General features: G+C 33.2%; 10 protein-coding genes and 1 pseudogene across 23 annotated transcripts; 5 read left to right on the top strand and 6 right to left on the bottom strand.

Moving 5' to 3' along the window:
* Positions 1 to 1,434: 1,434 nt before the first annotated feature.
* Positions 1,435 to 18,167, bottom strand: LOC148626717 (X-ray radiation resistance-associated protein 1-like). The gene is made up of 14 exons (XM_088570962.1): positions 18,061 to 18,167; positions 16,103 to 16,311; positions 15,483 to 15,627; positions 14,734 to 14,831; positions 13,831 to 13,976; positions 12,692 to 12,793; positions 11,756 to 12,090; positions 11,259 to 11,473; positions 10,577 to 10,789; positions 9,261 to 9,830; positions 8,470 to 8,623; positions 4,681 to 4,793; positions 3,327 to 3,497; positions 1,435 to 2,951 (listed from the first exon to the last, which is right to left on the bottom strand). Exons 1-14 carry the CDS (start codon positions 18,158 to 18,160, stop codon positions 2,829 to 2,831), a joined length of 2,694 nt encoding a protein of 897 aa, XP_088427088.1. The 5' UTR covers positions 18,161 to 18,167; the 3' UTR covers positions 1,435 to 2,828.
* Positions 18,168 to 18,333: 166 nt separating this feature from the next.
* LOC148626715 (uncharacterized) lies at positions 18,334 to 37,244 on the top strand. Of its 2 annotated transcripts, XM_088570949.1 has the most exons (10): positions 18,365 to 18,402; positions 19,214 to 19,286; positions 29,496 to 29,803; positions 30,289 to 30,372; positions 32,089 to 32,156; positions 32,456 to 32,525; positions 33,411 to 33,535; positions 33,895 to 33,976; positions 34,842 to 34,991; positions 37,032 to 37,244. In XM_088570949.1, the coding sequence occupies exons 3-10, from the start codon at positions 29,502 to 29,504 to the stop codon at positions 37,195 to 37,197; spliced, it is 1,047 nt and encodes a 348-aa protein (XP_088427075.1). In that variant the 5' UTR covers positions 18,365 to 18,402; positions 19,214 to 19,286; positions 29,496 to 29,501; the 3' UTR covers positions 37,198 to 37,244. The 2 variants fall into 2 exon arrangements, with proteins under 2 accessions (XP_088427074.1, XP_088427075.1); XM_088570948.1 differs by lacking the exon at positions 19,214 to 19,286 and having other exon boundaries at positions 18,334 to 18,402.
* On the top strand, positions 19,688 to 26,924 carry LOC148626716 (uncharacterized). Its single transcript, XM_088570947.1, has 2 exons — positions 19,688 to 23,481; positions 24,143 to 26,924. The coding sequence occupies exon 2, from the start codon at positions 25,277 to 25,279 to the stop codon at positions 26,324 to 26,326; it is 1,050 nt and encodes a 349-aa protein (XP_088427073.1). The 5' UTR covers positions 19,688 to 23,481; positions 24,143 to 25,276; the 3' UTR covers positions 26,327 to 26,924.
* Positions 37,245 to 39,144: 1,900 nt separating the features above from the next.
* LOC148626714 (uncharacterized) lies at positions 39,145 to 42,292 on the top strand. Its single transcript, XM_088570942.1, has 3 exons — positions 39,145 to 40,392; positions 41,623 to 41,691; positions 42,020 to 42,292. Exons 1-3 carry the CDS (start codon positions 40,122 to 40,124, stop codon positions 42,160 to 42,162), a joined length of 483 nt encoding a protein of 160 aa, XP_088427068.1. The 5' UTR covers positions 39,145 to 40,121; the 3' UTR covers positions 42,163 to 42,292.
* A 5,993-nt stretch (positions 42,293 to 48,285) lies between these two features.
* On the bottom strand, positions 48,286 to 58,103 carry LOC148626713 (uncharacterized; annotated as a pseudogene). The gene is made up of 4 exons (XR_015920156.1): positions 57,969 to 58,103; positions 56,762 to 56,920; positions 55,748 to 56,056; positions 48,286 to 48,487 (listed from the first exon to the last, which is right to left on the bottom strand). The product of XR_015920156.1 is annotated as an uncharacterized LOC148626713 (transcript).
* On the bottom strand, positions 57,866 to 74,691 carry LOC148626712 (uncharacterized). Of its 5 annotated transcripts, none has more exons than XM_088570939.1 (7): positions 74,246 to 74,267; positions 73,944 to 74,102; positions 65,244 to 65,439; positions 62,005 to 62,070; positions 60,808 to 60,957; positions 59,789 to 60,097; positions 57,866 to 58,468 (listed from the first exon to the last, which is right to left on the bottom strand). In XM_088570939.1, exons 2-6 carry the CDS (start codon positions 74,094 to 74,096, stop codon positions 59,835 to 59,837), a joined length of 828 nt encoding a protein of 275 aa, XP_088427065.1. In that variant the 5' UTR covers positions 74,097 to 74,102; positions 74,246 to 74,267; the 3' UTR covers positions 57,866 to 58,468; positions 59,789 to 59,834. The 5 variants fall into 5 exon arrangements, with proteins under 5 accessions (XP_088427065.1, XP_088427064.1, XP_088427067.1 ...); XM_088570938.1 differs by lacking the exon at positions 57,866 to 58,468 and adding an exon at positions 58,699 to 59,212; XM_088570941.1 differs by lacking the exons at positions 57,866 to 58,468; positions 74,246 to 74,267 and adding an exon at positions 74,538 to 74,691 and having other exon boundaries at positions 59,227 to 60,097.
* On the top strand, positions 65,865 to 75,958 carry LOC148626711 (uncharacterized). 2 transcript variants are annotated; one of them, XM_088570945.1, is made up of 5 exons: positions 65,865 to 69,718; positions 70,163 to 70,229; positions 73,146 to 73,188; positions 74,348 to 74,556; positions 75,643 to 75,958. In XM_088570945.1, exon 1 carries the CDS (start codon positions 69,248 to 69,250, stop codon positions 69,704 to 69,706), a length of 459 nt encoding a protein of 152 aa, XP_088427071.1. In that variant the 5' UTR covers positions 65,865 to 69,247; the 3' UTR covers positions 69,707 to 69,718; positions 70,163 to 70,229; positions 73,146 to 73,188; positions 74,348 to 74,556; positions 75,643 to 75,958. The 2 variants fall into 2 exon arrangements, with proteins under 2 accessions (XP_088427071.1, XP_088427072.1); XM_088570946.1 differs by lacking the exon at positions 73,146 to 73,188.
* A 3,859-nt stretch (positions 75,959 to 79,817) lies between these two features.
* Positions 79,818 to 82,034, top strand: LOC148626710 (uncharacterized). 2 transcript variants are annotated; one of them, XM_088570943.1, is made up of 3 exons: positions 80,158 to 80,609; positions 81,255 to 81,323; positions 81,494 to 82,026. In XM_088570943.1, exons 1-3 carry the CDS (start codon positions 80,342 to 80,344, stop codon positions 81,628 to 81,630), a joined length of 474 nt encoding a protein of 157 aa, XP_088427069.1. In that variant the 5' UTR covers positions 80,158 to 80,341; the 3' UTR covers positions 81,631 to 82,026. The 2 variants fall into 2 exon arrangements, with proteins under 2 accessions (XP_088427070.1, XP_088427069.1); XM_088570944.1 differs by lacking the exon at positions 81,255 to 81,323 and having other exon boundaries at positions 79,818 to 80,609; positions 81,494 to 82,034.
* A 2,792-nt stretch (positions 82,035 to 84,826) lies between these two features.
* LOC148626709 (uncharacterized) lies at positions 84,827 to 113,920 on the bottom strand. 4 transcript variants are annotated; one of them, XM_088570933.1, is made up of 13 exons: positions 113,788 to 113,920; positions 112,430 to 112,609; positions 109,165 to 109,283; positions 102,304 to 102,479; positions 101,197 to 101,397; positions 99,983 to 100,118; positions 96,473 to 96,994; positions 95,436 to 95,547; positions 94,110 to 94,205; positions 93,576 to 93,680; positions 92,110 to 92,337; positions 89,070 to 89,153; positions 84,827 to 86,983 (listed from the first exon to the last, which is right to left on the bottom strand). In XM_088570933.1, the coding sequence occupies exons 5-13, from the start codon at positions 101,389 to 101,391 to the stop codon at positions 86,473 to 86,475; spliced, it is 1,989 nt and encodes a 662-aa protein (XP_088427059.1). In that variant the 5' UTR covers positions 101,392 to 101,397; positions 102,304 to 102,479; positions 109,165 to 109,283; positions 112,430 to 112,609; positions 113,788 to 113,920; the 3' UTR covers positions 84,827 to 86,472. The 4 variants fall into 4 exon arrangements, with proteins under 4 accessions (XP_088427059.1, XP_088427060.1, XP_088427061.1 ...); XM_088570934.1 differs by lacking the exon at positions 102,304 to 102,479; XM_088570935.1 differs by lacking the exons at positions 112,430 to 112,609; positions 113,788 to 113,920 and adding an exon at positions 112,170 to 112,344.
* Positions 113,921 to 115,477: 1,557 nt separating this feature from the next.
* Positions 115,478 to 116,787, bottom strand: LOC148626708 (glucose-dependent insulinotropic receptor-like). The gene has a single exon (XM_088570931.1). It carries the CDS (start codon positions 116,621 to 116,623, stop codon positions 115,550 to 115,552), a length of 1,074 nt encoding a protein of 357 aa, XP_088427057.1. The 5' UTR covers positions 116,624 to 116,787; the 3' UTR covers positions 115,478 to 115,549.
* A 1,049-nt stretch (positions 116,788 to 117,836) lies between these two features.
* Positions 117,837 to 143,903, bottom strand: LOC148626707 (uncharacterized). 3 transcript variants are annotated; one of them, XR_015920142.1, is made up of 17 exons: positions 143,727 to 143,903; positions 141,180 to 141,595; positions 140,048 to 140,313; positions 134,731 to 135,879; positions 133,754 to 133,847; positions 133,086 to 133,249; positions 130,128 to 130,464; positions 128,987 to 129,288; positions 127,543 to 127,584; positions 127,006 to 127,079; positions 126,008 to 126,182; positions 125,548 to 125,777; positions 124,962 to 125,078; positions 124,341 to 124,486; positions 122,902 to 123,045; positions 121,184 to 122,130; positions 117,837 to 121,151 (listed from the first exon to the last, which is right to left on the bottom strand). XR_015920142.1 is itself a non-coding variant. In XM_088570929.1 (16 exons), the coding sequence occupies exons 2-16, from the start codon at positions 141,586 to 141,588 to the stop codon at positions 122,075 to 122,077; spliced, it is 3,705 nt and encodes a 1,234-aa protein (XP_088427055.1). In that variant the 5' UTR covers positions 141,589 to 141,595; positions 143,727 to 143,903; the 3' UTR covers positions 117,837 to 122,074. The 3 variants fall into 3 exon arrangements, 2 of the variants coding, with proteins under 2 accessions (XP_088427055.1, XP_088427056.1); XM_088570929.1 differs by having other exon boundaries at positions 117,837 to 122,130; XM_088570930.1 differs by having other exon boundaries at positions 117,837 to 122,130; positions 143,845 to 143,899.
* Between the last annotated feature and the right edge of the window lie 276 nt (positions 143,904 to 144,179).

The raw sequence follows: 144,179 nt of genomic DNA, 5'->3' as shown, positions 1-144,179 counted from the left end.
CCACAAACAAATTAATCATAACAAGTTGGATAAGCATCACTAAATAAAATCACACATGGATGAAGACGAGTTAATTTTCATTCAAAAGTGGTGAATAGATACCTAAGAAGTTTCCTTAACACTCAAAGAGGTAAGTAGTAAAAATGTGCATGCCCGATTGAGCAACTTCGCGATTTCATAACAATGTATAGTAAATATAGAATCCCACGATCTTTTGACAATTTTATGTGATCTTTCAAATCAAAGCGCTTTAAAAGAAAAGAGACGACGACGAATTCTGGTTTTCTTGACTGTATCCCATTGACGTTCTCTAGGTAATACCAGGTTTAGGACACGCTTTCCCTTCTCATGTCAATATTGCCAATTTTCTGTGTTTTCTTAGAAAATCAATGCATTTAGACGAACGAATTTTGCAATTTCCAATTGATCAGTTTCTATGGAGGTGACGTGCCTCTATTTCTGCAATTCTAAAGTAGCACTCCAGATAAGAATCATGCAAAATGTGTTCTTAGGAGATAAAAATTATATAGAATGCACTTTAGAATTAAAAATTAAGGAAGATAACTCTGTAAATGAAACTTAAATACAATAGAAGTTGTTGGATTTTCAATGTGAATTATTCCTAAGAGCAGACAGATCAGAATGAATAATTATACATGTCATCATATAGACCTATAAAGAAACTTAATAAAAAATAAGAATGTGTAGTCTTTTTTGGGATGTATCACATATTACAAAATTTGCATGATTCTTAGAGACTGATACTTTAACCCTGTGAACTCTCTATATTTAGAACCAAAACAGACACTTGCACAACATGTTACAAATGTGTAAAAGCCCTTAACTTTATGTTTTGATTTTCTTTGTAAAAGTTTATTACAAGTTTATACACATGTACCTTTTCTGCATAGACAGATGATATGTTCTTATGATAAGTCACAATTGGGAAAGACAATGATTTTTATTCACAAATGGGAGACATTTAAGATCATTGATAAGACTAGGTGTAAAAACAGCATTTTAAGTAAACTAAGCTTATATGTGGAGAGAAATCCACCATTAATTCAAACAAGCGTCATCATGGCTTTAGGTTCCCAAGTGGCATGCACATCAACATCATCTACAATGTTCTACCTAGGACATCTTAGAAATACCAGTGGAAGATGAAGTGACATGTAGCATAACAATGATTTTGTTACTCTTTTTAAAAAATGCCCCTCCCGTTGGAGGAAAATTGGCTAATAGGACAAGTAAAGGCTGGTTAACTGGTATTTGTGAGAATATTCATGATTTTTACATAATTTTACCAAGGGAAACAGCGCATATTCAGAGGTAAATTCAGGGTAACAAAATTGATGCATAAAACTGGTTAACACATACAGATCACATTTTTAACTGAAGTTTTCCAATTTCAGAAGAGCAAAAACACACACAACAATTTTGATATGTTTTTTTTTTCATATAACAACAACACTCATGTTTGTGCAACTTACAATAAATATTCTTTCATACAAATACAATATACTCTTTATATCACAGTCTGACAAAATTGCACATTCAAAACTTAAATGGACGGACTACCGTAATTTCTCAAAGGCAAATAATTATAAAGCTGATACACCAGGATTTACGCAGGGTATCCTAACACAACAAACTGGGGTGATATAACAAATGGGGAGGTGTTTAGGAAGACACAACGAATGTGGTGCTATAGAGGTGATGCAAATCTAGACACAATGAACCACGGGCATATCAAACTCCATGTTGTGTCCAGATAAACAATACCTCCAAAGCGCCATGTAAATTGTATCTTCCAAACAAGCTCCATGTTCACTGTTGCGATACCAGGTGTGTGGATTTTTTACTTGAATCAACAATTAGATAAGATAGTTTCTGGTAATAGATATAAAGGAATATGCAGTATATATGTACATTTGTTCATATAATTCAAATTTTGTCTAATCCAAACCTGGAACTAGTTCTTATTATATCTTTTGAATTTTACTACCAGGTTCATCCAAAAATAATCACATTCTGCTCAATTGTAGAGGTTTATAAATTAGTAGTTTTTTCTCTAGTAATTTCATTTTGATCTTCCTTTTTTTCATACATACACATTCATTCAACAATACTCTCATATTTTCACTATACGTAAATTATCAATTTTAAAGTGGTAAAGGGGATGAAGAGAACATATTGAAGGGAAGCTTTAAGAAAAAACTATGAAACACAAGTTATAGGTTTTCATTATGTTAATAGAACTAACATTTCTATAGTAACTCAAGGTTTTATACCAAAAAGTTAACATAATCAACTCTTATTTCACTGATCTTAAAGAATAACTATTGTTTGTTGAGTATCAAGATTATGTTTTTGTGATTTGGTCAAACCATTTACTGGATTCCCACATAAAATGTAATATTCTGATCAAAGACTTTCATTTCCTTATAAAATCTACTAAAACTCTAACAATCAACAAGATTTTTGCCAAAGAGGTGAATACCAAAATAACATACCATAGTAATTGATTTAAAAGTATAATTTTTGCAAAACCCCTTTCAAAATTTGCAAATTCAAAACTCCAACAATCAAAGAATTTTTGACAAACTCTAAAAATTTATATCCACAAATCAAGTTCCTTTAACAGTTTATTCTAAAGTATAAAACAATCTTAAAAAAACTTCTTTCAGCAAAGCATTATGTAATAGTCAACATTCAGAGGCATATCACAATGATTCTCCAAGGAATAGGTGCTTATTAGCAAAAGATCTCTAAGCCGTAGAGCAGCTTCCCTTTTTATGGTTTTAATTTCATTAGGTTGTTGTATTTCATGTAGCTTTCAGAGTCTGAACTTTCTTTGACAGTTCATCCGCAGTTCCTGTTAAGACCTTCTTCACCTCTCGTGCTTCTTTCATAGAAGCCACCCTGACTGAGTTGTATCGCTTTTGAATCTAGAAAAAGAGTCCAAAGATGCTCAATAAAGTTAAATAAAGTACAATAAAGCACAAACCAGCTAAATGATATGGGCTAAAAAATGATTGCCAACCACACACTGACATTTGGTTAAATTTATAAAACTTGAAAAGTTTTGCATCTTTTTGATGAATACGAGTTTAGCTACAACTTTTAACCTTGAATGAGTTTATGAATTGACAATCTATATATAAACCTAAATGAAATTTTGTGTTTCTGATGTAAGGAAAACAGGAAGTAATAAAAAAAGTGCTATGTTACATTTAGTTTACTACATAACAACCAAGAAATGGTTTATGGAATATTTATCTCACAGTTCTTACAATATTTTAAATTCAGTGTTATATACAAACCTCTGCCAGGAGATTTTGTGCATCAGGGAATTGTTTCTTTTTAGCTCTAGGATCTTTCAATACTTGGCTAAGGTTTGCTTCATCAACAGTCACTCTGTTTTTAAGTGTAGTAAGTACATCATCCACTCTCTCTCCTCTTGTTTTTCTGGGTACTCTTGGTGGCATTTCCCACTATAAACATAAGTATACAGCAAATGAATTTCTAAATTAGAATATTTGAAAGAGTAATCGAGAGAACCAAAAACCTAGTGGACCTATACAAATTTTCACTTTGAGTATTCACTAGAGGTGACTGCTTAATACAGGTTTGACTGTATCAGTAATCATAAAACTGATGTAAGGTGTCAACTATCATTGGCAAAATAACAGAAAAGAAAGAAAAAACTTGAAAAACACATGTTTTTTAGTCCTGCATTACTTCACAAGAAGAATGGACGAAAGAAAAAAAGAGAGTTATTTTTGTATCCTCAGATGCAATGGTCTGTTGGTATAAAACTTTTATCAGTCTCTGTAAGAATCAGGCTGGAGATGAAACATGAAAAAAAAAACACCATTTTGACAGTTTAATTTGAATATTTGCACCAGTAAAATCAAGGAAAAAAGACAACATTTTTCATATCATTTTGGTAATTTGAATTATAATTTCATTGAAATGCACTGAAAATGAACATTTCAAGGGCAAATCAAGTGATGCAGAGATCAAATAATAGTCTTTCAAATTTAAAAAGTATCTTTGAGAGCAATTTCATTGTCAGATCAGTGGGACCTACAAAATCAAGAATATAACTCTTGCCAATTTCATGTACAATCTATCTATATATATATTTTTTTTTTATCTCAAAAGCATAAAAACCGAATGAAAAACTAAGACAGATTATGTGGTCTGTTTCCCAATAAAAAATAAAAGTGATATTGGTGGGTTTTTGACATGTATGATTTTTATAAAGACAGCTACTTAAAAATTTAAATTACTGTGGAATTCATCTTTATTTAATTTCCAGGTTTAAATCTTATTATGTGATATTAAGGCATTAAACTGAATTGGGTCCATACAAATTTTTGTATTTTTGTCTTCTTCATGGTCTTCTACAGTCTTCAAGTCCATATCCAGGACTTCAGAAAGAAGGAATTTGTCACTACTTTTAGTGAGTAACCTTATTTTTACCTGGTGTCACACTGTTGAAGCAAATATGAAGAACATCAACCAGACATGGGAGACCCTATAAAAACTTGCCAATGTTGGACAAACATAGAGGGACTTTGTTGCTGCCCCATATGCCAGAGGACTTAATGGACGGAAGAAAGTTAGTTAGTTTTAGAGCTTTTATCTCTATACAGTCTTCTACAATGATACCTTTCTGTATGGCTGGATAGGCTTTTCTATCCTATCTAATCTAGCAGCAGCATCTCTGTAAACCAGTTCATGTCCTAAAGCAAACTTCAGGGCTTTGATATTGCCTTGCACATCTATAATAAAGAAAAAATTTATCTTAAAGATGTTCACTGCTCTGTTAAAAAATAACAAGGATTTCAAAGGGTTGTAAATTCTTTTTAGATCTTTCATGCTAGAACAATATGAACTGAAAAAAATGACTTAAAGGATAGAAAGGAAAAGTAAATATTTTGAACACTTTCTCTTAAAAAAACCTATTAGCTTTGGCGTTCCTCAGGTTTCCATACTTAAGCCTCCTTTATTTGTTATATTTATTAATGATCTTCCTCGTGACATGCATAATAATGATGCTGATATGTTTGCTGATGAAACGACCATACACAAATCTGGGAAAAATATTAATTTGTTACAACAGGTGGTGCAAAATGACCTAAGAAAAGTTGAAAACTGGTGTAGAAATAACTGTATGTTTATTAATGCTATTAAAACACAGTGTATTGGAACAAGACAAAAAATGTCAAATGTTGATATACCCTCCTTAGTAGTTAATGATAAAGCTTCAACATTTTCATCATGTGAAAAACTACTTGGTGTAAAAATTCATGATACTCTTAGCTGGAAATGTCATGTTGATATATGCTCTAATATTTCATCAAGATTGTATCTCCTAGTAAAGATTATGAAATATCTGAATATTGAAATGAGAAAACTTTCTACAATTGGTACATTCTTCTACTTATTGACTACTGTTGTATTTGTATGGAGTGGCTGTGGCTCTGAAGGATTAGACAAAATTCTTTAACTCCAAAAAAGGGTATCTGCCTCATTCTAGATGCTGAACCTTTTTCTCCATCAGAACCCTTGTTCAAACAGTTAGGAATCATGAAAGTAGAAACCAGGATTAAATATGACAAATACCTATTAATCTATAAATCTCTCAATGGGGAAGCACAAAGTTATATATCAGAAAAGTTTAACTATGTTTCAATAAACAAACCTTATTCACTAAGAAATGCTGAACAAGGAAACTGTTTAATCCCAAAAATTAAAACTGAACTTTTCAGACATTCATTCATATATTCTGGGTCTGTCTTGTGGAAAAAGTTACCCAAACATTTATGTAATCAAGCTACTGATAACTCATTCACAATCAATATAAAGAAGTACCTTAACACTTTTGAATAGAGTATCTTAAAAGAGAAAATTGTTGCTGCTTACACTGTTTTTGAATGTTCTATATTGTATTATCTTAAAGTGATTTGGTATTGTCAAATCAGCTTTTGTTTTTGTGTTGTGTTGTTTATTTTTAATCTTTTTTAGTAGTTATAGTTTTTGTGTGTGAGGGCCTCAGAGAAGATTAGCTTGTAAACTAACTGTGTAACCCTCTTGAAATAAAGATTTTATTATTATTATTGTGTGCTCGTTTTTGAGATATAAGCATTTGAAATTTTGACAGGAGAAGGATTTCACTGGATTTTCCATAGGTTTTGTATGAGTAGGTTTTATCTATTACAAAACCTAAAGAAATCACAAATTTCATAAAAACATATCAAATAACATTTTAAGTTGTGCTAAATGAAAGTGGGGGTCACTTGGCTAAAAATATATTTGCTATGAAATGGATAAAAGGAGAAAAGTCAGAAAATCTGACAAAAATGACTGAAGACAAGCAGCCAACATTATCAAAGCTAAATCCTTGAGTTTTTCCTCAAATCTTCAATTCTGAGCAATCTGATTTTGATTGAAATTTGAGTTAAGGAAGGATTTGAAGAAAATATCCATTTGAGATTGTTTATGAAACTGGACCCAGGGCCTTTAAATTGTAAAATCCAAGGATTCTATAAACTCCTACCTGCATCCATCAAAAAGGCAAAGATTTGTTGTTTAAAACTTAAATAACTACCTTAATGCAACATTATTGGTCAATTAAATGTTCATTATTTTTTTATGAAAAACGATAATATCATTGGTAGTGATCTTATTGTTTGCGTAGGTTGATACACATACAAAAATGATACAAAACGGCTTCATATTGACAGAAAATTTACAACGCCTTCATAAAAATTATTTCAGTAATAGCTTTTTCTTTATGATAAATAAGCAAAAGGAAAAAAAAAATTAAACAAGCAAAGAAACTACAAAAAATGTACTTGAACTTTAAATTGAATAAAATCTGTCAAAATCAAACCCTATTGAATAAAGTGCATGATACACCCATTGTCCTTTTAACTTGTCCTTATGCTTAAAGAGCAGCGCTTCAAGTGCATGATACACCCATTGTCCTTTTAACTTGTCCTTATGCTTAAAGAGCAGTGCTTAAAGTGCATGATACACCCATTGCCCTTTTAACTTGTCCTTATGCTAAAGAGCAGCGCTTAAAGTGTGATACACCCATTGCCCTTTTAACTTGTCCTTATGCTTAAAGAGCAGCGCTTCAAGTGCATGATACACCCATTGTCCTTTTAACTTGTCCTTATGCTTAAAGAGCAGTGCTTAAAGTGCATGATACACCCATTGCCCTTTTAACTTGTCCTTATGCTAAAGAGCAGCGCTTAAAGTGTGATACACCCATTGCCCTTTTAACTTGTCCTTATGCTTAAAGTGCATGATACACCCATTGCCCTTTTAACTTGTCCTTATGCTTAAAGAGCAGTGCTTAAAGTGCATGATACACCCATTGCCCTTTTAACTTGTCCTTATGCTTTTAATGAATTTATATGATCAACTAGAAATACTGTGAGCCCTGTCAAATACCCTACCCCCCCCCCCCCCAAAAAAAAAAAAAAAAAAAAGTAAATAAAAAATGCACAAAAAAATTGGCATTATCATTATCAAGGCTACCTCAAGTTTAACTAAGTTTGTTGTCTTGATTTTTCACCCATACATTTCTATCTTGTTTAAAGCACACATTTCTGACAAGGTTACCAAGTACCTTTTATATTTATTAGTCGATCATCATAACAGATGGTCTGTTTTAAATGATTTTTCAACGAATAAAATTTCCTTGGACATTTTTTTGGCTTTTTTTAAAGAGTAAAACTTCATAACACAGAGACGTAAAATTTAACATTTATACAAATCGGAAGGGAGCTTACTTCAATAGATATGAACAATTCACCAAAGTTTCAAACAAGTTGGTGAGAGTGTTTTTGAGTAATTGTGCAAAAACTTGAAAATCTCCCTTTTTTAAGTATCAAAATTCATAACACGGAAACAAAAAATCTGAAATTTACAAAAATCAAAAAGGAGCTTACATCAGTAGGTATGAACAATTCACCAAAGTTTCATAAAAGTTTAGGAAAGTGTTTTTGAGTTATTGTCTAAAAACTTGAAAATCTCCCTTTTTTTTTAGTATAAAAATTCATAACCTGAAAATGATAAATATGAAATTTATAAAAATCAAAAGGGAGCTTATATCAATAGATATGAAGAAAGCACCAAAGTTTCATAAAAGTTGAGGAAAGCGTTTTTGAGTTAGTGTCCTAAATGTAGATGACAGACAGACAACGGTATACCATAATACATTCCATCTTTGACGGGCGTATAATAAAAACTGTTCTAGACATTTTCTAAAGTCTTTTTGTTTCAATCTCACCACATTTTGAGCCATTGTAACTAGGACATCGGTCTTAACTTAACAAGCCCAAATGGAGTTTAGTATAGACAGGTTTCACTTCATAATATTTTTGAATGATTCACAAATATTATTAATTTCGTCTGAACTCAAAAAATAAAATCTGTAATAATCACCTGCAGGGTCAACAAAATTTGGGTCATCCTCATAATCCAGCAGAATTTCATATCCCTTGTATTTTTCATTTAGCTTTTTCTGTTTTGGTTTCTCTTTCTTTGTTTTTCCTTTGGTTTTAGTCTTTTCAACATTTTGTTCCTCTTGGTCATCAACCTTAAAACAATAAACAGAAATAGATTTCTTCATCACTTCAACATTCATTGTTTTTGAGTCATAATTAATATAATAAACAGCTTTCTGCATAAATAAGTGCCCCCTAATAAGTTCCCTAAAAGTTCTAATAACTCTTTGAGGGCTGTTTCATTAAAAGATATGGGGTACCCAGGGAAGGCACTTTTTCACAAGGGTGCCACCCATAGAACATATTGATGTTTTGTATTAAACACTGTATTTTGTCAGGAGACTATAACACCCATCCATATGCAAAGAATAAAAGTGCCTCCTTCATCCCTCATATATTTTACTGGAACAGCCCTAACCAAAAGTTATGAAATAAACAAAAATAAAGAATTTCCTTTCATAACAACAAAGTTTATACTAGAAAGGATTAAAATCCATCAAAGTTTTCTGAAAGTTTTTGTATAACTTTTAAAAATTGAATAACCTCTTCTCTTCATTTCTCCTGAGACATAACAATACAATAACATGTACAGTAGGTGTAATTGTTAAGACCAAAAAATCATCAGCAACATGGGAGTGAAGTTACTATCATTTGCTCTCTTAATATTTTAAACATGAAACATACTTTTCATACATTTTTAATACAATTTTAACAGATATATTATGATACCTGAGTCATAAAGAAGGCCTGATCTGGTTGTTCATCTGACCAAGCAGATTTAGACTCTGGTTTATCTGGGACTTCTTCCTTCTGTTTAGGCTTTGCTCCTGCAGAATAAGGCCTTTGATAACCAGGAGGGGATGGAATTTTTTGTTCGGCAGGTGAAAATTGTCTATTATAGTCGGCTTCTCCTGGCACAGAAAGAGGAGTTTCTGAATGTGGTCTCCTATAACTAGCTGACTCAGGAACTCCCCCAGACTCTTCAGAAAACTGTCTCTTGTATTCAATAGCTTGAGGAATACCACTTTCAGATTCTTGTGAGAATTGTTTATGATAAGTAGTAGATTCTGGCACTTTTTCTTCCTGTTGAGACAATACACGTTGATAATCAGAAGCTGATGGAATTCTATCCTCTGTTGGTGGTGTTGGATGGTCTCTTGACTGGATGGGTGGTAATGGTTTATCATGAGACTTTCGAACAGATGAGGGTTTTGGTCCAGAAGGAGGTCTTGGTGGGGCTTCAAGCATCAGTTTTTCTTCTGCTGAAAGTCTGGGGATTTTAGGCACTCTATTAGAAACCTGAAATACAAATATAAATGCCCTCAATCATACAATACAATTTTGACATGAGAAAAGATGAAAGTCCAAAATTTATTTAAAAGTGGTATCTGGAAGAATGTTTTAATGAACAGGTAGGCAGAATTTTTAATAGACAACATATTACTAGTCTTTTAAAGTGAATTTTTGTTTTCAATTTATTTGAAGTACATATTATTTCATAAAGAAATCATTTCATACTGTTCAAAATTAATTCTTAAAACCAGAAAACTGAGAACAATGCTCCCAGTCCCAGTAAACTTATGGTCAATATAAACGAAGTTGTCAAACAGGAAGTTGATGTTGAATCCCATGATAAAGCATGCCTATATAAAGCTTGTGTCAAAGTGATAAGTCATTTAAAAGAACACTGTAACAGAAAAGTTATGGAGTGATGAATTGATGGACAGACCCCATGATCACTATATACCTCCCAAAAATGCTGTTTGAAATCTGTTTACTGGTACTTTATTCCAAATCAGCCATTTTATGACAGTTTTATAATAGATTTTTTTCACTGTTTGCTATATTTGAAGAAGCTTTGACTAGTAGTCATGATTAGACATGATGCAAACAACATAAATTGAAAATTTATTCCAAAAATTGTTAAAATTTTTCAAAGCCATGCCATTGATTTACATACCTTCAAGGTCACTCTATGTCCTACCTTTTTAGATTTCTTTACAAGGATAGACTTGAACTTTTTTTATCTGTCTCTGATGTCCTACCTTTCTAGATTTCTTAACAGGGATTTCAATAGTTGGTTTCCCTGAGTCTGTGACTTTCTTCCTAATGAGCTGAATTCCAAGCCTGTCCTGCAGGAATCTCTTAAGTAATGGAGGATCTCCACTATTATTTGTTGTCAGAGGATTGTTGGCAATCAGGAGCTCTGATAACATTGGCCACGCTGCTACAGATAACAAAGCTTCTTCTTCAGCAATCTGGAAAATAGTGCAAAGTAAAGGAGTAAGTTCACTAACACTTGCTTCAGACTTTCTATTTTAAGAACACCTTTGGTTTTTTGGGCTGATTTTGCTATTTGCTGACCATACCTTTTTATGCTTTTACAACAGAAAGTTTTGATATACCAGAAAGTCATTAAAACAAACAAAGCTAGCATCAGCAAGAATTTTAACTTTTATTTTAAAAAAATTCTATACTGGTAATAAGGTCAACTGCTATATTCTATTCAGCATAGGATTTGTTTAGTCTTAACATAAAAAAATAAAAATATACACTGACTAAGTCTCTAGATATGAGGATGAAAATTATAATTGAAATTGTTCTGCAAGCTATAACTTCAGTGCTAGCAGAAAATGCATGGCATAGAAAATATTAAACTTCCATTCTCTGTTTCAAGCTAGTGTGTAAATCCAACTGTTCCTCAGAGAATAGCAATTTAAATCTTACCATATTACTAGACAGATTCAGGAATCTAAGTTCTGGGAAAGGTGGTAGAGCTGGTCCCTTTGGTTCTTGACCAAAATTGTTTACAATGGGATTCTTTCCTTCAAGCATTGGTTCAGATTCTGATTCAGGTTCTGGAATGTCTGCAGTAATGTCAAGGTCAGCTAAAGACTTTGACAAATCACCAAAATCCTCATTCAAATCAACCTCTGGCTCTTCTGGAAAAGAAAGTAATAGATATAAATGAAAAAAGGCAAAAATCTCCTTCATTGCAAAACATAATTTCCTTAATAATCAGTGGTATCAAGTAGGTCATCAGCCGCATCCTTAAAAAAAAAACTCCCTCCCTCATCCACTTTTTGGCCTAATCAATATCATCTGAATGATTCTTAGATGGACAGCTGCTTTTAAATTCAATATCTGAAGAAAAATGTGAAAAAATGCATTTATAGGCAACTAATAAATCAAAGAATATCTTAACCACATAAAAAACAAATTACCTCTCTTTTCATCCTTGACCTCAACTTCAACTTTGACCTCATTGTCAGGTTGGTCACTAACGACCTCAGAGTTTGCTGGTGCTGGAAGTGATGCCTCTGTATTTTGTGGTCCATGTGTTTCTGAGGCTGTAGCTTCATCTATTGTATGATCAGACTTTTTACTACCATGTTGACTGGGTTTAATCCTTGGAGTTCTAGAGGTTTTCTTTCCTGACCGTGCTGATTTTTTACGCTTCCCTGTGTTTCCTTCTTCACTAACTACCATGCTTCCCTCCACTGACTTCAGTTGTGGCACATAGAATATTTCATTTTTTTCTAAATTCAGATGCCTCAATCTGAAATGATTAATAACAATAATATTTGAACTTATTCTAACTATTGTAGCTGGTGTCATGAAATACAAGCTTAATAAAACATGATATAAATAAATGATGAAGAACAATGCCAATAATCAATCACTTTTATTTGCTTTCATACCCATGTATAATTTTTAAAAGTTTTTTTTAACATATTTTTAATGAGTGATTAGCTATGCACATGGCATCTAAACCACCTGATAGAGGTTTCCTACCATTTAATAATTTTTTCAAGATTTCTGCAAAATAACATCTTTGAAAGCCTGTAAGTCTGTGAGGCAATGTACTGCTTGATATTACCATAGTGAAGCAAGATTCAAGTAAGGCAACTAATAAAACTGAAATATTTTGCACTTAGACTGCTTAAAGTATCATGAACAAAGAGGATTGCTTAAATATTTTAGAGATTTCTGTCTCAAAAACAAACATTCATTCTTGCAGGGCAACTAAAAATATTAACTGATCTTTAACACAACAGGAAGTCCATCTAATGATTTTCTTGTCACCACATATTAAGGTGAATTAGTATATATCAAGTGAGTACCAGTATGTTTGTGGGTTAGGAATATTAAATACCAACCTTCTGAGTCCAGCTAGAGCAGCAAACAATGCAACGTTAGATAATTTGTTATCATCTAACATTAAAATTTCTAAGTTCTTAAATCTTGGAATCTTTCTTTTGCTAAAAGATAAAAATACACCTCATTTAATTTTAAAAAAGACAAACATTTAATAGTAAATTATAACCAGTAAGAACTAACTAAATGAGAACATATCAAACAAAAATAATACAAAGTAGTAACAATACATAAACAAAGAGAATGATAAATTTAAAGAAAACCAGATTGTCATGCTAAGTTGCATTTTACCCTTTAAAAATGTTTTTAACTGAAAAATGATAATCCATAGGCGAAAAATTATCATAGAGAAAATTATAAAATTATAAAAATCAACACAGACCTTCCTTATGTATATTTGAATTTGATAATATTCTGTCAAAGGTATAGCACTGACAAGTTTTTGCAGCCGCACCCGTGCAGCATATCACCTAATTAATAAGCAATATTTAAATCAGCAAAATTCAGTTTCCATGTGTGTTCGATCAAATATTTTTGTAACTTACGCATCCTAAAACATATGCAATCATGCATTGGAGCAAGGCTTTCTCAGTTTTTAGTGGAGTCCGAGTTGCTCATTTACTTTTGTTACTTTGTATGTATGATTTAAGTTACTTAATGTTCTTTGTTGTGTATGTCTGTTTTCCATGTCTGGTCTTTGTCCCTGGATTACATTCTTTCGATTACCGCTATAACCTTGGTTCCCTTGATTACTCTTTCCCATGACCTGTTCATGGTACTTTATGGCAATCCTTTATAGCCATATTTCATGAAGATGAACCATGAAATTCTAATTTTGTGATTTTTTTTCAAACACATGTAACATTGAGAAATTCACAATACATCAAGCGTAAATTGCAGTCAAAATTGGTAAAACTACAAAGAATTTATAAAAGTAAACATCTCTGTCTTCTCTTTTTCCTATTTTAATAAAAAAAAATTACTTCTACATTTCTTTTTTTTTATTTATGAATTACTTTCAGGATCAGTTCCCAATTCCTATTCAGTGCCAGCATATTTGCATGGATAAGAAATGTCACGCACGGGTTTGTTGTGTAATCTGTATTTAACCTACAAATCACACCTTTTGTTCAATACTAACCTTTTGTTATCTTGGAATGGTAATGCCATATCTGGTGGTAGAGATTTGAAGTTGTTCCCAGTAAGGTGTAGAACTTTGAGGTTTGGCAGAGTTCCAAGTGATAATACATCATCATGGGAAAGGTTATTATAGGAAATATCAACTATCTGAAAGAAAAAGAATAATAAATATAATTGCAAAACATGGTTCAGAAGAAATATTGACTTCTCTATAATATTAAAAATGGTCTCTATCATTGTGTTGATCTACTCAATATTCTGTCATTTTAATACTGCTGGTTAAAGTAAGGGATAATAAAAAAATACAAGTATTAAAATATCAATACAAAAATATACCTTGTTTTTTCAAAGCACTTTATTCATTAAAATTAAGTACTTTTTTGTGAAAGAACTAATAATGCAATGGTGCAAACCTTAGCTATTCAATAATTTATGATTTTATGATGAGTTATATTGAAAACTGCAAAATATAAGCTTATGTCAACTAATTTCGACATCATAACAAACAAGACTCAGGGGGTTTGTTATGGTGTTGAAACAATATGAAGTAAATTGATATTTTGCAATATTCAAAGTTCACAAGTTATAAAACCGTTTTCTCTATGACTCCTTTTGAATTTGGCAGCTTAACATACACCATCTGTCATGGCAGAAATTTACTGACTGTTCGTCTTTAACATCACCAGTTGTTACTTGAGAATAACGTAAGAAATGTCACAACCTTGCTTCCGACAATCAGATTTTATAGACAATACAACACAATCACATAATAACCAATTGAATTTTGATATCACTTGTTCGTATCATATTGCCAATGGTGTGTTATTGCATAATATCTAGCTGTCCAAGAAGTTGATGATACAAGTAAATCATAGAGTATTTAAAAATATTTTTGCTGTCTCACCTCTAATGAAGGATAATCTCCTGGTGATAACTTTATACTCCTTAGACCATTCAAAGGGATCTCTAACTCTCTTATAATTGGAAAACCACGGAAAGCCTCTGTAAAAATAGGTACAAAATTAGCATAAGTTAGAATGTTAGAAGAGTAATATAAAATTACAAATGAAGCAAATAAAAGGTAACCTAATAAGATATCTGGGCAAAAAATAAAAACAAAAAACATTAAAACAAACAAAATTTTTAATTTTATATCAATATTAGTAACTCCATAGAAGATAGAGTGCAATTATTTATTCTATAAATCATTTGTCTTTTTTCTTAAATATGCCACAAATCCTTTCTATGATATTCTTAAGTTTGGCAACCTGCTTATTTCTTAAAATTTATTGTTATTTAGAAATAGTCAACATATAGCCATTAATACATAATATACATGATTTCTATAGGTTTTTCTGTAAAAATGACAATAATAGAAATTGTGATAGTTTCAAATTAAACTACTTGTTTAATACTTTCAATAAAAGCAATCATCTAGTATATTACATGCATAAACTATTACCGTATATTTCTGATGATTGTGGGATTAGATGTAAATTGTCTCGAAATTTTCAGGGTTTTAAGTAAAAAAATTATTTTGTCAATAATGAATAGGTATCAAACCTTAAGGACAGCTAGTTTTGAAAAGTTACTATTTGAATGAATTGTTACCAAAATAAGACAATACAATCCCAGGGTTAAAAAAGTACTAACCAAAGGGGAGATAATTTTCTGAGGCATTAACATAAGCAACATTGTCAAAAAGTGCAAAATCTTCTTCTTTGTACTCTGAGAGTTCTTTTCCAGCAATGTTTACAGAGCACAGGTCAGATGGGTCTTCTATACAACAATGTCTCATCTACAATTATCAATAATAATAATCATTATAATAGTGCATACAAATTATAAAATGAGTAATTGTTCAAAATAGCTTGCTTACACAAGAGTTTGAAATGTTTTTTTAATGTTGTAAACTAAATCAGAAACAAACCAGTAAAACTAATTGCTGCTTATCTGATATCATCATTTTTTGTATCAGAGTTAAAGTACAATTGTCAATGTCTAACATAAGTACCAACTCTCATGTTTCAGAAATTTGATTCATCTTCACTAACACAAACAATAACAATTTTGAAGTTCCAACTAGGTATTTTATTGCACTAAATAACACATACCAGTAGGTATACATAGTACTTAAAAATTTCTAGGATGTTAATCACTAACAGTCCAGTTGTTAATAAGCATAATAAAATAAATAAAGCTTTAATACCGGTACATGGATTCATAAAATTATATCTTTACCAAACAATTACACAATGTACCAGTATACCCACCAAAAAGAACCCATCCAAAGCTGGAGATTCTGGCTGCTCTTCATCTTCATCTAAGTTTTGGATTTCAGCAGGATTAAAAGATGTCCCTTCTCTGTCACATCTTTTTCTTTCTTCTTTAATCTGTGCATATGTTTTAGGTTTTGTGCACAACACTGCTTTAAATCTACGTCTCTGTTCAGCTCTTTGTTCATACAACCAAGCACCACTTACTGAATAAAAAATATACTTTATTATTTTAAAATGCCTCAGCAGAATAAAATAGACTATTTATAGTATTTTCAAATCATAAGACTGCAAGTAAATTTGTGTGAGACCTTACAACAGACAGGCCAGTGTTTCCCAATTTTTGAAAATTTAGGTTTTCACAGGAAAGTTTCATTTAAAAAAATCTTTTCCATACCATTTTCTTGCTTTTCTAACATATTGGAAATTCAAGTTTCTTCTGGCCACAGGGAAAGTGCAGCATTATAAATATAACTTTCCCTCACCAAAATTCATTAGCCCAAGGTGACATTAAGTAGGAATTATAGAACAGTCCTGGGCTACTCACATTAAAATGAGATAGTTGCTTAATTTGAAAATGAAAGGCAGCTAAATTTTTATTAGAACAAGTAGCACTAACTTAAGTAACTGTCAGTGCTATGGAATCAGGAATAACCCTGTAGTTCCTGCTTCTTCAAAATACCACCTATGCTGCTTGTTGAAAGTCATGTGTGATGAATGAGGAAGACAAATTTATGACAGTTTAGGTTAACAGAGTAACGGACCAGAAGTTCCTCCATAGCACAAGTTCCAAAAGAAGACAAATTACATAAGTTCCTCTGGAATTTTAATTAAAATTTGTTTCTTACATAATAAACCTTATATAACTAATGTTCCCAATGGACTTTTCAATATAAAATAATCTAAAAGAAAAGTTCTATTGGGACTTCTATTAGAAGTAACAAATTTACATTGACAAGCAGTCATAATTAAAAAAAAAACATTCCATTTATCAGTCAATCAGGTTATGTAACAAGGACTCTAGCTTAAATTATGTTCCGTGGAAAAGGGAAGTCCAATGCACCAATGTGAAACAAATTATGTTATGGCTGGGTCCTGCATACTTGTGGGCAGAAAAAAGCATCAATATCCACTTTGTGAATGTAAAATCAGGAGCTTAAATAAACAACAGAATAATGGCAGGGTCATTTTCTTATACTTTATAAATGCGATTGAGGACCACACCAGTCTAGGAAACATAAACTAGTTCAATATTTAAATACAAATCGAATCTGAGCTTTTTCTAAGATAGGGATGGTCAAAACATGGCACCTGGATATTTACAAAATGACGTAATCTATAATGGACAATTTGACCCAAAGACATTTCAGACCATGACAACTCACAGTTCGTTACCAAAGCTAGACATTTTGGCCCATATATATTTCAGACCATAATAATTGGAGAATGCATAAGGACAACAAAAACCATATATTAAAACACATTTTACCAATTTGGAAGTTCATAATAACAAGGCTGACAAAAATCATAAAAGGTGTTTGAATTCATATGTTTCTTCGGGAATGTCTAAGGTTTCACTTTCTTCATATTAATGATAACAGGTCACACTCACAGCCACAGAGACCCTGATCATGGCTGATGACATGGCAGTGCTCCTCTTTAGCCACTACTAAAGTATAGTCTAAAGTAAAGCCCAGGGCTAGTATTAGTAAAGATTGATTCAGGCTAGTAAACTGATGAGTACTTTTCCTGTTTCAGGCTAGTAAAATCCTATACAGTCCTCTATTATTCGGGCTAGTCGTTGAAAATTTTGAAGGAAAAGTCTGACATGGATGGTGATGATTGAGGATTCCCATCTTGACTTAAGATATTTCTGATTAAAAATTGTAAATTTTGCATTGCAGTAAGAGAAATGTTATTAAACTATGAAATGTGATTGAAAAATAATCGTGTACCATCTTCTGATTGCCTGATTAGACTTCTAACGGGAAAGCAATTTGCTGAAAACCCGTCTGAAGTGCCATCATCATATTTCACCCACGGCACCGACGCCATTTTGAAACATCTCTAAGGAAACGAAAAATCTCGTACGTTTGTTTTTATTATTTTTGCTATTTAAAAAAAATGCCGAAATTATGTCCGACATATTTTACAAAATCATTTAGTTTCAGAACTTTGAAATAAGTTTTTAATTGCAAATATATTTTTTTAATCCAAAACAATTGGAAGATTCCGATTTCAACGTAACTCCAACGTTTGGAAACAAAATGTAAACAAGCACCTGTCGTATTTCATCTGTAAGACATATTACAAATGTTTTGTTTATTTCGCAATGAAATTTTTCACAGTAATATGATGAGGGCATTACTCTAAGTTCTAGCAAAGCAAAAAGTACTAAGTTTCCTTCAGATCAGGTTCAAATTGACAAATAAGTTGTGTGTAGCCCACTTCATACCTATAATTTCTCAGAATACTGGCATGATCATGCTCGACCTACAAAAAGCATTTGACACAGTAGATCATCAAATATTATGTAAAAAACTTCAAACCATGGGTGTACTTTCAATTAGATGGTTTGAATCCTATTTAACTGACCGTCAACAGAAAGTTAGTGCTAACGTCACTGAATCTGATTTTCTCTGTGTCAGGTGTGGGGTCCTGCAGGGAAGTATATTGGGTCGTTGTTATTTTTATGTTATGTTAATGACGTCTGCCAGTGTAGGACCCAGTGATTTAGCTAGCGCTCGTCATTTTCGCCATTTACGAAAGGAATTCATAGATGACAAAAATATTTTAGATCGTTTTCGTCACTTAAAATTTGATAAGTGTATAAAAAAAAATTCCACTTAAAAAGTATTTCTGATAAATTTTCAACAATTTCGTCACCTTAAATATAAAAGTTTTTAAAAACTGTCAATCGAAAGTTACATAATTTCTCCCAGCCTAACGCTTTGACAAGTTTATGACCCCACGGCCACGCTTGGTAATTACCGGGTCAACCAGGTGTGAAATACATTCTATTGTTGTTAACCTGGCAAGCCTCATATGTGCATTGTTAATAATCCTTCAAAATAACAACAATTAATTTATCAATATTTTGACCGTTAGGAGCAAAAAAGATAATCCTGGGATTCTCACTCGTCTTCAGTCGATCGTTTTTGACCGCTAGAGAGGGGATTTAGTAAGTACAATCTGATCAAGACCTACATGTATCTTACGAACAGATTCAAGGTTTCATCAGTCTATTCTCTTCTAAAGATCTGTCTCCATCCTTCTGATTTGAGGAGTTTTAGGTTGAAGAGGGCTTTTGAGGTGTGGTGTTTGGGAAAGGACAGGAGGATTTTCTCATACCATAATAGTAGCTTTCGTCAAATAGTAACTATTTCTAGACTTAATGCATCAAAGTTTTGTCATGATGTAAAAAAACCTATTTTTCTAACATTAATTATTTTATTTTGTAACACATGTTTATTATATTTATTGTTATGTCTGTTTCTGTAAACTTAAAATAAAAATGAATATATTAAGCATGTTTATGTCTTTATATAGTTTATGATACTATTGACTATTTACAAAAATCTGCTGTTTGTGCTTTACACAAAAGTGACGAAAGCCCTCAAAATCCTAGCTAAAACCCTGAGGACCCGACTGCAGACTGTTCCTCTATGCGGATGATAGAGCAATTTTATTTTCTGATAAGAACCCAGATATTATATCTTCAAAACTTAGTCAGGAACTCCAATCTTGTAGTAAATGGCTTGTGGGTAATAAATTAAGCCTCCATTTGGGCAAAACGGAGTGCATACTTTTCGGCACTAAAAGAAAACTAAAAAAAGTTAGAGTTCAGTGTTACATGTAATAATCTTACGATTTTATCTCATAATAGTGTTAAATATTAAGGCCTACAAATTGACCAGTTCTTGTCTGTTGACATTATATAGTAAATAGTATTTTGCAAAAAGCAAATGGAAGATTGAAATTTTTATATAGAAATGCAAAGTGCTTGTCTGAACATTCAAGAAAAAAACTCTTTGTATGGCACTAATACAGTGCCATTTTGACTACGCTTGATCAGCATAGTTTGATAATGTCAACAAAACTTTACAAAACAAGCTACAAATTATGCGAAGTAAAGTTATAAGATTTATGAAAGGCTTGGATTATAGACGTAGAGTTGATTATAATGCATTTGACAGTGTTGGATTTTTAAATGTCAGCAATAGAGTTTGACAAATGAGACTGAACCACGCTTATAAAATATTTTATAACAAATGCCCTCACTATATGAGAAAGCAATTTGTAAAAACAAGAAATGTTACCTCTTATAACACTAGGCACATGTATTTAATTTTTATGTACCATATGTAAATGGACAATCGGCAAATACTTTTATTATAATGCCATTAAAGATTGGAATGGTCCCCTATCTGATATCAAAAAAACAAAAAAGCTCACATGCATTTAATTCTAAGGTAAAATTTTTACTTTTTGATAAAATGAAGCAAACTTTTCTTGATATTTTCACTATATAGTAAATTATAATACAATTTTAGATTTTATATATCTGGTAATCCCAGATTATTTATTGGCACTGCCAAAGTCTCGAGCCGGTTGTTGTTCATTATTATTTTTTATCATATAAGTTATTTTTTTCATCTGGGGACCCTGTTGGAAATAAGCCTAAGGGCTTTCACAGGATATCCTTGGTTAAATATCAACCATGGGTCAAAATTTGACTTTTAACACAATCTGTGTCATTGTATTTTTAAGTGTCATGCATTCACTAGTGATGTATTGTTTTTTATTGTATTGTATATGTACATGTATTATATATTGATATTTAATGGAAGTAAGTCTATCTATCTGACCACTGTTGTATTATATGTGTTGCTTAACACCAGAAAGAAAATAATGTAATGTATTTATGTATAACTCTTTTTTTTTCATACTAACAAACATATCATTTATTATTTTTAAGCGACCTTTCTTACTTTCTTTCATTCATTCTCTTCAAATTTGATTTTTAAGAATGTGAAGTTTTGAAATATTGCATGTCACCAATAACAGACCCTTTAAAGTATGAATGCACAAAAAAATGAGAGTAGCATTTTTTGGCGGACTAAAGCATAATCATAAAGCTTAATATATTTACTTTCAAGCACAAACTCAGTGTGGAAAACCATCACTCGCCAGCTCACCAAATATAAGTATATGTGTAATTTGGCGAGTTCTCATTAGCTTACACTCATCAATTTGGCCACAGTCATTTGATTGGCGAGTTCCAAGGAAAGTTAACAAGCCAACAGGTTATTTAGTTAAGCATCCCTTAACAACATACATTAAAGACATGTTCTCTACATTTTAAGAAGTTTAGCTTCAGATCTAATATGTCAAGTGAATTTTGCCATGATATGCACAATTTTATTGATGTAAAGCATTGTTTACGATCTGCCATTTTAATTTCCGGTAAACGGGATGTGCGAAAACCTATGCAACGGTCCCAATCTTGAATTAATATTCAAACGAAATTATCTTGGTAATTTATGATATGTTACCTTAAATTATTTGATTATTGTCAAAATAAAAATGAACAAGAAGCAATGATAAACATTTTCTTGTTTCATAATGATGAATCTGTTGAAACATAATTTTATTTTTAAAATATGAGTTCAGAAATAGAGTACTTATTGTACATGAAAAACTTCAGTCGGAGGGAATATTGGAAAATGGAAACATTTTTGATAAATTTAAAAACAAATGAAAAGATAGTTAAAGAAAGAAAAAGAAAGGCAGAAGATAGTAAAATCCAAGAGAAAACAGATGATAGTACAGACAAAAAAACCCACAAAATTTGGCTAGTTGAATTTCTATTTGGCTAGCAAGATCAATATTCCACTAGCCAGAATGGCAAGTTAGGAAAAAAAATGGTTTCCAACACTGAAACCTAATAATCATGCTGGTTAGGAATCTAATATGGAGTAGGCATTGCCTAAATCAGCGAGCACTGAGAGCTTTACCACACATGTACTATAACGTAATTAATGTACATTAAATAATGGGGATTTTTTTCAATGAGTGAGCAAGGAACCAATTTTTAACTGCCGATATGCGTGACTATGAAATATTTTTTCCCCCCAAAAATTCCAACCCCATCCCCCTTTTCCCTTAGTCTTTTAAATAGATGATAGCTATGTAACACTTAGCCATACTTTACAATTTTTATTAAAAGCATCCTTTTCAATTTTGACCGGTCAGATCAATTCGTACAGATACCGGAAATATTACAATTCTCCACGAATGGTGGAAATATTTTACATATTATTATCATGTGAGGTAAACAAAATTCAGATGCAACTGATTGCTGCAAACAAGAAAATGATTGCCTTTCCTATCTTAGAAAAGCTATGCTTCGATTTGAATAATACATCAGTTTTATTTTTTCCAAGGCGGGTTAGGTTCTTGACGACAGCAAGAGTGGAACAGCAGAGATAAACATACGTACATCCACATGTTTACTGAAGTTTTTTTTTACATCACATTCACTTCTTTAAATAAGAAAAAAAAGTTAAAGACCTGAAAACTATCAGAAATGATTAATTTATTTTTATTGAAACGTAATCTTAAACTATATTTTTTTATTTGTTTGATTGAAGGAAATGATGAATTTTCTCCGTAAGGACAGTCACTATGTGTTAGCTTGGGGACATGGCTTTTTTTTGTTAGTATATTGGGGAACCTTAAGGAAAATTTAGAAAGTACACGTAATAACCGTAGAGCTCACTCCACTTTGCAGTGCTCGCTAAAATAAAATTTGAGTTTTTTTGCACGTCGCCAAAACCAATGTAATATATGCTATGCAGATTTACCAATTTTTATCTCCAGTACTTTTACCATTGGCATCGAAGTAGGTATGACTACACACAGCCAAGAAGAATGGTTTCAAATAGTGCACACCTGTTTTGCACACAAACATATGATTTTTTTTTTAAAGTACATATTTAGTGCAGAAACAAGTGTTGTTATAAGCAGGTAAACTACGTTATAGCAATATGTCATGTAAACAGTTTCCATAATGTCAGTTGTTGGAGTCAAAACAGTACCACTAAGCGGGTAGGTGATGTATGTACTGAAAGGTTTACTTCAGATGCTCATAAGTTGTGAACATATTCAATTGAAGTGTCTGTTGTAATTTACGTTCCCTAAGCTACGCTGCCTACTCTAATACACAGCAGTAACACGTGACCAAAATGGTGCCATTTGACGGAAAGTGGTTTGTTGTTTAGTTATACATTCTGACATCATCTGACCTTAAAGTTTTTGAGCAGGAAAATTCAAAGCTGTGATGATTTGAAACAGGACCCTCTGTTTAAATCAAGGTAAGCAAATAAGATAGTTTTCTTTTGTAGTAATATAGAATAAATGTGAAAAAAGAAGTATTTTATTGTTAGACTTTGTTATCTGCATTTATGGTTTCAAACATTTACACGGCAAATTTTGCATTTATAAACACGTCAATATATGGGTAATTTACGCGATCAAAGGTATGTGTGTACTGGATGGGATACAATGCAGTGGGCATTATTAAATGAATAAAAATGTTAACTATTTTATGTAATTTCTTAATTTAATTCGACTGTGTATCTTATATATGAAAGTGTTTATGAGATATTTTCCTCAGTAAACATGATAACGTAACTTACAAGAGTTCACCAATAATCATCAATTTTCAAACTTTTCACATAATGAGTATAATGCAACTTGTTTCAACCACGTGTAAACTATAATATACAGGTCTCATGTTACTGTTACATTGCAATGGTACTTTAGTTGCAACGTTCTGCTAGGTGAATGGTGTGCAGAAATCGATAACTTAGTCTACATAACACGATAATGTAGATTACAGTATACATGTATTTGTGGTTGCTTCCATCAACATTTTGAAGATATATTCTTTAACACAACTAATTGTATTATGCATTATTGATACTCTTTTTTTTCTAGTCTCCAATTTTAATACTTGTTTCATTTTTCTTTAAGAAATGGGCAAATCAAAGGCTGAGATACAGAAAGCCTACAGGGAAAGAAAAAAACTGCAAGAGGGAGAAGCATATCTCAAAAAAGAAAGAGAACGAGTCAAGTCATACTATATGTCCCAATAGCTGACCAGCCACAACGAAAAGCAGACGAAAGGTGTAGAAAAGTTCGGGAATGGGTCAAGCAGCATTGGCTAAAGAAGTCGAAACCAGATGGTTCAGTGCATGTGACCAATAATTTTGAGCAAAGTTCAGAAGTTTTGTCGTCATTAGATATCACTCCTAGTGTGAACAAAGAACCATTCGTGGTAAAGCTGTCGATGCTGGCGATAAAGAAAAGGACAAGAACTAGATGAAATCGGGCAAATACAAAGCATAGATAAACAATAGATAACTTAACATTTAAAAACAAGCAACTTAATAGAAAGAAGAAAAAAAACTGTCGCAAAACGGTGTCAGAGACTTGTTCAGTCAGTGAAGAAAAATCAACCTAATGAAAACACTCTAAGTACATCAACGGCTGTCGATAATACCCCAAGCACATCTTCTTCGGAGATAGTTACACCTAGGAAAAGAACCATAGAAGAAATCAGAGATGGAGGTCTGACTCCAAGAAAAGTTCCAAAAAAGATCAAAGAGAAACTTTTTTTTCCAAATGTCATCACAGAAGAGTTGGGTGTTGCTTGGAGATCAAACAGATTAAGGGGAAAACACCTACTAAAGAATCTCGTGAATGGAGAAATAATCAAGAAGTTCAGAATGTAGAAAATGTTAGGCATAAAATCAGGAATAAGAAGGCATCACTTCGTCGCCAAGGGAACTTCAAAGAAATTGCTCTCCTTTCCAAGATTCCAGAAGAGAGTAGAATCAAGAGAACAGATACGTCAGGATGTCATCAGATTCCTAGAAAGAGAAGACAACAGCAGGCTAATGCCTGGTAAAACGACACGAAGAAAACAGAAATAGGTCATACACAAAAACGAATCCTAAATGAAGTATGATATTCTTACATCTCAAGTTCAAAACGGAGTCATCACGCAAGATTTCCCTTGCAACATTTTGTTGATTAAGACCTAAGTATGTATGTCTTACTAAACATTTGAGCAGAAATAAGTGCCTCTGCCAGAAGCATCAAAATATGGCATTGGCACTTACAAACACAAAAGCATCAGGTATTAATGTAACAATCAACCCGGATGAATTCATAAGAAGCCTGAAGGACAAGCCACTCGCAGATGTACTCGCAGAAATAAAAGACCAAAATATCAAGTACGAACAATGGAAAAAAGTTGACATGACAGATGGAAAAAAAAGGACGAAAATAGTGGAAAAAGATGAAAGCAGAGACGAATTCATTTCAATTATGCATGCTCAAGTTCATGATTTTCAGGAACATGTATCAAGAGTTCGTCTGCAATATCAGGCTTTGAACATCTTAAAGGCAAACTTACCTACCAGAAACGTATTAGTGCAGATGGATTTTGTGGAAAACTTTTCATGCTGCTGGGCCAGTGAAGTCCAGAGTGCATACTGGAATTCAAGTGCGGTAACTCTACATCCAGTGGTCATTTATTTCAAAAACAAAGACACAGAATTAGAACATAAGAACTGTATTTTCGTTTCTGATGACCTTAGACACAACTTTGGGACTGTTTATGCTATTTTACAGAAACTAAAGACAGAAATCAAAGCTTATGTCAAGGATTTAGAGGTCGTCCACTACTGGACTGACAGTCCAAGTTCCCAATACAGGAACAAGACTGCCTTCTTCGTCGTATCCAATCATCATGAAATTTTTGGAGCCAGAGACATATGGAATTTCTTTGAATCAGGTCATGGGAAGGGGCCGTGTGACAGGATAGGCGGAACCTCAAAGCATACTGCAGATCTCGCTATTCGACAAGGAAAGATAACAGTACAGGATGAAAGCGAATATTTTGAAAAGGTACAAAAGTATCACACTAGTGCTAAGTACATTTTTGTCAAATCCTCTGAGTGTAAAGATAGCAGGTTAGAGTTACCCGATTACAACCATCATATAACTCTGTTGAAAGGAACAGTGCAGGTCCACTGTGTAGTTGGGGTATCAAAGGGTGTAATCAAGACAACAGTTACATCTTGTTATTGTCAGGAATGTTTGATAGGCAATTATCATGATTATTCTCTGGCAAATATAATGAAAGGATAGAAGACCAATCTTATAACAGAAGTGGAACAGAATGTCAACACCATAAGTGAGGACAATTGGATTGAAACTAATAGTGCCAGAACAGAATCTGATAGAGTTGAGGTGAGCATTGCCGTTGGGCTCTTTGTAGCTGCTATTTATGATAGCACATGGCACGTTGGAAAAATCACAGACATTGATGAAACTGATGAAGAATGTCAAATTACTTTTATGCGCCCCAGTCAAGCAGGGAATATTTGCAACTCGTTATACAAATGGCCTTCTCCAGAGGACAAAATTTGGTTGCAGGTTACAGACATTTTATGCAATATGAGAGAACCATCTAAGTCAGGCAAAGTGGAAGAAGCTATGAAATAAATGCCGATGATTACAGAAATGCATGTGATTTGCTAGGAAGCAGAATTAAGTCTTGAAACAAACACCAAAGAACTGAAAGGATATATAAATGCTAGTTTTGAAAGACTAAAGATGAATGATTATTTAAGTTATCACTGTAGTGTGCACTTACTACTAGTTATATGCATTTGTGTTTAAAGCGAGAGTTTTGCATATAACAAATATGATACGATGCTTATGTCGAATCATGTAGATTTTTAAGGTAATTTACGTTATTGAAAAATTGAAACCAAAACCACATAGAGGAAAAAAAAATAAACAACAAAAGCTTTGGTTGTAGTGCTTTAACTAGAAAATTTTGAATGATATTCAATTTATTATCCCATTAGGCAAATTATGACCAAAAAATGAGAAAAAAATCATTTACGTTATATTTTTTAAGTTCTGACAACTTTGAAAAGAAAACCTCTGAAACTCTGAAAAGTGTGTATGTAGTGACTTTTACTTTGAGCTTCGACAAGAATGTTTAAAAGGTAGATTTAAAGAGAAAACAGTTTTGTAAGATACGTTTTATGTAAATTACGTTATTGATTTATTGTATGTGATTCAGTTTGTCTCCAATACAAACAAGTGCATGGCTTATTTTCATTATACGTTATGCCAGAGCTTGCCGAAACTACGCAGACTTTTTGTATCGCACTAGAACTCTAACAAATAGGCTTCTGGAACAGGGTTATGTTGCTACAAGATTGAAGTCATCACTACAGAAGTTTTATGGTTGTCATCATGAACTCGTGAATTGTTATGGTGTATCCATCAGCACAATGAAAACTGATTTATTCAATGGGTCATAGTTTTCCTTTCCTCGTTTGTCTACCCCGGACTTGACTTTTTATGAGCAACTCGGCGGGTGTTTCTAGAAAAGCAGAGGACGCTTACCCTACCGGTGCACCTGGTCCATGCTCCCAGTTTTTAGTGGAGTCCGAGTTGCTCATTCACTTTTGTTACTTTGTAGGTATGATTTTAGTTACTTTATGTTCTTTGTTGTGTATGTCTGTTTTCCATGTCTGGTCTTTGTCCCTGGATTACATTCTTTTGATTACCGCTATAACCTTGGTTCCCTTGATTACTCTTTCATCAAATGAGTAGCAACTAACATCATAAAAAGTGTAACTTTACACCAGAAGTGTCCTCAAATATTCAAAATGAACTATTTACAATTTGTATTATGTTGAATGATGAATTTGTGAAACTAGATAATTGTCAGATATATTGACTTTTTAAAAAATACATTTAACTTCACAATAGTTTCATACTGTTGATGGGCATTTTCTAAAAGTACAATGTACCAGCAATGTAGATTACTCTGCACTTTATACCATTGCTTTGTGAATAAATTTTCTATCTCTTCTATATAGCTGGAGATCTGATTTTCCAATTTTTTGTTTCTTATGTATTATCACTTGAAATAAAATACAGAATTTAGTCATTGCAACATCTTTTTATTTTTATGTAGCATGGACACTTATTTTGAGAATAGGTGTTCGTCAGTTCATGGCTCATCGCCTTGTGCTCCTGTAGAACATCTAAATACTCTTGGAGCTGATTGAATATTGATAAGACTTTGCACTTTTTGTGATATTCTCATATTGTTGGGAGTTTGAGAAACTCTCTTAAAAGCCATTTCTCCCATCTTGCAGAATTTTAGCCCATAGTACAACAGGCATGTAATATCTGATCCTTAATTTTCCATTCTCTCCCATTTAGCTGGTGTTTTGAACTAACATTTTGTTATATGATACAGGTGAAGTCTGAAACACTCTTGAAAATCTTAAGTTCATAACCGTAATTCTAATGCCTCCCAAGTTTACACGTTCTGTTGGTACATGTACATGTACATTTGTATGTCATGATATTGTGCAAGCACCAGAAATTCCCTTTCTGTCAATTTTGCAAACAATATCAGGATCAGGTCCATAGTATTCCAGATCCATAATTTTTTTGTCTTGCTTTTGATGAAAGTAGCTGAAGGCGAGACAAAAGTATTGTTTTTCCAGTGTTGGTGTTTGTATCATCCACATTAAAATTTCAGTTATAATGTTACTTTTTCTGATTGAGCCGGTTCAATATGAACCACTTGTGCTAGGTCAATCATATTTAGTATGAAGCCACATTACCATCATGCATCCATTTTTTTACATATATGCCCCTGCAGTCACTTTCAAATTTGAATAACAGTGACCATGTCCAACAGCTTAGACATACATGTTTCTCTGTGATAACAGTTTTAATTTTATAATTTGAAGATATCTTTCATTTAGTTCTTTGCAGCAGCATTTTAAGATACAATGTGTACATATTTCTAAGGAAGAAAAAATAACCATCATTTTTGGTAAAGGAACAAAATTGGTCAATGATGAGATGCATGACAGTAATACTAATCCTTTTTAGGATTAAATGTCCAATTAGGCAGACAATTCAGAGAAAAGCTATGGGCAATGAATCCCAAAAGCTATTATCTTAATTACATGATGTTCAACTTACTCAGGGTCTCCTAGAACATAAGAGGTTGGAATTCTGTTTCTTTATACTCTCAATTCTTCCTTCCCTTCATGAAGTCAGACTGCATTTCATATATGTACAGGTATAAGAAAAATATAAGGCATAATATTTTTGATGTAGCGTTGACTTACATGCACATTTGTACATGTAGTACATGTCATGTGTATAATGTAAATTCATACTTCAGACTGACACTCTTCACCTTGGAAATTTAAAATATGTGATACTTTTTTCAATCATGAAAAATATTATCTTTTCATCTTTTCAAAAGACAGAAATGGTATACAGTAGATCAACAAGTCCTGAAAGTGATGCCAGTTATGACAGAGGATCTTATCGAAGAAGCTCGTCAAGAGAAAGAAGCAAGAAATATTCATACAAAAATGAAAAATATACCAAGCATAGAAGGTCAAGATCGAGGTCACCTCTGAGATATTCCAGGTCAAGAAGTAGGTCACCTAAACATTTTTCTTCTCATAATTATCCAGCAGAAAATGGATATTCACATCAAAATCGACATGACTATCATCACCAGCAGCATAGTAACAATAAGATGAAAGTACCGGATTTCTTTGACAGGTAAAATTTCAAAACATATTTTAAACTTAAACATAGGTACTACATAAACAAAATGTTATGGAAATCTTTTCAAATCTGTAAATATATTTTATATTTACTATTCTTAATATTTATTGTATTCTAAATTTCTGAAACACAATACATGCTAAAAAAAAAAACTATGAACATTTGAAATACATGGGGTTTTTGACCCCTAAATCAATGGCTTAAAATGAAACCTGATAGCAATACTCTTGAGCAAATGACTTGATCATTTTCATGGGTTTAGTATGCAGAAGATTTTATAAAGTCTCTTTATACATGTACATGTCCCTAATAAGTCGCATTAAGTCATATGGTTTGAATACATTATCATACTGGTATTTTCAAGAATACCTCGAATAATCAGTCTTGAGTTCTTTGAATAACTGCAGGCCTATCAATACTTGTTCCATTATGTCATCCACACATACTGAGTATTTCAAATAATGTTTTCTATTTTACAGGAGGCGATATGAAAGAGAAAAGATAGGTTCAGCTGGTGCACCAGAATGTTGGGGACATGCACCTGAACATGCTATTTTATCTGAGTAAGCACATTTGTACTTTGTACTTAATTGTACAGAATTCTTTCCCTGGATTACATTCTTTTGATTACCGCTATAACCTTGGTTCCCTTGATTACTCTTTCACAAATAGATATCCTTTATGCAGAGATGGGGTAATTGTAATTGCTATCGTTAATGAGCAGTAATTGATTACATTTCTTCAAGTAATCATTGTAATCATAAATCAGCCATAAATCTTATTACAGGTAATTTAATTTAATCAGTTACTTGTCAAAATACCCAGTAATTATGATTACTTTATGATTACATTATGATTACAATGGAAATATTAAAGAATCAAATGGTATCTATGGATAATGCATCAAGAACAAGAAAAGTAAAATGATTGTTAATCAATCAATGCTTCTTTGTGTAAATTTTTCATTAATTTTTTTTTTGTGTGTGAAAATATCACAAAATTTTAATTCAATACCAACAAGTTAAAAAAATCTAATTATCCTAATGAAAAAATGTAAGAACTATAAAAAAATCCTATATAATTATTTTAATGCATTTGTTTAAAAGTACAAAAGTAAAACCCAAGGGTATATTAAAAATTTAAGTGAAAGTCACAAATTGTTATAATGAACTTGTATATATTTTATAGATCAATGTGGCTTAATAAATTGGTGAAGGCTCATGTTATACTATACTTTAAAAAATAATATTAACTGTTAAGTTCAAAGAATTTAATGCCTTATGAAAAATACAAATAACATAAATAAAATGATCCAAACCTTTCAATTAATTCATTGTTATTTGCAAATTCATTGTAATCAGATGTAATCACTTGCCAATGTAATCATTAATTTAATCAATTACTTTCAGAAATGCTGTAATCATTAATTAAATTTAATCATACATTTGACAAAGTAATTGTAATTTAATCAATTACATTGAAAGTAATCACACCCATTTCTGCTCTTATGATCTGGTCATGTTAGATCTATATTTCTATATGTGTTGTAACTTTTCAAGATAAATTTTATTACAAATATTTTGTGAGAAATATGTTGTATGTTACCCCTGTCATGCAGTTCATTGTAGCAGTGTTAAATAAATGAAATAGAATGTTGTAAATGATTAAATATAATATTATATATGTATAGTCTATCTTTCATCCATCTGTTCGTCAGAACTCTAAACACCTTCAGTGAAGTTGATCTGACTTGGTACATATTTATTAACTCTATTTGTTTTTGTTTTTTTATTTAACACACTTAGGAATATCTTTGCATTACATAAAAGGACACAGACCATTCCACTGTGTACTAATATTTGAAATAAGTTAATATACTCCACCACATAAAGTTTTGAAGTATTAAGTGATATCCTCGGGGCCCTCCATAAAGCTGCATGTGGGTCTGTATGTCTATCCGTTTAGCTGTCTATCCATCCATGTGTTGATGGTTTCTAGACGATAACTTGACAACTGTTCAATGAACTTTTTTGAAACTTTGTACACTTGTTTAGTATCATAAGAGACATCTCAAGTACAATTTTAAGCGAATTCTAAGATGCGGTTTTCTAGTTAAGCCATTTTGATTATTTTGCCTTTCTCCTTTTTTCACCATTTGTGGCAGGGTATCATTTAATTTTCCATTAATGTCTATCTTAGTATCTTCACTTAAACAGTTTGTTCTTTTCAACATGTCAAAGAAAAAGATATAAATCATAAATGTTTTAATATCATTGTAGATCAGAGTCTTCATCAGGAGATGGATCTTCAAAGTCAGGATCAGAATCTACAGAGTCCTCATCATCAGGTAGTTAGTGATTAATTAATGTCAGTTAAGAAATAAGCAATGTTTTTATTTCTGCAAAAATGTAATTTAGTTGTTATCTTAATAATTAAGACTTACTTTATAGAAGTTTGAGTGTAAAAGATATTGGATTTGTCGATTTAGCAAAAAAATAGTTTAAAATTGTAAAAATGCAATTATAGGTTCATTTAAATTATTGTGACTTTCAGGAAGTTACATGTATAAAAATGGGTGTTTTACTTTAAAAAGGTAAAATGGTTTTATATGATCAAAAACCCAACGAACATCTTTTTAACTTATAGAAGAAAACAGGAAGAAAAGGAAGAAGTCAAAAAAGAAAAAAAGTAAAAAAAACAAGAAGAAAAGTTCAAGGTATACAAATATTAAAATTTCATTGTAGGGTCTGGATTTTAAAACCAAGTTCTTTGAATCATTTCTATCATCGAGCTGAGAGATTTAAATCTTTAAAAAAATCCTAGTTTTATATCAGCAAATAAAGTTTTGTCTATTGTCTTTGAAAATATTAAAAAGAAATCCTATATATTTGTACCTTAATCCATAAATTAAATACCAGCAAAATGCACAAATGTACATATTAAGTGGGTGACACTTCATGCATGTGATACAGACTTATCCCAAGACAGTTTATTACAATATAATAAATAATGACACTTATAGCCAAGTGGGCCAAACAATTGAAGACTCTTCAAGTAAATTTTAAACACAATTTAAGCATTAAGTCTGCAATTATCCAATTATCTATACCTAATATGTATGGGAATCTTAACTGTACCTTACTTCAAGCCCAGAAGAATTTGATTACCCTGGAAATAATTCAGTGACATTTAACCATCTACTGTTTAGACAAAATTGTTTCATTGCCACTCCCATAAATAGCTAAAAATAAAAATCAGTTGATCTATTTTAGTTATAAAAAACTACATGTAGCAGCTATGAATTAAAAAAAACTGAGGTGGTTTGACAGAATTATAATGGTATATTGTTTGTACACTATATTCTTTAAGCCAACAAATATAGAACAGAATGGTAATGGTAAAACCTGGAATAAAAACATTGGTGTAATATTATTAAACTTGTAAAAATCACCTATAGTAGAGTGGGATTTAATCTTTCAGTTAACAGTTACGTTAGTATTAATATTACTGACTTTAAACCATTCATGTTTCAGACACCTTATATTTATAACATTAAATCATTAGCTTTAAATAAAACTTGATTTTTTTTCTTTTCTTTTAGTGGTAAAAAATCGAAGAAATCTAAGAAGAAAAGAAAGAAAAAGAAAAAGAAGCACAAAACATCTTCCAGTGACTCTGATAGCAGTGGAGATGAAGCAGATAATGCTGTTATGTGGGTTGAGAAAAGTAAGTTAAAAAATCTGGCATAGAGTATGTGTAAGTAAATGATTTACTGATTATTGGCTAATGTGATTTTCTTCCTACGGCAGATATTTCATGTTTTTCAGGACAAATGGAACTGACTACTTTATACTAGTCCAACACATTGAGCTGTATTTTTATTGTGGTAGCAACAGCCTGCATGTTGACATGTCACCATGTCTAGAAACTTGGTTCCCTTGATTACTATTTCATGAAAATGATAGAAAACTCTGAAGTTTAATTGGCATGGAAGCCTGAAAAAATCAATCTCTTTATAGTCACATCTAACTGCTAACTGGGAATGGGAGAAATCATTCTGAAACTTTGACAATGTTACTTTACAGAGACAACAGATATATCTGAAGATGATGGTATTGTTGGACCTCAGTTACCTGATGATAAAGGGGGACCACAGGCTAAAGTAGAGTAAGTCAGACATGCTTAGATGTTCAGTGTTGTATGAAGGTTAAAAGGTCACACAAATAATTTATGGAACATCCATTACGTAGTGATTATTTTCTTAAACTTTAGATTACTTTTGAGAGTGATAAAATATTTTTCTTTCTTACTGAACTGTGATGAAGTGCTTATAGTAAAACCTGACAACAAAAATGGTAACAAATGGATTACAAATTGGATAAAAATTGTCCAATAAAATTTAAATTTTAACTGGACCAGTACCATCTAAGCACAAGTCTTCTATTAAGTTAGTATCTCTTTTGCCGAAGAAATCTGAACTTCTTAAAAAAACCATGAAAAAGACCAACACTATATTAAAATATTAAATCCAACCAAAATTTGAACTTTCCAAACATAAAAAAAACCAACATCATGTCAACATTTCAAACCATTTCTTAAAAAGTCGGGACAACTAAATGATTCAGACCTTAATATTCTTAAGGCCTTGGCTTCTCAAGTAGGAAACTAGTTAACCGTTCAAAATAAAGTGGACCATAGGTGATAAATAATTTTTTTATTGATATAAATGCATTGTATGCCAATCTTGTCTCATTATTATTTTAAGTGCCTTTAATAACTTACCCAAAAAATCCTGTCCTTCCCCATCTTCTTACAAATTCCAATGACCTGGAAGAACTTTGATATTACTCTGTTAATTATGAGATCAGAAGTCAATTCACAAAAAGTCAATACTGTAAAACTAGTCATAAATGTGACATAATAATGAAAAAAAAAACATTGTGATGAACAAGTTAATACTTATGATTTGTTTTTGTAAAATCAAATTACTGGATTTAATATAGACTACTTAACATTTGATTTGATACTTCAGTTATGGTAAAGCCTTGTTGCCCGGTGAAGGAGCTGCTATGGCTGCATATATTGCAGAAGGAAAAAGAATTCCTAGGAGAGGAGAAATTGGATTGACCAGTGATGAAATCAAGGACTTTGAGGACACTGGCTTTGTCATGAGTGGAAGCAGGTATGTCATAGTAATTATTGTAAAGATTTAATACATGTAGTACTAGATTTGATTGTGGCTTAAAAATGACCCAATTTAGTTTATGCTTGTAAGAATAGGAAATAAAATTTGAAGAATAAGAATATTTCATTGTTGAATTTTAACAGTGGTTATCATGTCACAAATATTATGTTTACAATGTTGGTTTAACAAATCACCAACAAAAGGGAAATTTTTCATTCATTCCCATTTTCCTAGGAAGACAGAAACTAAAATAAATTGCATCTGACCTGTCACAGAAAACAGAAGTTGGCAATAGTGTACAAACATTACCAAAATAATATTTAACATCCAGAAAACAAAATGCCAACTTCATTGGAAACAAAAGAAAAAGATTTTCACTGATATATTTCAAACATGAAAATAAAAGATGGGATTAAATATTACTAATTTTATTAATAGCCCCAGTAAGAAGCTACAAAGATAAAAAGCTAACTTTGTAATGATGGAGTTGTCAAATTTATGAATTTAAGAGTCCTTAAAGCCCCCTCCCCACCCCCATAAACCATAAAAAAAATGTGTCCAAAATAACAGTGCTTTCCAGAAATTTGAAAAATGTATAGGAATGCTAGTAGTAATTCTATACATATTTACTTCCGAATTACAAAAATCTATAATCTAAGCTGTGGATTGAGCTAGACTGAGGTAACAAAAAACCATCATTAATAAAATATTCTATAACTGGAAATTAAAAAAAATGATATTTATAATCTGAAAACCTGTCTAAACTGAATGCTAAATAATTGAAAACATGTCTGAACTGAATCCTAAATAATCTCAAAACCTGTCTAAACTGAACCATAAATATTCTGAAAACCTGTCTTAACTGAACCCTATATAATCTTAAAACCTGTCTGAACTGAATTTTAAATAATCTGAAAACCTGTCTGAACTGAATTTTAAATAATCTGAAAACCTGTCTGAACTGAACCCTAAATAATCTGAAAACCTGTCTGAAATGAATCCTAAATATTCTGAAAACCTATCAGAACTGAACCATAAATAATCTCAAAACCTGTCTGAACTGAACCCTTAATAATTTGAACACCTGTCCCGACTGAATCCTATACAATTAGAAAACCTGTTTAAACTGAATCCTAAATAATCTCAAAACCTGTCTTAACTGAATCCTAAATGATCTCAAAACCTGTCTGGACTAAACCTTAAATAATCTGAAAACCTGTCTGAACTGAATCCTAAATAATCTGAAAACCTGTCTGAACTGAACCTTAATTAATCTGAAAACCTGTCTAAATTGAACCCTAATTAATCTGAAAACCTGTCTTAACTGAACCCTAAATTATCTTAAAACCTGTCTTAATGAATCCTAAATAATCTGAAAACCTGTCTGAAATGAATCCTAAGTAATCTGAAAACCTGTCTGAACTGAATCCTAAATAATCTGAAAACCTGTCTGAAATGAATCCTGAATAATCTGAAAACCTGTCTAAACCAAACCCATATAATCTTAAAACCTGTCTAAACCAAACTCTAAATGATCTGAATACCTGTCCAAACTGAACTCTAAATCCGAAAACCTGTCTTATCTAGAAAGTATCTATTTTTCAATTTAAATGTATTTTTAATCTGGGTAAGGCCAAAAGGAACAGTATCTCTGATTAGAGTTTCAAGCCTTAAAAAATATGGTAGGTATGTAGGAATACCTAAAGCTTTCTACATATTCTTTTTACCTTGAGTTACTACTGAAAAATTCTTAGGTTCTTCAGCCAAAATGTCCATAAAACATGCTAGGGAAATAAGGTAGGTAGGGAAACCTTAAACACACATATTTTTTCATTTGACCTAAACTAAACAACTGTGTCCAAATAAGGTTCAGTTAAGATACATTTCACTGTACTAAACACTGGAGCATTTTCTTTGTTTTGTTTTTATATTGACCATCTTTTTTTTTTCTTGATTTGGTAGTACATTTTAAGGGAAGTAGAACAGGAAGGGTGCATCTGATTAGTTTTCTGTATTTGATATTATTTCTATTTATAGGCATAGGAGAATGGAAGCAGTGCGTCTTCGTAAAGAAAACCAGATTTACAGTGCTGATGAAAAAAGAGCCTTAGCGACATTTAATCATGAGGAAAGGTCAAAGAGAGAGGTCAAGATTTTGTCCCAGTTTAAGGAGATGATCAGAAAAAGGACGACTAAGGATTGAATGACATTTGATTATTTTTACTACTTATCATTAAATTATGAACTTAAGCATTCTTTGTTTCATTTATGATGTTATTATAGAGAAAAGAGACTTCTTAATAACAGAATATGAAATCCCTAGAAAATGTCTTTAATGAAAGAGAGAAAATTTGTACATGTATTTAACACTGTTGTCAAAGACTTGTTTTTATAGGATAGCAAAACAACTACCGTTCTAAAATGGCACATGATGTTGTTGTCATTGGCATTATCATCATCGGTAGCTGAGGTCCAGATAATAACTTAATTATTATAGAATTTAATGCAATTGTACCACAAGGTGCAATACCACAAATTGAAGTCTTTTCTTGTGTCAAATATTTAATCTCAATTAAAATTGAAAGTTGACATGGTGTGTCCATACTGGCCCCAATGGTTCTGGACTCAATACATACAAGAAAGTACTGTTAGGCATATGTTATAGCTGATAATAATAAAACCTATAATCTGACAACTTTTGCTGTTTGTGCCAGGGGTACATCTAGGATTTATGGTTGGAGTGTAAATTTAATTAAATGCAGAGTAAAGCAAGGGAGGACCATTTTACGATAAATTGTGTTTTCATAAATAAAATACAATATTTTTACCAATTTAAAGGAGGGGTACACTAAGTTAGGTTAACTACCATGAATTCTTGTCTGTTTACTGCATTGTTCATTTATTGAAAATAAGAATGACAATCTTCTTTTTTGATATAAGGAGAATGGACATGGTAAGTATGTCAAAGAGACAAAACCCCACCTGGATAAAAAAGGGCAGGCTATACCAAAATATTATACACAAGTACAGCCAAATGTTTGCCCCTTTATACTCCAACCACATAAGGTAAACTGAAAGTGAAAATGGAACATACAGAGGCCAGACTATAGACAGGCCTATTTATGAAATAGGATTTGTTTATTTATCTTTGCCCATAAACAAAACCAATAATTAGCTTTTGTTCCCACTAACTTTGCTGATTGATATGACTTGAATTATGAACCATGCAATATTTGACTTCTAACCTCTTATCAATACCTGTTATCCAAATAAAACAGTCGCTCACTTGTCTACAAATGTTCAACGCATAATAAGCCATTTAATGTTCAGCTATGAAGATTAAATGCCTATGAGATTATAAATAATTACGAATCCTACAAAGAATATAACAGGCACTGAAGAGCTGTACACACAGTTTTAATGCAGATTGAATCCAAATATATACAAAAAAAGTGCAGTGATTCTGATGAAGGAAGGGTTACAGACTATTATTTGTACTATTAAGACTAAATTCTACACAAACTTCTAAACAAAAGGGCGACACAACCCCTTAAATAATCTTGATGCCCCGTCACTGTATCGTGCATATAGCATTTATGAAAATTGAGCCTTTCTTTTCATTAGACCGTTATCCCGAAAGGGTAGACGTTATGTAATTCTATGGCCACAGAAGACATTCTACACAAACTGGCAGCTAGATTGAAAACAAATTGTCTACTGATCTTAATGTTCACGATTTTAGTATGTAATATCGACAGGAGATGACGAATAAAAATAAAACTTTGATTAGATAGTGGCATAGTAATTTTGATAATGCAATTTTCCCAAGAGTGGTGTCAGTCTACGATCTGTTGTTATTGCTATTTTTGATATCATTCTATTTTGCTATTTAGCAAGTTGGACATGCATGTTATTTCAAAACTAATTGAATCTAATCATATGTGAGCTTTCAAGAATCTTAGAAGTGCATGGCCAGTTTCTCCATCTGACCTTATTGTTGGAATCATACTCCAGGACTCCGGCGTTCATGTTAATGTGTGTGTCCTTGGAACTAGGTGCCTAGAAACTATGAGCGCTTTTACAAGACAAATAGGTGTCTATGCAATAATTAGTAACACACGAGCTATATAGTTTATCAACTGAGAAATAGTTGTAGCTAGGTGAGAGATACATGTATCTTTTTAACGATTGTTGATCAAGTTTCGACATGGAGCGCTAAATTGAATTTTGACATAGTCGTCGGAGATTCTTGTCAGTGGGGTTTCAGGGGGGGGGGGAGCTCGCCCCTCTTAGAAAATTGCAATTTTTAAAAATTGTTGAAAAATTGTTCAAGATGCCCTCAGAATTCAGGATTGGAGGTTCAATATTTCAAAATTTTCTTAGGGGGCATGCCCACAAACCCCCTAGCAAATTCGGATCATTTCGTGTTCCTATCTAGTGATCCTATCATGAAATCTTTTTGCCCCCATCCCCTTACCCCTTACCCTTACCTTACTGTGGATCCGCCACCGCAAACTACTTTTGTGTAAGTTCAATGTTGATAAGAATGTATTAAGGTACATTCGAAGTCGATTCAAAATTCATTGGAGAAATACATGATGTCGATTACATAGTACTAAAAACAAAATTAACAAAAACAAACAAACAATAAGAAAAAAAACAAACAAAAAGAACACCCCAAAATATGCCTAAAAAATCAAACAAACAAATAACAATCTCACGGATACCTTAGAAGTGAATAAAAAACATTACTGCGCAAAAAGTGAAAACTGGAGCTTCGACTAGAAACTAATGATTTATAAACAAGAAGTTGCAAGACAAACATCACGCAATACTATTTCTGGTACAAAATAACAATTATATGGAAAAGATGAATATATACATGGAAAAGATGAATATATTCATGGAAAAGGTTAAGAAATTATGTTCTAAACTCTGTTTTATTTTGTTGTTGTTTAGCGAGCGAGTCCTAGAAAAATAAGCAGGATTTGATGAGACTAATATTAGACCGAGTTATAGACTTATGTAGACCTGCACAACTTTTAAACCCAATGCACTGATCGCGCTAGAACGCAACAATTGATAGCGCATGGCAACGCCCGAACTTTGTCAGTTTCATTGATCAAGATGGGCGCGCTTTTAATTAAGGCCGACTGTACCGGTTGTTGTGAGAGGAGAAACAAAGGAAAGGTTGCACCCGTTGTACCAGTTATTTGTCCCGCTAAAGAAGTTATAAATGAACTAGAAAGGATGGGACTTATAGTAACAAATAACGCTGGAACGGCAATGGGACTGTCTTACGAGATATTCCCAGACGGAAGAATAACCCAAAGAAGACCTAGACGTCTTTCTTCTCTACAGAGGCGTGATAATAGGGTGAACCCTACAACTGACGAAGGTTGGTGCGCACAAATCTTTGGAAAGTAAATGCCGAGTTGTGCTTTGTGTTGAAGCAAAATAGAAAAAAATAAGTAGTTGTGGTTTAATTTCATCGGAACATGCATACAATGGTGCCATATTTTCACACTGAATACCCTCGCCTCGGTCTAAGCTATATTTCATATATATACATCTTTTATCAATGCTTATCAGTTTGATTATTTATAATATTTTTTTTGTAAAAGGAGATGTGTTTTGAATGATCGACATTTCTGAGTGAAGGGAACGCAGTTGTGAGAGATTATCATTATTATATGTAAAACATATTTTTACGTTGTAAATTACAAGTAATTATCGCATGTCTGTTGGTTATTGCTAGATCTGAAGCCCGGATGTTATTGAATTGTTAACACGACACCCTATTTCAATTTTCAGTTGCGTGAAAAGTTTAAAAACGAAATTATTACATCTGTATCAGAATTAAACCGAATCCTTTCATTTGTGTTAGTAATGTATAAAAAAAACACGTGGTTAGGGATGTTCGTTGCTTTGTTTAAGAATAACAAGGATTACAAATTGTTGTGAATTTTTTTTTTAGATATTTCATGTCAGATCAATATCAGTAGAAAAAAATTCTTGTTTTGGAGATATAAAAGAGTAGTCAAGGGAACTAAGATTCAAGCAGAAATCAAAAGAATATAATCCAGGGACAAAGGCCAGACATGTAAAACAGACAAACACAACGAAGAACATTAAGTAACTAAAATAATACATACAAAGTAACAAAAGTAAATGAGCAACTTGGACTCCACCAATAACATGGAGCATAGACCAGGTGCACCGGTAGTAAAAGCGTCCTCTGCTTTTCTAGAAACATTCGCAGAGTTGCTAAGAAAAGTCGAGTCCGAGGTAGACGAAAGAGAAATGACACACCGAACAAATCACTTCAATCTTGTAACAACACATAACCCTATTCCAGAGGTCTAATTGTAAGAAGTCTAGCGCGATACAAAAAGTCAGCGTAGTTACGGCAAACTCTGGCATAATGTATGATTTGTGATATGAATTCAAACTATATTTTAAGGTGTATTCAATGAAATAATGAAAAGATATTTAAACATGGGATCATTGGCAAGAAGTGTTTATGCTATGAAACGGATGAAACCATAGGAAAAAGAAAATCTGACAAAAATGGCTGAACATGAGCCGCGAACATCCTAAATGAATAATGATTTTTTTTCCTTTTCAGTTGCTCGTAATATCAGGGAACAATCTTTGAAGGCAGACTCCAGAAGACAAGATCAACTGTTTGGAAAAGGTAACACAGAACCACTAAAAATAACGACGGTTAAGTAACTTACAAAGCTGGACTGAATTATTTTCTTTTTCACTGTAAAAGTGTTTCACACATCGATTTTGTATTACAGCCAAATACTCATATGACTTGCAAAATTTGATAATCATATGAGTCGAGTACAATGTATGATATGATTAACATATGTTTCATTTAATACATTATTACCATTAGAATATGACATGGATCGAGCACCATATGAGCATCATATGTGGCACATTTGGCTGTACAGTAGTCAGTGATATTTTAGCGAGACATGCACTTTGAAATTCATGTCTATTATTTCCATTAGGTAAATACGGACGCAGTTTCTATGAAAGAAGACAAGCGGTTTTGAATAGACGAGAAGAAAAGCTTCAACAAAAATTAAAAAGAACAGAAGAGAAAATGAAAAAACTCACGAGCACCAAACAAAAGATGGGATCTGCATCGTAACTGTCAGGTTATAGCTTCTGACGGTTGTTACCTAATTTGCGTTTAAAAGATATTATATCATGAATTATAAAAAAAACATCGTCTTATTTAAATAAAAGCCCATTTGCATTATGATGTTATTTTTTTTTTCGGGGCACAGAGTTAGTCTCTCTTCAAAAATGATTAAATGACTTGGTATGAACAGACCCATGGACAACGGAGCTCAAAAGGTGTCTGTCCCTTCAAGAGTACCTGTCGACACTACAATTCTGAGGTAAATAAATAAATATTACGTCTCTGTGAAAATAATAAAGGATCAAAACAATAAACTTCGTTCACATGTCAAATATAATAAAATATCACACGAAAACCAAGGACGACCATAGCGCCATGCTATTATACGACCGCAAATATTCTGCGGTCTCGCTAAAATACCACTCACCTATCTATTGCCAAAAACAAATTGTATACAAGAAGATATATCGAAATAGGACGCCAAATCAAGCACCAAGAAGTTCTATCAAGTCCAATACAAAGAATGAAGCCTCAGTATTTCACCGCCTTTGAATGAAAAATCTTTTCAATTACTACTTCTAACTACAAATGTACTTGGTTCATTTTAAGCTACCGTAAAACGGTTGAGTTTGTTTTATGGTGTATTTGATCGCTGTAGTATAATGTAGTGTTGGAAATCAGACGATTTGTATATGAGGAAAATGGGAAATGTCGGGTTAAGGTTCTGGTAAAGTCAAAATCTAGGACATGAATGGTCAAGATAATTTCAGTGAAGATGTGAAGAATGCGGTCATTATGTTTTTGAAAACTTTGCTTAGTGCTTCTTTATACTGTATTTTACATATATGCATGTTTTCGTCCTTCACAAAACATGTTACTACAGTCATATTTTGCTAACAACAGAGTGTAAACATCAAATTTTAAAGAAATGCACAGATTTACCAGAACAGATTTTTTTTTCGGAAATATTCGCTAAATATCTAGTGCAGTTCAAACTAGCAATAATTTGTGACAAATTGGCAGATTTGAATAGAAAATTTAATATTTTTTGTTTATGGGTGTTGATATTTAGCTTGATCATGGCATAAACTATCCCAATTCCAAATTACAAGAAATGACATTTTTTTCCCAAGAAAATTAACGCTAGTTTACATTGTATAATACATTCAGGAAACAGGAGTATACGAATTTCAGACTTCAAATTTTGTTTTTGACAGCTGTAGATTTATTCTAAAATATATTGTTTTTGTTAATGTTATTGTGGTAGTTCTCCAATTATGGAGAAATTAATATTATAAATACTCTGAACACTCGGACTTCATCATGTTCCGGACTCTCGGGTTTTATGTACTTCACTTGGATAACTGATTGTATGCGAAACGAACGTGCTGCAGACGCTCGGACAATTTACAGTCTATACAGTCTATAAAGTAGTTTGGTAAGACTAAATCAGGTGAATGTCTTCTGTATAGGTTCCAAGTCACTCGGCCAGGTTTCTGACATTCGTGTCAGAAGCGAAATGACGCCAAAATTACAATGAGTTAGTTTAGATATTTTCGCGGGCAAACGTTAGTCCGTGCAAATTTTGAGACTAGCACATTTTTAGCTCAAAATGGAGTTTGTGGTACTTCATCAAGTTATTTGATGATGGAGTGATTTATATTTATATTCTCTGCTGTGGAATTTGGAGAAAATATAGATTTTTCACAGATTTTGGTGGAAAAAAAATCTCAGTGACATGATCATATATTTTCACGATCAGTTGAGGTTTTGGTCCAGATTATATTGTTAATAAGTACACATATTTAATTCTAAGGATTGTCCTATATTTAGACAGTGCTGTGAGTTGTTATTTTGAATAGTTTATCACCACTATTTTCATACAAATTAAGAAGGCCTTGTCCATTTTTTCTTTGTTATAGTATGACAACTTTAGTGAAGACTACATGTACATTTTATATTTTACAGCTGTATTATTACCTTTTTGCATAATTTTTTTATTTACTTTGGAGTTTAGATATGTCCATACTGTTGAGCAATTCATTGGCATTTTAAGTGTTTCTTTCAGGTTGTTTAAGGATAAGGATTAAGATGTGTTAGGCATATATAATAGTTCAGTGTGTAAAGGTTTACTTAGTCTGGGACTATTATGAAAAGTAGCATACTTTCACGTTCACAACAATTTAATCAACACATACAATGAAGAGTCATTTGTATATTTTCAATCTTGGGTCCAACACTACTCAATCATGATTATCACGTTAATTTAAAAATAAAAAGGTGTCTTAAACTATAGTGTAGTCTGAGGAAAAAAATGTATAAAAATTTAAGTCTTAAGACATTGAAATAGTATATAAACTTCATGGATTTGTACATATATGTCACTTAATTGTTGTGAGATGCCACAACAGTTGCAGTAATGAGTATTATTAAATAGTTGTTACTGTTGAGACTTAAAAATAAAAAAAAGTTAAAACAAAAATAGGAAACATGTACATGTAAGAAATATTTTAGTTCTAGTGAACTAGAACATTAAAATTTTATTAAAATTTGAAAGTCAAATATGTTTCAGTAGATGTGCAGGTAACCCTTGCCTTACCGAACTATTTCATTATAAACGACTGTAAAGGCAAAAAAAAAAAAAAACTAAATATCAAATATACCCTTTAGAAAAAAGTCAACATGGCAGCAATAAACATCAATACTGCTACAAGAGTAATCAAGGGAACCAAGGTTATAGCGATAATCAAGGGACAAAGACCAGACATGGAAAACAGACATACACAACAAAGAACATAAAGTAACTAAAATCATACATACAAAGTAACAAAAGTAAATCAGCAACTCGGACTCCACTAAAAACTGGGAGCATGGACCAGGTGCACCGGTAGGGTAAGCGTCCTCTGCTTTTCTAGAAACACCCGCCGAGTTGCTCATAAGTCAAGTCCGGGTTAGACAAACAAGGAAAGGAAAACTATGACCCGTTCAATAAATCAGTTTTCATGGTGCTGATGGGTACACCATAACGATCCACGAGTCTATGATGACGACCATAAAACATCTGTAGTGATGACTTCAATCTTGTAGCAACATAACCTTGTTCCAGAAGCCTATTTGTTAGAGTTCTAGCGCGATACAAAAAGTCTGCGTATTTTCGGCAAGCTCTGGCATAACGTAAAAATTGTGATATGAACACTCCATACGCAGGAGCCGAAGGGATGTTGCCACAGATGAAAAGAAAGCTGACAATTCTGAATGAAAAGTCATCACGTTTGTCGTAAAGTTTGGTCAATAGTTTTCCTTCACCATCGATTTCTAAGCGTAGGTCAAGATATGAGGCTGTCTTCACAGTGTCTGTAGTATCTTTTATCTCAAATTCTTTTGGGTAGATGCGATGTATCAAATCCCCGAAATTAGGATTGTTTAAAGATAACACGTCATCTATATAGCGGAAACTAAGATTGAAGGATCTAGCCAAACAATATTCTTTCTTTCTGATCAGATCAGCTATAAAGTCAGCCTCATAAGAGTGAAGGAATAGGTCAGCCAGTAAAGGAGCACAATTTGTTCCCACTGGAATGCCGACCATTTGTTGAAAAACACGCCCACCACACTGGACAAATATGTTGTCGATTAAAAATTCCAGCATTTTGTAATCATCTTTCTCTGTATATTTGGAAGATGATTTGGAATTATTTCTTACAAAGTATGAGAATCTCTACCAAGAACTATATATTTGTATCTAGGTGTACCATCTTTTTTTGAAAAACAACGATGTATAATGTTTTTTAAGTCGGGATTTTAACTGAGTATGGGGAATAGAAGTATACAGTGTTGAAAAATCATAGGTTTTAATGCTATTATATTCTGATAGTAGTCTTGAACTGATTGTCTCCAAAAGATCTTTTGAATTTTTCAGGATCCACATTGAAATTAATACCTCTACGGGAGTAACAAGTATTGTGGTAGGACTGTAGACCCTCTTTGACAGATATGAGTTGAAGTTAAAAGTTTTGAAAGAGGTTTGGTGGTACATTTTGTAGATCCAGCTATGAAACGTTGTTTGTATGGATTCTTGTGGAGTTTAGGAATCCAGTACATAGAACAATCACAATCACAATCATCGTCATAGGAGACCAATTAGAAAAAAAATATACAAAAAGCTTTTAAAAATTTACCCTTATTATAGCACGCATTTTACACATGCTTGTAAAAAAATTGAAGCTTTCTATATATATTTTTTTCTATTTGGTTTCAAAGCATATATCATATATTATGAATAAGGGAAATCATTCGTAAAATAAGATCGAAAAGAAAAATAAGTCTTGCTGTACCATTTGACAAAACATTGGAGTCTATAAAACTTGTACATGTACAACATACTTCACAATTTACTGTTTTGTGATAACTGTAGGATACTCGATGAACATGCATGTAGCATGCTCAATGAACAATTCCACGAGGAAAATTGTTTTGTTATACGTAAGCCGTACCTCGTGTATATTGACTCATCAACTTAACGCAAAATGGTCTATTGATAACAAACTTTTCTATTGTCTCTGTGTCATCGTTACAGAATAAACAATATAGGTTGGCTAAAATTCTAATCTTGCATAGAAATTTATTTATTGATACAATTATATAATTCCACTGTTAATTCTAAAATGAAACCACTATATTAATTATTCTTCGTTACTAAAATTTTGAAGTTTGTAATCTCTCTCATTTCACCATAATCAATTCTCAAGACCTCAATATCTTTTCTGTCAATCTGGAATTGTGTTTGTATAAATTGATGTGGAATATCTCCAGCAGGAATTGTCTTTTCGTAACAGTTTTAATAAACCATGGAAGAAAAAAGTGTACTTTCCCAAGATGAATACGGTCTTGCCACTCAGGATAGTGCAACACTGTTATACATCGACATGTTTACTTAAGTTAAAATGTAAACTATATTTGTTACTTTTTTGTTGATATAATTCTTCCATATTCATTCACTTCATCATTATAAAAATTAAACCCTTCATGAACTATTCTTTATGAAAATACATTTATTCATTATATCAGTTTCCTTACCAGTCCTTATAGATGTTGACAATAGTTCCTTAAAAAAAGTATAGAACTAAAAAAGCATGAGGGGATATCTGTATCTCTTTTTGAAAAAAAATTGAAGACGAAAACAGAAAAAAACTGTATATGTTCTACGTTTTATCATTTTATGAAGGGTTTGTACGATTATGGGGAGGTTGTAGTAGGTGAACAACCAATCGTATTTCGGGAAAGGATATATGCTAAATAATTAGATTGAAATTATTCCAAAACAATGCACATCTTGTTAATTTGATTTATAAACGACATCAATGCAATGTTATGGATAAATAGGGAAAATACCTGTGTATTAGTAGAGCTCGATTGCAGAAAGATAACGATAGTTATTGTTATATAATTTGATATCAGAAGTAGCACGCTTTCTGATAAAAAAATGTCCATCATCTCGTAGACCAAATTTTGTACATGACTATGACGTCATCAACCTTTTTATATGGTTTACCCGTTGAATTTTGATACAAAAATTAAATATAAGGAATGACTATGGCAAGCCAAAGTGGACAAAAATCAATATTGTGTAATATTAGGAAATCAATTTTTAATATTACAAAATCATTTTTTTAATATTAGAAAAGATTTTTTAATACTAGAAATTCATTTTGTAATATTAAAAATTCATTTTCTAATATTACAAATTTCTGATTTAGTAATATTATAAAATATCACACATTTTGTAATATTACAAATTGAATTTGTAATATTAGAAAATGAATTTGTAATGATAGAAAATTTGTCACATTTTTTAATATTACAAAATGATTTTCTGACATTAAAAAATCAATTTCTAATATTCAAAAATAGTTTTTTTTTAATATTAGAAAATCCTCATTTTTGTCCACTTGCCATAGAATGACTTATTTTTTTCGATCTATTTGAATTAACCTCAATGCTCGTGGTGCACACTTGACAATAACATTAAAGCTGTACAGGTTATTTACTGTGCACCCCGTGATAGAGGTTATTCCTTCATAGACCGAAAAAAAATAATAACAGTCATTCTTTAATTGGAATACCACAGAATCAAGTTTTAGCAATATACCTGTTTCCGCTATTTCCCGAGTCAATCACCATCAATTCATAACTAAACTGTGGTTTGGAGTTGATAGTCGTATGTATAATAAACCCTGAAGTCACAAAAAAACAAAATAGCTGCAAGCATACACAAAATCGTGGAATATGGAAAACCAATTTGAATTACTTCTCCCATGATCATGGAAAGGTGCTTCGATTTTTTCGAGTATTATGTCAGATATACAAAGACCAATATGAAATTCAAAATTCCTAGAAAAAATACAGGATATGTCATTATAAATGTATTTTAGTACAGTTATGCAGTAGCTTTGCGGTCGTTGCTTGAAACAAATCGACGAGGAAATATTTGTTTTAGGAAGGCTTAGTTTATTTTCTTCTGTTTCTTGTCAAATTTTGTTATCAGAGGTTTTCGGTGGCATTTTTGGGTTGTATGCTTTTTCAAGTTATTGCTTCTGTTTGGTGACATGATGATTACAATGCTAAACACGGGATTTCAGATAAGGTTCATCACTGAACTGGAAACGCAGTTCAAAGGAAATCGTCGTTTCATAGAGACCTTAGAGATTACAATACTCAGCAACAGAAGACACACATTTCATTTTAGAAAAAAAACATATTTTGTCAATGAGACAGTCATCCACCAAATGTCAAGTAATGAACAATTAAACAGGTCTTCAATGAAAGGTAAAAATCATACCATTACGCATGCTGTAAAAGGCTTCAAATTTATTGATGTGAAATTATTCATAAAAGACAAAAATCGACCTTATATATAGAATAAAGTAAAACGTTTACATACAGTTTCCATTATATAGCCCCTGTACATGGATGGTACAAGACATGTGAAACTTCATAACAAAATTGATAATAATGATTTTTCAATAATGCAACACCTCTAGCCTATGGAATATAAGTAATTATTTCACAGTTGATTGGATATAATTTTTATATGATTTGTAAACTGCCTTTCTCAGTAAAGCAAGAACACTGTCAAGTTTTAAAGTAGCTATCATCCTAACATATGTTTTATTGTCGTCATTGAAATTTGATTGACCGATACGAAGTTTCTTTTCATGAGGAACTCGTTGGGTGTTTCTAGAAAAGCAGAGGACGCTTATCCTACCGGTGCAGCTGGTCCATTCTTTTTGATTTCCGCTATAATCGTGGTTCCCTTGATTACTCTTTCTACCTAACAGGTGAGCCGTGATCTTTAAAGATTTCACGTCTTACCACATTTAAAACCGAAAGACCCTACCATATTTTACTTACTCACAGTGTGATAGGTGCCGCTGACGTTGATTTGTGGAAATTCACATTTCAATTGTTTTAGTTTTTTTGTGCTTTCTGATTTTTCTTATCTTCGGTTTTTATAAGTAATGGTGGTTCATTTTGTTGTCTACATTGTGTATTTGAATTGTCTCTGTTTTCACTTGCGGATTTTGGCCATTTGGAAAAGTAATCAATGGAACCAAGATTCTAGCGGAAATCTCAAGAATGTAATTATTGGACAAAGACCAGAAATGGAAAACAGACACTTACACAACAAAATCATAAAATAATCAAATAATACGCTTAAAGAAACCAAGATAAATGAGCAACTTGTACTCCATTAAAAATGAGAGCATGGACCAGGTGGACCGGTTGAGTAAGCATTCTGATGTTTTTTGCCGAATTGAACCCTTATTTAAGTACTTTTCTGTCTATGAATCAGGCAAAATGTATTTAAGGTGTGGCACATGAAGAAAGGCTTGCATTATCTAAGTATTTATAACTTATAACCTCCAGAAATAACCATCGAAGTGTTTGTAAAGTTTTCCCTTTTAAGATATTGATAGGTCTAATTTAGTTTTTCCCTATATAACCATTAAAAATATATCTACGCCACAGATGCGTCAAGATTAATTTAAATAGCTTTTCGGTTGTTAACTAAACGTATTGAATATATCTGAGACAAAAGAGACCAAATTGACAAAAATGATGTGCCAACACAGATAGCAAAAGTGACATAGCTGCTTGTACCAATACTATAGACGATAAAATCATTACACCAACATACCACTGTTTTACTGTTAAAATAAAGAAATAATAGAAAAAAATATAGAGCTTATCAATTGCATGCCAAATCATCCAATGTTGTTAATAATCTTTTCTGCACGAAAATTAAAGAAAAAATATAAGGAAAATATAAGAGACATAAATAAAAGACATATTACATTCAAATTGACGTTAGATAGGGAACGCAGCGACAGGGTACTAAGAGTAAGGGGTGGAAAATAGGAGAGTGGGGATCAGGGAGTAGGAATTGGGAGGTTCGACAATTGGGAATAAGGTGGGCGGGATTTTTTTTGCGTTTTAAATTAAGAGAGAAGAAAGGCGGATAGTGAGAACTAATGGCATAGTAATGTTGGAAATAAAGGATGGAAAATTGAAACTGACGACCTCCAGTCAAGCACACTTAAAGATATTCTAAAAAGCATAATTAGAAAATTGAAAATGATCACAAAATTGCGTAAGTTGCGGATTTGAGTGAGATAAGACAATGAGGTAAAAGAAGTTAGATCCTTTAATTTCCTATATCGATATATTGATGGTGTTCTCTTCATAAATAATCCTTAATTTGAAGAATGACACTATTTATTTACCAATCAGAAAATAGACTTCTTACACTACTGTCCTGACATTTTAATGCCACACCATTACCAGAAATACACGGTCAAAGGAAGTAAATAGTGTGTCTCATTCGCTGCCTAAAAATTCTTATCGATATCCAGGTTTATTTGAGAAATATTCTGTTAATAACGAACAGTTTATAATTAATTGATGGATTTAAAAAAAATATTGAATAATTAATTTCATTCATTTGATATTTTAATCTATAACTTCCCCGCAAAGTTAAAAAAATTCCTCGTCCTCATTGGTGACCATTACAAATGGCTTTCGGCAATCACTTGAAGTCAATCACAGAAAGGTCAGACTCATGGATGAAACAATTAGCGATCAAAAGTTAAGTCCTCAATTTAATTCATATATGTCCAGTGTGATGGGCGTGTTTTTCAACAAACGGTCGACATTCCAATGGGAATAAATTGTACTCATCTACTCGTTGAGCTATTCCGTCACTGTTATAATGCTGACTTTTATAGCTGATCTAATCCAAAGGAAGAAACATCGTTTGGCCAGTTCGTTTGATCTCAGTTTCCGCTATATAGATGTGGCATTGTCGTTAAACAATCTTAGTTTAAGGGAATTTAAAACATCGAATCAACCCCGAAGAACTTGAGATAAAGGATACTACAGTCACTGCTAAGTCAGCCTCTTATCTTGACCTACACCTAGAGATCGATGAGAAAGAAAAACCATTGACAAAACTATACGACAAACTTTAAGACTTTTCATTCCGTATTGTCAACTTTCCTTTTATGTGTGACAACTTCCCTTCAGTACCTGCTTATGGAGTTCTCATATCACAACTCATACATTATACTAGAGCTTGCCGAAACTGCGCAAACTTTTTTATACCGCGCTAGACTTTTTGCAATTAGGCATTTTGTTCAATTCAGTTTGCTGACGAAATTAAAACTGAATTAAATAATTGAAAATGAACGAAAATGACCACATCGACTTAAAAGTATTTAAACCTGAAGACGCAACACCTAATCGATTTGATCTACTTCCAAAAATTAGCAATCCAAGTAGGACAATAGTCTGCCAGCGGTCAACCTACCGACAAACAAATGGAATTCGTGGACTTCCATCTATGCCCATATGATGAAAAACTCCCATCCTTAATAAAAGATACCACCGATTATTTTCAAAAAATGCAGGCTCTGAATCCTCTTTCTCCCAATACGACCTTGGTTACCACGGACGTTACCACACTCTATACTAACATTCCTCATTCTGAAAAGTGTGGGATTCTCGAGATGTCAAATATCCACCCACTGACTGCCTAGTCACATTGCTCATAATGGTTTAAAAAAGAATAACTTTATTTTTAAAGAACACCATTATTTACAAAAAATTGGTACAGCTTTGGCACTAAATGCATACCATTTAGTCAAGCTGTTAGGCTTAGGCGCGTTTGTTCCAATGGCAAATCTTTAAAGAGACGTTTGGATTAACTATAACAGTTTAGGTAAAAAGCGGTATAAGAACAGCACCATCAAAGAAGATTTCCGAAAAAAATCATATCACCCTAACGAGTAGACTGTTACAGTATAAGGTAGTGAAAAAAATGTAAAAGAACTCCTTGTGTCCTTACATACCACTCTTGTCTATAAAACAGCCAAACGCTTGACCTCTGTCGAGAGAAATTCCACACGACCCAAGATTTTTCCCGACCCACGAATGATTGCTTTCAGAGAGCAAGACAGTTTGCATAATATGTTAGTACGGACAGAACTTTCCAAGCCAAGCACAACTCTAGGCGCAAGTCAATACTGTGGTGACAAAAGAGTGCAAATGTGATTTATATATTTCACTGTCTCGTCTGTGACTCCCAATATGTTGGCGAATCCAAACAACCTTTTCACAAACGTTTACATGAACACATGGGCGACCTTACAAACAAGCTCTTACTTCCAATAAGTCAACATTTGAGGTTACCAAACAACGATTTCAACGATTTCAACAAAATGCAAATCCTAATCTTGGAACAAAATACGATCTGGAGCAATCCACAGAGGTTGAAGCAGGTCGAGTTCTGGATAAAAGAATTAAATTCTTCTATGCTTGTATAGCTTATTTTCTTTTCCTTGTTTGTTTATGTTTGTACAATGTACATATGTTTTACAATCATTTATATACGTCATGGGTATTCCCTTGATGATACAGTGAGTTGTGTTCACGTTATTTACCATCCTACACACTTAGTTTATACCGAGCACTGAAGAAGGTAGTAAGTTGACTGAAAAAGTTTGCTGGTATATGTTATCTTATAACATCTTTATCGGTATCGTTGTACAACCATTTAGACCTATAAACATGTGTTTTTTTTTGTTTGCGCTGTATCGTCGAGTTATATACCATTCGATACCTATATACAATATATATTAAATTCCCAACGATATAAGAACTGTCAAATTTGCGATGCAAATTTTTTTTGTCGTTCCCTCCGCGGGATTCGAACTCGTACCGATGTGACATATATTGCAAGACTGCCTGCACAAAGTCCAGCACCCTAGACCACTCGGTCAGCTTAGCTATATGAAAAAAATAGCTTTCGCTGGTCGGGTCATTCCTCCTCGTAGGGTTAATATAGGACTGTAACTTAGTACACGGTGTATGGTAGTACGGTACAGTTCATCTAGATGTTATGATCAAATTAATGATGCATGTCTCAACAAATCGTCTCAGAATGTTACACTGTTCCATCGGATCAAATTGATACAGGAAAGATAATGTAAACTTATAGAAGGGTCGGAAAAATTCCCAACGATGTTAGAATTGTCAAATTTGCGATGCAAATTTTTTTGTCGTTCCCACTGCGGGATTCGAACACGTACCGTTGTGACATCTATGGCAACATCGCCTGCACAAAGTCCAGCGCCCTACACCACTCGGCCAGCTAGGCTATATAAAATATAGCTTCTTTGGCCGGGTCATTCCTCCATTCACGACCAAGTTATAGTACTTGATTTATGTTATCGATTGCTTCTGGAACAGGGTTATGTTGCTACAAGGTTGAAGTCATCAGTACAGAAGTTTTATGGTCGTCATCATGACCTCGTGGATCGCTATGGTGTATCCATCTGCACCATGAAAACTGATTTATTCAACGGGTTATGGTTTTCCTTTTCTCGTTGTCTACCCCGGACTTGATTTTTATGAGCAACTCGGCGGGGGCTTTTTTTTAGGAAAGCAGAGTATGCTTACCCTACCGGTGCACGTAGTCCATGCTTCCAGTTTTTAGTGGAGTCCGAGCTGTTATTTGCTTTTGTTACTTTGTATGTATGATTTTAGTTACTTTATGTTCTTTGTTGTGTATGTCTGTTTTCCATGTCTGGTCTTTGTCCCTGGATTACATTGTTTGATTACCGCTATAACCTTGGTTCCCTTGATTTCTCTTTTACTTCCTTCATTTCTCCCGCTCAACAGTGTAATGGGGGGTGTGATGAGAAACATGTTTAACATCATTTAAAGGTCAAATCATGGTTGAGCTAATATGCCAAGTTAAGTTTGACCTCGGAATTGTGACGACCTATAAGTCTTTAAATTCAAAGTCTTTGTCATACCAAGAATACAGGGAATGTAAATCAGCAGAACATTTGACCAGCGTTTCTAAACATACCTGTACTAAGAGACAAAATTTCGGTACCATTCTTTCGTATTGACTTCATCATTTCCTTTATTGTCCTTAGATATAAGTATATCAAATTAGAAATATAAGAACGTTACATCAAGTAGGAGGCAAAAAAGGAACATGTCTGGACCTGCGTCATCGGTATTTGTCAGTACATTTATATCTTTAACATACATGAAGTTACTATATCAGTTAAAAAAACACCTAGTCCATGCCCCCGGAGGACGCTTACCCTACCGGTGCACCTGGTCCATGCTCCCAGAGGACGCTTACCCTAACGGTGCACCTGGGCCATGCTCCTAGATGACGCTTACCCTACCGGAGCACCTGGTCCATGCTCCTAGAGGACGCTTACCCTACCGGTACACCTGGTCCATGCTCCCAGAGGACGCTTATCCTACCAGAGTACTTGGTCCATGCTCCCAGTTTTTAGTGAAGTCCGAGTTGCTCATTTATTTTTGTTACTTTGTATATATCATTTCCACTGGAATTTTGGTTCCCTTGATTACTCTAAAGTGTGTAATACAAAGGACATGATGTATTTACTGCTGGCATATACTGCTATTAAATGCTCAATGCTAAAAATGAAACTTCATACTAGATATTTGTCAAATATGTCAATAATGAAATCTGCACATTTATAATAATTGTTCAAAACTTTTTAAGTTAAATTAAAAATTGTAGGTACCCTTCTCAAGATAAAGGCTTTTTTGACATTGGGTTATTCAACATGTCAAATTTGTAGTAGAAAAATAGTACACCATAATATGGGATGAAATCTTTTTTTGAGTTACATAGATTACACCTCTTGACGTGATGGACGGACGGACAGACAGACAGCGATTTCTCAAAAGGAACATCATCTTGGTTCCCATGATTACTCTCTTTAGATCAATAAAGAAACTATCTGTAATACCGGTAAACATTAGTCACACATAATATATTTATAGACTTAAACTTTATAAACCGTAAACTAAAACTGCTAATAAAATAAACTCATTGATCATTCAGTTTGATAGCTTTAAATAGCTACTCCAGTCTACTACCTAATAGTAACCGCTTCCTGCTTCACAGCGAAAATCACTACGCTTGGCTGAAGTTAACGCATAAGCACCGCTATCCGCAAAGCTGTAAATGATGTATTATTTATATTAAGAGCGGCGCTTTGTTCAGGGTGAGACACAGGAAAAATAGCTTTGAAACAGTCATTGCAAAGTTTTGCAATATTCTAATTCTGAATCTTAACTTCAGATACCTTATGTACAGACCTTTGTCCGTTTTAATTGCTAAATCTATGAGACCTATGATTGTCCCTGATGAAACTGTCACGCATAAATCAGTTACATGCCTCTGGAGTGTCATAATTAAACAATAGTGAATATAATACGGCCCAACAGACATCGTTAATGTTGACATATTGGTTATATTTGGTTTGTTCTTATTCCTTTCAAGTTGCATCTGAAAGTAAAATTTATGCATTCCATGTTATCCGGACTTTCTTTTGTGACTATTCCTTTTGACTATTGCCTGAACTTTATCACTTCGGTACTTTATTACCCTTGAAGACAAAAACAATACTAAAAGATTAAGATACAAAGGCAAATATAAAACAGAGCATAAAAATAAACACACACATTAACAAAAAACAACAACTACATAAACAAACAGCAAAAACAATAAAAAAAAAACCCACAAAGTAACAAATATAATTAAAAATCACTATAACTCAAATGCAGTTTTAATCAAGGAAAATGTGTCATATGTATGATATGACGTATGTGTATTTTTCAGTGTCATTTCAAATTGTCTCTATTAAAATGGCTTCTCGAAGTCAATAAGCTGAAAACAGAGCTGGAATTACTAAATATTTAACCAAAAGGGGATAATCACACAGAACTCATAAGATATTTGAAATAAGTAAGTTACAGTAATAATCTTGTATAAAGAGAACAAGATTATCTGTTAAACAGTTTCAGATGTGCAATTATTCCACAGCGATAAAACACAAGTGCACTGAAATTTTCTCGTATGTTCCAAAATTATTGTAGTGTAACCTATACTTAGTATATATCCTGAATTGACAGAAACTTTTACGTGTTAATGATGGCGGTGCTTAATGATCAAGTACGAGTGTCCTTGATATACGTTTATATAGAACTTTACCTGGACGTCTGGTGGTGCATTTTGCATTTAAATATCGTTAATTTTTTGTAAGTCCACCTCAACTGTTGACCACCCAGACGACAGTATACCTGGTATTAGCATGAGAAATCCAGTAAAAGTTGTTGCTATCGACACTTTCTTGATAAGTCTCATTTTCACCTGTCAACAATTTATAAACGACAAACTTAGAATAAAATGTACCCGCATGAACTCGAAGGAGAATCCGGAATTGAAGTGAAAGTACAATCATATATGGATAAAGAGAATATTACGAGACAACTATTTTAAAAAGTAAGGCATTAAGGTAAAATATACATTTGTAGTTGACTTTACAATTTGCAGCAACTGTTCCAACAATGCCTTAGTGCGGCAGAGAAAAAGTGACAATTATTGTAACCTCCCTGTACACAAGTAACATTACATATTCATCCAGATGAATGCACACTCTTTATTTGTTTACAGAATACAAACAGGATACGATTTTTGAATAACCTGTTTTTGTACGAAAAGAGAGGCAGTCATATTTTTGTTTACTTTTTGAACAGGGTTGAAAACGGATGCAAACTTTAGTTTTTGCACTTCGTTTCAGACTCTGTCTGTTGTTCATATTGTTCATATTTGAGCATCTCGGCGGGTGTTTCTAGAAAAGCAGAGGACGCTTACTCTACCGATGCTCGCTGTTTTTAGTGGAGTCCGAGTTGCTCATTTATTTTGGTTACTTTGTATGCATTATTTTAGTTACTTTATGTTCTTTGTTGTGTTTGTCTGTTTTCCATGTCTGGTCTTTGTCCCTGGATTACATCCTGTTGATTTCTGGTAGAATCTTTGTTCCCTTGATAACTCATGGACTACTTAATTCAAGACTGAATTTGGCGGGAAAATATTTTCTGAATTGTACGTTTAACATAAACTTTGCGCTTTTCCCTGACAAGTCGGTATCCTTGTTTTATTTTATTTTAATTTATTTTGAGCGTCGACATAACGGGACATTTGAACATCGAAATATTTAAGTTGTCGACAGACATTTGATTGAAATTTACCTGCGATATTTTTATGAATTCACAAAATATGTTTAAATATTAGTAGTTAGAAAATAAAAGAGTAAGTTTATAAGTTTTATAAAATAGGAAATATATTTTGTTTATTTTTACACCCAAGTAATCCGACCGCTTCATGCTACAGTTCTTTTGAGGTGATCTATAATTACCAATGATTTCTACTATAATCTTTGGCTATTGAAAATGAATTTCTTTTGTGCCATACTCTACATTTGATTAGCCCAGCTCACAATCCTACTTTCTTTCTCTATGAAGCATTGAAGCAAGAAAGAGATAACCCTTCGTCGTTCTTATCCTTTTGTCGATCAAATGACCCATGCTAATGCCCTATTCTTTGAGGCGGAACTTTTTTCTTCTTCTCTCAAATGTTATTCGATGAAATGTCCGTTTTGCTCACTAATTGGTCAAATGAATAAACTAATTTTGACTTTACAATACAATGACATCTCCAGACTGTTGACAAGCGCATTAAATCTGCAGTGGTGTTAAACTAAGCTTTATAAGTCTTTAATCACCCCTTTATAGTAAGGTTGAAAATAAACTGAAACAACGAACAAACACACCGTAAAATTCACTCAATATTATATCCAGTTAAAAATAATACGTCGCTAATTCCAGTGAACTGGATTTGTAGTAGTGACGTCGATTACTGAAAAGGCAAGATTCGATATAGTGTAGTTCTAAAAACGAGTTTTTACGTATGGATGCAATGAATGAAACTCTGACCAGTAAATCGAAATGAAAATGATTAGAAATGATGGAAGAATAGTTGTGGTTTTAATTTGAATTACATCACTGACACTTATTTTTTTTAATCTTTTATTTGCAATATGTAGATTTTTCCAAATCATCAAGTATGTTACTAATATAAACATGATAGATATTGTTGTTAGTTCACAATCTATTTTTAATATTAAAAAATGTCTTTCAATGAATATGCAACATGATAATATTTCAAAGGATAATGTCTGACAAATAGATGTATTTATCAAGTCTAAAGTAAGCTCTTAAGACACAAGTTCATATTTACAAATATGATTTTTATACTATGTTAAAAGTATTGATACATAAATAAACCAAACTAAATTTGTCTAATGTTGTGTCAAGTTAGCTACTCAATATAAAGAATGTTTGACATTATATAATTTAAGGCTATACCTATGAGGGACGGGGTAACTTGTATTGTTATCATTTGACTTCGCCGATAAGGCACTGCTATATGTTGTTATATATGGCTGTTGTTTGGACTAACGGGAATACTTTTTACTTCCTATAACACATAATATGCGTCTACGTTAAGAGTTCAAACTTCATCTGCCATTTCTGAGTACGTAACTTTGAGCCATTAATGTTTCAGAGCATATAAAACGTCCCCAAATCCATTTTTTAAATACTGTATTTTATAAAAAAAAAAAAAAAAAAAAGTGAACTATTCTGCTGTGGATTTTTAAATTATATTTGTATTGTGAACACTCAATATTGAATATTATATTTGCAGTTTTTTTTATCAGCAATACAAAACAAACAGAAAAACGCATATACAAAAAACGACAAAAATCGTGTATTATATTAAGTATTATCTAGAAAAAAGAAAAATAAATCATATCAAAATAAGGAAATAAAAATCAAGCAACTTCTCTAATATGTGATACACCCCAAAAAAGGCTACACATTTTCACATTTGTTATCATGTTGCTTAATGGGTCAATATGATGAAATGTATAATTATTCATTCCAATCTGCCTGCTCTTAGGAGATGATTCACATCGAAAATCCAATGATTGTATTGTATTTCAGGGGCGTTTAAAAACTTATTTTCCTTGATTTTGAATTCTACAGTGCATTCTATATAATTATTTTCTCACAAGAGCAAGGGTTATAATAAATGCCATGTGTAACTTTCTGTTTACTAAAACTTTTAAAACAAAATATCAAAAAAATATGTAGGCTTTCTAACCATGAATCTTACCTGGAGTGCTACATAATTGTTTAAAGATTTTGGGCACACCACAAAATCAAGTTTTAGCAATATACGTGTTTCCACCCTTCCCGGAATCAATCACCATCATTTCATAACTAAACTGCGGTTTCGATTTGATAGTCGTATGTATAATTAACCCCGAGGTCACAAAAAACAAAATAGCTGCAAGCAAACACAACACTGTGGAATATGGCATGCCAATTTGAACGGCTCCTGTCATGTCAAGACCTGAGAGATCCTTTGTTTCCTGTGAGTATTCTGCTAGATATACAACGACGAATAGGAAATTCAAAATTCCTAAAATGACAAAATAAGGATTACATGATAAATCGTTATAAATATGTATAGTTATGCTGAAGTTTTTGTTAGGCGTTGATTGAATTTTTTCTATGTTCTTGTATTAGTATATCATATTGTGCTTTTATAAGCCGAAGCATTTTTTTCCTTTAAAACTAAGTTTTACTGAGGAAGATAAACACAAGTCTTCCTTCTTCATTTCTTGAATCTTGGTTCCCTTGATAACTTTTCTAATACCCTTTAAAATACTTACGGATGAGTCATTTCCGTTTTTAAACTAGCAAACTCGAGATGTAATAGATTAGTTGCTTTCGTGAAAATACCAGATTTATTTCATTTCAAAATCAAAAGATATTTAAATGCGACTCTTTTACTCATCCACATTTACATTTTATTTCGAGTAACATTTATGTATTAAAATAACAAGTTTTATAAAGTTTGCTCTATTAAGTTATTGATTGAAAGCTTCTCCCTATAAGAAAAACAGGATAAAAAAAAATCAGCAATTATCGGCAGCAAAGTGATTGAAACAGCTCAAATTAGCTTAAAAGCATAAATAAATAATAAGCAAAGAACCAAACTAACCACAATGTTTCCAATGTGTGGCAAGAAACATGCGTAATGCGCATGTGATACACCGGTTTCCCATGCGTTTTAAGGTACATGCGTGACACATGTGTGGCATTTTAACCCTAGTATGGTCAACATACCTGATACAATCATACAAGCGCCTCCAGCAAAGCCAAACTTTTTACTTGGATACTTTTTACAGGAGTAAAGCACTAACAACAGAAGGGACACAGCTGATTGTACTAATACTAAAGACGACACTATTATTACTGCAACATACATCAGTTTAACTAAAAAATAAAAGGTACAATACTCAATCAGCAAATATGGGTACATAGTTGTATTAATTGTGAAACATAATCCGTTCATATAGGGACGATGGATACAGTGGATGTCGTAAAACTGGGAGTCAGAGCAGAAAGGCAAAATAATCAGAAAGTAGAAAAAGAGTAATCAAAGGAACCAAGGTTATAGCAGTAATCAAAAGAATGCAATCCAGGGACAAAGACCAGAAAATGGAAAACAAACATACACAACAAAGAACACAAAGTAACTAAAAACATACACACAAAGCAACAAAAGCAAATGTGCAACTCGGACTTCACTAGAATTTGGGAGCATGGACCAGGTGCACCGGTAGAGTAAGCGTCCTCTGCTTTTCTAGAAACACCCGCCGTGTTGGTTGGATGTTATCTTTTGCTTTCAAAACTTAAGAGGGGATGTGAATGATGGAAGGAAATAACCGCCTACTTCACGATCTTTGTAGGTATTGTTCATTCACTTTTATACAGTTTATCAAAATGAAAACAAAAAAAAAATGATGTTACCATCTATCAATTATAGCATGTATAGGGCTAAGTGTTGCCTTTAATTTTTTCTGACAAACTGTTTATCAAAATTAATGAAACATTACGTCATATCCGTTGGTAACGGTGATCATTTTAACAGTCACCCTTGACTTACTTTAAGTTTTGCTGTAATTATTGAAAAATGAACTAAAAAGTTCCTTATTAGTTATTTATGATCCTTCACGACCTCCATTCACGATCAAGTTGTAGTACTTGACTTCTGTTATCGATTTTTTCACCTTCATTTCTCCCGCTTGACAATCTAACGGGGGTGTGATGAGAAACATAATCAACATCATTTAAAGGTCAAATCTTGGTTGAGATAATATGCCAAGTTTAGTGTGACCTCGGACATGTGACATATAAGGCTTTAAATAAGGGTAACAACTAAATTCAAAATTCAAAGCTTCCAATTCAAAGTTTTTCTCATACTACAAAACAAAAGAAACATAAATCGACAAATCATTTTACCAGCGTTTCTAAACATACCTGTACTAAGAGAAAAATTTTCGGCACCATTCTTTCGTATTGACTTCACCATTTCCTTTATTGGCCCTAAATATAAGCATACCAAAATTAGAAATATAAGTATACAAAAATTGGAAATATAAGAACATTACATCAAGCAGCTGGAAAACAAGAAACATGTCTGGATTTGCGTCATCGCTATTTATTTGTCAGCACAATTATATATCTAACATGTACATACATACAGATACACAGCAAGTAAAATAAAAACTTTGGTGCGGGTTACAAATGACATGATGTATTTGCTGATGATGGTATATACTGCTCTAAAATGCCCAGTTAGATAGGTGTCAAATATGTCAATTATGAAAGAGTAATCAAGGGAACTAAGGTTATAGCGGTAATAAAAAGAATGCAATCCAGGGACAAAGACCAGACATTGAAAACAGACACAGACAACAAAAGAACACGAAGTAACTAAAATCATATACACAAAGCAACAAAGCAAATGAGCTACTCGGACTCTACTGGGAGCATGGACCAGGTGCACCGGTAGGGTAAGCGTCCTCTGCTTTTCTAGAAACACCCGTAGAGTTGCTGATAGAAAGTCAAGTCCGGGGTAGGCGAAAGAGGAAAGGAAAGCTATGACGTTGAACAAATCAGTTTTCACGAGTTCATGATGACGACCATAAAACTTCTGTAGTAATGCCTTCAATCTGGTAGCAACATAACCCTGTTCCAGAAGCTTATTTGTTATTTTGAGCGCAATACAAAAAGTCTGCGTAGTTTCGGCAAGCTTCGGCAAGCTCTGGCATAATGTATGAGTTGTGAAAAGAAAACTCCATACGCAGGTGCTGAAGGAATGTTGCCACATATGAAAGGAAAGCTGACAATTTTGAATGAAAAGTCATCACGTTTGTCGTAAAGTTTGGTCAATAGTTTTCTTTTACCATCGATTTCTAAGTGTAGGTCAAGATATGAGGTTGACTTCACTGTGTCTGTAGTATCCTTTATTCCAAGTTCTTTGGGGAAGATGCGATGTATCACATCCTCAAAATTAGGATTGTTTAAAGATAATACGTCATCTATATAGCGGACACTGAGATTAAAGGCTCTAGCTAAACGATATACACAACAAAGAACATGAAGTAACTAAAATCATACATACAAAGTAACAAAAGCAAATGAGCAACTCGGACTTCACTAAAAACTGGGAGCATGGACCAGGTGCACCGGTAGGGTAAGCGTCCTCTGCTTTTCTAGAAACACCCGCCGAGTTGCTCATAAAAAGTCAAGTCCGGGGTAGACAAACGAGGAAAGGAAAACTATGACCCGTTCAATAAATCAGTTTTCATGGTGCAGATGGACACATCACAACGATCCATGAGCTCATGATAAAGTGAAGGAATAGGTCAGCAAGTAGAGGAGCACAATTTGTTCCCATTGGAATGCCGACCGTTTGTTGAAAAACGCGTCCAACACACTGGACAAATATGTTGTCGATTAAAAATTCCAGCAACTTGTAAACATCTTCTGTATATTTGGAAGATGATTTGGTATTCTTTCTTACAAAGGATAAGGAATCGCTACCAAGAACTATATATATTTGTATCTAGGTGTACTATCTTTTTTGAAAAAACGATGTATAATGTTTTTTTTAAGTCGGGATTTTACCTCAGTATGGGGAATAGAAGTATACAGTGTTGAAAAATCATATGTTATAATGCTATTATATTCTGATAATAGTCTTGAATGATTGTCTCCAAAAGATCTTCCGAATTTTTCAGGATCCACATTGAATTAATACCACTACGGTAGTAACAAGTATTGTGGAAGGACTGCAGACCATCTTTGACAGCTGTGAGTATAGAAGTTAAAAGTGTTGGAAGAGGTTTGGTGGTAAATTTTGCAGATCTAGCTATGTAACGTTGTTTGTATGGATTCTTGTGGAGTTTAGGAATCCAGTACATAGACGGTAAATCACAATCATCGTCCTTGGTAGAGAGACCAAAAGAGGATAGCATAGATTTATGGTTTTCCACAATCTCTTCTTTGGAGAGTGTTGTAGCAGTATAGGTCTTATTACTGCTATTATTTTCTACGTCTACCTCTGATAATAAACATTGGATGTAAAACGTTTTGCAGACAAAAAAAATGTTGTTTAGGGCATTGTCTGCTGGTAAGTGACTCATTGACCTACTTAAAACTTTCATTCGTTTCAAAATTAAAAACCTCATGGCCTTTAACCACTCTGACACAGAATCAATGTCTTATTGTTCTCGTTTTATCCATTTTCTTGCGTAGCCTTCCACGCATCCATAAGAACTTTAAAGTTGAAATTCCAATTTATGGAGCGTGGTTCACGGTACTTGGGACCTTTAAAAAGGATATTACGCAGAGATTCGTTTTCGATGATGGATAAATCTCCCGTAACGAAGTGAACGGAAGGACCATATTTGAATGGAGAGTTTTTGCAAGAACAGTCAGGTGGTTTAACCTTGAAATCCTCAATCTGGAGGTTCTGCAATAGCCTTTTATAACTGAAAATTTTGGATGCAATGGGTGAAGTATAGGAATATGAAATAATTGGTATGGATTTGTCTTTGAAATATGGGAAAATGTGCACTTCACCATCAAATACTAGGTCACATTTGTTTCACTTTCGGTTCAAGCGATTATAGAAATATGGAGTTTAATAGTACAATTCCTTGTTTAGATTTAATAAGGAGTATTTAGTGGTGATACCTGTGTTTACTTATTAGATTCATCTTATTTTAAGTGTCTGCAGTGCAATAATTAGTAATATATACGATTTCATGGGGAAAAATGAGTTAAAGCGAGGTACCCCCTTATCTGGGATTATGTGGGGCTGCATATTTGATAGTGGGAGCAAGCCCCTGTGCACGTACTTGCAGACTTGAGTTTGAAAAATTGTAAATTTAAACTGCTAATAGAATAAATTCATTGATCATTCAGTCTGAAAGTTTAAAATAACCATTCCAATATTTCGCCTAACTTATATTCACATGGGGAATCACTACACTGGCTTAAGTTTTTACAAGACGCAAGCAACACTATCAATCAAAAATCCGTAAAGCAATAACCAATGTCTAAATTCATATAAAGGAGCGATGCTTTAAGTTAGTTCGTAGCGAGGCAGAGGTAAAATACAGCTTTGAAATATAGATTGTGACAGTCATTGCAAAGTTTTGAAATAGTCTAAAACTGAACTTAACTTAAGATACGGCAGATGTACAGACCTTTTAATGTGTCAGTTTTAACTGCTAAATCAATGAAACCTATGATAGTCCCTGCTGAAAATGTCAAGCACAAATCAGTTGCATGTCCCTGGAGTGTCATATTTAGACAATAGTGAGTATAATACGGTCCAATAGACATCTTTAATGTTGACATCTTGGGGATATTTGGGTTGTTCTTGTTTCTTTCAAATTGCATCTGAAAGTAAAAATTTTACATTTATGCATACCGTGTTACACGGATTTTCAATTTTTTTAACTATTCATTTTGACTATCGCCTATAGTTTATCAGTTGGAATATTTTGTCATTACCTTTCATTACAAAAGCGATACTATATTAAAAATATATTGTTTTTAATATAGTATATTAAAACTATAAGGTTAAGAGACAAAAGAGAAAACAAAAAATAAACCGACGCATAAACAAAAATGTGGACAAGTTGATTTTTATTAGCTTAATAATAATGTTTTTCGTATATTAATCTATTATTTACAGTGGTCTTTTTTATGTATTTTCTTCACATTGTGCCTTAAATCTGCTCACTGATTGTTATTAGTTAGAATTGTATTATAGATTTATTTGATATGATTTCATATTTTTATACTAATAAATATTACAAGTGTGGACACAGACTGGTATTTCCTAAAGAGCAGATTTTAACATACGTACATATGTGATTGCATTGTCTAGAAAACTCCTCCATTTATTGTTATCAATAACTGAATTATACACATGTTGACAAAATATCCATTAACATATGCTACTTAATACATACTGATATCAATAAATGGGGAATGAACTCCACAATGGCTTACCATAACAATAAGACAAGTCATATACATATTACAATGCTTCTTTCTTGAAGGTGTACTTGCATATGTTGAACTTGCCCATTTCACTTTATGAAGGTTAGCTTGGTAAAATTTGTTGCTCTAATTCTAGACTCTCAGTTTTTTTTTAGATTAACAGAAACCATCAGTGTGGTATCTGTCTTTACGTGTACAATATTTAAGTACGAAGGAGACTAAATTATATTCTTATGTACATGTGCAAACTTTACTTCATTGGCACGAAGTCATAAACAGAAAATGGCTAAATTAAAAATCATATAAAGAGTTGTAAGTACATGCAGTCTAGCATGTACATATATAGCAAAACTAAAACTCATTGGAGCCCCTTGGGAATGTAATTACATGTACACTCTGCTATATGTATAAGGTAGAGTCCCCGAAATTTCAAGTTACAGTAATGGGCAGCTAATGGAACTACCCCAACTTAACAGATTCCTCAATGCCATGTGTTTTGCAACAAAACGTCAAAAAGTTCATATGCATGATATACGCGTACTTGTATGGAACATAAACTCATAAAAGATATGTAAAAGGAAGGTCCTATTTAACCTTGGACCCGAAGTTTTTCCTCCAGCAAAATGTGAAGAAATATGAACCATATTCAACTTAATAAAATGCAATTTTGAAGAAAAAAATGAAGCCAAAGACTAGATGGAAATACTGGTTGTTTATATTTATATTTGATTATAAACACAAATGCCGGGAGTGTGCTCTTAGTCGTGGATAATCTCCTTTTAGGATTCGTCGCTTGGGATATTTTATTTTTTGTTTTGACCAACACTGTCAAAACCAAAAAATATTTCCACCGCCGAATCCCAAAAGTGATTAAGTCTATTACATGTTTAGTCTTTGCAGATTTTGGTTGTTATGGTTTGGTGTCACTATAATTTATTTCAACTTCCGACTCTACAAAATTTTAGAATAGTGATCGGAAACATGACGTAATTTTTTGCACTAGAAAGTGTTGATTTTATCCCAAATAGTATTTCGCTGGGTCAGATTCACCAAATGTTGTAGGCTGTACAGCGTGCAGATCACAAATTGGATCACTAGGTCACGGATCGACATTAAATCACGTGTGATGCTTTTAATGAATTTAATGAATGGACGTGGTCACATGACAACTAAAATCCCCGAATACACCATGACCCACATTCATGGGTATGACTATGCTGGGGGACTGTTTAAACGCTTTGATGCTTCACACCGTCCGTGAGGGATCCTAAATAATAGCCAATGGCTTTAAGAAATCCTAAGTCCGTCATGTATTACAATTACCACATATAAGCGCAAACCGGGTCTAACAGTATTGAGAATATATGTTAGTAAGAAAACGACAATTAAACCAAGTATAGGAACAGTCAGCTGATGGTCTGCGTCACTCATATCGTGCAACTGATTGGCTAACACTGTGTTACGAAAGATTTTAGATAAGCAATACAGACTTTGATATGACTTTTAAGTCTGCGAGTACTTTTCATTTAGACACACTATACATCATGGACCTTTATTCTTTCTGTTCGATTGATTACTTTGTGAACTCCTTTGTGAGTTACTTTTCAATTTTTCTTGGAGGAGACATATTGAATTTCTTGAGTCTCATGTTCATATTGTCAGTGGTCGCGGAAGGTTGTAAAAGCCAAGGGGTGGTGTTGGGAATGGGCTCTCAATATCATTAAAAATGCTCCTTTCGACGTGCGTATCAAACAGCCTCTGACAACTAAGGTCCAACTCCAACCTTCACGACGGATCTACCAACTGGAGGACCTGGTCCAGCCGTTTCGACTGACTAAAGAAGGGGCGAAGGCGAGTCACTGGCGCCTTAAAACGAGATAGCCGCAGAGAGGTGGGGCTCGTAAACCTTGGAGGGTAGCCCATCTAGGAGAAGGAAAACTCTGATCTATAACCTCCGTTTGGAAAGATGGCCTTCTTGTGAAACTTCGTAGATTTGGAGTAAGTGGAAGAATGTACAAATGGACCAACTTATATCTGTACAATAGAAGGGCAAGAGTGCTCGTAGATGGGAAATATGGCCGAAAAAATACTTCTAGAGCAGGTTGTATCACAGTGATGAGTATTGCCACCACTCTCTTCATACTCTATATGAATGACCTATTCCAGAGCTACCAAATGGTGTACAATCAGCACTCTACGCAGATGACTGTGCCCTCTGGTGCTCTGAAGAGTATGCAACTACTGCAAGGTAAAGGATACAAACAGCAATAGATATGGTAGTCAAATGGGCCAATGAGTGGTGTGTTACCATCAATAGAGAGAAAACAACAGCAACCCTCTTCACTCTCTCGCCTAAAACCTAATCTGTCAAACTGGCCATGAATGACATCTATATCACAATGGAAGATCAGCAAACATACCTTGGTGTAACCTTCGATAAATGACTTACATGGAAACAGCATATAATGACAGCAGAAGCCAAAGCCAGATGAAAACTAAACATCATGAGAAAACTTGCTGGCACAAACTGGGATGCTAATGAGAAATTTTAAAATCTGTCTACGAAGGAAATGTACGCCCACATCTACAATATGGCTCTAGTGCTTGGATGACAGCAGCTAAATCTCACCATCAGACTCTAGATAAAGTCCAGAATCAGGCACTCCGCATCATCACAGGAGCCATGAAATCAACACCTATTGTTAGTATAGAGGAAATTACAAACACACCACCATTAAGTAGGAGAAGAGAATGTAAAGCTATGATACAGGCCACCAAATATCAATGCTTACCAAACCATCAAATGCATGATAGACTAAAACAACAATCTATATGCAGAGAAGGAGGACAATGTAACCATTCAGACAACAGCACACAGACGGTTCAGTCGCAAATGCGACAACAAAAGGAGGAGCCGATATCTACATAGAATAGCCAAATGGAGAACAACAGTCAATGGCAATACCAACAGAACTAAATTGCTCCAACTACAAGGCTGAAGAAGAAACACTCGTCCATGCCGTTAATTACATCAAGGAAAACGCAGAAAATATGCAATTAGTATTCCTAACAGATGTCCTCTCCGTAATACAAGCACTGACCAACAACAAACTACCATAACTTGAAAGAGCTATGTATTCCATCAAAAGCCTTAAAACTGCCATACAGTGGATACCTTCAGATTGTGGAATCATCGGAAATGAAAAAAGCAGATAAGCTAGCGAAGGAAGGCGCTCAACAACAGCAAGATGAAAATCCTGTCTGCTACACAGAGATGAAGACGATCATCAAGTCTCTCCACAATACCCATCAGAAGCAAGATAGCTACCATCAACTAAAAAGATCCGAGCAAACTACAATCTTCAGGCTCAGGACGGGAAACAACAGACTCAACCAACATCTGTACAGAGTTTTGAAGGTCATACCATCACCTATGTGTCCCTGTGGAGAAGTAGAGCAGGACACAGAAAACTTTTCGCAGACGTGCAAGTTTTACCAGGCACAGAGAGAGAAGATATGGGATAAACCAACTCCTATTACAGAGAAACTGTATGGACATGTGGAAGACCTACAGAAGATGGCCAGATTTGTTGAGGAGACTGTAATGGCAAACGGCAAGAAGATGATAGTTTCAGCTTCTTATTCTGGTTGTGGATAGTCATATCTAACGGTTAGTTATAGTTCTTTACCATAGTTTTATATTTTGTAGGAAATGAATGCGTAAATTCCTTTCATTGGTATGATAGTTTAGATTCCGAGATATGTTATTGGTGTAATAGTTATAGCACTTAAAATTTATAACTATCTATATCTTTAACTATAGATAAAATCTTAATATACTATTTTGATATTTATACTATTGTTATGTATATACTGAATATCATATGGCAAAATCTGTATCACATGATGTATCAACTCGAGACCCCTATATCACCCCAAGGGCCACAGATATAAGGTATGCGATATAGGTCTAGAGGTGTGATATAGGGTATGCGATAGAGGGTTGATGATATAGGGTTTAAACAAACACTTATATATTTTAATTTAAATATATCATAATACTAATATATTCAACTATAGACATAGAATTATGGAGCCATTATTTTTTATTCAGATCTAGTATGCATTGTCAATTTAGAGAAATGGAGGAAACCAGCTAAGCCCTTGTAATCAGTTTCATGGTAAGCTGTGTTCAGTTTATGCATGCTTGTTTACATGTATATTTTGCTTCTATTGTCTGTGCTTAATATTTGTCTTACGATTTACTTATAATTGTCAATTTAAGTGGCCTGTGTAAAGATCAGTGATATGATATATTATTTATTATATGATTTTGCAAACCAATTCATTACCAGAAGTAGACTTGGTAGTATTGTACATTGAATAGTAGTTTAATATATTAAGAGATAAATAGTCTGTTTCAAACTGAACTGACTTGACAGAATATTTTGGTCTCAGTCTTGTATTCTTTTCCCCATAGGCTTCTACAGTATACCTTAAATTTTCATGATTTTTTTGAAAAAAATAGACAGGGAGTTTAAATCTAGCTTTTGACCATGTTTTTTCAATTAAGGAAATGTCAAAAATAAATTTTAGGTCCATTTAAGAAAAAAGGCACAAACTTTGGTGCACCAGGACAGGTCAAACCAAAAATAGACTTTTTCTACTTTCATTTTTATTTTGAGTTCATAAAATAGACCCCTTTTCTGAAGCATTATTTTTCAAGAAAATACTGTTTTTCCTCAAAAACATTCTTTTGTGTCATATTGATATTTAACCTGTACTTGTGATGAAAAAAGATAGTCATTTGCCAAGATGCAAAAACAGGAAAAGGCAAAAGGAAGTGCACTATATTTTTAGCCTCCATGTTTTGATGTACACCCGCTCAGGAATATGTAATACAAGGCTGATACCTATCACTAATAAAAACTTTTAGATATCTTTAAATGTTGTTGTTTTTCTATAACCGTGTTCGATTTCTAACTTAAATACATAATATCACTGTCCTCCTACTTTCCTGTGAATTTTGTTTCAATTTTCATATAGGTACCCTTTAACTGTATTAAGTCAAATATCTCAAATTTTGCAAAAACAGACAAGTTTTGATAAAAAATACTTTAGTTACCTTTTTTAACATTAAAGGTTGTCTGTATTGATAAGACAAATGCCTTAACTATTCTATGAATACCAAATTGTTTCAAAATCTCAATGTTTTTGGTCCATATTCACAAAAAGTCAAGTTTGGACCCCCTTTTTCAGCCTTAACACAAGGGAGCCTCTTGATAATTTAAAATCTGCTTACTGAAACAGCCAATTGCACAAAGTTGAAGTTCTTGTTTACACAAAGATAAAATAGAGTCAAAATGTATATTTAGCATTATTTTAATAAAAAAGACATCTTAGTTCCCCAAAATGCTGTTTTTCAGTCAAATTTTGTACCCTAGGCATGTATAAATGTACTCGGTAATTGCAAAGGGAGAAATATCTCACAGACACAGATATATATTTTGCAAGAACGGTAAATATCATACACAGAAAACATCAAAAGTTTCTACTTACTTCACACATTATTGAAGAAAATTAACTTTTTATATGTCATTACCACCAATCTTTTATAAGCCACATTAGAATTTGAGTGGAAGTACCATTAGAAATGGTCATTTATGAGATAAAAAATGTTTCATTGGTCAGTTTTCACTTTTAGTGAATCAAATGGCTGTAATACAGCACTTCTTGAGCAGTTAAAGTAGAATGAAAGTGAAAATGTAAAAAAACATTGAAATTTTTATATGTCCTGTGTAACAAGTGCAATTTGACCATTTTCAAGTCTCTACTCCAAGTATTAAAAATGTCAAAAAATCAAAACTGTTTATAATTCAGCAACTTAAGTCACCCTATTTATATCTTATATAGTTGTGTTGAGAAAACTTTTGATAATAACAATTGCAATCCATTAGTCATCTTTTAATCTATAAAAACATTGCTAATTTCAAAATTTAGTAAAAATATGCCATAAAAGTAAAAAATGAGGCCTTGCATCATTTTATTCCATTTAAAGTTGCTTCATCTAGTATAAAATATGATATATTGTTGTTTGAAGGCTTCAAGGGTAATTGAAACTCACTTAAAAAAAATCTCACTTTCCACTGAAACTGTGGTTATCAGGTCTCAGTCATGTATTCTTTTCCCCATAGGCTTCTATAGTATACCTTAAGGATTTTTTAAAAAAATAGACAAGAAGTTTCAATCTAACTTTTGACCATGTTTTTCAATTAAGGAAATGTCAAAAAAATTTTTTTAGATCCGTTTTAGAAAAAAAGGCACGAATTTTGGTACTCCAGGATGAGTCAAACTAAAAAATAAACTTTTTCTACTTTTACTTTTATTTTGAGTTCATAAAATAGACCCCTTTTCTGAAGCATTATTTTTCAAGAAAATACTGTTTTTCCTAAAAAACATTCTTTTGTGTCATATTGATATTTAACCTGTACTTGTGATGAAAAAAGATAGTCATTTGTCAAGAAACAACAACAGGAAAAGGGAAAAAGGAAGCGCACTATATATTTTAGCCTCCATGTTTTTACGTACACCCACTCAGGAATGTGTAATACAAGAATGAATCATGTATAGTCAAAAGTATTATACAAAAAGCAAATGCTAGATTGAAATTTCTTTATAGAAATGGTGAATGTTTATCATTCAGAAAATGCCAGAAAAACTCTAACCATGGCTCTTCTACAATGTTATTTTAACTATGCTTGTTCTTCTTGGTACAGTGATGTAAATAAAACCCTTACGAAAGAACTTCAAGTTATGCAAAACAACAAAACAAAATAATAAGATTTATTAAAGGTTTTGATAATAGGAAGAGAATAGACTATCCAATATTTTAGATACTGGATTTTTAAACATTGAGTTTAGAGTTAAACAAATGTCTCTAAACCACGCACATAGATTATATTATAACAAATGTCTGTTGTATGAAAAATAATTTTGTGAAGATGTCTGATGTCCATACTTATCATACTGGACACAGTGAATGTCATTTTTTTGTTCCATCTGTAAATTGTCATTAATCTAATACTTTTTTATTACAGTGCCATAACAGATTGGAATACTGTGCCGCAGGAATTAAAAAAAGTAAAAAATATTAATAATTTCAAAACTGGAGTTAAAAAGTATCTTTTTGATCAAATGAAGGAAAATTTTACAAGTGATCTCACTAAATAAATTTATCATCAAAGTTTCTATATTTAACTAAGCCTGCCTAAATTTTGTGTCTGTCACATTGTTCATTTTTATTTTTATTCTTTAGCCTTAATTGCTATAAAGGACCCCATTGCCATAAAGGTTTTATGGGACATCCTAGGTTAAACATCAACCTTTTTACATACTTTTATGGCAAAAACTTTGAATTTTAACATTTGGCCTAAATGCATTTTTTGGCTAGGTAATATTTTAAGCATCAATCATGTACAAATCTGAACTCAGTACTGTATGAATGTACTTATGTTATAATATGAATATATTTATATATTGTGATATGAATGAATTTATAATGTATGAATGTAATAGTATAAATGTATGTTGATAAAGCTATCCATATATGGCTATCTATCTAGTAAATACGTGTACTCCGAACTTTTATTTGTAAGTGAATGGTCCTATTTAAATCATCGATAAATTCTCTAAAAACAGTGTTTAATCCCTTTAGTGTCCCAGCATTAAACACCCAGTAGTGTTAGAAACACAAACATTACATTGAAGGTATTTTGGTGTTTGAATATGCAAGTGAGGATCCTTCACAGAGAGTATAGATAGCCAGCGAAAGTTCCATAGAGTTATCCTATTATAAGTATAAAACGCACACCAAGAATAAAATTATGAACCTATACCTGGACTTCTGGTGGTGCTTTCTTCATTTCCATATCGTTCATTTTTTGCAGGTCTATCTCAAATGTTAACCATCCAGGCGAAAGTATACCTGCTAATAGCATGAGAAATCCAGTAGTAGCTGTTAAAATCGACACTTTCTTGATAAGTCTCATTTTTATCTGTAAATGTAAAAGAGACATTTTGTTCATAATTCCGAAATGGGAGTGAAAGTCCGGGTCATGTTTGTTATAATTGATCTAAAATAAAAAGGAATTTTACTTGTCAGCTAGACAACCATAGACCGCATGAATAATATAATTACAATGAAACAATAAAAAATCAGGACACCACAATTGGTGTAAAACATAGACCGCATGATAATATTATTGATAAACTGGCTAATTCGTTATCTCTTTAATTATAGGTCTCTAGTTAAACATACAGGTAAAATATACATAGAATGACAAACACTTCAGCAACCATTCCAACAATGCCTTAAGTACGTCCCTTCAATGTGGAGACATCCAGTTGGTGAAACCCTCCAGTTCGCCCAACTGTTACAGCTCAAATAGGACCAAATTAAACAGAAAAATAGTTAACTTTAGTGTACTTACCTGTACATCATTACACAAGGTAAACTTAGTTTGATGATTTACATATTCAACTGGCAGCGTTTGTAATGTTTATTTATAGTTAGTTGTGAATAATTTTTAAGTGCACATGGCAATTTCCGATTTGTGTAGTATATACGGGTCGTAACTTAAAGGTGTGGTAACAATATATTATTGTTCACAAGCATTGTTGAAATTTCGGATAAGACTTTATTAGAGTTATTTGAAATTCAGTAGTTTATGTTTAAGTTTGAGACTTCCTTCATGCAAGGAGAGTATAAGACATTTATACTGAATTTCGCAGGGATTTTTCCCTTTATTGCAGGGTTGCTCAAGGTGGGGCGCACAGGTGAAGTGGGTTTTTTTAACATAGATAGTTAACTCTATTCAAGCCGATGGGAGTAAAAAAATGTCTTTAAGCTTTTTATTTCCATTGAACGACAATAATTAGTTATTAACTAAATTATCACCTTATCAATAAAAAATCCATATCATATCATATTGCCGAACGCCCTTTTTCTAGAAGGACACCGTAGTTTATTTTGCAAGTTATAATAAAACAGTCCAAAATAGAATAATATAATAACTCATTACAATGAAACATTAAAAGAAAATCAGGACACCACAATCGTGTGTAAAACCAAAAGAAACTTAAACGGTGCCCCCTGCCAGGAAAAACCAACCAACCCCTGTTACCAAATTGTGGAAAGAAAATGTTAGAAACCTGTGTCCAAACCCCAATGGTCGGAAATACTTTGGATAGTATTTTTTTGTTTAAATATGACATCAAGAGGAAATAAATTTTCAAAACATAGAACAAAAAACATTGAAACTTGACACTACGACTGTCAGGGAGAAAGTGACTAATTCCTTGAGTCACATGACAAATCAGACTCACCTTAGTACAAATATTTCCTGTTATTCGATGAAACGCGGGAAAATTTCAGTATTAACTATACTAAGAGTAATCAAGGGAACCAAGTTTAATCAAAAGAATGTAATCCAGGGACAAAGACCAGATATGGAAAACAGACATATACAACAAAGAACATAAAGTAACTAAAATCATACATACAAAGTAACAAAAGCAAATTCATCTCTTTTTCAGTGAAAAGAAAAACAATAATATCATATTGATATATGCCAAGACAGCTAGAGAAAAAAACAAAGAAGTCAAGAAAAAAAGATTCATAAACCTAAAGACTGATAATCTCTTTTCGAAAGTATAATCTATACATCCATCTTTGCCCCAATCGGAACTCTGACGTTTGAACGAGCAACCATTGTAGCACCACCTGAGCGTAAGAATATGTAAACCTAAGTTCAAAGACGGAGCTATAGTTTTCAACCTTTTCAAAATGTTCTCTCTAGCAGCTGTGTAACTCATTTTCTTATTTTTATGAATAAATTTGTCAACACCTTTATGTCTGTATATGGGTTTAAAAATATATAAAAGTGATGTAACGCTTAAAAATAGCGACCGAACTTGCTATGGTATTTTCCTTAGATAAAAGAATTTCATTTCCTTTTCTGTACTGATCTATTTTTAGACTGAATTGTAGTGTTTTTTAAATGATCATCTGTGACAAAAATCTCACTACATCTTAAAAAACTGATTTCATCAAAAGGTAAAAAGCCTGAAAACTGAGCACAATCATCACTAAATCTCTTATCACTAACAGATCATTTGAATGACCAAATTTCGAAAATAAATCTAAGAAAATATCACAGGTTACTGGTTTACTTTTACTAACTGATTTGCCATTTAACCTTTCAATTCAAAATGAGCTCTGGTAACTTAAGAAAATACCACAGGTTACTGGTTTACTTTTACTAACTGATTTGCCATTTAACCTTTCAATTCAAAGTGGGGTCTGGTAACTCATTTAATTCATGTACCCATTTTAAAACAGTATTAATTACATTTGAGGAACATTGTTTATCAACTTTAAAAATGGGTAATATAAAGCGCAACATGGATGGGATCCACCGGTAAAGCACTAAAACCCTGTATTGTAATAAATTCGGACCACTTGTTGACACTGGAAAAAGTATTGCTTGTTAGTATTTAAACTCTATCAGGTATTTGGACATCTTGATGGTCACCTGAAATAAGTCATGATTACACTTAACACCACTAGAAATAAGTGCTGTCTCCAAATACTGTTCAAGTCCTAATCATGCAAGTAAAACAAATAATCTAATCAAATACTATCTTTAAAGCAATCATTGTAACACGCTTTAAACTATCAACAATTATGCCATTTTTGCCAGTACCCTTTACAGTGTGGTACCTAGGTAAAGTGTAAATGTCTTGAACAAATAAAACAAACTCGCCTTTTGTCTTAATAAGAGGCCCCTTACCCCAAAACTGATTTGAAGCATCCACTGCTTCTGTACCTGGGTACCATATCTTACTGTTGAAACGCTGTAATCGATTGTTATTATTTGTTGCAAATCTGTCTATAGTGCATATTCCCCATATTTTGTTAACAAACAAAATTTTGAATAAAAGATACTCCAATCGTCATGATCTAAAGGCCTACTCAACGCAGCATTTTCACAACTTTAAATTCTCAGATTGCGATAGTTTATGTCGACAGATATCATAACTTTTACGACCAGTTGTGATAATACATGTACATCACAATTTGCCGTGATATGAAGCAATGAAAATGTAAAAAGTGACCCAAATGCGTTTCCATAGATTTCAAATTATATCTGTAAATGAAATATCCTTTAATCTCTCTAGCTAGACTACCATCCTAATACTTAAATTTTAACTTAAATAAGTTAGGATTAATGTGTCTACAATCAAAAACGTGTCTTACTAGGTTTACCTGACTTGTTATGGGCTACTGTCAATGGATAAACGACGTTTGCATTTACATAAACCTCTTTTACACAATCTTTGTTCAGTAAACAAGTTATCTCAGAACAAACAAAATCATGTTCTTAAAACTTATCGTTTTTTTATATATGTTTTGCTTTAGACTCAGTTTTAAATGGTATTCTGGATTCTATAATACTCATTATATGTACATGTATTGATTATTCCTGATTAATTTTATATTATGTAAGTTGATGTCCGATGAGTCCAAATCAGAATGAACTTAGACATCACTTTTATACTGTGTCGAAACTGGTTTTCGTTCCCTTTGCATTGAAACTTAAAATTATCAGATACAATTTCCTCAAATATCGCAAGTTGAGCGTCGGACAACTCTATGATTGTTTTAAGTTAGATTGTAAATTGTTCAGTCTGGAGTCAATCAGTTTTGCCATGCTATTTAATAAATTATGCTTTGGTATTAGATACTGTACCAGCATTTTCAAATTCGCCCGCAATGGCTCGACGAACTTATCCCGATGTCAATCTTGATATTACGACTGTCACTAAATCTTTGAGTCACATGACAACTCAGACGCACAAATAAATACAAATATTTCCCGCTATTCGATGAAACGCAGGAAAATTTCAATAATGCGTGTGCAATGATCTATGATTTTAAAACCAATGAATGAAAATCTGATAACTTACTCGAAAGAAAGAAAGAAAAATATAGAATAATAATGTATCCAATTTCAATTTAGTATACATGCAAGTATTTGCTGATATGAATCAAGTTGATTGCGTAAATTTCACCAAGTCATAGTCGTTTTTTGTTTTTTTTTTTAAATCCATGCAGTTTGCTAGTAAATTTTTTTAAGCCAGAGAATCTTTGATCTCTTCGAAGTTAGCTACAAATCAATCCACACCAATCTAAATCATCATTATTTCAAGGATCCGGCTGACCCGCGGAAAGACTGGAGAATGTAATAAACAGTTCATTTTCATATAAGAGTAATCAAGAGAACCAAGGTTATAGCGGTAATCAAAAGAATGTAATCCAGGGACAAAGACCAGACATGGAAAACAGACATACACAACAAAGAACATAAAGTAACTAAAATCATACATACAAAGTAACAAAAGTAAATGAGCAACTCGGACTCCACTATAAACGCTGCCTTTTGTGTAGTTACCCATTTGTTTCGAATAGATTTTTCTTTTATAAGCAATATGAACCTTCCATTTGAAGACGCATACAGTGCATAATGATTAATTCGTATTTTACTACTACAAATTTATTTCTTTTCACTTTCAAAATGTATAGGTAGAAATGCGCCACTGACAAGCAATGCTTTTGATTTATTTAAAGTATCTTTACTACTTGCCACTTGCGACATTGAAGACTTCATTCTTTCGATTAACATCTTTGGTTTATGTTTTCGTGTGACTGCTGTTTAAATATTATTATTAAGTATTAGATAATGGGGAAAAATTCATTTTTTTAGTGGAGGGGTGAATTTTATTTGTCTCCAAAAATTTGAACATTTATTTATCTCGGGGCCCCCTCGGTATTAAAATGGTTGATGCCTTATGGTTTATAGACTTCAGTGACGAACAGTTGTAGACACAAAAGTAGCGATCCTTGACTATCCTTGATGCATCTTTTAGAATAGTATGTCGGTATAATTTTGCTTTTTATCGTTTAAACTTAAACAATGTTCTATGTATAGAAACACCATTTCTGCATCCCGACTGGAAAAATACTGATGTGTTATAATCTAAAGCATTTAAAAATCATAAGTAAATGAAAATTTTTTACTGCAGTGACGATCTATTTTCTAAATTTAGTACTTGTTTTTAAATCAGGTAAGTAAATATTTTTCAAAGTTCTTACAGATAATTTATAACTCCCGACAATACATTAATACAATCAATGACGGACCCAGAAAGAAACGTGAGGTGGTTCCAAATGGGGACTGCAGGGCCGTTTTCTGAATGGGGGCGCGAGCGAACTGATCAGTGAAACGCAGTTTTACTTGGTTATCTGGTGTGATTTCTTATTTTGCAGGCTAAGATGTGAATACATTTTTCAAGAGTGGGGGAGGGGTTGCGACCGCACCCATCGCACCCCCTGGCTACGGTCTTGGACTGCCGGCTTAAAATACTAGTATGCTATCGACATCATTCAATGTAATGAAGTTTAGATTACAACATACATGTACAAGGCATAAGATGTTACATGCTAAAAAGATATCGTATTCTATATAGTACACTCGTTGTGTGAAACATAAATTTACATATGCATGAAGGACTTTTGATGCGATAATGTGTAAAACTGGTCTTGTAAAGTCAATTGCAATGCATTTAAGTACTATTCAAAGAATGGGCTGCACAACATTTTTCTCAATTTGCTCTTTTTTGCCTCAAATATATTCAAAACCACCGAAAAACAATCTAACTTAACCTTGAAGCATCTGTTATGTAGATATTTTTACTGCTGATATAGGGAAACAGTGTGGAAAATTTTCTTGCCATATTTCACAGTGCATTTTAACCAATTTGACCATTCAATATCTTTGAAAGAAGAACAATTTTACACACACTTTGATTGGTAATTCTGGATGTTATGAGGTAAAAATATTTGGGTAATGCAATAAATTGTGGACGTTTTTTTCTTTATGTGCCACACTTCATTCACATTTTGCCTGATTCTTAGACAGAGAAGTACTTTTAAATAAGTTATTACAATGGAACTTTAGTTGCATATATTGAGAAAGGATCCATTTAAAAATAAGGTTCGGTAAAAGGCGATTGGACCACCCCTTGCATCCGCCACTTTCAATGTTTCCATTTTTTATACCTTGTTACGTTTCTGCGCACACATACGTTAGGAAACTTTGTGCACTGTCCGCGCTGAACGCAACAATTGGTAGCGCATGGCAACGTCTGAACTTTGTCAGTTTCATTGATCAAGATGGGCGCGCTTTTAATTAAGGCCGACTGTACCGGTTGTTGTGAGAGGAGAAACAAGGGAAAGGTTGCACCCGTTGTACCAGTTATTTGTCCCGCTAAAGAAGTTATAAATGAACTAGAAAGGATGGGACTTATAGTAACAAATAACGCTGGAACAGCAATGGGACTGTCTTACGAGATATTCCCAGACGGAAGAATAACCCAAAGACCTAGACGTCTTTCTTCTCTACAGAGGCGTGATAATAGGGTGAACCCTACAACTGACGAAGGTTTGTATTTTTAAAATGTTTGAAGATTATTTTCTACTCGAAGAAAAGTGTAGCTACATGTTCTTATAATGGTTTGGCCCTGCTACATCGTATTTGGTGCTATTTGATGTTTCGAACAGCACTATGTGTTACTCTTAAACCGGGAAATGCTCTATTTAGAGTTTATCTGTGCTTTTTATTTCAAATACCTATTTTTTTTTTGTTATCGAAATCTTCTTATGTTGAAAAATCTAATTAATTCTTTGTGTGTGTGTGTGTGTGCGTGTGTTGATAATAACTTTCAAACAATGTTTTATTTTGGTTACGTAGCCATATGTTACAAACCATATGCTTCTATTTCTGGTCCTTGCGCCGCAAATATTGAAAAAAAAATACTGTTGTCTGATAACATCGTTGTATGTTTATCATGCCAGTGAGCAATTATCCCAAAAATAACAGTGGATTTACCATGGGAGATAGTCCAGACTGAAGTATTTTTTTTAGTTTCGGGGAATCCAGGTTTAATGATAAACAAAAACCCACTTCACTTTTCACCCGTTTTTGTCATGAAATTCCCACTTTTCTAGCGTATTTGTGTCTATTTTGACCATGTTTATCAAATCATGTTTGAAAAGAAGTATTTACGGGGTCTTTGTAATATTGCAGTTGGTCGTGATATAAGAGAGAAATATTTGAAGGCAGACGCCAGGAGACAATACCAACTATTTGGAAAAGGTAAGAACAATTTCTCAAAGAAATTTCGCTTTTAAAAAGGAATGGGTGAACCGAACTTGCAATGCTACATTGATAAATAATCAGTGCCAGCTTTAACTTTTTTTGCGTAATTACATAAATTTGCCACTGTATATCAAACTTTATAGCAAAATCATTTCTAATATTTATAGGTAAACTCGGACGAAGTTTCCAAGAAAGAAGGCAAGCCGTTTTGAATAGACGAGAAGAAAGGCTAAAACGAAAAATAAGAGAGACCGAAGATCAACTGAAAAAAGAATACAAAGAAAAGATGAGCACCGCACCATAAATGTGAATTAAAGTTGTGGAAATATGTAAAACATTCTGGGAAACAATGTATTCATGTTAAATAAAACAATATATAATTTATACAGTTGTATTCATGTTAAATAAAACTATATATAATTCATACAGTTGATTAAAAAGTTTGAAAAGCAATGGGTACGTTTTTATTTGTAAAAAAAAAAAAATGAATTTGAGGCTCTAATTACTTGAACCGATCTAAGCGATGTCATCAATTACACTCTGTTATGATTTGTTAACACTGGCTAGAATTATCTGGAAATGTACATACATGACTATCACCCGGTACGATTGAGTGCGGAACTATACACTGTAGATTAATTGATTGATAACAAATAAATCACGGAAGCTCCATTTTGTTCATTGTTTTACCACGCTATGGCCATTTATGTTGCATTATTTTACCACAAGCGATAGCGAGGGGTTAAATAACCACATAAATGGCCAGTCCGTGGTAAAAAAAGATAGAGTTTCCGATATTTATTTCGATTCTAATAGGACTAGTTTCTTAATATTTTTGAATACAGTGGCCGTGGTCTAAAGAGCTCTAAAGTATGTCATTAAAATTATGGTTTAAAATCCTTAAGCAGATACTTCATGCATTTCCTGACGAGAACAATCGACCAATCGAGCAGTCCCTGCATTGTTCTAGTCCGACACACTGAGTCGGATCTCTAATGTGCTTAAGAGTACCAACAGCCCTAAGGTAGGCTGCCTCCCTACTCAGACTTGTTATTCCGACTGCAAGCCCAACAGTCGTCACTTTATCCCCTTATCACGTGCTTGCTGAAGAGGCAGTGACTACCAAGGGTCTGTCACAAATATGGTTGATGACCAATGTCGACCGAGTTACATACTGTACATAGAATACTGATTTGTGGCAGAGAAACAGTCTGAGATAAACTATATGTAATATTGCAAAGTTTGTTTCATTGAGATGCAATTTTAATACCCGTCATTGTAGTAGAAATGGCCGCCACTCGAGAACGGAAAATAAAGACACTTCTGAAAATAGAACATTATTTTTCAACATTAACGGAAAAGGTTCCGCAACCAAAATGACCGGTCACTTGAAAAACCAAAAAAAAATAATGATAATAATAATAAAAATTAAAAATAAAATAAAATAAAATAAATAAATAAGTAAATAATAATTAAAATTCGAAAGCAAATGACTAAATACTTTTCAACTTTTTGAAATAGTAATCAAGGGAACCAAGATTCAAGCGGTAATAAAAAGAATGTAATCCAGGGACAAAGACCAGACATGGAAAACAGACATGCACAACAAAGAACATAAAGTAACTAAGATAATTTGAACGTACAGCCGCCGTATATCTCGAGGGCTATGTGAGCCATACTGCCATCACTTGGCGCCCGTCGTCGTTGACAATATTTCAAAACTCTTCTTCTCCCAATTACAACCAAACTTGGTATGAATGTTCTTAATATCGTATTCTGCATAGAACTGATGTAGAGATTTTGATCCGTCGAAAAAAACATGGCCGTCGTTACTGAAGATAGAACATAGGGGTCAGACAGTAGTTTTTGCATGCATCTCCAAAACTATCAGGTTTAGCCTACTTCCTACATGAAGTAAAAATAGTCAGCATGGTGAAATCTATCTGTGGTCAAATTTTCAGGTAAATTAGTCTTTTAAGGTCTCACTAACCACTTCTAAAGTTTTACTGTGAATTCCCAGGACAAATGACACCTTAAAAGTTGTATACCATTGTAAAACTTGCAAAATAAGGCTTTCAAAATCATTATGCTGATGGTACGATGATCGTTGAAATTCTTCACAAAGTTTACTTGAATAAATTAAGGCTAGAAACCACTAATTCCACTTCCCATAGGCTTCTATGCTAATTTCACAATATTCAATGGCTTCTCTGGACTTTACCTTAACTTTAACCTGCAGAGGACTATATATCAGCATGATTCTACATATGTCAGCTCACAATCCTCAGAATGGCATGTGGGGTTAGCAGACTTGCAGTGCAGTACTGGTCACCGGAAGTGAAGGGTCTATAAATAGCATGGGAAATCCCTGTGTTTTCACAAGATAGGGGTATATGTAGAAACTATTATGGAGATTAGGCTTCACATCACAAGAGGCAAAATGCACCTATAAAATGTTTGTCCTTTCAGAAACTGTTTAATTTTTTTTAAATAAGATGAGAACTTTTTTCACAGCACCATGAGGAACAGGGGTAATTTCTGCGTAGGACTATTTTTGCGTACGTTCCAAATGCTCATTGGTTGAATTGGTGGTCTGTAACCTAAATAATACTGAAAATCCGTATTTTGACCTTTTCTGCTAACTGACGGCATGGAGGCAACTTACTCACACATGTAAACAATATTCATACACTTACGTAGTAAATTAAAAATATGATTTTAAAGTACACATTTTCAGCTTTATTTTGACTACTTTTGATCAGAGTACACACAAATAATGTACTTACAATGCATATTTCTAGGTTCAGTGTGTTTTTGGTACTACATAAAGGGGGGAGGGGGGCGTAGCATTGACCAGGAAGTAATGAGACCTAATCGATGTTGGAGTTATTGTCCTTTTCTCAACGTTTGTTCCCATTGTTATAACTTTTGAAAAAAAAATTCTCCTCAGAAAGTACTGAACATAATTTAATGAACATGAATATAATTGTGCCTTAGGAATTTTTATTGTTAAAAAAAACATGGCCGCTTTTACAAAAATAGTATGTTGCTTACCGGGCCGGGTGAGCAATTCAGGCACTTTAGAGCCTTTAGTTCATTTTTGGTTGGATTTCTCTGCCTGCGTCATTCAATAAGATTTCGAATATCTTTTACAATTCTCCAGTTATAAGGGGTCAAAAGGGACCACCCCCCAAATAATTGACTTTTATATTTTTATTTAAATTTGTAATTGTACTTCAAATTTTGTGCTCTATTGTGTCCAAACTGGTTGTTGTGTCCATAATGAGTAGTAAGTCCCTATGTTTTAGTGTGTCTGTAACTAATATTGTGTCAACACTTGTCTGAAGTTTTCAGGGTTTGACCACTGTGGTTGTATCATGTTGCAGTCTGCAAAGCTCTAATTTTTTAAGTACCGGTAGTAATTTTTTTTAAAAATTCAGATAACAATCCTTTAAAACCCTCTTAAGCCACAAAGGGGAAAGAAAACAATGTATCAAATACACAGTTAGATTTTCATTTTTTATTCAATATATAATTTATAATTAACATAATATAGATTGTAATAAAAACAATTATGATTACAATACAATGTACATCATTAAAAAACATATTACTAATTACTCATTTATAGTAAAAAAAAATAACCATGCACAAACAATTTACAACAGAACCATTTTATCAATTGAAACATGTATTCACAAGTTCACAACCTTTCATACAGAATAATATTATCTTATGATCCATGAAACTAATAAAGAAATAATTAATGCATTTTTCTCATCTTTATACAGGAGAATGCAATTTAGAAGTTTGCAACATTCATGGAAATCCAAAAAACTAAATAGTATCAACCAATAGAAAACTCAGGAATCACATCTTGGTTTTGTCCATATCACAAGAAATGTAATTACAAAATCCATAACTGGAATAAAAAGGACCATGCATCATTTTTCATATTCTAGCTAAACATCCCATACAAGACAAAAGTGTTTTCCAAATGCCAAAAAGTAGCCCACTGAAAAGTGGCAACATCAATTATTGATATTTTAATCCCACTGTCATAGTACGGTTTGTAAATCTTGTTCTAGTTTCGGTTTCCCTTCCATAATTTCCGACGTAGAACGTATTGAAATTCGAAGATCGATCTGCATTATATTGTTTACCTCCAGGAAATCATAGTGCTGCATCACAATGCAAAATTTTCTATTTAATGCTTTTCTAAACATTTTTGTAGAACTAGGTATTTGTCATTTTTTATAAGTATTTTTACACAGAATGATATTTTGCTTTTTATATTTAACTCAATGGTATATCAACGACGAATCTCCATGCATTTGACTGGTAGACGAGGACCCATTCTAATGGAACCATGTGACGAGACTTACATATCCTATTGAGTAATGACCCCTGATTTCAATTTTCCTTCTTAAAATTACTAAAATGAGAATCTAGTTTTGTGATACTTTCAATATCAGCTAACCAGTAACATGATGTAGAATGTAATATCACTAACAACTTATGATATTGTCATGTAATAAAATACTTCATTTGTTGAAAGTTTCTGCATCTTCAAATGTTCATTTATACCTATTATGTAATGAAAGACAAAATGGTAAAATTTCCTTACATCCTATCATGTTTAATCATACCTGTTAAGTCTCCCACATTAGGGCGGAGACTCCAACAAAATCAATGCAAAATTTAGATTCTACCACATAGATTTGTGGAAGGTTTTTGGTTAAAATGACAATCTTTTTTGTGAAAATACCATATAATTGAATTTTACATTAACAATTTGCTTTTGCATAAAAAACTCAGACACAAGAGATTCTCCTACATAAAATGTTCCTAAGGTGAACGGGTATGTACAGTTAAGATAATGCTATTAGCACTCACTGAAGTGGGAATAGACGACTTTTTTCTTTGGATGTTTGCTGCACTCCATAATAAATTTAGATGTAGATGAAGTTGTTTCCACATGTTAAGGACTACTGTACAATTTGCTAACTTTGCCATGTAGAGATGACAAGTTCACCTCGGTATGCATGTAGCCAAAAATAGCTTTAATATTTTTAGTGTTAATTTTTCAACTTTTAACAAAAGGCAAAATTCACATTCCATTTAGAGTATGTATAATAGTATATAATTAATCATTGCTTGTGACAGATTCAGTCTCTGTATCATCTTCACATGCTTCATCTTCTTCCTGCGCCTCCATTTGTCTTGCTATCAAGATTTCATAGTCAGCATTGTTTGAATTCTTTGATCTAGGAGTATTTACTTTGCTTTGCAAGTTTTTAAAAGGCTCCGATGGAATTTGACTATCCTTATGAGAATATCCGAAATGTGAAACACCAGGAGAGGCAGGACTAGCAGGGAGGCCCCCAGCTTGTCGAGACATGGGGCTCGAACTCCTAGCAGGACTAGATGCTGGTCTTCCTCCAGAAGTACTCCTTTTTGTACTCCCTCCTAAAGTAGGAATTTGAGTTTTTCTAGAGATCCGATTTTGAAGAGGTTGACATTTTTGGAATGCCATTATACAGTGTAGGTTACCACCTGTCTTTTTCGTGTTACGTTTTTGAGGTCCTTTGTCCAACCTTCTTATGTCTATATAATCTGGATTGATCGTGTTCAGATCTGCTGATATGTCTTCCCATCTAAAAAAAAATAAATTAAATAAGGCAAACTTCAACACAGTCATGTTAGAGGCACTTCCCCCATATAACATGGTAGGACATGTCGATGGAATAGGTACCATTTTCCAGCTTGCAAATATACGATTAAGAAGGAGAAAATTAGAAAACAAACATAATTATATGATGTCAATTAAGTTTACACTATATGGACAGTCCATTTAACACAGCTGCTGATGGACGAGTTGAAAAACTGTTATTTGTCCAACTACTGTCAGTTTAAAGACAGGCATCTGACTTTCCAGTTGGAGGTTACTTGACATGGCACTACAATCTCAATTTATTATCTTTTATGAATATTGTCATCATATGTCCTAGTGTATCATAATCAAGGGAACAATCCTTATATGGGATTAGGTCTCTTTTTTCTGACAAACTATATGAAAAGTTCTACTTTGTTTCAAAAGCAAAATATATGAATAAGGTGGGGTTACAAAATCCAAGTGTCACCCCCTTTCAAAAAAGTATTAAAGTGCCTCCCCTTACCCAAGAATTAAATAGAAAATCAGCTTGCTTTAATACTTGTACTGGAACCAAACAGCGTAAGAACATCACAATTTATGTGACGTAATGTAACAGAGAGCAGACCTCGACAATCCTAGACAACTGGTTTGAATGTATTTTGAATTTTTATTTCAAGGCAGGCAGAGTTGAAATTATAGCCCGCCCAACCGCCCGAGACTGCCTGTTTTATGATCGGGTGGCCAAATATTAAATTTTAACAGCCCGGTGGTTGTGCTATTTTAACAGGTTAATGGGAATACCGTTTTCTATTTTAGTAACAAGTTCTCAGTTTTACCTCATTCATAATGGAACTTAAGAATCAAACCAATCAATTAATGTTACATTATCACATGTTTTGACTTGATCTCTGTAGGGAGCATGATAAACCCTTGTATGTGTCAAATCAAATCCCACTGGCTGATTTTCATTAAATCAAACAATAGCGATCGCGCTTATTAAACAAAAATATTGACGGAAAGGGAAAAAACGTATTTGTAGAAGTTGTGTCTTTATGACAAAATTTTGAACTTCCCTCCCCCCAAAAAGCAATTTTGATTCCAAGGAAATGAATAAATTGTATGATCAGTCTAAGCCAAAACGATTAACTGATCCAAGCTTTAAAACGGAGTTTTGAATGGTTAATTTGCGACGACTTGCATGGAAAGTTATATTGTCAACTATGCCGTTCAGCTGTCTGAAGATGAGTCTGAGGATATTGACAGTAACTGAGTTTTTCATTTTGTTTAAAAGTAAAGTAACAATAAATGGAATCAAAATTTAATTTTTATTTACTTAAAGCAGAACTTTTCAGATTGCATACTGAATGACATTGTACACCAAAAATCAACCCGCTAAATATGAAATGCTCTTTAAAATCACCAGTAGTGTCTCAATTACATATGCACTTGTTGCAGTGCGTTTTCATCAAGTGACAAATCCTAAGTCATACATATTAAAGAACATCCTTACGTTTATCAATTATTCTTTTTTGTCATGCTAACATTTTAAACATCAGAATAAATTAGAATCTGAAAAGGAAAATTGATTGGCATTTTATTGCATAAATTTTCAGGGCTGGTAAATTTTAATCAGGACAGGTAACTTTTTGATGTAGCTAGCCCTGTGGTCTGGTAGATATTTTCTATGAGTTTCCTACCCCGTTCAAGGTCTTCAAATGCTCACATTTTTTATTGTTGTCATAGAGAAAATCTTAAAAGAAAAGCCAACATAGATACATGCATAAGAAAAACATTCCACTCAATTTATCACTTAAGAAAACCACTTCTACATTGGCCATTAGAAATAATGATCCAGACCTTTGAATAAAGAACTCCAAATGGTAAAAAATACCAAAAGGAATTTTTGTTATCATAAATAAACTCAAGTTAATGGGGCACTACTGACAATGACAATAAGGATGACAGGGTGATACCATTATATGCCTGGAAACATTTTTTGAGTTAGTTTAAAAATTAGATTCATAAAAAATTACTGGTTTAACAGTACATTTGTCCCATTTCTATTCATTTATTATAAAATTTCGCACCTTTTACAGTGAATGCATGGATGTCGTCTACTGGGGTCACCAATCAGTACCCAGGTATTGTACTCTTCATCAGGAAGATCAACACTACAATATAAAAACAAGTAACGATCTCTTATAATTTCATGACATTTGGTCCACTACAACTGAAGATACTGCACAGAAGTGAAAAAATTAACAACAATGAAAAAGACAATGATGCCAGCAACATCATACGACCACAATATTTTGAAGTCGTATAACAATATTTCATTGTTTTGCTTGACGGATCACAGTTTAGCATCTTCTGACAATAAAACATGTTAAACAGTGTGACTGACAAGCTTTGTACTATACTGACAGTCACACTGTTCAACAACTTGATCACTGATGGGGATCAACATACACACAAATGAAGTAATCAAAAATCAATCAATCCTTTTCTGAATTAGCATTTTCAGGCTATTGTTTCTTGTTACATGCATTCAAACACAAATTTTTTGACGAAAGAAAAACTGTATTCCAACTATGTACCAAAATTCTACTTAAAATATTTTTATCAACAGGAATGCCTAACCTACAGGTCTGACATTAATACTGACTTCTATAGTGAAGAGTGTGAATTTGACATGTTTTGTATGTATTGTATTATGTTTACAGTGATGTGTACTGATGATCTTACTTATTGTATCAGAATTATTGATTACCTAATCAAATACTTATTTTAACTTGTTTGTGTTAATTGATTAATGTTTCATAATTATAGTGAATTTGATTTGATTAAAACATTGAATGAAACATGTGTTTATTTTTGTTTATTTTGATATGTAAATTAAGGTTATGACCTTAAGTTGGGGGTGAACTTGTTATTTGTTAACTTAAGCACTGAAGGTCAGTTTGGGTTATTCTATTCATGTTCATTGATTGTTTAAACCTGGTGGTCATTTCTTTTGTTCTTTTGATATTGGACTTTTGATATTGCTATTGAGGGAGACGGAAGACGGGAGACATGTTAAATTTTATGTTGGTCTGAAACTATTTGGTGAATCCATTCAACTCTGTTCAGCTATAATTTATTTCTGGTATCACCATGTTTCTAATGCAAGGTATCTATGGTTATTTTATCACTTTATTGTTCTTTACTTCATATCTACAGTACATCTGAGTTGAGTGACTGATTGATTGACTCACTGAATGATAAAACGTATAAATTACTAAAATGATTTAAAACTAATATAAGTAATTAACTTGACAGATAATATTTAAAACCGTAAAGTAATGAATATTGATGAAATGAAAACTGCAAGCTGGCTAAAATACAATTTAATACCGGTTCATATGATTGATGTGTGATTGTGCGATTTTAGCACAAATAGTTACAATCATTATTTTGTATTCAGGTATAACCATGTTATGATGTATGCCATGTTCGATGACGATCTTGTAATATGATATACTAATCCTGAGAGGATGGTTCATGCTCTTTACACCTCAGTGTGAGATAAGCATCAAGTTTGTTTTGTTTGGTTTTATATTTTTAGTTTGCTTAGTTTTGTTGATATTTTAACTGCTTATGTCTATGCCTAACGTTTCTTGCTTTGAACCATGTAAATGCTATATTTGCAAGATTTTGCTTGTGACATACATTTTTTTCTAGTTGAACAGCTTATAGAACTTTTGAGTAATATGTTTCAATCAGTTTGATATAGTTTTTCATTAGAATAATGAGAACAGATAATTCAATGGTAATTTTCATATTTTAATTGTAATTTTCATTTTGAGTACTTGAGTTCTCAGGTCTCACTAACCACTTCCAGGTCAAATGGTCACCCCCGTATGTAGTACCAAAAACACACTGAACCTAGACATATGCATTGTAAGTGCATTATTTGTGTGTATTATGATTAAAAGTAGTCAAAATAAAGCTGAGAATGTGTACTTTAAAATCATACATGTAATTAACTACAAAAGTGTATGAATATTGTTGACATGTGTGAGTAATTTGCCTCCATGCTGTCAGTTAGCAGAAGAGGTAAGAATGTGGATTTTCAGTATTATTTATTTAAGTAAATTTTGTGAAGAATTCCTACAATCATTGTACCATTAGCATAATGATTTTGGAAGACTTATTTTCCAAGCTTTGCAACGGTATGCAACTTTAAGATGTCATTTGTCCTGGGAATTCACAGTGGAACTTTGAAAATTACTTTTTTAACATGTAAAGTAATGGAAATGTTAGAAGTGGTTAGTGAGACCTCATAACATGCTAGAGTTATCTTTCTTGACACATTGTTATAATTTATTTGCTTTATTTAGGGGTTTTCAAAACTGGATTAATTTCAATAAAGAAATCTGAAACACCTCGAGATGTCTTGGTTTTTAACTAGTGGAGAACCCCCCGAAAAAAACAAACAACAGGCAACACATATTTTTAGGACAATATATGTATATTAATTCAATAGCATTTCTAAGGACATGTGAAAAATCTATTTCCGACAAAAAGGTAGGGTGAATCCACGAAGATCGAACAGAAAAGTAGTCTTGAACTATAAATAGCCATTTTCTCGACTTTCGTTTTGCACTCATCAAACCAACCTTTACAGAGGAACATTTTTATGTTATAATGTTAAATTTTCTGAACAAAAAGTTTATCATCTTGTAGTGTTATGATTGCTCTATTTTATAAGTCACTGCTCATATCTTTTGAAAAACGTTAGTTTGTAAAGAGAAAACCCCCCCCCCCAAAAAAAAACAAAAACAAAAAACAAAACTGCACTATATTTTTATACCCTCTGTTTCGACGTACATCTGCTCAGGGATATGCAATGCAAGACTGGTACCTACAGATATTAAGAGTAACAATGATTATCCCCTTTCAGATAACAGACGTGAAAGCGAATTAAAATTTCATCATGCACAACTTTAGGAGATAAAATATGTACATCAATTCATGGTTTAATTGAAATTCATCAATTAAGAGGCAGTTGATCTAACAAAGAAGCATTTGTTCAGACAAATTACTTTGTAAATAAGGATGCCATATTTATTGCAAAGATGTATATACCTGTAAGCCTGCTCAGCTCTCAAGGGTGTCTCTTCATACCCAATTGGACAGAAATAATGGTTTTGGCAGTGATAAATCAAGGCAATGCTAGTATCTTGTAGAGCTTTCTTCAGCAGGACTAGAGCTTCGTCAGATGTTAGACCACTAGTCTTATTCTTTCCCTGAGGTTTGTAAAGATTGAAACATCTTCCCTTTACTTTGTAGTGGTCATTCAGCTGTCGAAACCATCTGGTAAAATAATTCAATATGTTTTCTTCAATGTATTACATGAATAGCAAATATTTGGAAACAACACAATGATTGAAATCAAACTTTTTGAACGATGTGTGCATTTGCATTATTACCAAGTCGTGGAATTAAAAATATGTTGGCATCTTGAAAAATTGAAAAAAAAACATGTAATAATTGTGGGATTTCGTGATTTTCAGTAACTTTGCAATGGCAATGGAAGCAGTTCTGTTAAATGTAATCGCAAATCCTAAACAAGATCTAGAAATGCATGTATTCTGATGCAATGTTTGTTGTCAAACTTCACTGAAGAACATGAAGTACATTACAGTGTATCAATCCCATATTTAATGCTCACAAATTTTTTATGCATGCACCAAGGGTCCAGAAATTTTGACAGCCCATGCCAGACATTTTATCAAACTTAAGGAGAGGTTTGTGTCAGTCTTTTAAATGTTCAGACCGAAAATAAACTTTTTTCATGTAGTTATTTTAAGATAAAATAAGAAATTGTGTTATTTCATCACATACTCTGTCTTTTACAAAATATAAGAGCGAGTGGATGAGTTCAGTTTCGACCACACATGGACGTTCTAACATGTAAACAAAACATCGTATCTCTCAGACTTTTTCATCACATAGGCAAACAGCCGAAAACTTTCGAGTGATGAAAAAAAATGTTGATTATTTATAAAAGAAAATCGCTAACACATTTTGTATATTTATTTAAATCATTTAAAATGGTCTGTTGACTTCTGTGTTAAAAAGATTCCATCAATGAATTAATAATTAAAAACAATTTCAGTTCCATGTGCTTTCGTTACCTCTGAAAGATTGGTGGGAAAATCATAGACTTTTTTCTTAATTATCAACTAATAAATGTATGAAAATTCTCCGATTTACTTCAAATGATTCATATATGCAATGTCACAGGTGGCTGCACATCCTCTAAAATTGACACACACCTGTCAAATCATTTCCAATAAACAATTAGGAAACTGGTAGACAGGATGTTATTAGACTAATAAAACCATGCAGACTGTAATTTATACGGGTTGACAATTTTTTTTATGTCCGATATTGGAAAATGGTCGTCGGTCATTTGCAGAATTTGTCAGTCAATGACCAGCATTTTTTACCGTTTCCGGACCCATGGCATGCACAGACATTAACATTTTTAATATATTTTTACAGAAATATTTGACATTTGCATGAGAATGTCAAGTACTACTTCTTACCTCATGAGTGTCATGTTCCCAGTAAAAGGTCCAAATCTGATCTCACCAAATGGTGGTTTGAAACCAAGAAGAAGTAAAGCTTCTTCTTGTGAAATTGGAGGAAGACTGTAAAACATACAGGGTATAACATGTATTGGTAAGCCATTAAGTAAAGGAGCAATTACAAATAATATATTCACTCAGTGATCTATCGAAAAAAGATACTCTTAAGAATACTAAGATTTTCAAATTTTACTTGATTAAAATTAGGTTGATAACCTATCAAAAATGTTCTGTGCTAGCAATAAATGAGTTATACATAGTATTTAAAGTAACAAGGCAATTCCTTTCATCAAAATTTTACAATAGTAAAAATAAATGTTGGATGGGCTTCTTTCCATTCAAAATCTTTTGCATTTTAATAAAATGCAAAAGGCTTTGACTGAAACAATGTTCAAAAATAAGACACATCGTAAAACATATAAAATTACAAATTTAACAGCAATTTTTTGTGGTGAAGTCATAAAAATTATCAATCTAAGTACATGTATTTACCTTCCATGCCCGAGGGTACTAAACAAGTAATTCCAACATGATGTGACCGATGATATTCCACATGATTTACTGTACTGAGGTCGACTCATACACACCCTAGAAAGATATTAAATGAAAAAAGTTCAAGCCAAACTTCTTTCAGGACTGCAACATTTAGTAGGTTTTCAGAAGAGTTTAGATACAACAAACAATGGTATACCAATGACAGGACTCCCGAAAACAATGGTATACTGACGACAGGACTCCCACAAACAATGGTGTACGGATGATGAAGGGACTCCCGAAAACAATGGTATACCGATGACAGGACTCCCACAAACAATGGTATACCGATGAAAGGACCCCCAGAACATATCTGGTTTAGGTTTTGAGTTTATTTAGGGATTGATTTACAAAGGTTTTTGATTTGTTTAAGGTTTGATTTAGAAAGGTTTTTTCATTTGTTTAAGGATTGATTTAGAAAGGTTTTTTGATTTGTTTAAGGTTTGATTTAGAAAGGTTTTTTGATTTGTTTAAGGTTTGATTTAGAAAGGTTTTTTGATTTGGAAAGGTTTTTTGATTTGTTGAGGGTTTGATTTAGAAAGGTTTTTCATTTGTTTAAGGTGGGTTTAGACTAGTTCCACTATGCATGTAAATACAGTGTACTGAACCAGTGTTCTAGGATTCCTATTTTCTGTTACCCGGGGCAAGTAAAATTTGGGTCTGGGAAAGTTAGGTACTTGGTTACACTTTCCCGTGGCAAGTTGAAAACTTCATATGCTGTAAGGATTTGTTTTGTTAAGAAAGCAGTCATTGACTGTGGGAAAGTCAATTTTATATCGATTTTTCCCGAGGAAACTCAATTTTTGAAAAATTACTGTGAACAAGCTTTCAACCAGTAATTGATATAAAATATTGTTTTATGCAGAAACACATTGATTGTAACTTGTGACTAATTCTATAGAACATTTTTACTGTATATTGAATTGCTCTCATCAATATATAAGTCACATTTATGGTTCAACTAACATCATGCAGAAGCTTCACTTTAAATTTCGAATCATTCACAAAAATTAGGTGATGAAGAATTGCACAAAAACAAAAATGTTTGGATTGTTTTGACTGGCAAACAGGAATTAGATAATATGCAAATGAGCAGATAGTTTTACACAGGGGCTTAGGTACAAATGATGCTGCTAAAGCTTCATATTATTTTTCAAATCATTTTAATAAATAATGCTAAATTTTTAGATTCAGTATGTGTATTTGCATAGTAGTTGTAGTATTAAAACAGTCCTGATGACTAAAGGAGAAGGTGCATTAAAACAGAGCCATATAAATATTTACCATCTTTTATGATCCATAACTTTCCTAGCTGCCAAATCTGCATAGGTGGCTGTAACAGAGGGAGGGATGTAGTTAGCATACTCCTCATCCTGCTCCTTAGAACTGGATAAAACTGTAATTTACCAAGTTTTAAATTTTAAACTGTCAGAAAATAATCTACTTACAAAAAATTTTTAAGATTACTCTCAAGAAGAAATGGGAATGCTGTTACTAAGACAAATAAATAATAAAAAAAAACCAAAAACACAAACATTCAATAATTGAAACAAAGAACAACCACAGTTCAGATAAAAAAGATATTTAAGAGGGTGATGATAGGCACTTAAACAGAACTTCTATCACATTTTCATATGAAAAACTTAAATCCAAATGCGTTTTTTTGGTGTAAAATGTTTATATCAGAGTGAAAGTATCACTTGATTGCAAAAACCTTGCTTCACTTCAGCTTATGATTTATAGTATAGAGCACCAACTTAACTGCATTTTGTTCACAAAATAGTTGGAAGCCAAACAATATTCCAGTAGTATTACTGCTTGGTCATTTAATCTTATTTTCTCCTTAACATTTTCATGCTTATGTATACTTCAATGGTTCATTTACATGTATTCTACATGCATATCCATAATAAACACTCCTTGTAGAATGGATATTGTATAATATTTATTCCTTTGAACCAAACGTAATAAAATTCCATAACATTTCTCCCATTTGGAACATCTTTTATGCAGATATCATATACTTGTACAAATTACGACTATGAATAATAAAAAAGTTAAAAATAGCAACATTTAAAAGGTAAAATTACAACTTAATACAAATAAAACATATTAAAAGAAGAAAGGTAACAAGTTGTTTTATTCTTGTGTAGTCCTATTTTTAATTTAAAATAAAATATGGCTATTTTTCACTATTTACTTTCTATATACATATATGTATGATCAACTTAGACACATCACAACTTATCCTATTTTTCAAATTACTAACACCTACCCACAAGACAACTTAATGTTTTTCCATGCTTAATGTAGGTAATTACCTGGTTTCCTCACAGATCTCCTGGTAGTAATATCAGAAAGATCTACATCCCAAACCAATGTATCTGGATTGAGATCTGATGTCACTTTAATAACATCAGGCATTGAACTGATTTGATTGACATTTGATGGTGTCAATTTCACATTGTTGTTTGACTTAGATATGATATTTGCCTGTTGCTTCTGTATTACAGATTTACTCCCCTTAGTTTCAGTCTTCTTGCTTTTGGTCATTTCTAATGCATCTGTTCCCACAATGCCTTCACAACTGGATGATCTGATAATATTAACTGGTGATGGAGCAGGTAACCTGGAACCAGTTGATATTGATCTGTTAATCTGTTTTGGCACTTGACTTGGAGAACTGGATCCCTCTTCACCACCAGAACTGTTCCTTGATGGACTGGTACTGGAGTATCGTATCCTGGGTTGTGGAATCTGTCGTCTTATGTTCCTTATCTTCTCTTTCTGCAGTTTTGACGTGACCTCAAGCGATCTGATCCTGTCGCCAGTAAAAGCTGATCCTGTAGTAACACAAAGACCCATGTTAAAGTATTTTAAACTTAATTCAATTAAAAAGAACAAAGCATTATAGATATACATATACACAAACCTACGTCCAACCTGTATTTAATTTTATAATACCAAAAGTTCAAAGTTTACTTTATTATGAATTTATGCACTTTGTGTTAACTAAATGACCACTTATAAATTAAACTAGTTGACATAAAACTTAATAAGTTTAAAATCAAATTGACCACCTGTATTTATGGTTAAAATGCAGAAAGTTTAAAGTCCCTTTAAACAACAACATAACTGACCAAACGTATTTAAATTCATTGATATTCGAAGTCTACTACATGATGTTCAATTTAATTGTTCAATTCATCAATCACGTAAACAGATTAAGTACAACATAACAGAAGAATCAGGCAGGGAGTACCACTTTGCATCATTACATTTGTTTACCAAGTTACGCTTATCTGTATTGCACAAGATAAAAACTTCCTTGGTAACATAATCATAAAGGTCATATTTTGTTTACCAGAGATGAAAGTGACTTTTGTTGAAAAAATCTGAAGATCTGGTGGGGGGGTTTCGGGGCTGCCATAAACCCCAAAGCAGGTCTATAGGCATGGCCCTGGTGGGGGTCCATGGGGCAAAGCCCTCAGAAAACCTAGAGATTTCAGGTTTTTTAATCAATTTTATCGGCATGTCCTCAGAATGGTTTACAGTACTTTGCATTTATTTGAAAAAAAAAAAAAAAATGCAAACTACTGATTTTTTTTTTTTTTTACACTATTTATTGTCAAATCAAGGAACTTTATATATTGAGGTATCTTGTTATTTGGAGGTTCAAAACTTGTTTCTTGTTGAGAGTGAGCATTGATTCAGTTGTTGAATAATGTGGCTACTCACATTCCATGGAATCTTATTTTTTTAAGGTTCTTTCAGAAATGATCAAAACTGGGAACTCAGGAGGTGCCTGAATCAATAAAACTGTCAATGGAATTTTTTTTCTCATGTTCATAGAATTTGAAAAAATATCGAATGGGTTATTATTATTTTTTTTAAAATTCAATTCAATATTTATTGGAAAGAACACATTTTTTAAGAAATATGTTCCCTGATCTCCCTGATGGACCAATTCAAACCCTTTATTTGTATTTTGTCAATAATAATAATAATCCTAACATCATTCCGACCACATAACCGGGAATGTCATTTTTTTTTATAAAATTTTCGCAGACTAAAAACTCAATTTTTTTTCCATTTTAACACCACTAACAAAATTTTTTCAAACCATTCGAATTAAAATTTGTTCTTGACAGCATTGTCGGTTTCCTTCACTTGAAGTTTCTCTTTTTACTCTAATATTTTCATTTTAAGTGTTTGTTCCTTCAAGGATTTATATATAGCGGAAAGGAGAATTTCTTCCTGAGAAATTTGCTGGAATTGTAGTCATACGCTACTCAAAGTAGTTCTATCCACCAGGTGGCACTAAAAAATTGGTTAGATATTACTGTCATAATTTTCTGAAGGATTTTTATTTCATCAGAAACACAATAATGTGTGTTTGGAATGGGCTAACTGGGCAAAAAATCGTCAAAATCAGACCTCATCCCCTAAAATTTTCACTGATCTCAACTGATCTTACACTGATGACCAAAATCACCCCCAAAAAAGCCGAAATCCACAGAAAACTTTCACCCCTGGTTTACATAATAGAGTTAAAGTGTTTGTACCAATTTATTGGACAAAACAAAACAATAACTATTACTGCGTCACTTTATTAAGATGAAAAATTTGTTTTTTTTTTTTTTTTTAAATCTGAACTCAATATCCCTAGGGTGTTTGATAGTATTTACTGCATGTACTTAGTCCAGTATTTTTTAAAAAAAATTTTGCCTGATGTAGTTGTTAAGTAGTACATGTAGTAAAATGAAAAGTAAAGTTGATAAATCCCGAAGGGTTCAAATGAAATAAGGTTAACATGACATACTATTGATAAATACTATTGGCCTAAACCTACAAACTTCATTAAAAAAGAAAATTACCAAAGCTTTAACCTTACATATAATAATTCATTAATTTTGTTCAAATGCCCATTCCAGTTGTGTATGTACAATTTATTCATATTAAGCTAGAGCTTATGATATTTACTTTAAGTATGAATAATACAAATACTTGTACATAACTTGAATAACAAGTATGCACCACATGCATTAAGGTTATCTTGAATTGACAAAAACAAATTTTTCGGTTAACCCCTTTCATTTAATTTTTTTTGCAATTCAAAATATCACCATTGAATCAGCTAACAATCTTAATGACAAGTAATGTCCCTACCTACCTCTTTAGCATAGTAACAAGTAATGCCCTTACCTACCTCTTTAGAAATAGTAACAAGTAATGCCCCTACCTACCTCTTTAGCATAGTGACAAGTAATGCCCCTACCTACCTCTTCAGCAAAGTGACAAGTAATGCCCCTACCTACCTCTTCAGCATAGTAACAAGTAATGCCCTTACCTACCTCTTAAGCAAAGTGACAAGTAATGCCCTTACCTACCTCTTAAGAAAAGTGACAAGTAATGCCTTTACCTACCTCTTAAGCAAAGTGACAAGTAATGCCCCTACCTACCTCTTCAGCAAAAAGATTTAAAAACAAAAACAAAAATTTCCATCAACTTAAAAAAGCATTCAAATAAATAAAAAAATAATGTGAAACTATGCATACAGACAGTCAGACATAATTATTGATAGATGCAAGGTTCAACACTTAACGGTAGTCAGATATTCTTGTGCCTACCTTATTTAGTTCTAAAAAAATTGTAAGTCCTTAGAACAAGAAGGTCTTCGGAATAATTTTGAGGACTACCTAATTTTCTATCATATAGTCTTGTGGACTACCTAACGATTAAAGTTAGTGTCAAACTCTGATATATAGCCACACCAGTATACAATAAGTCTTACCAAAGAATATCAAGCTACATGAAAATTAACAACTTACCAATATTGACTTGTTGTAAGATGTTAGCTGCATCATAGGCTGCCTGATAATCCTGCTTGGTCACATGATTCAACAACTCCTCAACCTCTGTCACTAGTTTCGAAACAATAGACACATCAATCAAAGTGGGAGGCCGCTGTGAAGAATCCATATAAAAAATAACAATGTAATATTCATCAATATCAAGTTGATCTTGCTGTATATATAACCATCAAAATAGAATATTGGGACCACTGCAATGATTGAAAATTTACTGCATCTATAATAAGCATGTTTCCTTTTATAAATTTAGTAGGCCAGAAATTCACAAGTGATTAAGTTTGAAAGACATTTATCACTTTATTGATACAATGAACACAACTAAAGAGAATTAAATCTATGATTTATTCATTATTTTGATCAATGACAAGCCCTGTTCGGTTTAGAAAATAATAGCATGGATTATAAATTTTGAGGTATGCATGCTTTACAGAAACCAGCATACATCATTGAAGTCACAAGTTGCATGTTTCACTCTCAATCAAAAAGAAAATACAGAATATATGCACATTTCAAAGAGCCTGAAATTGTTTACCATTCTAAAAATAATAGACGTCATTTTAAAACAAGGGTCCAAATTACTTTCAATGGTGGGAGCTAGGTTCAGCACCTTTCCAATCTTCAAAGTAAACGTCTAGTTGAGGAGAACCAAAGGTCCACAATAAAGTATCAAATGAGAAGAGTTGAAGGTCTAGGCCCTAGGTAAATGAAATGTCAAAGGTCGTACGTCAGAAATTGAGGGTCCTGGACCTCAGAACACCACTAATTTGAACTCCCTAAAAAACAATTACAGTAGAACCTGCCTAAACCTAACAACCTCAGATCTTTTTATAACAGTTTCAATCCATCGACAACCTGTCTGAACCAGACATCCTCAGATCTATTAACAGCAGTTACAATGCATCGAGAACCTGTCTGAACCAGACATCCTCAGGTATATTTATAAGTTTCAATGCATAGAGAACCTGTCTGAACCATACATCCTCTGATCTATTTATAACAATTTCAATGCATCAAGAACCTGTCCGGACCAGACATCCTCAGATCTATTTATAGCAGTTACAATGCATCAAGGTGTAAATCAAACATGTGCCTGAACAGACCACATCATATCAATCAGAAATGGGTCTGGCTTGGATAGTTTTTACTGTACACACATGAAATGTACTACTTACCTTTTCATTGAACTCATTTGCATCATAAAATTCTTCATCATCATCATCATCATCATCGCTATTACTTGCTGAGTAATCAGTATCTTCCTGCATCTCATCCTCAATGTAACTGTCTCTCAGCTGTAAAGGTTCAATGATTTCTATCTTACCCTCATAATGACGTAGAATACTATCCGTGGAACTTGCATTACCCATGTCTACCTGCAAGAGAACACAATTACATTATACATATAAATCTCTTTCCCAATTTGCATATGCTGGCACACAAAAAAAGGTCAAATTATTTTCTCTTCACAATAAGGTTTAGCGGGCTCTTTTTGATATCTGAGTCAGAACTGGTTATGACTAAAATTTCACAGGCAATTAAACTAATTTACAGGTCAATTTCAATTGCATTTAAATATTTTGTATTGGTCAACAAACTCTCCTTTGATTGTGTATATAGGCATTTGTAATCTAAGTTTTAGCTAACTAGGAATTCATAATGTCACATGAAAATAAAGCAGACAATACAAATTTCATGCCAATCAATGCCTCTTAAAATGAAACACAAATATTTAAATTAATACTTGGAAGCCAAAACCCAAAAAGACTGCTCAATTGTGACCTAAGTCACCATGTTATTAGCATCTGTTACAATCCATAGGCTCCTTGCTAGAATTCAATCAAATTCAATTAAGGGGTGGCAAGTTTTGGCTGATAAATAATTACACAAATGATAGTATACCAAGAAAAGGTATAAAAAAAATAAAATACCCTCATTTAAAAGAGCCCTACAAAGAGACAAACCTCATCTAATTCTTCAATGGAGAATAGACCACTATCCATTATAGAAAATAAAATCCCATCAAAGCTGAAAAATTCTTCTTATGACAGATCAGTAAATATGACTAAGAATTTACAAGCTGTGACTGGTTCGACATCTGTCATTTTATGTGTAAAGTGTATTTTTTATATATATTTGATCAGAATATTACTAATATTGATTTTCAATGTGTCACCAATGCATTGGATTGGAGTCAGATATTTTATAATTGATGATTTTAGTCCACTGTTTTTTTACATCTTATGCAAATTCCAAATATTGTGCCAATTTAAACAAGTTACCTATTAATGATGGCTCACTATTGACGACCCTGCTTTCAATCACAATACAAGGAAAATAAACAAAATCCTCAGTAAACAAGAGGTTGTTGTTGATTTTTTCCAAAAATGGATCCCACAACATGGCATACCCACAGGAAGAATGTGTTAAAATTTCAAGCTCCCATAATGAGTAGTTGCTGAAAAATAGTGCAATGAAAATTTCAATTTTTCAAAATATTAAGTAAAAAAATAAAAAAAGTCCTGAGAAAATAGGAAATTGTTGTCCATTTTTCCTGAAAAAAAAAAAGGATAGGTACATCAAATTAGGACAAAATCGTAGAAAAATGTAAATAGTGTTTGGGAAAATGGGTAGTCCTTTGTCCTCTATTGTCTTTCAATTAATGTGCCTCTGCATAAAAAAATTAAATATACAGCTCTTTATCCTGGGCTTATAAATGTACATATGTATGTGTAAATATGCACAACAGTCATTACCCAAGTGAAATAACTCAAAAAATTGTCTAGACTAAACAAGTCATCATTTCAATCGGAAGTTTCATTCTATCTATTATAAGTTTTCAAGATATGGACTGAAAACTGCAAAAAACATAATTTTTTGCCTTAAGGGCCTCAAGGGCAATAACTCTTATATGGAGTCGTCTGACAACTATGATCCCTGGAGACTTTTGTAGGCCTTATAATAAGAATCATTTCAGCAATCGAAAGTTTCATTCTAACTATCATAGTTTCAAAGATATAGGCTGAAAACTAAAAAAAAAAAGGCGCCAATGTTTTTTAACTGATCACAAATCCAAACATTCATTTTGTTAAGGATACCCTAAAAAGAAAAAATATCAACTTGCATTGAATTCTGTATGGCAGTTTCTGAGGAGAAGATTTATGAAAGCAATAACATCAAAAACAGCAAAAAACATCCAAAAAGGGCAATAATTCCAACATGGTTCAACAGAGTTTCACCAAAATTAGACCACAAATAGATTTCATCATGCTAAATACTTTTACCCATGACAAATTTAGCTAAACCAAATGGTTATGGAGATATATGCAATACTTTATTGTCTGACCCCTATGTTCTATTCTTAGTAACGGCGGCCATGTTTTTTATCCAATCAAAAATCCAAAGGATCATTTTGTGGAACAATCATTACAAGTTTCACCCAAATCTATTCAGTAGTTTCAGAAGAGAAGATGTTTAAAGAAATTTTTAACGACAACGATGACGGAAACCAAGTGATGGCAATAGCTCATATGGCCTACAGCCAGAGCTAAAAACTTGACCTGGCCCTAAGCATTCATACATGTAGTTTTAAGTTTGGGAAAATTTTGTTAAACAGTTCTTTAATTAATAATGGAAAGCAAAAAGTGACAGACAGACAGGCAGACATGAGATTCTATATACATAATAACTTTATGAGCACAGGGTTTAAAATATCTATTTTGATATTTTATATTTGGGTAGTATACATGTAAACAAAAAAATGAAAATACTGCAGTACCAATACAGGATTTTTAAATGTCTGCTCAGGTGTCCTGAGCTTATAACAATTTTCAATAAATGTTATGTTATGAACGCAAGTAAATTGAAATTTGAGAGCTTAAGATGATAAATTGTACTTACAAACTGTCTAAACATTAAATTAAATCCATTGTACAGGTGGTTTGGATGTCAACACAAAATTAAAACATTCTTACACCTTAATCAAAATTTTAATTCAATCCCTTTTTCACAGCTGTTAGATTTTCAATTCTTAGTCATTCAAAACATAACCTATTTTGTAAAGATCTTACCAACATGATCCTTGGATAAATAAAATTTTCTTTAAACACAAAAGCACAAAATGTAAATGTGCTCTCAATCTCTTTTTTTTAATAGATTTTCTGAACTTTGAACTCAATGGATGTTAATAGGCTTATGGAGTCACCTGCTGCTAAAATCCTGTACTCAGTAAATGTTTTACCATTATACATACAAACTATATTTGTATGCTAGGTGTTCAAATTACAGGGGTAAAAATTAGGAAATACAAGCTGGTAGGCCAGACCATATTTTTTCGTTTAATATTTTCTATATGTTCAACTAAATTTTACCCAAAGGTTTGGTAGCCCAGCTCCAAATCTAGCTGTGGGCAACTTTGTGTCCACTAATTTTTATCCCTGAAATTAGCAATGGTCACAAAAGTCTTGGACCTTCAATTTCTGATGCACTGAAATATTATTAATCTAGGTCCTGGACCTACAAATGTACCATATCCATGATTACTCTGAGGACCTTTCACCCTTAAAAGTAAAATTGTACTATGCTGCACTATTTCCTCCTCATTTCATTTATTTACTGAACATAATTAAAAAAACATCATGAACATGAGGAGAATACTGTGATTCCTGCCTTCTGCATCTCTTTCCTGCTAAAACTTGAAAATAATGTAAATGATATCATCCCCTGCTCCCCTGGAACCATACGGTCAAACTGAGAGAATGATATCCCCTGCCCCCCCCCTCCCCAAGAACCATATGGTCAAACTGAGAGAATGATATCCCCTGCCCCCCCCCTCTCCAAGAACCATATGGTCAAACAGAGAATGATATCCCCTGGTCCCCTTTCCAAGATCAATATGATCAAACTATGAGAATGATACCCCCTGCCCCCTCCCCAAGAACCATATGGTCAAACTATGAAAATGATATCCGCTGCTCCCCTTTCCCAAGATCAATATGATCAAACTATGAGAATGATACCCCCTGCCCCCCTCCCCAAGAACCATATGGTCAAACTGTGAGAGTGATATACCCTGCTCCCTTCCCCCGGAACCATATGGTCAACAAGGTAAGAAGTATAAGTGAACGGATTGTAATAGCAATTTAGAAATGTATTAATGTTATACCTCCAGCAAACGAAGTTTGGGTGGTATACAAGTTTTACCCTGTCTGTCCGTCTGTCTCTCCACAACTAATTTCTAAGCAGCTTGCGTCATTGTTATGAAACTTTGTGGAATGTAATTTAACCTTATGGACATGTGCATAATGTTCGGAATTTGAGAATGATATCATCTGCTCCCCTTTCCCGGAAACCATATGATCAAACTGTGAGAATGATATCCCCTGCTCCCCTTCCCTGGAACCATAAGGCCAAACTGTGAGAATGATATCCCCTGGAACCATACGGTCAAACTGTGAGAATGATATCCCCTGCCCTCTTCCCCATAAACCATATGGTCAAACTGTGAGAATGATATCTACTGCCCCCCTCTCCAAGAACCATACGGTCAAACTGTGAGAATGGTATCTCCTGCTCCCCTTCCCTGGTACCATATGGCCAAACTGTGAGAATGATATCCCCTGCCCCCTTCCCCATAAACCATATGGTCAAACTGTGAGAATGATATCCCCTGCCCCCTTCCCCATAAACCATATGGTCAAACTGTGAGAATGATATCCCCCTTCCCCTGGAACCATATGGTCAAAATACAGAAGCTTTTAAGTCTGAAATTGAACCTCACCATGTTAAATAACAATGTATTGTTTCGTCAAAATATGGAGCGGCAGAGATTAAAAATCATGCATTTAATCCAGGGTAGAAAACTCACTCAAATCCAACCCAGTCCTGAATACAATTTTTCAATACATTTACTATATGGCTACATAGATTTTTGCTAAAACTAGCCAGCCCTGCCAAAAAATTGCCAGTGTCGGGCTGGCGGTCAGGCTACTATTTCTAACTCTGTTTAATAATATGGACAAATTATTACCAAAAATGTCAAACAAGAAGTTGACATGGCTTTAGTCTGAAATCGAATCCAACAATATGGCATAGATATACTTAAAAAATTCTTTGCACAGAAATCGATAAGAACAAGAGGCTCCCAGGAGCCTGAATCGCTCACCTTGTTAATTTTTTGCCTTTCAAGGGCAATAATTCTTAACATGTTGTCCGACAATTTTGACTCCATGAAGGCTTTGGTAGGACTTATCATGAGGATCATTTCATCAATCAAAACTTTCATTCTATCTACTATAGTTTTAAAGGTATTGACTGAAAACTGCAAAAAAACGTAATTTTTAACCTTTCAAGGGCAATAACAATTATATGGAGTCGTCTGACAACTTTGATCACTTTTGTAGGCCTTATAATAAGGATATTTCAGCAATTGAAAGATATTGGCCAAACCTAACGGTTTTGGAGATGTATGCAAAAAACTACTGTACGACCCGTTGTGTTTTTAGTAATGGCAGCAATGTTTTTCAACCGATCAAAAATCCAAACTGTTCTTTTGTTAAAGATACCCTAAAAATTAAACATACCAACTTTCAATGAATTATGTAAAGTAGTTTTTGAGAAGAAGATTTTTGAAAGTATTAACATCAAAAACAGCAAAAAAACGTCCAAAAAGGGCAATAAATCCAACATGGGTCAACAGATTTTCACCAAAATTTGACCACAAATAGATCTCATCATGCTGAATACTTTCACCCTGTCAGAATTTGGCTAAACCGAACGGTTTTGGAGATACCTGCAAAAATCAGCTGCCTGCTGTAACGGCAGCCATGTTTTTTTATACAATCAAAAATCCAAATGTGCAGGATACTCTAAGGAACAGTCATTATAAGTTTCATGCAAATATATTCAGTAGTTTCAGAGGAGAAGATGTTTGAAGAAATTGTTAACGACGATGACAACGGAAGCAATAGCTCATACAGCCAACGGCCAAGTGAGCTAAAAAAGCATTAACCCTACCACAGTTTTTGCACTTGTTCCAAGTCAGAAATTTCACTTTAGTTTACTTAGTGTTGCCAGAGTATATAGTGGCAACTCTGAACCTGTGAATAATGTTGTTTTGGGGCCAGCTGCAACCTGCTCAGTGGGGTGAGAGTTTCCTTGTGGTTCATTGAAGACCCATGGGAGGCCTTGAGCTGACATTTTTCATCCCAGAATGGTTGTTGTTTGTTTGACATATTCACCATATCCATTATCCTTATAAATGTACTTCAGTAAGGAAAATCAAACTTAGTGGCTCAAGGTTGGAAAGGAAATTTTGAGAAGGGGCCATTTTCTACAATCTTTTTTCGAAGATTATTTTCTGTCAGAGGGGGCAAATGGCTCATGCCCCCTGCCTTCCCAACCCCTGAAACTTTGGCAGTATCAAAAGTTAAGGCAAGCTACTTGAAATTTCCCTCAATCAAATTTTCCTGTTTTCTGTTGATCAAAAGTAATAACTCAGCAATAAATATCTGGTAGCAGTGAAAAATGAATGGATCAACAGACGAGACAGATAAGTCAAAATTTACCTACAATATGAACACTACAGTAAACTTCAAGTTAAAATAAACTTGCAATCTAAACCAAACCTATGAATGAACTTGCCGTGTGGGATACTGGCTAGTGGAATATTGATCTTGCTAGCCAAATAGAAAATCAACTAGCCAAATTTTTTTTGGTTTTTTGTCTGTACTATCATCTTTTTCTGTTGGATTTGACTATCTTCTGCCTTTCTTTTTCTTTCTTCAACTATCTTTTCATTTGTTTCTAAATTTATCAAAAACTTTTCTATTTTCAAATATTCCCTCCTGTTGAAGTTTTTCAAGTACTTAAAGTACTCCATTTCTGAACTCATATTTTAAAAATAAAATTATAATTCAACGAGATCGGGACCATCGCATAGGTTTTGGCACATCCCATTTACCGGAAATTAAAATGGCAGTTCGTAAACAATGCTTTACAAGTCAATAAAATTGTGCAAAATTCACTTGATATATTCAAGCTAAACTTCTTAATATGTATGGAACATATTTTTAAAGGGATGTTTATAACTAAATAAGCTGTTGGCTGGTTAACTTTCCTTGGAACATGCCAATCAAATGATGGTCGCCAAATTGATGAGTGTAAGCTGATGAGAACTCACCAAATTACACATCTACTCATATTTAGCAAGCTGGTGAGCAGTGGTTTCCCACACTGACCTGAATTCTGTCAAAACCAAACCTCTGAATGAACCTGAATTCTATCAAAACCAAACCTTTGAATGAACCTGAATTCTATCAAAACCAAACATTTGAATGAACCTGAATTCTGTCAAAACCAAACTTTTGAATGAACCTGAATTCTATCAAAATCAAACATTTGAACGGACCGGAATTCTGTCAAAACCAAACCTATGAATGAATTTGATTTGAAGACTTATAAACCAAAATGAACAAACATGGGTGAAGATTTTTGACTTCATGTAAAATGGATTCTTTGATTACTCCCGCAGTTGTTATGCTAGTCTAGAGCACAGAAGTGAAAACCTGCACAGGAATATCTATACCAAATAAGGACACCTCCTTTTTAGTTTCACATAAAAAAAAAATAAATAATGGAGATATCAAGTTCACCTTCATTAAATTCAGGTAAATGTTTTCATACCTGCCAAGTGTTAATATTTGTGGAGGTATTCCCCTACAATGGTTCCAAAATTTAAATATTTAAATAGCAAAATTGACCACAATTTACAATCAAAGGTTCAAATAAGTGGTGCATTAGATTCGTTTTGTCATCAAATGGTTATCATGGTTGCTGAGCATTATTTTACTCATAAAACCCACATGGGTTCAAAAGTTCGCTGGTACAATGTACAAATGCATGTGTTTTGCATTGGAATCCTTGAATACTTACATGTGGTAGACAGTGCTTTGGATTAAAATTTTGAAAATGGGCCATTTTTAATAATCTTCAGATTCCTTAACTTTCTATGTAAAAATGTCCAATTTTGATGGGACATTTTTAGTAGGAATATGATATATGGCCCATGGACCACTCTAATACGAATCACTGAGTACAGTCAAAATGTTTCAAACACAAGCCTCAACAGGAATTTAGACACTTACCTTTTACAGATGAATGCACTATAAACTGGGTATTTCGATCAGCACTGAATCTTTAACCATCACTTTTTACCAGTTTTTCACAATCATTTTACCCCATAAATCAGAAGAGACTGTATCCACTGAAAAATCAAAAGAGAATTTTCAAAAATTAGATAATTAAGGCCAAAACCTAACTATACTTAATTTGCTTTCAATATATATTAAATAAAAATAAACTAGACCATTCAATGTACTGGTATTGCATAATTGAAAATATTTTTGTCATAACCATGAAAACAAAAACCTCATTTCTTTTATTGAATTCTTTCAATACATGTACCTACATATAACTTATTTAAGTCAGGATAGAAACTGGTGATTTATTAAGATTGGCTAATATTAACTGTCCCTGACAATTCATTCTTAGTCACATAAATATATAGTCTCCAAACTAAGATTTTTCACACATAACTATAAATGGAGTATGAATGGGGGAGGATCAGGGAGTATGTAATAGAAGAAGGAAAGGACAAGGTGAAATGAAAAAAAAAGCACCAGCATTTAACCTAAATTATACAAAACAGTAAATACTTTCAGAGATCACCAAAAGGTCTTCCACTTGGGTAAACACACTTTTAAGTAACCTTTGAAAGGCCTGGAAAACAAAAGTAATAAAATCCATGGTAACAGAACAATGACACTACATCAAAACCAACAAAAAAGTTAAATAATGACATAGCGACACCTTAATGACCAACATTTCCTGACGGTGGGAAGGTGCATGTCTGTGGTGGGGTAAGTATATTTGAAAATAGTGTTAGGGAGGCAACTACAAAACAATATCCCAAACAGTTATATGTTACATACAAAAACAATACCAACAATACTATACTAATGGTCCATCTATACTCAAATATTACAGTCAACAACTCACACTAAACAGTCTCTCTGTGAACTAACCCTGGTTAATACGAAAACTAAGGAAAACAAGGCCAACCTTAAAAAATTGTTGGTTTGCAGTTTATTGTTCTACTTGTTAAAAACCTAACTACAAAAATTTTGTTTTTCATCCTTTCCAAGACAAATCTTTTTTTATTCTACTTTTTGCACATTGGCTTCACTTTTGGTCATTTATCATGGGAGAAAAATCACCTACCTTCCTACTCATATCTAAAATCAAAAGTCAATAAACAGCAAACCAACATTTTTTTAAGGATAGCCTAAATTACAAATATGGCAGGGAAAAAAAGGAATCATAAAAAGTTTCTGGACGGTATATCAAAAACATAGTAGAACTTTGGGTTGGAAAGAAACTTGATGGAAGGAAATATGATGCGAGTTCAAATCACTGTTTTATTCACCATTGTGTTGAAAACTTCAGAAGTTCTGTATTACTATACACATAATTAACATATCAACAATGTTTAAATGGACCTTTTCAATAGTTATCTGACCCTTTAACATATATATACCATACCATTTTCAAAGGTAGACTCAACACCACTACTGTCACCTAAGATATTTTGTACATTGTATGTAGAGTACATGTAGGTTAAGGTTTATTTGGATTGTATTGAAGTCATTTAAAAAAAAAATAAAACAAAATTGACATACATGTACTTAATTCAAGCAAAATAAATGTATATCACCATCACAACTGTCAATTTCACTAATTCTTTCTGTGATACTACATATTCTAATATTGCCAAATTTGAAACCCAAGTGGTTTCAAGTTCTTACGCTTAAAATTATTATTTTTTTTTTATGAAATTTGGTTTTAAATTCATTAAAATCATAATCATTTGATAAAATGCATATCTATATTTGTAATATTTACATGTGAATTATAACAGAGCAATGACTTGGCATAAACCTGATAATTAAACAGGTGAGGCTGATGTTATACATGAAGTAGTTTAGGTAACCTTTATAGAAATAGATTGGTTTCTTACGCCCCAAAACAGCACACAACATCTATAACCTCACTGTAGTGTGTTTTTGCCATTAAAACTTGGAGTGTACATATGTACAGTCTAATTGAACTAATCTGGAAAAGTAGTTTCAACTTTGATCTTATCATAAAATACATAGTTACAGTTTGAGACATTGAACCTACAGACAGCCTATATCCTATTATATATAGGCATTTAAATTCTTTGATCAATCTGGCATACATGAACATTGTGTACTGTCAACCCACATTACATAAAGCTTGAAAATACATGTTTGTTTATATACAGGGGGTATACATATATATTCTATTTACACAAATACCACATACATGCATGATAAACTTCCCCAAAATAGTGGTTATGTTCTAAGTTCAAAACAAATTTTTTTTGCCATGTTTATATTGACATTTTGTATTGATATTTGCAGTGTATTTATCTAGTAATCAGTTGTTTTGATAAAAGTTCGCTATAGACCGAAGAGCCAAAATATTGTCACACAATCTCTAATGTCTACTCTTGAGAATGTGGAGTTGTTATGCTTTTAAAAGAATTTTGGTACTTGTATTTTCCTGTTTAATTAACCATTGCAGATAAATACAGGTTATATCATTCCTTAATGTAGATTTTTTTGTACACGAAGCTAATCTTTTTGATATATAAATATTTCTCTTACTGGTTATACCATGTCTTTGAACAAAGAGAAAAATACATAATAAATATTCAACCCTGTTCCCAAACTCAAGATTCAATCACATACTGTAAAAGTACTATTGTTTGTGGGGTACAAATTTTTGTCGATTTCGTGGGCAAGGTAAACCATGAATTCAAGAATCCACAAACTTGTGCTTTTCCCCTTAACCACAAAAACTGACACCCATGAATATAAGTACTATCAGAGTACATTGAAAGAGAGCAAAAAAAACAAAACTTTGTTATAGTAAATAAACTAATCTTTAAAACAAACCTTTAAATTTATCCACAGGTGCAACACTTTCTAATTTAAAGATTACTTAAAGTGACAGATAGGTTATGCAAACAGCATGTAAATAAAATTCATACAAAAAATTATCTTACCATGAAATTAGCAAACATGAAGCTAGACCAAGCTGTTCCAATCTTACTACAATTTCCAACTATCTGTACAATCAAATTAACCCATTCAATACACACTTAACAGTTTGCAAACAATGTGTCAATTCAATCTATATTTACTATGTAAATGTAGAATTTCTCCCACAGAATATAAGTAATCATACCCTTGTATTTATAGTAGCATAAAAGCTCCTTAACAGGGAATTAAATAAAGGTAAACAAAGTTGGAAGATTTTCTATACCTGTTGAAACATTCAGATTCTTGTTCAGGTGTTGACATAGCTCGTACATTTCATGATAGTGATATAAACATCCATGTGCTATCTCTTTCTCTCCTTTTCCCTTATCTATTGACTGTTACATCAACCAGGCTAATTATTTGTTAGTTGGTTAAGGTAATTTAAATTACATGGCATATTTACCTGTAAAAACATCAATCTGAAAAGTTTACAGGTATAGTCTGTTTCATTGTATGAGTAGAAATCAATTCCAGAAACAAAATAGATTTTATATCTGCCTGACACTCATTTAGCAAAAAGTCTACCTTTACTTTAATATTAGGCCTTAAAACTTACAAAGCAGTGATGGATCCAAGGGTGGCCCAGGCCCCCATTAGAAAATTGCAATTTATAAAAATTGTTGAAAAATTGTTCAAGATACCCTCAGAATGCTGGATTTGAGGTTTAATATTTCAAAATGTTCTTGGGAGGAGCATGCCCCCTAACCCGCCTAGCAAATTCAGACCAGTTTGTGATCCTCACCGGTGATCCTGTCAAGAAATTTTACTGGGGCCCCTTACCTAAAACTCTGGATCCACCACTGATAAGGATTAAAATAAGGGTCTGCCATTGACTTTCCAATTTTGTATTATTTGCAACATAAGTAAATTCTGAAAAAGAAAAACAATTAAAGATCAGAAAATCATTTCTATTAAATTAGTTCACTTATCATACTTGTTCAATATGCTTGAACTGTTTATAAAAGTTTTCCTCCTCATCATCATAAATTGCATGCAGTGGAGACCCTGAACATGTTTTTACCTTAAAATATCGCCAACACTGAATAACATGAACTAGGCCGAACATAAGGTCAGTCTGGGAGCTGTAAAGACATTTTTCTTTGTCTAGGATGTTGAAATTCAAATTAAGACATCAACAGGTGCAGTGTATATTCACTGTACTGTAAACATAAATATGTATGGATAAGAATTAAGATGGGAAATGATTCGGTTCTCTGAGTTTCTATGCAACTAATAGGAGACAAGTAGCAGTGACAGATCCTGAGGGAGGCAGAAGGATATTGGCATCCCTTTCACCCTTGGTAAATTTGTCATTTTCATGTGTAAACCCCCTCCCCCTTTCAAAGTGTCTAGATACGGCCTAGCTGCGAAATCGTAGCTCTTGACCTTTTTCTTTGATTTTGCGATCTGACGTTTTAAAATTACAAACGAAAAGTTAGAGCTATGTTTCGCAGCTAGATACGGTCCTGACTAACCTGAGTAGAATCCATTGCCAATGCCAATGGCAATGTAGACTGTAATGATGGAACAGATAGATACACTGACACTGTACATATTAAATGTAGATGGTCCTTCACTCACTTAAAATTCAACTGCAAACATTGTTGAAGAAAAGAAGTCCTCAAAATGTAGTACTCATATACTATCATCCTCACTTCGTTTTCTCTTCTGTTACTTAGGGTTCAGTAGTTGACCATTTTCCCGCCAAAAAATTGTAAACTCCTTTGATTTGCAGTTACGGGTTACAATTTCCGTGATTAAGTTATTAGGCCGCCACTACCTAACTATGACAACTAAAGATATTTGATATTTTTCAGTTGAAGCCTGTCGACTACTTAATTCTAATGAGGTTCTTTGGCATTTTATTTACGGACGTACGATTGCGTGGCGGTACCGTTTTTCAAGACTTATATACATATACGTAAATAAAACAAGAAAGAAAAACACAATCACAAATTTTGAAAGTGAATGACCCAAATTGTTTACTTTTAACGACACATCCCGTTATGATAATTCTTCATAATTGTTTCAAAATGCCAAAATTAAAGATTCCTCATACTTTGTAAAAAAAAAAATCCTAAATTATCTTCCAAATATACCGAAGATGTTTTCAAAATGCTGGAATTTTTTAGATCCTTTAATCTTAGTTTCCGCTATAGATGATGTACTGTCGTGAAACAATCCTATTTTCGGGGTGTTGATACACCGCATCTATCCCAAAAGAACTTGAGATAAAGGATACTACAGACACTTTGAAGACAGCCTCATATCTTGGCTACACTTAGAGACCGATGGTAAAGAAAAAGTATTTACCAAACTATACGACAAACGCGATGACTTCTCATTCCGTATTGTCAACTTTCCTTTCATCTGTGGCAACATCTCTTCAGCACCTGCATATGGAGTTTTCATTTCACAACTCACACGTTATGCCAGAGCTTGCTGCAACTACTCATGTATACTTTTTTGTATCGCGCTATACATCTTAAAATTAGGCTTCTGGAACAGGGATATATTGCTACAAGATTGAAGTCATCACTACAGGAGTTTTATGGTCGTCATCATGAACTAGTGGACCGTTACGGTCTATCCATCTGCATCATGAAAACTGATTTGTTCAACGTTTCATAGTTTTCCTTTCCTCTTTCGTCTACCCCGGACTATGAGCAACTCGGTGGGTGTTTCTAAGCAAATGACTCTTATCCTACCGGTGCACATGGTTCATGCTCCGAGTTTTCAGTGGAGTCCGACTTGCTAATTTATTTTTGTTACTTTGTATGTATTATTCTGGTTATTTTATGTTTTTTTGTTGTGTTTGTCTGTTTTCCATGTCTGGTCTTTGTCCCTGGATTACATTCTTTTGATTTCCGCTAGAATCTAGGTTCCCTTGAATACTCTTAGATACATTTCATAGAGAATAAAAACAACAGATAAATAATCTTTTCCAAGTTTTTTTTCTATTCATACACGTTTCACGCTCTTTCGCATAAACTTGGAAATACCAATATATCCATTGTTTAAATTGTAACAGAAGATTTTTGTTGCATCTGGTATAGCGGGCGAGATAGTGCTATGAAATGTTATGAAGGGCGTTACAAATGGGCTATACCATACAGAAATCGTAGTCCGTCGGACTTTTTAACCATGTATTTTTCTTACAATGAATACAGTCCTTCGATGTTTATGTAAAAAGGAAATGCACGCATCTACTAAAACACAAGTTCATTTTACTTGTTTATTTTAATATTATAATGAAATAGTAAGTGTTGCAGTCACACATTTTTGCTGACCCATCTAAACAAAAGGTGGTTCCCAAAACTATGTCTTCATTCAAAGTCTGTCATTACTTTGTTCTTGCCAAAACAGGATAAATATTTGCTTTGGATAGTTTTTTAGAAACACATGGCAGACGTCCAAAACATGTATGAATAAACTGTTCCCTAAAATCTCTTGTCCCTAGGGCATAAATAACTGGGTTCAAAAACGAGTTCGAAAACCCTAAAATCAGTAAATGTGTGCCAATGACATCTTTTAGAAAACAAGCATCGTCACCGCAAACGATCTGTGCAACTGACGTCACTAAAAACGGCATCCACGTTGTTAATACGCAACCAAATACAATTGACAGAGTTTTCAATGACTTTGCAGTTCTTGGAGATATTCGTAACTGTCCAATGCTCGTCCTAGGATGAACTATTTGTTCTATAGATTCAATCCTTTTAATATGAATTCGAGCGTTTTTGTACATCCTGACATAAAGAAATAACATGACCATTATTGGTACAAGAACACAAGTAGAAAACAATAGAATTATATAATTCGCTGGTACAACGTACATGAAGGAGCAATATTTATGATAGACGGGCACTCTCCAACCCATTAGAGGTAAGAAACCGAATGTAATAGATATAATGGTCACTAAGCATATCCCAAGTAAGATTCTACCTCTAGTAACAATCTGATGGTAACGTAACCCTTTAAAAACAGCAATGTATCGGTCTATTGCAACTAACATGAGAACTAACAGTGAGTCAATACAAGCAGCTATCGTGAAGCCAGTCCTTATCAAGCACAGTTCAAGAGTCTTTTCGCTTGCTTTTGTTACAAGAGTACCGATAGAAACAAAACCGACGCACAAGTCAGCAATACCCAAAGCTGCAATGAGCATGTATGTTGTATTGTGGAATTTCCGGTTGGATACAATGACAAGCAACACACAAAGGTTTATTCCTATGATCAAAACTGTCAACGGTATTAGACAAATTTGCTTTATATTTTCGTGGATACTGTTGTGTTCCGGAAAACATTGCCCAGTCTTTTCCGACATCGAATTTGATTCATTATCAACTAAAGTACAAGTATCACAAAATGCACAGTTTACTTTATTGTTTATGTTAACTGGCCTCAGTAATTCCATCCAGGAAAAAAAAACATCCGTTTTGCAGGAACTGATGCGGTCATATTTATTGCATACATTTCTAAGTGCCAAACTAGTAAATGAAAGGATACAAATAAACCAATAGTTTCTTTAATGGAACTGTTTATCAAGAGGTCCAATTCATTGAGAATATAAAGCTGATAATTCAGAATTTGCACAAATGATTAGAAAGCTTAACCGATTAATTCAAACTAGTCTAGTATTCGTTATCTGAAGAATTGACGTACGTACATTACGAAATGATTAGTTTACACATCTGCTCTTCCGTTTTAACAGCTTTTTAAGAGTTTGGTCAAGCGACTTTAGAACATGCACAGAGCCCGTTGAGATGACAAGTCATCAGGAAATGTAGTTCAAGGAGTGTTGGAAGTCCCTTGCATTTTATAAAATGACGATTCTAAAAATAGAGCAGTTACATCAGGAAAACGGGGCCGGATAGAGGTGCAGGTCAATGCCAAGTTCAAATCGTTCTGATCTTAGTCATGTAGGGTAAGGAGCATTTTTCAATGAGTCATCTGTATTCTAATTCGAGGGTTACATTGTATGGTAAAACAAAATAAAACTAATTTGCTTTCTCATCTTTTAAAGGACGATGGTGTGCACCTTGGAGTGGATTTTCCTGTAATGCGAGTATGAGGCCAGATTTTTTTTCTGGAATTGGTTGTCTGGAAAAAAAAATGTTTTAAAGCAAATTGGTGAGCATAAGAGAAGGTACATCTGCATATAATAATTTCCAATTAGTGATGTACGGAAGCATATGGTACACCTGTTCCTCTTATGAGTTTTTTTCCCCATAAGACGTTGTTTTTTTAGTTATATTGGAACACTATTTGATGGACTGGTACAAGTATAAGCTAAGTATACCATACTACTTGTATAAAAGTACATAATGTACTAGGAATTAAGTTTAAGAAATTAAACCTCTCTCCAATATAGTCTTAATGTAATGCAGATTCCACAATGAACTACACAATTCAAACATCAGTGGGGATCTTGAAACCTCTAAGTTTTGTGGGAAAATTTTGCTAATTTTGTACAAAATTTGGAGAAAATAAGTAAATAACAGCCTGGAATCACTTTTTTTCTGGAACAAAATTCTCCAACAAAAAAGGGGTTCCACTTCCCACTATAGTGGATCTGCCACTGATTCTCGAAGGATGTGACTGAACACTGACAAAAATATTAAGCCAAATTAATTTAGTTATTTTATTATTAATAAATAATTCATTTCCTCAGTGGAACAAATGTCCAGTTGACTATTTAATGCATTTGAAACACATACAAAAAGGTGAAAATAAGCTTTTCCTAGATTAAAGCAACAACATTTTAATTTACTTTGCACATTTTAAGTACATAAAATATATATCACAATTATACATTTAAAGAAAAAAAAATGAGACATTTAACAACAGATCAATTTATCACTTAATAATTAGCAACCTGAGTTATTTATAAATTACCAAAAGTGAAAGTAGTTTTCACATTGATGTGGGCTATAAACAGAAATAAATTACCACACTAGACCAAAAACATAAGCAAAACAGTAAGAACGTAAACAACAAGGTGAAGCACTGTATTAAGGCAAGATACTGTAGGAATCAGGATTCACTTTTATACAAAAAAAACCCTGTAATTAAAATCTTTCTCAAATCCAATTCTTTTTTTTAAATGAGTTCAGGACTAGCTCTGAGAGTATTTGTTTACATAAATGATACATAACAGCTTGCAGAGAAAATTCAACAAAAAAGTATCCTAGATACTTTTTTGTAATTGGGCCAATCTTTTCATTAGTGACTACCCATAATATATATTAAATCAGACAGTAGAAGCAGCTCAAAACTTATAAATAAGACCCCAAAATAAACCAATAGGATGAATTAAGTAAAAAAATTAGAGGGTGTCCATGGAAGGCCAAGGCAGAGGGTGGCACATGTCAAATTTTGTTTTCGAAAGATATTCATTTATAACAGATCACACACTCATGTTTTTAAAAAAAATGAATGTTGGTATGTAACTGGATGAAATACATTACTTAGAAAGCACTTAAAAAAATCAAAGAAAGGGAAATAACTCTTGGATCTGTTTTGATACAGAAAAAATCTGTTCTTTTTGACATCATAATGAGTAAACATTACATTGGAACAAAAATAAAAAAAAATTAATACAATTAAAATAAGTGGGATAAACTAAACTCTGGGATACCAATATTATAGTATCTTATTAAGATAAAAATTTAATTCCAACCCAATTGTAACTCAACTGTTTAAGTTAAACAGTTGAGTTACAATTGGGTTGCAATTAAATTTTTGTTGGTTATACTGGTCCTCTGGGCATTAAACCTTAATTACAAATGTAGTTGACCTTGACAATTCAATTGGAAAGACAATGGTCACTATGGGTGATTCACTTCTGATTGAAAAGCAAATCCAAATGTTAAATAGTTAATGCTTACTAACACCAAATCAGCACTTTATTATTCAATAAAATGAGATGACTTGGCTTAACAAAGAACATTCGGTCTGATAATTGCAAGAAGCCTAGGCTTTTAACCTTGTAAACATTTTATGCATATTTGTACCAAATACCATAGAAACACAGACATTTTTTATAGCTAACTACACTAGAATTTTTATTTTATCAGGACCACCAACAGATGTAAGGACTGGAAATCTATAAGCTCCTGAGTCCTGATATATGTTGTTGGGGCAAAATAAATTAACATGTAATCATTACACATGTATGTCAATATGACACAATATAACATCCTCCCAAGTCAGGGTTTTGAGTCCACCCTCGCTCACTCAAACCCCTGATATCATTCATTCATATTTAGTGGGTATCATCCAGCCAATTCCAATTGGTTGCTTCTCTGGGTGTGAAGCACGAATGAAAATCTATCTAACATAAAATGTCTGTAGAAAGGTAAACAATAATACGAGGTAATGGACGTTCCGATATAGTAACTGAAAGTTGTATGATGTCACGAATGATGCAATATGAGCAAAAATGGTAACTGTAGATACTGTTTAGAGTATTTACTAAAAAAAATGACGTTATGTGTAGCCATTTTGTAAGTTATATCGAAGAGTTTCTATTATGAGTGATTTGATTGGACTTTGGATCCGGATTAAATTTAAGTAATTCACTAGATGGCACTGAACGATACTCGCTAAATATGAATGAGTGATGTCAGGGGTTTGAGGGAGCGAGGGTGGACTCAAAACCCTGACTTGGGAGGATGCAATATAATATTTCCTGTAAAATAGTGATAAGATATTTATAGTTTTTAACCATTGATATTTGTGACTAGTAATGTAAAATTTGTTAAATGTATTTTAAATTTAGAAATTACTGCAAAGATTTTAATTATTGTGAATTGCTGTTGAATTATTCTGGCATTAATCAATAACCAGCCTATAGAAATGGTAACATTATTGATACTGGATATATTTTCAGAATTACAAAATTTAAAACAAATTTTTTAGCTAAAATTACAAAATAGGAATAATTAATACAAACAATTATTTCTTATTTTAGAGGATAACAAACCTAGTATACACTACGTGTTATAGAGGATACCAAACATAGTATCCAGTAATTTTTTAAGAGGATACCAAACATAGTATCCAGTAATTGTTTTAGAGGATACCAAATCTAGTATCCAGTAATTTTTTAAGAGGATACCAAACATAGTATCCAGTAATTTTTTAAGAGGATACCAAACATAGTATCCAGTAACTGTTTTAGAGGATACCAATTTTCGTCCCAATTTATCTTGCCAAAATTTCAGTCTTGGTTCAAATTAACATTGAATGTGAAGAAAAACAAGACAAATCTGTTACCGTGTTATCATACAACTTCAGCCCTTTGAAGAAAATGAAAAAAGAGTGTTTTTTTCCTAGTTGACACAGCTTGTATTCATCTATAAAATGAGCCTAATAAATTGCCATAAGTAAATTATTTTCAAAACCCTGAACTACAGAAGTTTACAATTTGAAATTTGATGTAATATCTTTGGATCATCAATAGTTTGAGATTTATACTTCAGATGTGTCAAGAATGTTAGTTAGGCCAAAAAAATAATATGTCTGTTTCCAGCTACCCTACCTACCCTAGTTTTTTGTGCCTATCCTAATCATTTTGAGGCCATCTGGCTCAAGCACTTTAATGAACAGATTATTTCCCCATTAACTTAATGTAAAATGTATTTGAAAAATAAACAATTGTCATACCTACCTACCCTATTTTTTCTTGCTTCTTGCTGGTAGCAAGAAACAAGACTTTTTTGTTTTGCCTAATCCAAGTCATACAAGTATCAATATAACACTTCATAGTAATTACATCAACATGAATTCTACCTAAATAAATGAATTTCTGTATATTTATTGTTTACAAGACGTTGAAATGTATCAAAACATGTAATTAGTCTAATCAATCATGAGACTTAGATAATAATAACAATTTTTGCATGAAATCTTGATATTTCACAAAGCTAACTATTTCTTGCCTTGATATTTCACAAAGCTAACTATTTCTTGCCTTGATTCAATCAGCCTGTAATTCTATTCAAACACTCTGCTAACCTAAAATCCTGGACCCCCCAAACTGATTGTTAAATGAAAAAAGTATACATATACATTTGTTGTACATTTTTACATCAATTGCATTGTAAAAATAAAAAAAAAATAAAACCAATTTGTTGTAATAAGTACAATGTGCTAGCTAGCCTAAAATAGAGGGACACAGTGCCTATCTTTTTGATATTTCTCTCAGTCCTTATTAAGACCATGATAAATCATACGAGTTTAAAATGCAATTCAATTTACTTTTGTTAACATTAAAATGCCTTTGAACAAATGGCATAATCATTTAATAAATAAATACAAGGTTTCAATGTACAGGCATAATAACAGAAAAAATTAAAGTTGTCCAAATGGAACAAGATTAATATGAAGGCATTCTGAATTGACAAAATGTACAGATAAGGTGATTAGCCCATCATTCACAAAGCGTAAGCATTAACTTACTGACGTATTAATTTTCACGGATTATGTCAAATGAAAATATTGGAGGGTATCAATTTGAGCAGTTAAAAAAAAAGATTGGCATTATACAGTGTTATAAATCAATTTGGCAGGTACAGTTTTTGCAGTTTTCTGTCCATCATGAAAAGAGCTAAAACTAGTACTTTTACAGAAACCATTTTTTAACCAAATATCTAAAGAGTGCTATAAGAATTCAAATAAAGCATTTTATGAAGCCCTTTTCAGTAAGTGCACCCCTCTGTTGTAAATATCTACCTGGAACACTGACAAAACCTAATACTTCAAACTGAAAGACTACACAATTAATCTCAAAATGTCAAGACATGATTAGAAATACTGTACAAGGCCATAACAAAATAAATGTATAAAGGAAACTATCACAGCTCTATTCTTGTTCTGCTCTTCTGATTAGAGGTAGAGATGGCATTGCAAAATCTGCTCCTAAAACATAAAAAAATATCTTCAGTTAGAATGGATTCACTGGTAAGATTTCTGTCAGCTACATTTTCATACCAATGAATTAACTTTTTAAAATGGCCTAAAATTTTCAGAGTTTTCAAGAAAATATACGGTTTACTCATATACATTAATGATAATATAAGTTCATTTTAAACAAATATACCTGAAGATTTCATGGTCAAACTAAAACCTTGAGAAGAATGCATGACTTTCTAAATTTTAATTATTGACAGGAATTAATAATAATAAAAAAATAGCCGATTAAAGAAGGTACCAACCCTAATTTTTATATTTATAGCATAGAAACAGATCTTATAATTCACAATCCACAGAGAACCTCCTGAAATGTCATTCAAATTCAGCATTCTCCAGCCAACATGTCCATGACAAAGTGGGAAATTTAGCCACATTTGGGAATTACTGAATACCATCAACCTCTTTTACCATACCTGTTAACTTTTTGAACAGTTCATGTGGATACTCCTCCACTGTCATTGTTTTGTGTGGGAGTTTTTACATAAAGGCAATTTTTAATGTAAAAAATCAATTATTAAGTATTTTACACAAAAATGAAGTAATTTTAACCAAAAAAAAACTCCCACAAATTTTACATTATTTATGTGGGAAATTCTAAATTTTTCATTGTTTTTGCAGGATTCTGCCCCAATTGTAGGGGTTGACATGCATCCTTCTAGTGTTACTATTTTCACAGACTGAAGGCAATCCTAGATATTTTCTCAAGATATTTCTTACCTCTTCTATGGTACATTAGTATGTATGCATTCTTAAAGTCTTCCTGTTTTGGGATTTGTGGTGTGACATTTTCATCATTATAATAATACCAAGTATTGTCCACAGGATGTTTGGCAAAGCACGTATAGTGACCAGAATTCAAATCTACAACAACAAAAATTATCAAAGATTACAGTAACTGTCCATTTCAAAATCAGGATATTTTTTTGGCAAGTTAGTATCATGTATAAGAATTCTTTGTTGTTTAGGGTGCTTGCCAAGTGTTATACTGTATAGTATTTGGATACAATCTAAAGTTTAGTTTTCTAAACACTTATTTTCAGTAGCTGTATGTAAGACATGCTAACATTACACAAATATCTTTGAAGCGCCATGGGAGATTTTTTGGTAAAAATGGACTAGTCAGCTAAGACCTGCATTAGCACAGACAGAATGTCATATACACTCTGTTCCTACTATATCCCAGATGCCTGGATCCACTGTATAGTGGTTTTGCCAGAACAAGAACATTACAATACACATTTTCGGTATTAGTTGTGCTTGAACTAAGGGCCAAATGTAAACTTTTAAACCACATATCTAATAATTTTTCTTAAGGACCAGAATATTACAGACAACCTAGACATTTTTGAAGCTCTGAAACAGCACCTGACATTTGAAATTCACTCTAAACACTGCAGCCAGCCCTCACAGATATTCAAGAATTTTGCAAAGTTGGGAAAATGTAAATGGTTTTACGCAATGTTATTTGATTGCCAAATGAAGTTTGATTTGAATAATGTCTGAGAATTTCAACATGCCAGTCTGTAGCGATTAGTAAGAGAGGATACAAAGGACTTAATTTTAATGTGATTTTCTATTATTTTCAAATTTTCCTATGGTCATGTTAGGAAAATTGCTTTCAAGTTGAATGAAGATAAAATTAAGATTAAAAAATTAACATAATCCACTGAAAAGACATCCCTACAATTTGTTAGTCCATGATTTTTAACGGAAATAATTTTTGAGAATTTTCTTTCCAATACAGTAGGAACATTTTTCTAAGCACATAAATTTACCTCCCCTTTTTACAAGCAATTACTGAATATTAAAGCTAAAGCATCAGAAAAAAAATGGTTTAATGCAGCGAAATATTAGATATGGTCCTAATTTCAGATAAAAAGGAAGTTCATTTTCTAGAAGTCTTTTTCTCTGGAGTCTAGAACTATTTTGATAAAATGAGACCACAGTATAATAACATCCTTATAATATACTTAGAATACTTTTTGTCTTATTGAAAACATCTCTAATAATTATTTTTATTCACAATTTTAAAAAGAATGTTTTTTTCAAAGATAATTTCTTGCTTTATTTGTGTATTGCAAAATTATATATTTAACTCCTGAAAAAAAAAAACCCCAACAAAACTCCATGACTTAATTTCAGTAGTACAAACATACCTCCAAAGTGACAAACAATGCTGTGTAGGTCATAGGTCAGATCAGATGTCAGAGGGCCTGAGATATGATGAGATAGATTGAGGCCCTCCAAGGGAAACTCTACCTCACTATCAACTTTAACACTCACTAAGTCATGGTACACAAATCTGAAATCATAAGATCGTCTGAATATGGCTGAGATATTGCTGCTCGGACGTTAAACGCCAACAAACAAACAAATAAACAAGGAATCATAAGGAAGGATGTTGTAGGATTTAATTTTGTTGAGAAAAATTCTGTTATTGGTTTTTGTCAACATTTTCAGATCTTGCCAATTTTATTCTAGAAAAAAAATACATACCAATCTAGTATATTTATTGCAAAATTTATTATAGTGTATCCAACAAATAACTTAATCAGCAGCATTTGTATCAAATACATGGGAAGATCCAAATATAAATAGTATACGATAATCCTATACAAAAACTTCTACTATGGGCTTAAAAACTTAGTCTTAAATTGATGCATTTCACATGAACATCTAGGATTTTTACAAATGAATTATAGGAAAGATGTATAAGAAGACAGCACAGTAATATCATGTTAATGTACTATGTAGTTACTGGTTAAAGAAAACCCAACCTTTTAAGATGGACTATGAGGACATCTGGGTACCTCCAAACAGTCATACTTTTGTTGGCACACTGATTCTGTTGACATCTGGGACAAAACCATGGATTATGCTTGTCTAACAGTTCACTAGAAGGAACATCAGTTGTAAACATTGTAATAAAACCAGTGTATTTCTATAGTATTAATGATAACTAATGCAGCAGTAAAGAACGAATGTCTCATCTTTTGAAGAATTGCAACAGAAATTGAATTGATTTTTATTTTTTACAAAATGTAAATACAATTGAATAATTGAAAAAAGAACTTAATTACACAGTTACTAAGGTAAGGAGTGTTATGTGTTCTTCATAATTAGTGCCATTCCACGTCATAATTGCATTTACCATGTTTGAAAAAAATAGTTTTGGAAGAAAATTTCTATTTTTGCAATTAAAATATTACTAGTAGATAAAAGAAAACTATCTCTTTGGCAACAATATTGAATAAAACATTCTAGTTCACATAATGGTGGACTCCAGTAAAAATTAAAGGACCAAAACAAACATTACCTGATTCTATTATTTGGTCACATGGACTTCATCCAAGTAAAACTAACCTTTCAGTGAAAGCATGTATACAATCATAGATAGACAATGGCAGAGTTGGTCTAAAGTCCATCATGGACAGGTGGTCTACAGAGGATTCCATTCTCTCTATCACAGACTGATGTACCCCATCTAGACACACACAAACTGTGTCGCCAGGCCGTAGAGAGATATGTCCATCCCTTGGCAGTAGACAGCCTGTACATTTAGCTGTGTACACACACCTGGAACATCTACTCCCCTGTAAAATGTAAAAGAAATAAATCAGCATTTATGTCTGCTTCCAATGCAACTCTTGGTGATTTAAATAGTTCTTTTAAGTAGAATTTATTATTCTGGTAATCATACCACATCTCCTACTATAAAAAAAACTTATTTATGAATCCACACTAGAAATGTGAGAGATAAAATGACTTAAAATTTATGTCACTACTTTTTTTTAGCAGTAACATAATCTCAAATGATCATTACCTGAGCATCAGTCATAAGTAGAGTGAAATGACTAGCATCTGGTACAATTTTCTCAATGCTCTCATATAGCTGTGCTCCTGGCATCTGACTAGAAAGGTACAGTATATGTGGATGACCAATCAGATTTCTCTGTTCCTGCACTGTATGACAGAATGTAACATCCACCATTAACATTCTGAAAAAAGATATTTTAAATTCATAGTAGTTTTACAACCTAAGGCAGATATTTTATACATTTCAGAATAAGAACATTTGATCATTTGAACAGTCCATGCCTTGCTTTGTCCAACACACTGAGCTTGCTCCAAAAGTAATATCTGACCAATAGGCCTGTCATCCAACATGGAAACATTGTTCTGACTCCAAGCTCACCAGACATCACATTATCACCTAAATATTGGATACTTAGCAGTTTTTGGTATGGCTCAGCTGGGGATTTAACCCACCACCTCTCCCAATTGAGATGAGCTTACTACCAAATGATCACCAAAGCAGTTAAAAAATACGTGTTTGAGGAAGATGTTACATGTGTATTTGTTTGGGAATAATGTTAGATGTGTAGGTGTTTGAGAGTGATGTTACATGTGTATGTACTTGGGGATGGTGTTACATGTGTATGGGAATGATGTTAGATGTGTAGGTGTTTGAGAGTGATGTTACATGTGTATGTGCTTGGAATGGTGTAAGTTCTGTACATGTTTGGGAATGGTATAACATGTGCATGTGTTTGGTAATGGTATTATACATGAGTACGTGTACAGGAATGATGTTACATGTGTAAGTGTTTGAGAGTGGAGTGATGTGATGTAACATGTATATGTATTTGGGAATGGTGTTTCATGTGTATGTGTTTGGGAATTGTGTTTCATGTGTATGTGTTTGGGAATGATCTTATCTCTGTTATGTGTTTGAGAATGGTGTTTCATGTGTATGCGTTTGGGCATTATGTTACATATGTGCTGATCTGATGGGTAATGACTTTATAGACAGTATCCTACCTTTCTTCAGTGACTTTATCAGAGTCAGCCAACTGAGTGAAATCTTCAGACATCACAGCTGCACATGAGCACACCTGAAACAAAGTGGGAAGAAACAAATCTTCAAACAAAGATGTGAATTGCATATTTCATGGGTTAAATTATGTTTTTTTCTTAAATTATTAAAGATTACTAGCAGTTATCTTTCAGAGATTTGAATATGAATAAATAATTCTTTGGAATTATGATTAAATTATGGAAAGCTTTTATTTTTGCATTTTTATCTGTTGAAGTAAAGAAAATAGTGAAAGTAATTTCCTGTATTGAATATCAAGAGAAATTATGTGACATGAACACATCTCTTTTTGTTTAAAACTAGTACATTGTAGTAGGAACAAGTTCTACTACTTCTAAAAATAACTTATCAAAAGCATTTAATCTTGTTCCATGATTTAATTCAAGCTTAATGATTTTTGTTGTATTTATTCTTTTTTATTCTAAAAATAAGTGTTTTCTAAAAGAAAAAGAAAAACAAGAACCCAGTAACATTCAACTTACAGGACACAAAAAATTGTCTTGTCCATAATGAGCTAAAGACATCTGAAATAAAAGAATATTTCAAATATTCAATTCGTATTTTATAACTTTAACATTAAAAAAAAAGAATTAGCCAAAAAAAAATTACATTCACTTAATTTTCTAGGCAATAAACATAAAGTTGTGCTTATTTTCATGCTTCATTGTAGGAATGCCCTACCTCTTACAAAAAGTAACCAAAATGACTAACAACATACTGGTAAGCCCCATTTATATATAGCAGTGGACCAAAGAAATCCAATTGAAAACCAACCCATCATTTTGGAATACAAAATACATGTAAGTAAATATAAGTATATGAAAAGTAAACAAGAGGCTCCCAGGAGCCTCAATCACTCACCTGGCTGAATTTTGCCTTTCAAAGGCAATAAATTTAGCAAGAAGTTGTCCAACAATTTTGTCTCAAGAAGTCTTTGGTAGGACTTATCATAAGATTGTTTCAATAATTGAAAATTTCTTTCAATCTATCATAGTTATCAAGATATTGACTGAAAACTGTAAAAAAAAAAGTCATTTTTCCCCTTTCAAGGGCAAGAACTCTTACAAGGACATATATGACAACTTTTACCCCTGAAGACTTTTGTGGTCCTAATAATTTGGATCATTTCAGCTATTGAAAGAATTTGAATAAACCTAACAGTTTTGAAGATATATGCGAAAAACTACTGCCTGACCCCTATGTTCTATTTTTAGTAATGGCTGCCATGTTTTTTGACGGATCAAAAATTCCCACATCAGTTCTATGAAGGATACACCAAGAAACATTTGTACCAAGTTTGGTTTCAATTGATCAAATAATGTCAGAGAAGATTTTGATAGAAATAACATTAAATGTAGCAAAAATCGTTAAAAAAAAGGCAATATCTCCAACATGACTCAACATTTTAAAACCAAAATTTGAACAGAGATAGATCTCATCATGCTGAACACTTCTACCAGTGTCAGAATTTAGCTAAACCTAACGGTTTATGAGATATATGTGAAAAACTACAATCTGACCCCTATGTTATATCTTTGGTAATGGTGACCATGTTTTTCGACGAATCAAAAATCCCCACATCAGTTCTATGCAGGATACCCCAAGAAACATTCATACCAAGTTTGGTTCTAATTAGTCAAGTAGTTTCAGAGGAGAAAAGATTGTATAATTGTTAATGACGACGACAATGACAGATGACGATGGATGCCAAGTGATGGCAATAGCTCATATGGCCTTTGGCAAGGTGAGCTAAAAAAAAATAGGACTGACTTTCATAAGAAAATCTCAAATTGAGATTTTCCTGAAATCCTTGAGTTTTTCCTCGAATCTTCATTTTCAAGTGATTTGATTGGTCGGAATTTGAGTTGAGAAGGGATTTGAGGAAAATCTCAAATTGAGATTCTTTAGGAAACAGGACCCAGATACCTCAAGACAGCAATGACAGAAGGTTGCTCCACAAGTTTTATGGACTAACAGTTCTGGGTCTGCCAGTTCTTCCAAACAAATTGAGCAAGACTTCCACTGATCTACAGTAACTACTCGTTCTAGAGAAGATTTTCTAGGGTCACTAGCTAACTGTTGGTCTTCTTCCTCCAGCGTTGTTACAGAGGACCACTGGAGATCTGGTGTTACATTATCTACTTCTAAAGGAGTATTACCATCTTGAAGTGACCACTGACCAATTGTGAAATCACATGCATTGTTACTAACAGATGAACCTGCACTCTCTACAAGAATATTAAGATACATGTAAAAATGAATGAATTAAAGAGTGAAAGTCCAACCAGTATGTAAACTTGCAGTAAGGTACATCCAGCTAAACAGGCTTATCATTAAGTACACAAATCATTTGGTGATTCCGAACTATGATGGAAGGGGTATGGTATATATCAAATATGGTCCTGAAATGTATCAAACTTAATCAAATCAGTAAAAAAAAAATTATGTGTGTTTCTGGTTTCATGCTTTAAAAAATAGGGTAGGTAGGCAGGGATATCTTTTTTTTCACTATTTTTTTTAACTTGAGTTAATGGGACCAAAATCTAAAGTTAATTGTGCTCAAGCCAAAATGACAATAAACATGCTAGGGTAGGCACAGAAATAAAAAAGGATAGATAGGGAAACCAGAAACACTCATATTTCTTTTTATTTGGCCTAAGTACAGAAAATGCATAACATTTATTAAAATGTATGCTTACTTCGCCAACAGCATCATTTTTGAATTTTGTCCATGCTTTACCTTAGAGCAAAAAATGGAGTCCTAAATGTTTAAATTCTACCAAAAGAAGAAAAACACTTGATTTCATAACATTTTTCTCTACTGGAAATTTTAGCCACACGCTTCAGAACTTAAATATCCAATCAACTGTCTGGATTAAGTCATCTTTTTAACACAAAAATATGCCAATAGGTTTGTTTTGTGGATAAGCTAAAATTTTCAGTAAATAACAGGGCCAGAAACTGGCATAAATGAATCATTTCCCTTTCGCCAAACCAGGAAAATAACAAAAGAAGTAATTCATCGAAGCAAACTTATAAGTAAAGATTTCAAGATAATTAATCTCACCTGGCTTTATATCCTCTGCAGACCAGGAGTATGGCAGTGTAGGAGAATTTCCCCAGCCAGAGTTATCAGAGACTCCTACAATAGACTCTACAAAGTCATCATTTTTCCTGTTAGCTGCTGCAGAGGAAACTTCTTTGCCAAAGTCACCATATACTTCTGATGTGCTAAAGGTCCCTACATGACTGAAAACATCCACTGGAACCTGATTTGGATTGGCAATGGATGCAATAGTGGTCACCTCAGTCTCATTTCCTCCTGATATGGAAAAAGGGGCCATCTCAAAGGCATACAACTTTCTTGTGGTGCTGTTTACATATCGAAGCCATGTTGAATCATCCTACAACAAAAACATTGTAAAATACACATAGCATTACTATTTAGCCATTAGAAATCTGTGAACAACATCTCATCAGTAATACTAACGCTTTCAATCACAATATAAGAAAAATAAACAAAGTCCTCGGTTGACAGGAAATTTTGCTGAAAATAAATCCCACCATATGGCATACCAGTCAACTACATAAAGAGTGTGCTAAAATTTTAAGCTGCTGTGATGAGCAGTTGCTGAGAAAAGTGCGATGAAAGAGTAATCAAGGGAGCCAAGGTTATAGCTGTAATCAAAAGAATGTAATCCAGGGACAAAGACCAGACATGGAAAACAGACATACACAACAAAGAACATAAAGTAACTAAAATCATACATACAAAGTAACAAAAGTAAATGAGCAACTCGGACTCCACTAAAATCTGGGAGCATGGACCAGGTGTACCGGTAAGGTAAGCGTCCTCTGCTTTTCTAGAAACGCCTACCGAGTTGCTCATAAAAAGTTAAGTCTGGGGTAGAAAAACAAGGAAAGGAAAACTATGACCCGTTGAATAAATCAGTTTTCATGGTGCTGATGGATACACCATAACAATCCACGAGTTCATGATGACGACCATAAAACCTCTGTAGTGATGACTTCAATCTTGTAGCAACATAACCCTGTTCCAGAAGCCTATTTGTTAGAGTTCTAGCGTGATGGAAAAAGTCTGCGTAGTTTCGGCAAGCTCTGGCATAATGTATGAGTTGTGATATGAACACTCCAAACGCAGGAGCCGAAGGGATGTTGCCACAGATGAAAGGAAAGTTGACAATTCTGAATGAAAAGTCATCACGTTTGTCGTAAAGTTTGGTCAATAGTTTTCCTTTACCATCAATTTCTAAGTGTAGGTCAAGATATGAGGCTGACTCCACAGTGTGTGTAGTATCCTTTATCTCAAGTTCTTTTGGGACCATAAGGACCATATTTGAATGGACAGGTTTTGCAAGAACAGTCTGGTGGTTTAGCCTTGAAGTCCTCAATCTCGAGGTTCTGCAATAGCCTTTTATAATTGAAAATTTTGGATGCAATGGGTGAAGTATAGGAATATGAAATAATTGGTATGGATTTGTCTTTGAAATATGGGGGAATTTTGTTGGTAACATTTTTGTGATGCAGGATGTTAGCCAAATTAATTGCATCTATACCTTTGTTGACAAACGGTAGTGGAAGAAATGATCGTTTTTCTTCATCTTGACTTTTCACACAAACTGGTTTAAAGAGCCTGTGGAAACCAATATCCAAAATGATGGCAACAAGTCTGTATTATGATGATGTGGAGTCAGAAACAGGAGTGTCAAGACTTGTTTTGTAAAGGGAGTGTAGTAGAGTGAGAGGTAGAGAATAAAGTTTGGTTCTAATGTGATGAAGTCCAAGAGGTTTTTGTATTAAAGGAAGGAGACCATCTATGGAGACATCATGTAACTTAGGTGACGTATAGTGGCGATGGCCACGACTCCTTTCCCATCTTGGATTTTTGTCAAATAAATTCATCACATTTATGTTATTGTTATATTGGCTTGAAAGGTTTCCTATACTTTTGATGTTGTCATTGCATCCGTAAGGTATTGCAGTACCTAGTCTGTGTATCCAGTACTCCTCTCTTTCCCTACGATAGTTTTTACTTAGAACGGGACTGTTCGTAGGATGGTAAATTTTTTCTAAAATACGAACTTTCATGGAGAGGATTGAAAGATCTTGTTGATTAAAGTGTTGATAAACTGTGGGGAATTTGGTGGTGTTAATTCCCGAATGATGACCACACATTCTTTTATTTAATCGTTCTTACATTTCTCCGATATATATTAAACCACACAAGTTGCATTCTAATCCATATATTAAGTTTGTTGATTTGCAACTTAAGTCATCGTGACTTCTTGTATGGAACAATTTTTTCTAAAATACGAACTTTCATGGAGAGGATTGAATGATCTTGTTGATTAAAGTGTTGATAAACTGTGGGGAATTTGGTGGTGTTAATTCCCGAATGATGACCGCACATTCTTTTATTTAATCGTTCTTACATTTCTCCGACATATATTAAACCACACAAGTTGCATTCTAATCCATATATTAAGTTTGTTGATTTGCAACTTAAGTCATAGTGACTTCTTGTATGGAAAAATGGTTACGGACGGATTCACAGACAAGGGTAAAACAGTATACCCCCTTTAACGCAAGGATATACTTCTAGTAAGTAATATATATACAAGTATTAGAAATGACTGTCATCTGAAATTATCTGACTATGCTTGTCTGTACTTGATTGTTATATATGTAGTATGGCCATATCCCTAAGAACAAATTTGTTCTCAATGTCATAGTTTTTCCTCTTTCTTTTTTGCCAGGATTTGACATAATATATGCAACTAGGTGTTTCTAGAAAAGCAGAGGCCACTTAACCTACCAGTGCAAGTCGTCAATACTCAGTTTTAGTGGGATCCTGGGCTACTCATGTATTCTTTGCTTTCTGTGTGAATTCTTTTAGTTAGTTTTTGTTATTTATGTATTTTTGCCTTTTTTTTGTCAGGTCTTTGTTGCTAAATATGGTTGTACTGTTTTCCATTCTAATCATGGTTTCCTTATTTTTTCTTACCACAATTCTAGCCACATGATGGTCAAGTATTTCAGCCATAACTATATTATTAGTTGTCTGTATCATCTGACTGAGCATTTCTTTAACTTTACAAATACGATCCTGTTTGTCTACCGTCAACAGATACTGGGTGGGAGTGTTGTCGATTGATATGTACATAACACCTGAAAGCATGCACTGAGAGTTACCAGAAATAATGACAATTGTAAACAATGTATACATGACATTAAGATATCCAAACATCAAAGGTAATACTACACAAACTTATTTTGCCTTAATTTCATTGATATTAGATACATGTATGAGTATGCAACATAAGTCACTTCAGAGAATAGAGTTGATTAAATGACCATCACTTGATTAATTGTCTTATGTACTCATGTAGTAAAGAATTTCTATTATTTCACAGGAATTTTAATCTAAGGTTGATAGAAATTTTGAATTTCTTTGTCAATTGTTCAGTTAACCACTTGTGGAAATTCATCATGTGATTGCCATTAATTAAGAAAAGACCAACTCTATTACATTACTTGCAGTAATGCAACACAGAAACATTTATTTCGGCAAGTTTATTGTGAAGCTAAAGGCAAAAAAAATGTACACATAACAGAAATAAGTGTGTGTTATCAAATCATGAATGAGAAAACTATTTTTTACAGTTCACTTACATAGCTGCCTTTCATTGGCTCTGGGGAGTGGCACTGAGAGATACATAAAGGGTTCAAAGGTCACAGACACATGGCTACATTCATTGCACTTAACCTGCAAAAATGAAAAAAGAAACTTGATGATTTTTAACTTATGATTGCAGTAGCATGTCAGAAAAATTTAAATTGGAAACAAAATAACTGAAAAGTATTTGAACAGGAAGGGCATGAAAGACAGGGATGGACACCAACAGTAGTCTGGTATACCTGTGTCACCCTAATTTTGGAGAGGACCACATGGTAGTCTTTGGGCTATATAAATTTTGCAAATTCAAGGATTTTAAGGTACGTTGGTAAACAGAAGAGCAAAGAAAAAAAGTAAATGTAAAAAGTTCAATCACTTCAAATATTACATTATATTTACAGTTGGATTGGGTCAAGTGCATACTAAGTTTTTCTTTATGTAAAGTGATTTTTGAATGTTCTATGGCATTTTACTTACATTTTAAGACAAACATTTGATCAACTGAACAGCTAATGTTGAGTCAGATTTTTTATAATGCTAGGTCACAGAAGCAACAGCCTGACGGTAGGCATGTCACATGACTGGTACACAGTACACCCTGGAGTACCTAGTCACATGCCATGTGTTTGGCTGAGAAGCCGCAACTATCAATTTTAAGTCTTTGGTTTGACTTGGCCAGGGATTAAGCCTGTGACTTCTCACACTCAAAGCAATCATGCTAAAATGTACCACAAGACCACCATGGAGGTTTTTATTCAACTGAGAATAGCTGAACAGATCTGAATTGCTTATTTATCAACAGTTTTATCTATGTTGGTATGTCAATATAAGTATGAATGATCAATTAACTCTGGGTGCATTCTCAGGTAGATTTAATTGCTTTGAAATAAAAAAGAAATAAAATGTATTTCCATAAAAAATTTGATATCTATATCCTTCATATAGTCAATTTTGAAAAATTATGACTACTCACAGAGGACTTGTATTGCCCATGGAATGTCTTGACGATTACACTTTGATTTTCCATAACATGGTCAGTCCATCGCTTTTCAGCCAGACTTAACAACTTTTCATCATCCCAAATCCCATCCCCAATATCATCTTCCATTTTCTCTGAGGACTCCGGTTCAGGGTCTTCACCTTCCTCCTCCTCTTCTTGATCTACTGCCTCAACTGAGTCTGGATCTTGGTCAATATCAACATCATTGCTCTCCCTTTGAATCACTTCCTGCTCCTGTTTGTCCTCATTTCTGAGCATTGACTTGGACTGTTTTTGTTCATTTTCAACATTGACACCACCCAATGAAACGTTGGCTTTTGCTTCCACAGAGATATCATCACATTTGTCATCTGTCATTGTCATACCTAATTCTCTATCAATGTCATTTGATTTTTCTTGTATACAATTCAATTTACTAAATGCTTGATGTTGAAAATTCTTCTCGAAAGAGTCAAATTTGGACCTTTTCACTTTCTCAGTGTCTTCATAATTATCACAATACATGTTTACATTCTTATTGCACAAATCAGCATATATATTGACATCCTTTACCCCCTTTGGACTAACTCGACATCTTTTCAAATCTATCATTACCATAGGTTCATTAACAACATGACTCACACCAATGTCATTATGGACAACTGGGCAGTTTTCTGGCTTGGCATACTTTGAGGAATCAAAATTGAGAGAATCTTCAGAGGATTCTGACACCAACACATTAGTGTTAAGAGTTTTGGTCTCTTTAGCATAAAATTTCTCAATGGAAGGCAGTTTTTTCTTCAAAAGACAGGTATTATTTAAATGAAGTTCTTCCAGTAGCTCCCCTTCAGGTGATTGGGCCAATTCAGTCAGTGACATTGGTGATTCGGCCAATTCAGTCAGTGACATTGGACAAACTTCATCATCTTTTGTTAACCCTTCAGATTTTTCTGACGATGTTTCCATGGACTCTGAAACTGGAGTTCTTTGTTCTTTTCTCTCATCCATTTCATTTGTTGACAAAAACTGAGTATGTGTATTGTAGAGATCGTTGTGAGTTATGAAGAATGGAGTATTTGGCCCAACCCTGGTCTGATCATTGAGTGTGTCCAGAAGTAAAGCTAAGAACTCCTGACAGTCATGCTGGGAAAAATCAAAATACAATTACATGTACAGGTAAAAACAATTCAAAACAAACAATAGTTGCTGACACAACTTTATGATGATTTTAAATCACATACTGCGTAAGTAATATTGTTCAAACGCTGATTTTACTGCAAGGATCATTAAGTTTCATGTCAACCACTGGGCAGTGATATTGCTCGTCTTTTTCAAAATTATATCATTTTTTTTTATTGGGAAAACATATATCTTTTTTTTTTTAATTTGGAAATTAGGAATAATCATACCTAACCTTGAATTTGTTACAACAAAATGATCAATTTTCTAGAGATTGCAAAGAAAAAGACAAACAAAAGACAATTAATCGGTAATTTTGAACAGAAACACCATAGCCTACTCTTCCAATACCAACTGGGAAATAGTTTATATTACTTGGGATTATTTTTGAGCCATTTTTGGACATATTAAGAAACTTTCATCAGGGGAAACAGCCTTATTGGAGAGGTAATTTAAACAATATCACTACTGAGACATACATGTACAAATGTATGAGAGAGTAATCAAGGGAACCAAGGTTATAGCGGTAATCAAAAGAATGTAATCCAGGGACAAAGACCAGACATGGAAAACAGACATACACAACAAAGAACATAAAGTAACTAAAATCATACATACAAAGTAACATAAGTAAATGAGCAACTCGGACTCCACTAAAAACTGGGAGCATGGTAACTAAAGTTCTTTTGGGTAGATGCGATGTATCAAATCTCCGAAATTAGGATTGTTTAAAGATAACACGTCATCTATATAGTGAAAACTGAGATTGAAGGATCTAGCCAAACAATATTCTTTCTTTCTGATCCGATCAGCTATAAAGTCAGCCTCATAAGAGTGAAGGAATAGGTCAGCTAGTAAAGGAGCACAATTTGTTCCCATTGGAATGCCGACCGTTTGTTGAAAAACACGTCCACCACACTGGACAAATATGTTGTCGATTAAAAATTCCAGCATTTTGTAAACATCTTCCTCTGTATACTTGGAAGATGATTTGGAATTATTTCTTACAAAGTATGAGGAATCTCTACCAAGAACTATATATTTGTATCTAGGAGTACCATCTTTTTTGGAAAAACAATGATGTATAATGTTTTTAAGTCGTGATTTTAACTGAGTATGGGGAATAGAAGTATACAGTGTTGAAAAATCATAGGTTTTAATGCTATTATATTCAGATAATAGTCTTGAACTGATTGTCTCCAAAAGATCTTTTGAATTTTTCAGGATCCACATTGAATTAATACCACTATGGGAGTAACAAGTGTTGTGGTAGGACTGTAGACCCTCTTTGACAGTTGTGAGTATAGAAGTTAAAAGTTTTGAAAGAGGTTTGGTGGTACATTTTGCAGATCCAGCTATGAAACGTTGTTTGTATGGACTCTTGTGAAGTTTAGGAATCCAGTACATAGACGGTAAATCACGATCATCGTCCTTGGTAGAGAGACCAAAAGAGGATAGCACAGATTTATGGTTTTCCACAATCTCTTCTTTGGAGAGAGTGGTAGCAGTGTAGGTCTTATCACTGCTATTATTTTCTACATCTACCTCTGATAATAAACATTGGATATAAAACGTTTTGCAGACAAAAACAATGTTGTTTTAGGCTTTGTCTGCTGGTACGACAACATATTTGTCATGTATAGTAGACAATGTTTTTGCTACATCGGAGTCTTTGAAAACTGATGTAGCCTTGGCACTCATTGACCTACTTAAAACTTTCATTCGTTTCAAAATTAAAGACCTCACGGCCTTCAACCACTCTGATAGAGAATCAATGTCTTCTTGTTCTCGTTTTATCCATTTTCTTGCACAGTCCTCGACGGCATCCATAAGAACTTTAAAGTTATAATTCCAATTTATGGAGCATGGTTCCCAGTACTTGGGACCTTTAGAAAGGATATTACACAGAGAATCGTTTTCGATAATGGTTAAATCTCCTGTAACAATGTGACCAGAAGGACCATATCTGAATGGAGAGGTTTTGCAAGAACAGTCAGGTGGTTTAGCCTTGAAGTCCTCAATCTCAAGGTTCTGCAATAGCCTTTTATAATTGAAAATTTTGGATGCGATGGGTGAAGTATAGGAATATGAAATAATTGGTATGGATTTGTCTTTGAAATATGGGGGAATTTTGTTGGTAACGTTTTTGTGATGCAGGATGTTAGCCAAATTAATTGCATCTATACCTTTGTTGACAAACGGTAGTGGAAGAAATGATCGTTTTTCTTCATCTTGACTTTTCACACAAACTGGTTTAAAGAGCCTGTGGAAACCAATATCCAAAATGATGGCAACAAGTCTGTATAATGATGAGGTGGGGTCAGAAACAGGAGTGTCAAGACTTGTTTTGTAAAGGGAGTGTAGTAGAGTGAGAGGTATAGAATAAAGTTTGGTTCTAATGTGATGAAGTCCAAGAGGTTTTTGTATGAAAAGAAGGAGACCATCTATGGAGACATCATGTAACTTAGGTGATGTAAAGTGGCGATGGCCATGACTCCTTTCCTGTCTTGGATTTTTGTCAAATAAATTCATCACATTTATGTTATTGTTATATTGGCTTGAAAGGTTTCCTATACTTTTGATGTTGTCATTGCATCCGTAAGGTATTGCAGTACCTAGTCTGTGTATCCAGTACTCCTCTCTTTCCCTACGATAGTTTTTACTTAGAACGGGACTGTTCGTAGGATGGTAAATTTTTTCTAAAATACGAACTTTCATGGAGAGGATTGAATGATCTTGTTGATTAAAGTGTTTATAAATTGTCGGGAATTTGGTGGTGTTAATTCCCAAACGATGACTGCACATTCTTTTATTTAATCGTTCTTGCGTTTCTCCGACATATATTAAACCACATAAGTTGCATTCTAATCCATATATTAAGTTTGTTGATTTGCAACTTAAGTCATCGTGACTTCTTGTATGGAAGGTTTTGTTTGTAAGGGAACTGGAGAAGTAAGGGTCAGTTATAAGAATGTTGCATGTTTTGCAATTTTTTATACCACATTTTGATATGGTACAATGTGGTTCGTCATTGTTGTAGTCAAATATATCGTTTAAAGTGATGGAACATGGTTTGATAATTTTAAAATAGTCAGAATTTTTGTACTGGAATAGATGGTCTGCAGACTGAACGTGTGATTGGGTACTTTTAGTTGAATTGGTCGAGGCACTTTCCATACCAGATGTGAGTGTGCTAAGATTCCCATCTGGGGACACCACATACTTACAAGACAACAGAGTGTCCGATCTGCTGTCAGGTTCGGACCTTTTTATACTGGGCGACATCCGAGCCAGTTTTTCTTTCATTCCTCTTGTTAAAACCATTAATTTTAAAAAATTGTATTACTGGGTTGATGATACCCTCGGGGACAAAATCCACCAGCAGAGGTATCGACCCAGTGGTGTGAAAGAGTAATCAAGGGAACCAAGGTTATAGCGGTAATCAAAAGAATGTAATCCAGGGACAAAGACCAGACATGGAAAACAGACATACACAACAAAGAACATAAAGTAACTAAAATCATACATACAAAGTAACAAAAGTAAATGAGCAACTCAGACTCCACTAAAAACTGGGAGCATGGACCAGATGCACCGGTAGGGTAAGCATCCTCTGCTTATCTAGAAACACCCGCCAAGTTGCTCATAAAAAGTCAAGTCCGGGGTAGACAAACAAGGAAAGGAAAACTATGACCTGTTGAATAAATCATGGTGCTGATGGATACACCGTAACGATCCACGAGTTCATGATGACATGAAACGAGAAACATGTAACATCCACAAAGTTTTTCAAGTTCTCAGATTATACTGCATTTTAATGGTGAATTAAGTAGTTCAAACTTGTGCAGGATAGACACATTTTATGAAAACAAGATAAATTCTTCAAGCCTTTTGTTGATATAACGGAAACCTTATTTACTTAACAATTATCTGCTTAAAAGAGGCATTATGGATAGTAAACATAATAAAATATAATGAAATAATACTATTTTTCCCATACATAAATGTAAAAATGTAAATAGCCCCTTCTATCAAGGAAAGTTGGGAAAGATAAAAAGGTTTAAAAATTGTTTCACCACTTGTGAAATTAATTTCTTTCTTATCCATGTACAGTGCACATGTATATCATTACCTGTCTGTAATCTTTAAATTGTCCATGAATTTGTCCAAGTGATGTCTTTAAATCTTTTGGGTACAGGATGGAAAATTGCCCACTCCAAAATTTCGAAACAAAATGGGCAAACTGTTCTACAAGACTATGTCCCACCACTTCAGTTTGATGTTGCAGGAAGTATCTGATCACTGGAGGGGTAGCCATTAAACTTTGCAGACCAGCATTCATGAAGCAAGTATTACCAAGATTATACAGTCCACATTGTCCAGGTGTGGCTGTTGTATCTACAAAAACAATAATAAATTGATTGTTGTTGTTTAATAATGCTTTTACATATTTTGGTAAAAATAAATATCCAGTGATGTTACATGCACCTGGTTATCAGGTGGAGTTATCTAGTTATCCAGTGATGTCACATGTACATGTACCTGGTTATCAGGTGGTGTTTTCCAGTTATCCAGTGATGTCACATGTACATGTACCTGGTTATCAGGTGGTGTAATCCAGATGTCCAGTGATGTTACATGTATATGTACCTGGTTATCAGGTGGTGTTATCCAGATGTCCAGTGATGTTACATGTACATGTACCTGGTTATCAGGTGGTGTTATCCAGATGTCCAGTGATATTACATGTATATGTACCTTGTTATCAGGTGGTATTATCCAGATATCCAATGCAGTTACAATTTTGTTTACTTGTTGTAATCTAACATTAATCAACTTTTGGCCCTTTATTCCTAAAAGGCTAGGGCCATAAACTCTATAAATTATTTTTCAATAAAGTCTTCCCTAACAAAGGTATGGAAACTTGTAGTACAATTTCATACATATCTATACACTTTACATAAAGTTATTATTCAGAAACCAGAAAAAAAGTTTGTTATAAGTTCCCAAAGTTAATCAAAGTCTATCTTTGGTTGTATGAAATACTGTGGTAAAATTCTCTTAATCTATGTACAAAATGAAGTTAAAAATATTGCTTTTTGCCCATTTATCCCAAAGATTATATACTTCTGTTTGTGGTATGGAACCTAAAACAATCCATTGACTTAATATTCAAGTAGTAGCATAAAAATGAAGTGTCTACAGATACCTACGGCAGTGCAATACCAATATACATGTACACTGCATAAAGATGCATAACAAACCTTTCAAGTCTTTGCTAACACGCTCTGTTATAAAATCGTCCCCACTAGCATTGTTCATTGGACCATAAACAGGCAATGGACTAGAAGTCCTCTCAGGGTTGTTAACTGGCCCAGAAATCAATTCTGGTCCAGCTTCTAAATCCAACCATGCACTAGGTAATATACTAGGCATTTTGGTCTCCACATCATTAACTGTAGCATGGTTCCCTGTATCACTGTTGCTGGAGTTTAATGGCATTCCTTCTCCCAACTCAAGGATTTGACTGGTAACAGTTGAAAGATCTACAATCTTACTGTGACTGGCATCTAAAGTAATACATGTAGGTCCATGAGGGTCTTCTTTCTCCATTACAGGTGTGGATTTTGACGCAAATACATGTGTATGGGATTGGTCCGCAGACAGTGACATCTATTTCCTACAATGTGAAAATCATATTACCTTATCTTAATACACAGAATACTTTGTTTAATTCAGATCTACATCAAAATAATTAGCTGCCTTGTACATCTCTAGTACAGGATACAATGTACATGTATGTTAATTGGTTGTTTTTTGTTGTTTTTTTTTTTGTAAAAAAAATCCCATTACTTGAAAATGAAAAATTGGAAGAAAATAAATAATAGAATGTTTTGCAGCAGCAGCTTGGTATAGTTGATATGCTCATATTAAGCTGCATGTATGTACATGAAAAACTTCCCATACTAATTAGACATGACTTCATACTCATCGTGGAGTTTACCTACAAGTACATTCGTAGTTTCATAACATGAAACCATGCATTTGAACAAGCACAGCTCAAGATGGGGCATCACGAAAGCAGAGAGCTCTATGACAACATGTATGTGAAAGTTACATGTACATGTAGCAGGGTGTAGAGCGATGAGAACAAAAATACTTTGTCCGGAAGTGATACAACTCTATGTTGCAAAAGTGATACAACTCTATGTTACAAAAGTGATACAACTCTATGTTGCAGAAATGATACAACACTATGTTACGGAAGTGATACAACTCTATGTTGCAGAAGTGATACAAAACTATGTTACGAAAGTGATACAACTCTATGTTGCAGAAGTGATACAACTCTATGTTGCAGAAGTGATACAACTGTATGCTGCACAAGTGATACAACTCTATGTTACAGAAGTGATACAACTGTATGTTGCAGAAGTGATACAACTGTATGTTGCGGAGACTATGTCAAATAACAATAAGTGCCCTAAACACATATATAAACTTCAATAATAATTCATATCTTTTAATATTAATTTTTTTTCAAAAAGATATGAACAGTCAATGTTTTCAGCTGACTATGCACTGCTCATACATGTCCCCACAAACATAGACCTATAAAGAGATGCGCCAGGGGCTTCCAAAATTCTGTCACCAATTTTCAGAAATTACAGCCAAAGGATGACAAAAAAAGTTACACCTTTTTTAAAAAAATATGACAGTATTGAGTCCACTGATGAAATATCTTTCCTTAATTAGATTTTCAGAATCCCCATTCTATTTTTTTACCGATTTTCCCACCAAAAAAGTCACATGGCAAAAATGTAAACAAATGTCATCCATTTTCTTTCATTTCGAAGTGTTAAGACACTTCCTCATGGGATATTCATTGTTAATTGGATTTAATTTATTCTGTTATTAAGTAAGTCTGTTTCTGAATGTATCGCATGGCTAAACAGGGGTGTGAAGATTGTATGTAGCCATGTGCACATGGCCATAATAGTGTTTACCTTTGACCAGATGATGAGAGTTTTGATTGGCTCAATAATATATTTACATTTGATTGACACCTCCCATGAGGATATTGTCAGTCACGGTCGTCTGGTCTAATAACCTTTAATGCCTTCAGTCATAAATTGGTCATGGTCAATTAACTCTGACCTGGTGTCAACACAATTGTTTAATTAAAGAGAATATCATTTGCTGATTAACTTCCTGCCGATTTTAAAAAACAAAACCTAGGCACCAAGAAAATTGCCAACTGGTTATTTTTCTCACCAGATAAAATAAAAAATTGCAACATTGGCAAAGCCCAGCATGACCCCTGTGCGCAACTGTAGGGTTAACCAACCAATTACTTTTTACTTCAAATCTCATTAGTAATCAAGCCGTGTGATAAAGCAGGATTTCAATGTCTTGCAAATCTCTTCAATGACAGGTCTACATTGTATGCTACAACTGTAAAATCTAATACAAGTAAAAAAGAAATGCTGTGCTGGCTTATGGGATATGCCTTCTCCATAATACGTTTATCTTTCAAGTTTTCATTGGATATTCTCATTTTCTAATAGTCAAAATGTGAGAACAAAAAATGAAAATATCCAATGAATACATCGGAGATAAATATAAAGTACATGGCTTTATGTTATAGAACTAGAGTATACTTTCATGTTTTAACATATTTTTCCCCAGCCAAATGGGATAGAGACCCTGTGATTAATTCATTATTTGATGTACGTTTGTAGCAATCAAATAATCTTAATAAATGGAATAAATATTGGTATGTATCTTTTCATTTTTCATTAATTTCTTACAACACTGGCAGTACCACCATTATCAAGTCGTCACCACAAAAACACAATGTAGGCTTCCAAAAACGATTCCGTAAATGTAAACAAGGAAACTTTTTAGTGTTACACAAGAATAAAGTACATTTTATCAACAATCTTCTTTCGATTTCGTCACCGCACCTTGGACAACAAAGGGGAGATAATTATATGATGATGCTTCGCCCCATTAAGTATTTGGTTCATCTATTCCTCGTCCCAAAATTTACATATAATAGAAAGATCATTTGCAGAAAAATCTGACAATGTATATCAACCCAATTAAAAAAATCAATTTGCGTTTCATGTAACCACTTGTTACTTTGTTATTAGACGGAAACTTTATCGTTGTAACGTTTTAACGATATACTAACTGCTATTACTTATGGTGAGTTTCCCGCACAGGTCCTATTTAGGACCTCTTCGCCAGCCTCCAACTCT

This window comes from Perna viridis, chromosome 2 (genome assembly GCF_037379345.1).
Source record: "Perna viridis isolate PV_CMFRI_1.1 ecotype Kerala chromosome 2, ASM3737934v1, whole genome shotgun sequence".
NCBI lineage: Eukaryota > Metazoa > Mollusca > Bivalvia > Mytilida > Mytilidae > Perna > Perna viridis.
Note: the sequence above shows the minus strand (reverse complement) of the source record. Positions and strands in the feature narration are given on the sequence as shown.

What these genes read in the sequence shown, in the direction of transcription:
- LOC148626717 (XM_088570962.1), bottom strand. Translation starts at nt 18,160, where the DNA reads ATGGCGTCGGTGCCGTGGGTGAAATATGATGATGGCACTTCAGACGGG. An exon ending in CTGTTAAGAAATCTAGAAAG is followed by an intron (nt 9,831 to 10,576) that starts GTAGGACATCAG and finishes TTTGTATTTCAG; the next exon opens with GTTTCTAATAGAGTGCCTAA. An exon ending in CTATCCAGCCATACAGAAAG is followed by an intron (nt 3,498 to 4,680) that starts GTATCATTGTAG and finishes TTATGTTTATAG; the next exon opens with TGGGAAATGCCACCAAGAGT.
- LOC148626716 (XM_088570947.1), top strand. Translation starts at nt 25,277, where the DNA reads ATGGCATTGGCACTTACAAACACAAAAGCATCAGGTATTAATGTAACA.
- LOC148626715 (XM_088570948.1), top strand. Translation starts at nt 29,502, where the DNA reads ATGGTATACAGTAGATCAACAAGTCCTGAAAGTGATGCCAGTTATGAC. An exon ending in GAACATGCTATTTTATCTGA is followed by an intron (nt 30,373 to 32,088) that starts GTAAGCACATTT and finishes ATATCATTGTAG; the next exon opens with ATCAGAGTCTTCATCAGGAG. An exon ending in TACAGAGTCCTCATCATCAG is followed by an intron (nt 32,157 to 32,455) that starts GTAGTTAGTGAT and finishes TTTAACTTATAG; the next exon opens with AAGAAAACAGGAAGAAAAGG.
- LOC148626714 (XM_088570942.1), top strand. Translation starts at nt 40,122, where the DNA reads ATGGGCGCGCTTTTAATTAAGGCCGACTGTACCGGTTGTTGTGAGAGG. An exon ending in GAACCCTACAACTGACGAAG is followed by an intron (nt 40,393 to 41,622) that starts GTTGGTGCGCAC and finishes TTTCCTTTTCAG; the next exon opens with TTGCTCGTAATATCAGGGAA. An exon ending in AGATCAACTGTTTGGAAAAG is followed by an intron (nt 41,692 to 42,019) that starts GTAACACAGAAC and finishes TATTTCCATTAG; the next exon opens with GTAAATACGGACGCAGTTTC.
- LOC148626711 (XM_088570946.1), top strand. Translation starts at nt 69,248, where the DNA reads ATGAAAAAAGCAGATAAGCTAGCGAAGGAAGGCGCTCAACAACAGCAA.
- LOC148626712 (XM_088570940.1), bottom strand. An exon ending in AAGCACCACCAGAAGTCCAG is followed by an intron (nt 65,440 to 73,943) that starts GTATAGGTTCAT and finishes TTTTACTTTCAG; the next exon opens with ATGCAATTTGAAAGAAACAA. An exon ending in TAAAACTGACACATTAAAAG is followed by an intron (nt 62,071 to 65,243) that starts GTCTGTACATCT and finishes GCTTATATTTAG; the next exon opens with GGCCAATAAAGGAAATGGTG.
- LOC148626710 (XM_088570943.1), top strand. Translation starts at nt 80,342, where the DNA reads ATGGGCGCGCTTTTAATTAAGGCCGACTGTACCGGTTGTTGTGAGAGG. An exon ending in GAACCCTACAACTGACGAAG is followed by an intron (nt 80,610 to 81,254) that starts GTTTGTATTTTT and finishes GTAATATTGCAG; the next exon opens with TTGGTCGTGATATAAGAGAG. An exon ending in ATACCAACTATTTGGAAAAG is followed by an intron (nt 81,324 to 81,493) that starts GTAAGAACAATT and finishes TAATATTTATAG; the next exon opens with GTAAACTCGGACGAAGTTTC.
- LOC148626709 (XM_088570932.1), bottom strand. Translation starts at nt 102,024, where the DNA reads ATGGATAGTGGTCTATTCTCCATTGAAGAATTAGATGAG. An exon ending in GTTATGGATCATAAAAGATG is followed by an intron (nt 94,206 to 95,435) that starts GTAAATATTTAT and finishes ATATCTTTCTAG; the next exon opens with GGTGTGTATGAGTCGACCTC. An exon ending in AGTACCCTCGGGCATGGAAG is followed by an intron (nt 93,681 to 94,109) that starts GTAAATACATGT and finishes TATGTTTTACAG; the next exon opens with TCTTCCTCCAATTTCACAAG.
- LOC148626708 (XM_088570931.1), bottom strand. Translation starts at nt 116,623, where the DNA reads ATGGAATTACTGAGGCCAGTTAACATAAACAATAAAGTAAACTGTGCA.
- LOC148626707 (XM_088570929.1), bottom strand. Translation starts at nt 141,588, where the DNA reads ATGTCACTGTCTGCGGACCAATCCCATACACATGTATTTGCGTCAAAA. An exon ending in AATTTAAAGATTACAGACAG is followed by an intron (nt 135,880 to 140,047) that starts GTAATGATATAC and finishes GATTTTTCCCAG; the next exon opens with CATGACTGTCAGGAGTTCTT. An exon ending in TACTTATGACTGATGCTCAG is followed by an intron (nt 125,778 to 126,007) that starts GTAATGATCATT and finishes TACATTTTACAG; the next exon opens with GGGAGTAGATGTTCCAGGTG.